General features: G+C 52.6%; 3 protein-coding genes across 12 annotated transcripts; 1 reads left to right on the forward strand and 2 right to left on the reverse strand.

The window, feature by feature from the left end:
• Positions 1-6,204: 6,204 nt before the first annotated feature.
• Positions 6,205-19,196, reverse strand: CAPN11 (calpain 11). Of its 3 annotated transcripts, none has more exons than XM_040058467.1 (22): positions 19,074-19,196; positions 15,825-16,107; positions 15,179-15,248; positions 13,722-13,840; positions 13,447-13,580; positions 13,136-13,304; positions 12,543-12,626; positions 12,373-12,458; positions 12,101-12,175; positions 11,529-11,689; positions 11,280-11,449; positions 11,081-11,092; positions 10,592-10,803; positions 10,448-10,487; positions 10,123-10,188; positions 9,716-9,773; positions 9,552-9,616; positions 8,658-8,726; positions 8,451-8,529; positions 7,880-7,996; positions 7,748-7,806; positions 6,205-7,501 (listed from the first exon to the last, which is right to left on the reverse strand). In XM_040058467.1, the coding sequence occupies exons 2-22, from the start codon at positions 16,068-16,070 to the stop codon at positions 7,475-7,477; spliced, it is 2,118 nt and encodes a 705-aa protein (XP_039914401.1). In that variant the 5' UTR covers positions 16,071-16,107; positions 19,074-19,196; the 3' UTR covers positions 6,205-7,474. The 3 variants fall into 3 exon arrangements, with proteins under 3 accessions (XP_039914401.1, XP_039914402.1, XP_039914403.1); XM_040058468.1 differs by lacking the exon at positions 19,074-19,196 and adding an exon at positions 18,047-18,135; XM_040058469.2 differs by lacking the exon at positions 19,074-19,196 and adding an exon at positions 16,518-16,736.
• A 3,338-nt stretch (positions 19,197-22,534) lies between these two features.
• On the reverse strand, positions 22,535-69,806 carry TMEM63B (transmembrane protein 63B). Of its 4 annotated transcripts, none has more exons than XM_040060847.2 (24): positions 69,689-69,806; positions 40,225-40,429; positions 39,514-39,593; positions 38,009-38,047; positions 34,444-34,534; positions 33,658-33,695; positions 32,761-32,903; positions 32,441-32,492; positions 32,048-32,156; positions 31,453-31,523; positions 30,585-30,665; positions 30,328-30,451; positions 30,100-30,233; positions 29,817-29,954; positions 29,388-29,541; positions 29,014-29,120; positions 28,174-28,260; positions 26,717-26,782; positions 26,415-26,577; positions 26,110-26,215; positions 25,807-25,974; positions 25,551-25,666; positions 25,248-25,328; positions 22,535-24,223 (listed from the first exon to the last, which is right to left on the reverse strand). In XM_040060847.2, the coding sequence occupies exons 2-24, from the start codon at positions 40,405-40,407 to the stop codon at positions 24,059-24,061; spliced, it is 2,496 nt and encodes an 831-aa protein (XP_039916781.1). In that variant the 5' UTR covers positions 40,408-40,429; positions 69,689-69,806; the 3' UTR covers positions 22,535-24,058. The 4 variants fall into 4 exon arrangements, with proteins under 4 accessions (XP_039916781.1, XP_039916782.1, XP_039916783.1 ...); XM_040060848.2 differs by having other exon boundaries at positions 69,675-69,738; XM_058419575.1 differs by lacking the exon at positions 22,535-24,223 and adding an exon at positions 24,277-25,134.
• MRPL14 (mitochondrial ribosomal protein L14) lies at positions 69,020-80,415 on the forward strand. 5 transcript variants are annotated; one of them, XM_040060855.2, is made up of 3 exons: positions 69,020-69,128; positions 77,151-77,237; positions 79,758-80,415. In XM_040060855.2, the coding sequence occupies exons 2-3, from the start codon at positions 77,164-77,166 to the stop codon at positions 80,122-80,124; spliced, it is 441 nt and encodes a 146-aa protein (XP_039916789.1). In that variant the 5' UTR covers positions 69,020-69,128; positions 77,151-77,163; the 3' UTR covers positions 80,125-80,415. The 5 variants fall into 5 exon arrangements, with proteins under 5 accessions (XP_039916789.1, XP_039916786.1, XP_039916788.1 ...); XM_040060852.2 differs by lacking the exon at positions 69,020-69,128 and adding an exon at positions 69,905-69,942; XM_040060854.2 differs by lacking the exon at positions 69,020-69,128 and adding an exon at positions 69,948-69,967.
• Positions 80,416-139,870: the final 59,455 nt, after the last annotated feature.

Raw genomic sequence — 139,870 nt, forward strand, 5'->3', positions numbered from 1 at the left:
CCGCGCCCCGCCGGGACCCTCCCGTCCCGTCGCTGGCCGTGGCCGGCCGGGTTCAGTCGTCCGCCTTCTTGCGCAGGTTGAGGAGGCAGAGCAGGCAGGTGAGCAGGGCCTGGCGGCTCTCCCGGGAGCGCAGGCGGCGCCCCAGGCGGCGGAGCGGCGGCAGCAGGCGCCGGCGGGCCAGCGGCAGCAGGCGGGCGAGCAGGGCGCGCAGCAGCGGGGCGGCCAGCGGAGGGGCGGGCATGCTGCCCCCGAGCCCGCGGGCACAGCGGCACACCCCGGCCCGCCTGCAGTAGCGGGGGTGCTCGGCAGTCCTCACGTTTTGGGACGGCTGAGCCGAGCGGGATGTTGGGGGGTCCGCACCCCCCTGAGAGCGGGGGTCTGCTTGGGGCAGGCTGGAGGGAGAAGTGCTGCAGGGGGCTCCTTCCCGCCTCTGCCCCAGTCACTCTTACCCTCTTTGGGATCCTTCCTGCTCCGGGACACCACTCGGCTCTTTCTCCCGGAGCAGCCTGGATCGTTCAGCTTCCCCGTCGTGAACCCGCCACCAGCCCAAATGGTAGGAACAGCTCCAGAGCAAGAGACAACAAAAACCCCCAGCTGTTCATTTAAATGCCCCCTCCTCCCGGGCCCGACACACACTCCCTGAAAGTGATCCTGCTTTGCAGCCGAGGCCCCATTTGTCGGGGTGGCAGTGCAGGGCAGAGAAGGGGGGTGAGGGATGATCAACATCTGCCCACCACAGAAATGTGGGCTGACAGGGTGGGATTCTGTTTCACTACAAGGCTTTGCCATAGCCCTTGAGCAGGCAGCTGAGTCCAAAATATGCTTGCTTGTCATTCCTTGCCAGTGCCAGCAATTGTCACCCTGCTCCCATAAGGGCCAGGAATGCAGATCAGGTGAGCCAACAAGGTGGGTGGACAAGGGATGGCCCGAGGCGTAATACACTGGGGAGCAGTTGGGTATTCCCCTGAGAAAGAGCTTTGATTCTTTGATTTGGCTCCATGAGTGGCTCAAGAACAGGATGGTACTGTACTTTCCACCTGTCTTCCAATGTTCCCAAGCTGAGTTAGTTTGGGGCAAGCAGCCAGGGGACGACAGGCTAGCCAGAGTGAGGGTGCAGGCAGGAAGGTCTATGGTCATGTCTGTGCCCTTCTGCTTCCCTTCTGTGCCGAACCTTTCCTTTGTTCCTGGTGGATATCTGTCTTCATTTCCTCCCCTTGTTCCTTTCCAAAATCCTGCCAAGGCACTACTTTTGGTTCTCGCTCAAGAGGAATTTAGGAGCATGAACAGACACGAGGGACCAAAAGCTGCTGCTCCGTTTCACTGCCTGCCTGCTGTGAGCTGTCCCTTGCCCAGTAAGTCCCATCCAAGTGTGGTTAGTTCAGTCAGGGTGACCTTCTCCAGCCCCATGGATTCTTCCCAGGGAGCCAGCCACGGATGAGGAAAGCAGGCTGGCCATGCCTCAGCACAGGGACACCACGTGCTGAAAGCACAAACAGCTCTCTGATGGCCCCAGAGCTTCAAGAAGCGGGGTTGACGTCAGCCCCTTGGGACTGGCTTCCCGAGGGCTCTGGGGCTGCCATGGTCAGAGGCCACGGAGCGGGCGCAGGGCTCCGCTGTGCGCTGCCACCAACTCCGTGCTGGCCGCACTGCGGGGAGCGGAAGAGCTCGGACAAAGGGAGTGGGTCCAAAGCTTTGCTGCAGCAGTGTCAGGGTTTACATTTCTCCAGGAGGGAACATCTCCCCTTTGATCAGGGAGGCAGCGGGTGCAGTGCTTGGCCTGCTCTTAAGACTCCTGGGTTCACAGTGCTGCAGCCTATCCCAGATAAGCCTTGCTTGGTGCCTTGATTTCTCCAGCAGTACAGCTCCGCTGGGAATATCCACTCCTTGTACAGAGGGCACTTGCAGCATCCTACCTCAGAGCAGGCTGGAGACCACTAGGATGAAAATGCAGCATCCCAGGTCAGTGTTAGCTATCACAGTAATGGAGGAGAGTGGACATCTTATTTCCTAGGGAGCCTTTTCCTAGGAAAAGCCCTGCCTGAGCTGGGGGAACTGATCATCCTGCCATCCTACTGGGGGCGTCCTGTCCTCCGGTCCTGTGGGGAAAGGGAGGTACAGACCACGTGCAGAGATGCTGCAGCACATTCCTGGGAGCGTTGCCTCTGAGTGTTGCGTTGTATCTGAGTGTAATGTTGCCGAGATACACAAGGGAGTGGATGGAAAATTCTTTGGGAACAAGGGGCTGTAGTGTGTGGCCTCTGCAGAAACCTGCTCCTTCTCGGGGAAGGGAGTGCGGGAGGCTCTCACCCTGCTTTGAGAGCCAGAGGCTTGCAACATCGGAGCACTGGGAAGAAGGCGGGGCAGGGCTTAATTGCCAACTCTTGGGACTCACAGGCAGATTTTTGTCTCTTGCCAAAAATGCAGAGATCTTGCCGAGTCGCTTTCCCCATCTGGAAGGTCAGGGTCTTTAGCCTCCAACTGGGCAAAAGCACAGCCCAGGGAGATGAAGGGATGCAAACTTGCTCCTCTGTCAAGAAATGCCCAGAGCTGGGAAGAGAATGCAACCTTGAAAGAAAACAAAATTGCACCAGCATCTACTTCAAAACGCAAGACTTGGGGCAGCAGAGTCCTGCCCGTGTGTTTCCTAGGCTGAGGCACGTAGAGCCCTGCTGCAACTTCTCTGATCCACGGAGGACTTTCTGGTCCTGCAATCACTGCTCTGTCTCTCAATACTTTTTACTTGTGTGTTTCATCCCTCTCCATCAAGGGACTCAAAATTCCTCACCAGATGGTTGGCTTATGTTTTGCTGGGTACGTGTCAAGACCGCTTCCTTTCAGGCATGCGTTTTCTTTATTGCATCAATTGCACAACCACGTATCACCTACTAATTGATGGGAAGGGCTGAGATCCGCTCCCCGAGCCTAAACAGGGACTGTGCACCCCTCCACAGTACTTCTTTCTCTCAGATGATCAGTTAGCAGCTGGACAACAGCAAACAAGGAGCAGGAGATGCCCCTGGGCACCATGAGGATGATGTGGGCTTCTGGTAAGCCTGTGGGTGGAGCAGTGCTGGTGAGATAGCAGGGCTGGAAGCAGCCCACACAGGGATCTATCCTCAGGGCGGTGGCAGGACTGTGCAGAGCAGTCCTCTTGTCTTCTACCCCCTGCCATCCCAAAGCCCTGAGAATTCAGCTTGTCCAAAGCCCAGCTCCTTCCTTCTTGCTGCTGAGCACGGATGAGCTCACAGCCCACAGGTCCTCTGGGCAGATCCTGGAATTGGAGCCACCTGGCACCTCCATCTCCTCTGGGAGAGCACGGACCCCTTGGGAGGCTGCCTCAGAGGAGGCACAGGGCCATGGATGTGTGATGTGCCAGCATCTGGGCAGGAGATGGCTGTGCTGCCTCCTGGTACAGCTCCTCGTGGTTGCTGCTGCCCTTCTGTGGAGAGAACATCTTCTGAGCACTCCTGTGCCCCATCACACAACAGGCAGAGGTGGCACAGGCCACCCAATGAGTGACCTGCCAGCACTCAGCCTGCTCCCAGAACAGCACCTCTGCTCTGTGGGAGGGCAAGAGCCTCATGCCATCCCAGAGGCAGGCACAGGGGACGGAGCAGCCATTGGCACCTGCCGGTGCCTAAATAGGCTGTTGTATGATAACATCTGCATAATATTCAGCAGAGATCTGGGGGAGAAGGGCATCTTCACAAGATGGATGAGATTTGCTGCAAATCTTGCTCTGGGCAGCACTAGGAGCTCTCAGAAATGGCAGGGGCGGAAGATGAGAGTCAGGAAGGCCAAGAGTATTTTGTTTTAGGAAACCTCACCCTTGTGGCAGGGATCCCAGAGGGTGCTGGTGGTGGGGACAGCAGTGGCACCCAAGCACCCAGCCCCATGAAGGAGGAGCACAGGCCATTCCTACCGAGGAGGGATGCAAGCTCTATAAATAGGTTGTTTAATGTGCTGTGGCCAGGCCTTGGAAAGCCCCGGCCCATGCACATTCCCTGCTGCTGGCGCTGAGACGGCAGCTGCTGGAAAAGGCTGAATCCAGCAGCTGCTGGCTGGTGCTCCTGGCCCCTGCCCCAAGTCTCAGCTCTCCTGCTCCCCTCATGGGGTGGCCGAGACCTTAGCCTGCTTTGGCCCAGGTGCTGAGGCTTAGTAGTGTGATGCCAGCTCTGTACTGGTGTTGGTGCTGCCTCCTGAGCCAGCAGGGGCTGCAGGATGCTGCTGGTGCCGGAGGGACAAGGAGGATGAGGAGAGGGCTCTCCTCCCTGCTATCCCTTGCAGCGGTGGGGTGACTGCCGTGCCTGGGTGGGAGCTGTGGGGCCGTGCCGGAGTCAGCTGCTGCCCACCCACGGGCCCTCAGCTGTGGCTCTCCCCAGCCCCGGCATGAGATGCTGGGCTGGGCCCCCACACCCTGGCTCTGCTCACACAAAGGCCCCTTGTGCCCACGGGAATGACATTCCTGCAGCCCTGGGCCCGGGGCAGAGCGAAGCCTAGCCAAGGGGGAGATGCCAGAGCCCAGCTGCTGGGGCAGCTGGTGGGGCCAGGTGGGATGGGCTGTGGTCCTGGCCCCCCTCCTGTGCCCGGGGGATGGACGTGAGCAGCTGGTGGGAGAGGGGGAACCCCCGGGAAGGGCAGGCAGCTCTGGCCTGCGGGAGGCAGGGCCGCGTGAGGTGCAGGAAATTCTGGGATGCTGGGGAGCAGGAGCAGTGGTGCTGTGCATCCGTGGGTGCTGCTGGCCCACCCAACACACACCTGTGGGACAGGCAGAAGTGGGCTGGGCCGGCTTTTGCTGCCTAGTGCCTGTCCCAAGACAAACCCAAAGCTAAGAGCAGGTTTGGTCACATCTGGCCCCCTCACTACTCGCCTCACCTTGGCATTTAAGGCGTCCGCTGGGCACCTTCCTTGTCCCCTCTGCAGTGAGGGGGATGAGCCAGGACACTTTTCGTGGCCTTAGCTGGCAGCTGGGGAAGCCCCCACCTGCCGACCCCCTGCCAAAACTGGCCTGCCAGCTGCCAGGGCCGGCGAGGGAAGGGATCTGCCAGCTGGCACCCAGAGGGAGGGAGGGAGGGAGGGAGGGGGCTTCTGGTAAGGCTACGCCAGGGGCACCTGTCATCCCAAAGCCAGGGTGTCACCGTGCCCTATAATTGGTCCTGTGTGTGCGTGATGAGGCCCTGCAGCTGCGACAGCCCGGCCTGCCTGCACCCCTGCCTGCCCCCTGTCCTATCCCACCTGAGCCTTGTTTTGCAGGGGATTTGGGATTGCGTGGAGGAGCAGGAAGCCTGGGCTGGCAAGCCCTAAGGTACTCCCACCCCACAGGGAAGCACTCAGCTCACAGGTAGCCAAGAGACAAGCACAAATGGCCCACCTCCATCCAGCGCTGGGGAGCCTCTGTGGGACAGGGCAGCCTTGTGAGACAGCTGGGGGGCTGTTTCCTCTTGCTGGCACACCTCAGCTCCTGTCCGTGCTCTGAGCCAGGCTGGCTTGCCCCAGATCTTGTCCACTGTGGGGACACTGGTCCCAGAGAGCTGGGCTGGTCCAAAGGGCACCCATATAAGGGATACTGAGATGCTGGGATGGATGAGGTATCCAAGGTCACTCCTCTTACAAATGCTGAGCACCCCTGGCCATCCAGGCTGCAAAGTCGTTCTGGAGTGTGAGCAAGGAGCAGGATGCACTGACAGCAAGTCCTGCTTTGAAGCACACTATGAAACTCTTCTGCTTCTACCTATACCTTGCATGACCTCAAAGGAAGCAGAGGAAAACATTTACTTCCCACAGGCTCTACCCAGGGAAGAAATATACCACTTTTGGTGCCCTTCCAGGGTCCAGAGTTCCAGGCTGCTCTTCATTTCCACCAGCCCCATAGTTAACTCCATCACTATCCAAGTGGATCCTCTTCCCCCTTCCCAGCCTCCACAAGGCACCTTTCTTTAAGAGCAGTGCTCCCTTCCCTCTCTCTTCTCCAGTGCTACCCCATGTGTTAAGGCAGCGTTAAGACACCTGTGCAAAGAAAGAGGCAAGTTTTGTAAAGTCCAAGGGAATATGGAGGTCTCCAGCCCCACAGCAAGAGCTGCCCTGCTGGCGCTGCTCCACCTGTGCTCCAGGCTGGGCAAGCAGCGAGACCTGGGCTTGGCTCTGCACCAGACCATGGCGGGCAGAGGGAGGACGCAGACCCCAAGACACCTCCCAGACCACACGTCTAACAGATCTGTTTATTCCTGGAGAGCACAGTGAGCAGGGTGAGGAAGCAGAGCTGCCGGGAAGGCAGCAGTGGTTATTGCTGCAGGTGCATCCTCCAGCGACAACAGGGGTCTGGGGGAAGCAAACTGCCTGCCTGCCTCTACAGGGCAGGGGACGGGCCCTCGCCCACTGCCAGGCTGGAGCCACCCCATCACCCCAGAAGAAGGTGAGGGGAATGGAGTAGCACAGAGAAGTGCAATTATGTTGGCACTGGAGTCCATCTGCACTGGGCAAAGGAGCCCAACATAAAAGGAGAGTGTTACAGAGGATGAGGGATTGGGAGAAAAAACCCAGCTTTGTGCTGAAGACCCCTCTAAAACACCACACCCTGCTCTCTGGAAGAAGGCATTGCCTCCTGGGTGCTGTACCCCCTAGCCCTGCTGTGGGCCATAACCAAGGGCAGCAGATGTCCCAGGAGCTCCCAGGGATGGGAGGAGAGGCCAGGCTGCTGTGACAGTGATGGCAGAGCTGTGCCTACATGGACAACAGGAGGTTCAGCTGCTGCACTACAGGGTCACATGTGTTCACATGACAGAGGAGCCCCGAAACATTCAGTGCTTGAGTTGTAGGGCTTGACCCAGCGGTGGGCATAGGCAGGGGCGTGGAGGTGGAAGGGGTGTGTTGAAGGCCACGCAGAAGAGAGCCAGCAGGCTCCACGCTTTGGTCGTGCTTAGTGGTGACAAGTATGGTGCAAGGGCTTCATGACATTGGGTATGACCATTCCTCCTCCCAGAAAGCCGCGCTGGCTCCCTCAGGAACCTCCTGCCTGAGCAGGGCAATACGTGCTGATGCTCCCAGGTGTGGGTGCAGCGACAGGCAATGCGTGCCGCAGGGGATGGGTCAGCACTGGAGCAAGCGATGCGAGCGTCCTCCCCCTCATGCCCCAGCAGCTGCCTCTCCCTGCCCTGCAGCTGGCCCCCAGCCTGCCACCGTGCAGGGATTCAGGGGTACCCCATGCTGCTCGCCCTCCTCCTCTTCTGGGGGGAGAGCGAGGAAGTGGGAGTGGAAAGAAGACCAGCCCAGAAGAGGAGAAGGGAATCCCCTGCCTGCCTTGACCCCTGGTCCACTGGAGAAGATGTTATGAGGCTTGCTGGGAGGCAGGGCTGGTGGCTCAGCGTGGGATGGAGCAAGGGAGGAAGAGTATCTGTATCCATAGATCCAAGGGGAGGCACTTGGAGTGGGCCTGGTCCATTGGGGTGTCCCAGCTGCAGCGGATCTGTGGTGACTCCTAGCCACACATCGTCAGCAGCAGCCACTGGGAAGGAGAGGGAGAAGGGATGAGCAGTGTGCATTTCTGGCATGTCCTCATGAGTCAACTTGAACAGCCCTCCAAGAAACGCAGAGCCTGCAGCAGTCCTGTTTACTCATCTTGATTTTTTATGTGTTCTTTCTCTACCCAGGGGGCTGGAGGGCTTTCCACCACCCACCGCAGGTGCCCCATTCACCCTCATGCCGTGTCCCCTTGTTTCCCACCCCAGCTTTCACTGGGCTGAACTCTCACCTCAGAAAGGTTCATGACAGCAGTGCCAGTGCCTTCAGGGTCCATGCTACGGAAGAACCCTGCAGGGACACAAGCAAAGTGAGCAAGGCATCTCTTTGTTCCTGCCCTCCCTGCCCCAGGGCCATCACTCACTGAACATGGTCTCCAGCTTCAGAAGGCAGCAGACAAAGTTGTCGAAGTCCACGCCCATGTCATTGTCTGCATAGCGGGCCACCACCACCTGATGCAGCTTGTTGTTCAGCTTGAAACCTGCAAGGCAGAGAGCAGTCAGCCCCCCAGGGAGGCAGGAGAGCAAGGTGTAGTTGTGAAAGTCCATGCACCCACACAAAAGGTCCATCATGGAAGGGCACTGTGTCCAGCCTCAGTAGGAAGAGGGGATGCTCTCCCTGCAGCCATATACGACTAGTTAGGTCACTGATCCACCCCAGGCCTCTGCTTTGCCAGGATGGGATTCTGCAGGTGAGAGGAGGAGAGAGGCTGGGACCATTTTGCATGCATCTCTAACTTTGAGGCTCCAACACCTGGCACAGCTGAGATGCAGAAAGCCCGGTGGCATGCATGGGCCACGTCTCGCTACAACAGGCTGGCTTCAAGCACACAATATAGGCTGGTTACACTCTTCTCCTGCTATTTGGGGCAGGACTCTGACAGCAGGAGCCCCCTCCTCAGGCTCCAGCCCAGTCCCATCCTTCTCCAGACCTACCGGCTGACTCTAGAGCCATGCGCATCTCATAGGAGCTCATGGTGCCTGACTTATCCAGGTCGTACTGGCGAAAGATCGTCTGCAAAAACATCACAGAGGACATGAAGGAAGGCTCTCCTGTGGCCTCCAGGCTGGCTGTCCCGCCTCCTTGCTGCCCAGGAGGGGTGCTACCCCTGTGCAGTGCACCATGCCCCCTCCCCTCCTCACCAGCCAGCTCCGGATCTTGTTCCACAGGATCTGGAACTCCACCAGCCCGAGGCGGGCACTGCCATCTTTCTGGGGAGCAGAGGGTCAAGGAGGTCAAAGCAGCCAGGAAAGGGAGGTGTACAGAGGCAAAGCTATCAGATCCCAGCCATAGGAGGTGAGAAAAGCCTGGACACACCTGGCCTGCCCAATTTTTCCCCCAACCTTCCCCTCTATCCTGCAGCATCAGCAAAATAAGAGCCTGCGACCCAGCAAGGAAAGGGTAACTCTTGAACTAGCTGTGCTGCTGCTGTAGGAAGCACATTGCTGCGCTGTCCTTGGACCAAAGCTGGGCTGGCCTGCACAGCAAAAAAGGAATGGTATAGGGCCAGGCTGGAGAAGGGCTCAGGCGTGCTCTTTGCCTGAACCCCCCACTGCATGGGCTTGTACAAGCAGGACACTGGCCATGGCTCCCGGCACTTGACTCATCCACAACAGCTGGACAGGATGGTTTGGAGGAAAGAAGCCAAATAGTCCTCGTTCCCTTTGAGGAGTGCCTCAAAGGCTGGGTGGCACAACAGCACATCAGGCTAGGGAGCCTGTGGGAAGTGAAACACAGGAACTTCCTCCAGGAGGTGAAAGTAGAAGGCATGGGTGGGACCATGCTGTGCTTTTGGTGGCAGAGCCAGGGCCCAAGCAAGCAGCAGAAGTGATGGCCCTTGCCAAAAAACCTGTTGCTAAAGTCAAAGAGTGTAGGGCAGGTGGCTGAGGAGCCATAAGGACCCCTTCCTTTTTTCCCACAGTTAAACAACTGCAGCACTGCTGGAGAGCCAAGCCCCAGCTCCAAGAGACAAGTCTTGTTTCTTGCAGGCTGAGCACCACAAAAACTGGCCCTGGCCCACAGCACCAAGAGGATACATCCATCAGGTTGACCATGTTGCGGCAGGAGTCCAGGCTGAACCCATCTGTTTTCAGATCTTTGTCTGAGGAGAGAGGAGGAGGTTGAGCACAACGCATCAAAACCCAACCTGCTGAGCAATCCTGGGCTGCAGGGAGCAAGGGGTGGGAAGAGCAGTGCTTACGTCTAGAGATGACTCTGTTCAGAATAGTCCGAAGCTCAAAGACGCTGATTTCCATGTCCTGGAGCAGAAGCAGAGTTAGCATCACCCCTTGCCTGCTCTCCACCCCACTTGTGGCCGTTGTCCCCCTTCCTGCCTAAACACCTCTGCCTTAGTCACAAAACATGAGGATACCATTACATTTCTTGCACACCCAGAACAGTTTTGGTCACAGCTGGATGCTCTTCCCCAAATCTGCCCCGTCCCACCATCCCTGCGGGCATCTGGGCCGAACCACAACAAAGATGGACTCGTCTGCAGGATGGGACTGAGCGAGTGCGGGGTGGGCTGGAACTCCCACAGCGAGGGGTTCGGTCCTGTCCCCTCCCCTCCCCAGAGTGCCTTCCAGAGCTTGGCACAGCCGTACCCACCTCCCCTGCCAGCTGCTGGAACATGTTCTTGAAGCTGTCCTCTATGTCATCCTCGGTTATTTCCTCCTGGGGTGATGCAAACCAGAAAGAAGAGGTTAGTGGTTAAACCCAGGCCAAACAACAGGCTCAGTAAACGCCAACTGGAGAGGAAGCTCTTCTTTGTTCTTCTCATCTTTGTTAATTCCCACATCCCCATCACCGCAACCTTGCCAGCCCTTCTCCAGCCACAGTGACATCCCAGACTCAGACAGCCACTCCCTCCCTGTAGCTCCCCATCCCGAGTGCTGGAGCCTCAGCACTAGCTGATCCAAAGGGTGGCTCCTACCTCATCTGCCAGATCTGCCGAGATCTCCTCGTCCAGCTCCCTGGGGCAGAAAGGGGAAAACCAGGTGATGAGCAGGGTTCCCAGCCAGCAGGGAGCATCCCACTGCTCACAGACACGGGGCGTCCCTCCCAGGCCAGGACTCACGCCGTGTCCGACTGCTTCTCGGTGAAGACGCGCAGGACGAAGTCGGCCTCCTTGTGTGGCTCGAAGGTGGAGGGCACGATGATGTACTCGCCGGGGGGCAGCCGGATCTGGTTGCTCACCTCCCGCAGGTTGATGAAGGTCTCAGACCGTGCCCGGGACTGGTTTCGCAGGAAGAAGTCCTTCTTCAAGTGCACATTCTGCATGCCCTGGGCCTGGGGGGAGGAACGTGCTTGTGCACCGCAACGGGAAGCAACCACAGGGAGTGGCGGGACCAGCGCCGGCCCCGTCAGGTAGGACAGCCCTGCCCTGCCCACCCGGTAGCAGCCATCCCTCCCTCCCTCCCTCCCTCCCACACGGAGGTGCCCAGCACCCGTGAGCACCCTAGCTAGTGCTGTGGGAGCTCCCGTGCCACTGGATACATCAACCCGTTTGTGCCCAGTCTTGTGCTTCCCTCCAGGATGGGGTAGGCTGTGACAGCTCGGGACGTACCTCCTCAGGAACCTGCAGATAGGAGGGAAAAGGGGAAAAAATCAGAATCCCAGTACCTGTCCCATCCCTTACAGCTGCAGGGAGCACAGGATGGAGGACATTAGCCCACAGCTGGCCGAAGCTGGTGGAAAACATTTTCTTGAGGACTGGGGTTGAGGTGGGACTGGCAGGGCTGAGTGTCAGGGCAGGCAGGGGTTACCTCATAGACAGCAAAGCCGATGGTGTGCATGTCACCTCCCACCCGCCGCTCCCGCCGCCGGTGCTTCTGCATCAGAGCCACCAGGAAGCTGCAGGCCACCTCATCGTCCCCAGGGTCATCATCTTCTTCCAGCAGCTTGATCTTAAACTGGGGGTTGATCCAGAATGTGGCTGGGAGGAAGGGGACGTGTGGATGAGACACCCGGTTTCATCAGGCTGCCAGGAGCACAGATGTGGAGGCCAGAGGTACCTGGGTGATTCCTGCAGCCCCCGGCCGTGCTCCCCCGACGCCACGTGCCCTCGAACACCTGTGTGTGCCATCTGCTGAGCTCATCCTTGGTGAGGGCATCTGGGGTCAGGTTGCAGATCTCGAGCCTGGAGAACTCCCTCATGAAGTCCCGGAAAGACATCCTGTGGGAGGCAAGTAGGGGCTGAGGCCAGGGCACTGCTGTGGGGAGGGCGGAGAGCGCAAGCAGCCCTTGACCCAGCTAACATTTTAGGAGAATTGAGTGACAGTAAAATCTTTTACTCTTTAGTTTATTTAAAGCCTCGTGCTGGGTTTGGGTAAGAAGGGATATTTACTCTTCTAGATATTTATCTTGAATTTAGTTGGCCTGAATTTCCTTCAAGGGAGGAAAATTATTAACTAGATCAGATGAGAAAATGCTGGCAAGCTCTCCAGCACTGGCAAGCCAGCTCATAAAGGTAGGTCATGAGCTTCAGGTGAAGCATGACTGCAGGATCTCTCCCCAGGTCCTCTGCTCCTTCCCGGACTGGCTGCTGAAATAGAGCAGCACTTTGCTCCAGAACTCCAGCACTCACCAGAACTCGCCATCCTCCATCTTCAGCTGCAGCTCTTCCCTCTCATCAGGGTCAATGTTGTTCCACTCAGAGGAACTGGGATGGCAGGAGACAGACAATTAGATAGGGACTCCTGAGAGCAATTCAGAGCTGCCCCTCAACGCCTCTCTTTCTGATGCAAAGGGCTGTGCGCAATGTGAGCTTCCCCTCAGCACTGCCCTGTGCTCGACTGCTGTGTGCGCAGCCTTGCTGGCCTGACAGAGCAGGACTGCCATCCCTTCTGTCCTGCTTACCCATCACTCCAGGCTCCAGTCCATTCCACCTGACCCCAGGGGTTCCTGATGCGGATGAGTTGTTCTTGCTGACCCCGGTAGTTCACCTGCCAGACACCAGACACAGGAGGTGGAGCCCATGCCACTGGCCAGGCTGCCATCGCTATTAAAGTCTAATCTAGGTGACTCACATCTCTGAAGGCTGTGACAGAATAGGCATGGCCCTTCACCAACTTCTTGAAGGTCACTGCTTCCATATCAAAGGCACTCGTGATCTGAGGAGAATGTGTAATGCTCAAGTCAATAGGACTGCATTAAGGTAGTCTTATCCCTACCCCTTCCCTCCACTGTGTGGAGAATTCTCCTTGCTTTGCACTGCTCCAAGCCAAGAGAAGTAGCAGGTAGCAGCTCCCTGTGCTCAAAGGCTGCTGGTTGTGGACAATCCAAACACAGTTTCCTTAGCAGAGGACCCTGAAGATCCATCAAGGAACCACCCAAACTTCAGAATTTAAAAACCCTGCTCCAGGTAATTTGCTGATGCATAACATGGCCAGAGTTGTAGGCAGTCCTTTGTCCTTGTGATGAACAATCCCGCTCCATCCAAAGAGCCCATTCACCAGAGCTGCCACACTGGCTCTGGAAAGGGTGCTGTGGTAAGAGGACAAAGAAGTGACCTCCCACCCGGTGTCCCAGCGAGGGGACCGCTGATAGTGGCTCGGGCCGTGGGGCCTCACTCTGGCCAGCGCGGCGGCAGAGCCCCGGCGCACGCCGGCACATCACTTACGTCGATGGAGCAGCCCAGCAGGGAGCCCCTCTCCAGCGCCTTGCGGATGATGTGGCCCATGTTGCGTGGCGGCCGCTTCAGGTCGTACATCTCTGCCACGCCGCCCGTGAAGTCCTCGAAGCCCTCGGTGGTGCTGCCCCCCGAGAGCGACTCGTAGCAGCCGTTCAGCCTGAGGGGCGCGTGAGGAGACGAGGAGGTGGCGCACGGCATCGCCCAGCCGCGCGGCACAGGCAGGGCCGGCGGCAGAAGAGATTCCCTTCCCTCCACCCCTGCCCCATACGTGCCCACGTGCCCGCCACGGGGATACCCACTTGGCATAGGCCTTCTCCAGCAGGGCACTCCAGAACTCGGTGCACTCCGCCGAGTGGACAAACAGAAGTTCCCCGTCCTTGGTGGGCAGCTGGTCGTCCACCACCACGTCCACCCACTCACCGAACTGCCAGATCTGCGGGGTGAGGAGACGGTGGGGTGAGCTCAGAGCATCACATGGCTCGCTCATCCCTACCCCAGAGGGATGGCCTCAACCCACCAGCCTCACTTCCCTCACAGACCACCAGCTGTGGAGGAATGAAAGCTCCCAGCCCACCTGGAAGTGAAAGATGCCAGCGTAGTCCTCCTGGAAGCTCTGTCCATGGGGCACCACGCGGTGCAGGAGCTCCTCGTTGAGCGTGAGGGAGCCAATGGCAGCCAGCAGCCAGCAGTCGCCTGGGGAAGGAGAGGAAGCTGCTATGAGTTCCCATCGCCTCCCTAGCTGGGAGGGTAGGTGCTGGATGTTTAGGAGTTCATGGTGTGCTCTCCTTGCAAATGTTTGGGGCAACCCAGCTCAAAAAGTCCACGGAAAAAACAGAGAAAGTCCAGCAAGCAGAACCCAGGGATCCAGGCTTGCTCAGCCTGCCCACAAAGAGAAGTATTAGCTCAGGGCAACAGGGAACATTCCTCCCTCACCAGGAGGCTGTGTCCAGACCACCACACACAGTCAGCACCAACAGCCCCCTCCTGCAGCCACCTGGTCCCTCCTGGAACCCATCCATATGACTGCCCTCCATATCTCAGACAGCAAGTTCTGCAGCAGAATTGCGCTTTGCATGTAAAAAGCCATTTTAGCAAGCCAGCGAAAGGTTTCATGTTGCCGCCCCAGGTTCTCAAATTGCAAGCAATGCCACCGCACTTTTCCTTCCGAGTGATCTTAACCACAAGGAGTGCTCCAGGCCAGAACTGTGCTTTAAATGCTTTGCCTTGATTCTCTTTTCTCTTTTGCCTTTGAAGCCTTTCACACCTTAGCCTCGAGCCTGGATAACCTGTAACTGGGCTGTGGTTTGACAAAGCGCCATTTCCGAGTTTTTAATGACCAGGTGAACACTACCACAGTGCTCTGGGCTGTTATGCACTCCAGTTGCCTCCTCAATTTGTCCTAGTTACTGGATACATTAAATGTAGTCAGTCCTGAAAACAGCATGCTATATGTGCTAAGGTATACAGTACTCCAAATCAAGTGCCCTATTTGCTCCCAGTCAGGACAACACTGTCTGTGGTACCAAGATCTGCTTCTGATGACCACAAAATCCCAGTTGTGGTTCAACTCTGCTGGTCTACCCAGCCCATTAATACTTCTCCCCTCGTCTCAGTGCCTTCCCTCTGGGAGACACTCCTGGAGAAAAGACAAATCATCAGCTGGACACATCTCGATTCCCTTCTGCCACACCACATTGCTTCGCAAGCAGTTTGTCACCACCGCCACGACCTCAGTTTGTTACTGTCATGCAGCTGCCATCCCTCACCATTTACCAAAGCAGGGAGCTCTTTGGAGCAGCTCCTGGCATTGTTGTCAGCATGTGTCTGGCATGGATGCACCCAGAATCTCCACTGATCTCAGCATGGTCAAGCTGTGCACTCATTTTTGTGGAGCTTTCATCTAGAGCGACCAGGAGGCACAGGATGCCCCCTGACTTGCAGTTTCCACCTCACTGAATGGAAAGGGCCACCCAGCCCTCCCCAGTTATGACTGTCTGGACCAAAGTCCAGGGACAGAGCTTCAACACTCACCCAGAGCCCCCTGGCAGATGTCTGTCCGGGTGGCACCGCCAACGATGAACTGAGGGTCATCCACTAATTCCTGCAGAAGGACAGAATCAGATGCTGCTGCTGGATCTTGGCAGGGCCTTGGGCATTAGCAGGGCTGGCATCCACTGCAGCTCTGACTCAAGAGAAATGGTGCATGGTCCCTGTGAGATGTACCCCACCTGCCCTCTGCTAGGGAAGGCTGCTTGACTGCAACCCCAAGGCCATCATGGTAAGGCAAGGCAAGATCCGCTGTATCCATGGGAGCACAAGGGTGGATGACATTCCCCTTGCCCTCACAGCACCAGGGAATATGCACTCTCAAAAGCCCCAGCTACTGAGGGCCACACATCCATGCCACGACACCTAGAAGCAACAATGCAACCCCCCTGTTCTGAAGCCCACAGTCTGCTGCCCAGAGGAAGCAGTGCCTGCTAGACACATTGCTTTTCTGAGCAGACACTCATGGGGAACGGCCCTGGCCCTTGGGAAAGTGGCTCTGCAGCACTCCAGGGACTCTGAGCACTGAGGGGGTGCCAGCAAGGGCCAGTCTGCAGCTCAGCACACCACGTCAGTGCAGACGTGTGGGGTAGGGATGCCAGCCCTGAGAAGGAGCAAACCCAGCACTTACCGACGGACGCTTCCACTCCACGCCCCGTGTCTTGCTGGAGTGTGGCCCCAGCTCCTTGAATCCAAGGGCAGATGGGCCAGCTGGGAACTGGGGATCCCTGAAGAGGGTGCCACTCTCAATGCACTGCTGCTTGAGGGCCTCATAGTCCTGGTTGAGGTACTTGATGGCGTTGCTGTGCTGGCCAAGCCCCTCGGCTCTCAGGCGGTCTCTCTGCAGACGAGCAGCCATCCCGCCAAAGGGCATCATAGCTGGGCACCAGCACCGCTACCTCCCGCTCCACTCCCTGCAACAGAACAGGCACGGCCAGGCTGAGGCAGGGCCCGCTCCCTTGCTCTCCCCTGGGGACATCAGCCATCACAGAGAGCCAGGCTTGGAGGCTGAATCCCCAGTTCTCCACCACTCCCACAGCAGGGACCTTCTCCAGCAGCGCTGGCCTGTACAGTGATCCCAGTGACACAGAGAGCACCCCAGGGCAGGCACACACACCAGGAGAACCTCCCAGACCCCATCCCCAGCAGCAGCCCCGTTCTGAGCCCTGTCCTTGCAGCCCTGCTGTCTTCAAGGGACACCAAGGGGGCAAAGCAGCACTGAGGGCCGGCTGGGAGGAGGCAGTCCCCCCGCACCTAGCTCATCCTGTCCTGTCCCCGCTACGCCAAAAGGCTGTGCCCGGAGGAATCTCAGACGCATTCCAACCTCGTCGGCCTCTCCTCCCGGCGCAGCTTTCCGGCTCCTTCCCTCGTCCCGGCTCCTCCTCACCCGCCTCGGCCGGGAGGGCGTCAGCGGCCGCCCGCAGCTTTTCCCACTCCCGGGGGCCTCTCGCTCTCCTTCTCCCTCTTCTCCGAAAGCCGGCCCGGCTGCCTGAGCACTGAGTCAAGGGGGCCGGGTAGGGAGGAGCCCCGCGGGGCGCAGAGAGCTCTAACTATGGGGCCGGAGAAGGACAGGGAAGGAAGAGGCGGGACGGCACACTCACACTCACACACACTCACACAGGGAGGATGACTCAAGGCTCGTCCACCGCCGGTGGAGCAGCCTGCTGGGAGATCCGGGAACAGATTACGGAGTTCAGCGGGGCACCCCGGCAGCAGGAGAGCGGGGCGGGACAGACACCGCAGAGCCCCCACGCCGCTCCTCTCCCTGCCCCGGCCATCCTCCCGGGGTTTTGGCCAGCAGCTCACGGCCAGGAGCTTCGAAGCAGCTTGACACAGCTTGCCAGGCACGTTTGGCCCCGCAGCCCTGCCCCACCGCGCCCGCTGCGGTGGACAAGTCCCAACTCCCCTCCCGGCGTCCAGCCTCCCTCAGCCCAGTCCAGGCACCACGGCAGCAGCCAGCGCTCGCACCCACCGCAGCCCAGGCTGGAAGGGGCCTCTGGGACCCTCTGGTCCAAGCTCCATGCAAGCAGTGTCACCTGCAGCAAGGCCATGGGGCAGGTGCCACCACCACCACCAGCCCGCTGGCATCTGCGGCTCATCCTGCCCCACTCCCCGGCCATCTCAGCTCCTGCTTGGCTGGGCTGGTGCCGAATACTTCAGAGGTTTCTCCATGTGAGAAAGTGGTGTAGTCCTTGGGTAAATAAGCCAGGAGCCAGCAACCCACTCAGAGCAGCAAACTCGAATGCCAGTGCTGGCCCACTCCCACCCGAGTACCCTATCCCAGAGGAGCAGGGAACAGCCTGGCTCCAAAGAGGCGGCTTTCCTTGTCCTAAAGTGCTGCGGTAGCTAAAGGGAGGGCAGGCAACAGTGAATAGGGTGCAAGCTCCTGGCACATGCATAGGGCATAAACTTGGCTGCTAACCCATGTGGCTGTCCTAGCCAGAAGCTTTTCAAAAGAAAAAATTCTACTCTTCCCCATCACTCCACCTGCTCTGGGATGCTCTAAACCCACTACCCCTCTCCAGGGCAGCGCCAGCCCCTCTCTCCTCTATGATGGTCCAAAATCTACGGAGGTCCTCCTACGACTCCTGCCCCGCAGCCAGCAGCCTGGCAGTCTCTCCCAGTGGCAAGGCACTCGGTGCCTGCAGAGCTGGCAGGACGGCTTCTCCAGTCCCAGACACTGCTCAGAACACAGGGGGGACGAGGGATCCCAAATACAGCTTCCCACACTGCCTCCAAATCCCACCTCACCACCTCCCCAGCACTCACACCGCAACCTGCCAGTGGCCAGGGAAGTTCCCCTACCTCATAGCCCCTGACAGACTCTCTGCACCCTTTTCCCACCCTACCTACCAGCGCTGGACATGGCTGCGGACATGGGGAGCTCTGTGCAGACACGGGCACCGTGTGAGTTATTCTTAGCTCTGTGGCTCAAAATACTCGGGAAGGCTGTGCTCAGTGGCAGACGGAGGTCACGCAAGCGCAGAGCAAAGAAAAGCGTTTCAGACCCCAGAATGGGAGAGGAACCACATGGGTCTTTAAAGCAAAGGAGTCAGCTGCTGACACCTCCCCAGGCTTATGCTGACAGACACTGCAGGCCCTTCACGGAGAAGGAAGGGGTGTGATGAGACAAGCCAAGCCCCCGGGGCAGTTTTCCACCACAGGAGACATCCAACTACAATATGATGCTTTCCAGTACTCGAGGCACCTCTGATCCCTCCCGGGTGTGAGCAAAAAGACACCCTGGTTCTTGCAGGATCCCTGACACCTTGAGCACTTTACCGCATACTGCAAAACCCTCGGGCAGCATCACTGTTGAAGTCCAGCCAAAAATCTTCGCAGACCTCTGGTTTGCCAGCTGCTCTTTCAAATCAACGGAAGTGGGGAGTTCCCTTCCTCAAAACCAGCCCTGACACACGGTATCCTGCCGCATACTCAGCTCGAGGCAAGGCGTCACAGCCGCCCATAGCATCCCAGAGTGCTCAAGCAGCTCTCAGGCCCTTCCCAGCCCTCAGGATGGCAAAGATCCTCGTTTCCCACAGGCTCCCCTTTATGTTACCGCATCCCTCATTTGACGAGATGCGGGCTTGGCTTTGGGGTCGGCAGCGCATCCCCGGAGGCTGCGGTACTCTGTTTACTCGCCGCCCCGATGGGGAAGCCTCTGTGTCTCTGCGGATGCGTTATCTAATGCAAAAATCCCCGCAGACAGAAAGAGGATGGGAGGGGTAGGCATGCCTAGATAAGCTTAGAAAACAGAGGAAGCAGCCGGAGAGGGGGAGACGGACCCGCAAGCCCTGCCCGCCCGGCGGTGGGCTCGCCCCCGGTGCTTAACCCCATGCTGGGGGTCGGGTAAGGGTGAGGATGGGGGGGATGGACTTACGGAAGCAGCTGCCGCCACCGCCCTGCCCGTTTCGGCTCAGCCCGGCCCGGCCCAGCCCAGCCCGGCTCAGTACGGCCCCGCGGAAGGTGGAGTTTCGGCGGGCAGGACGTACGAGCAAAGCCGGGAGGGCAGTGGGAGGGGGAATTAAAGGAGCAGTGACAGCTTACAGGCACTGGAAGGGGATTATGCATCGAAGCTGACGGTGAGGTTTTGTCTGCTGTCACCCTCTCCCAGCTCCCAGGGATGGGCGTGCTCCTTCCACCATTGTTCAGAGCAAAGGGCTGGGTGCACACGGAAATCGGGGCTGGAAGGAAAAGAGGAAGCAACTTTCCTCCAGGAATGGATTCGCCGGTGATTGCTCCACACCGCCGGCACCCCAGCGTAGATGGGTGAAGCTCTGTACTGCACCTTGTCCCCAGGACTTGTTGACCTTCGAGTGCCACGGCTGAGCACGGTGGTCCCACCGGATATCCCGGACTGCTGTGTCCTTTCTTTCTTCCCTCTCATGCCTAGGGGGGCTGTGCCCGCACCACCTCAGTCCTCAAAACCCAGGTGGTGGCGGCCCACAACGCCACCGCCAGCGGCCCCGGCTGGCGCTCCCCCGCCACCAGCTGCCCGTCGCTGCTGGGTGCCGGCAGGGCCCTCTCCGGGCAGGTCCCGCTGCCCTGGGCTTTCCACAGCCACCTCGGGGCTGCCCCCGGGTGCCCTCGGTGAGTCACGGTGCAGCTACGCTGGGTGGTGCTGTTACCAGCGGGCATGGCAACACAGGGCTTGGCACCCTACCGCGGAGCTCACGGGGCTTTGCCTGGCATAGCATGGCTCAGCACGGATTGGCACAGCTTGGCCTAGTGTGGCTTAGCCCAGCATGTCTGATGGCCTGGCCTGGCATGAGCAGCTCAGCTCAGCCCAGCCCCGTCCCAGGAAAGAAGCTCTGTATTGCCGTTCTTCTGGTGCCAGGGCTGAACAGGATGATCCTAATGGGTGTCACCAGCCCCGGAGGTCCCTCTCCTTCCCTGGTGCCTGTTTGCAACTGGTGAGGCTGTGCCCTCACATACTCTCTGCAGCAGCTGGCATTGAGCCTGCGGGAGCCCAGGCTTCACAGGACACCTGCTTTCTGCCTCACCCCACCTTGCCCCAGGGGGTAAACCCTTCCTAAGCAGGGAGCAGGTCGCACATGGGGCCAGGAGCCATGTCCCTTGCCTGAGGGAAGGGCAACCCAAACGTTTAAAACCAGCTGTAGCGTGCTGCTGCTGCTGCATGCAAAAGGGATCAGTTCGTTCCTGGCCAGCACTCGCTGGAGCTGCCCTATCCCTGTACAGGGACTCTGTTACAGGCAGCTTGTTCTGCCCACCCTCGTGCAGAGCTGGCCTTGGGGTGCCCTGCTATGGGTTGTTGCAAGGGCTGCTCCATCTTTTTCCCAGCCAGGCTTGCCACAGGCTGGAAGCATAAGGGGATCCCTGCTGGGGACGTTATTTAGCTCTGCGCAGAACTGCAGGCAGCACTGCTTTCAAAGAGCAAGAGGCCTGTAGTGCCAGGGCTTGTTCCTGCTTTGGGTTTGTGCCCGTCTTTGTGACCCAGTTGTCCTGTTCAGCCCCTGTCTTATTACCCTTCAGTGGCCTCCAAAGCTGCTTTCACAGATTTCCCTCCTGGGGCAGGAGATAGCTCCTCAATAATCCTGTCACAAGGGCTGTCCCATGTCCTTCCCCCATGCTTGGAAGCCGTTTCCCTAAAACACCTGCAAAATCCCTGTGCAATTTCCTTGTTTCCTTCCCTCAAGCCTTCCTTTGCAGTGATGCTGCAGGGACTTGGCAGCAGGCACGGTTCTTCTTTCTGGCTTCAGTTCTTTGTTCTCTGGCATTGCCTCTCCCTTGTCCTTTGGCTGTGGGCGGGAGGGTTTTTAGTCCCCTGCCGGCGCTGCACTGCTGGCACACGAAGCCACGAGGCCTGATCGCAGTGAGGTGGGGACAGAGCTGGGGTCACTTGTCCATCTCTCAGCAGCCCACGCCAGGCCTCGCCTCTCCATTGTGCCATCCTCCAAGCAACGGCCACTGTGTACAACGTAAGGAGCATAGCACACAGCAGGCTCCTGGGAAGCACGCCAGACCCAGCCTGCACAGAGAGCAGCAGGGAGCAGCCTGCAGGCTGGCTGGCTGCTGTCTGCCCCAGCACTCAGGGGATGGCTGACACATGAGCAGCAGCACGCTTTGGGAAAGTGCTCCTCGGGTCTAGCACCCCTCCTGCCTTCCCAAAGGCTTTAGCTGTCCACCCAAACCAGGTGTCCAGGTTTTGAATGGATATGGCAGGAGAGGCTCTGCAACTTGCTATTGGAACAGTACGGGTGGGCTGACATGTGGCGTGAGGTTACCAGTGAAACTCCCTTACATCATTCCCAAACCATCTTCTTCCATCCCAGCCTCAGTGCACACAGCTCCCTCTCTACCTGCTTTAATCAGAAAGTCCCTGATGCCTCTGGAAGCCAGAGGGAAAGCCATTCATGCTGTAAGGGCCTCTGAGCCATGGCTGAGTTCCTGGCAGCAGGGCAGGGCTTGTGTTCACATTGCTCCCCACTCCTCTTTTTGCACCACGCATGCTCCTGAAGCCCTGTAGCAGCTGGGGTCCTCTCCTCCCACATCCCAGCCCCCAAACCACACCACAAAGAAAAGACTGCACAAACAATAGCTCCTTTTTTCCTTTTTTCTTTTGTACACAAATATATACAGGGTATTATACACATCTCTACACAGACAGTGCCACTCAGAACACACAGCTCTCTGTGGGCAGGGCCCCAACAGCTGCAGAGGCAGCCGCAGAGCATGGCTGTACCTACAGAGACCATAGCATCCCAGCCCACCTGCTGGACCAGGAGCAAGGGCAGTAGGTGGGTGCAAGAATAGGGAAGCAGGATCAACAACCCCCTGCCCCAGGCTGCGAGTGGACTGGGAACTCTCACCGTGCCCCTTCACACCCATGTGTGCTCCAGCCACAGCCAAGCCCTGGAAGCTGGCGTGGCCTGCCCTCCCCATGCACTGAAGACCCACATCTCTTCTGTTCCATCCACCCTTTTCTCCAGGCCTGGAATTCCTATAGAGGTCTTGTACTAGGCAGCTATGTCCTCCCTGGAGCAGCCCCCCACCTGCTCTCTGTGGGTCTGGCTCCCTTCCTGTAGTGGGAAGCACAGGGGAGAAAAGCTGTAAGATGTGACCATCATTCCTGGCAGCTGAGGTGGGCAGGGCTGGTACTTCACTTGTTCTGACTGATTAAAGTGCTTGGAGCTTCAGGGCCAGCACGGGTGATTGAAAAGATAAATAACCTCCCCTTTCACCCAGCCTCTCAGGCCCTGGAGGGCACAGCCCCAGGGAGCTGGTGCAGCACCCACAGATGACAGGCAAAGGGAGGGTGATAGTGTCTGCAATGAGCACCAAACAGGATGGTGGCAGGGGTTTGAGGGAAATAAATATAGCTAAATAGCAGAGGGATTTATTATTTTCCTTTACATTTTACACAGGGGGAGGGGGGAAGGAATTGAGGGCAACTGATACCGACCAGAAACCTCCTCACAAAGTGTCTTTAAATAGGGTCAGTCCTTCTTCCATGTGCCAGGGGCTCCAGTCCCCCTCTCCCACCCATTCTGTTCCCCGCCTGCCTCTGGGACACAGCTATCAACAGGGAGGGGGGCAAGAGGTAGGAGAGGAACAACTCCCCTCTCAGGCTGGGTGGTGGCAGGGGAGCCTACACCAGTCAAGGCAGGTGAAGAAAGTCAGCCTAGCCCCATGAGGCTTTTGTGCTCCTGAAGATGGTCTTGGTTGGAGACGGCTCCTAGGGGCTGCCCTCCCAGGGCTCCCTCCCTCTCTGACCACCTCAGCTGGGGGAAGACCCTGCAGCAGCTCAGGGAAGGAAGCCCATGGGGCCTCATTGCAACCAGGCAGTGCTGATCTTATGGGGTGTTGAGGGCCTGTAGTCTGAGACCCTTTCTCCCCTCTCCCTAGCACCCAGGAGACCCCCACACAGCCCCCCCCCACCCCCAAGCCTGACCCTGCTGTGCAGACACAGGGCAGCAAAAGGGGGGCTGCAGTACCACATGGGGGCCAGGTTGATTTGTTTGAAAGGGGAGTAAAATGTGCAAAGAAAAATGCCACTTTAAATGATGCTGCAAACCCCTGCCTGTGCCCCTGGGGGAGGAGAGAACAGGACCTGGGGGGAGAGGCTGCCTGCGCCTCCTCCTGCTCATGAGAAATGCCCTCAGCACCCCTCACCCTGCGAGGGCCTGTCTAGCTCATGCCAACCCAGTTCCCCTTCCCTGGTGTGATGCCACCCTTGACCACGAAGCAAGGCTGTCACTGTCACTCTCCCTGTGGTGAGGGGGAAGCCTGTCACCATCCCTGGGCCTGGACCAGCTCCAGGGATGCTGCACCAACTGGATGCTGGAAGCAGTTGAGAAAGGGCACACACAGGCACAGGGAGAGAGAAGGTGCAACAAAAGCCAACCCCACCCTGGGTGGGCTTTCCAATAGACTGACTTAAGTTTTTCATTTATCACCTTCCTGTAAATCTAATAAATTATTAGTGTTTCTCACCAGCAAGGCAAGGAATACAGTTGCCTGCTCAGAAGACCCCAAATGTTCCCCTTATGCCCCTTCCTACAAAGGCTTCCCACCCAGCTTTCCTCCTCCCTGCAGGTCCAGGGCAGCACCGCGGGGGTCACGGTCCCCCTCCTCCCCAGCCTCTGGGAGTCTGGGGTCCAGGGATGCGTTGAAGAAGGTAGCTAGTAAAGAGCATGCCTGCCGAGCAGCCGGGCTGGCGCAGGGGCGGAGAGGTAGGGACATGGAGAGCTTGCAGCAGGGCCTCTGCCCTCACAGAAGGCAGCGGCCCTGGGGACGGGAGGGCGAGGGCAATAGCCAGCACCCTGAGGTGCCTCTTCTCAGGTCTCCGTGCGCACAGCCCACCCTGCTCCTGGGGCCTGCTTCCCCTCCCGCCCTTTGACGTCCCTACTGGTGGATCTCATTCTCTATCAGGCTGTCCTCACACGACTGGAAATCTGTGTCATTCATGCCATCTGCGTTGATGAGCTCCTCATCCTGCGATCCCTGCTCCTCCGACTCTGTTGCTTCGCCCTCCGGCGAGGAGTCCTGCAGCACTTGGGCGATGTACTTCTGTCAGCGCCAGGCATGGGGCAGGCGAGGGGCAGGGAGAGAGCAGAAACACACGTGAGTCTAGGGAACTCCTGCAGGAAGCAGAGCACAGCACACGAAGCACCATGCATGAGGCTGAGCGTGGGGATATGCTGGGAGGGCAAGGAAGTGTCCAGCCTCCATGGAATATACCAGGAAAGGTGTAAGAGTGGGGCTTGGCCCTGAAACACTGAATGTGTTTCAAACCCCAGCATTCTGGGACAGGGCACCTGGGCTTCTCAGAATCTTTGGAGCCCATGTGAACTGGAAGACTGCACTTCTGTTTTGCTAGTAGATGCGTCCTTGAAGCTCTGCCTGCCTCTTATAGGGATTCTCCTTTTGGTGAAATGTTGCTGCCCTTCTGTGTCTGGAGACTAGGAAGGAGCCTGGATTACATGTGCACACCCCAGCCCTGCTCTCCTGAGGTAGCAGGAGGCTCTGCTTTACCCCATTTCTGCAGGACTATGTAGATCCCCACTACAACAACCTTGTGGAAGGAAGCATTTGGAGCGAGCCAGTTGAGGCGAGGTGAAATTCCAAAAAAAGACTCTGGGAGCCTCAGAATGTTGGACAGGGGAGAGAAGGGTCCCCAGAACACTTCCATGGCCTTCAAGGCAATGTCCACAGAGACCCCTCTGTGTTGGCACGAGGAGAAACCCGGTGGGTGAGAGCTTCTGCTGGCGTGCAAGCGTGCAAAGATGCAGAATGAGAAGGGAGACTGACCCGGCTGGATTCACTGTCCCAGCCGAAAGAGAGACGGAAAGTAAATGCACAGCATCTGAGGAGCAGCGGGAAAGATGTGTGTGTGTGGGGGTTACACTTCATCACCCAGAGCAGGTGAGGGGCGCAGCGCCCAACAGTTGCCTCCCACCCTCACTGGGAGGATCCAGGTGCTGACTCAGAAAAATGAGAAGTAAGGAGTGAGGTACTCAGACAGGGAGTTACCTCCCCCTTTCCAAACGCAGGTAAGGAGTGTACCAAGGCAGAGGTGGGGATAGTGACTCACAGCTGATTTGGGGGCCGGCAGATTGGTGGCAGGTCTCCCATTCTGCCTGTTGTCCATGGCATCCACTTCTGTGTGGTCAATCTGGAGAGAAAAGGAAGAATTGAGACTGCCAGGGCAACATACTTGCTGTCTTACCTCAGTATACAGGCAGCAGAGACAGCCTTAGTACTATCCCCTCTGTGAAATCAGGGTTGACAGGCTCTGCTGAAGAGCAGGTTAGGACCCCATAGAGCCCCTGCTGTCTCTTGTAGCTGAGCTGTGCTCCCAAGGAGAAGGGTCCCGCACCCAACCGTTCCACCTCACCTTGTAGTTGTGAGCGCTGAGGTATTTAAAGTGCCCAAAGCAGACGTGACACAGGCAGATCACAATGGTGATCACGAGGACCACGAAGGTGAACATGGATGTGGGGGCCACGAACCCTGGGGCAAAGGAAAACCAAAGTGGCAGTGTCAAAAGGACTGTGACCATGCTCTGTGGCTGGAGGCTGCCAGGATCAGAGCCTGGCCAGGGAAGTGGCTCAGTAGGAGGCTCAGGGCTGGCACGCCAGCCCAGTGCTCACCTGCGCGCACTGTGGAGAAGAAGAGAAGCCAGAAGAGGCAGAGGATGGGGGCTGCCACCACCTGATTGACAGCCCCTGAATGGATCTTCTTGTCCAGCTTGGCAGGCAGGTAAGCGTAATATAGGTTGTATCGGTCCACCAGGTGCTTAAGCAGCATGTACATGAGCCCTGGGAGAAGGGGAAGAAAGCCAGACAAGTGGGGCATCAGCATCTTTGCTAGACTTAGAGGGACTATCTCCCCCACATCAGCCTTCTTGCTTCCCCTCCATCTCTGGCACAAGGAGGCAGAGGGATATCGCTTACCAAAAGGGACGATGATGGGGCAGGTGATGCTGTACGTCATGACTACGGTGAAGACACACATCATCCAGGCATAAGCAGCCCCAAACTGGAACTCATAGGCCTGATGCTGCAGGAGGGAACGGAGACCCATCAGCAGGAGGACCGTGAGAGCAGAGCAGAGCAGAGCAGAGCAGAGCAGAGCAGAGCAGATACGCGCGACACACCCAGCTCTACGCGTGGCACCGGGCAAGCCCTGTCGGGGGCCCATGGCAGCACTCCCCTCCCTGGGTGCAGGCCACAACCCATCCCTCAGCCCCGCTACATACTCGTTTGACGTTCCTCCGCTCGGCCGCCGAGCGGGCCAGGCAGAGGCGTATCATGTACATGAGCAAACCGGGGATGCGCAGCAGGTCCATGGCATTCCCGATGAAGGCGGAGGCAATAACGTAGTTGACAAAGAAAGCGCCGTTGTCTGGCAGGAACACGCACCTGGGGAGATGCGGCAAGAGCAGGCTGCAAAGGGTGCTCCCTCCTCACGGGGCAGCAGCTGGGAGCCCCCATAACCTTTGGATGCCAACAAGAACCACCTCCCGTTGTAAACAAAGCCTTTCTGCTCAACTCCACTTACTCAAATCGCACGGCAGCTTCAGCAAGGAATTTTTTGTCAAACAACCAGCGGAAAAATACATCCAAGCTGCGGGGGAAGAAGGCAAGAAGGAAAGATGAACCATCAGAAGTAGTGACAGACAGAAATGCACATAGCAAATACGTAGAAGCTGTTCTAGAAGGATCCAAAGCTCTGACCAAAGATTGTTTTGCTCTCATAGGCTATTGGGAGTGTCACCAACAATTATGTAAACTGGACATTAGAAAAAAATAAAACAGAACAAAACAATGCAACACTCAAAAAGTGATGTAAAGCTTCCCATTCATGTGTGTTCTTATCCCTTTACCCTGATCCTATCAATATTTTTCCTCTCTCCTCTGTTCGGGCACAATATCCATTTAAGGAACAGATGACTGACTCTACAGAAGAAATTGGTTAGGTACAAGGTACCCTCCAACAAGAGATTTAAAAAAAAATTTCCTCAATTTTGATTTTTTAATATAAAACTATCCAATCCTCTGGCACTGGTGGAGTACAGAACTCAACAGGCAACAGCAGGGGGATCGACTCCTCAGAAAGAAGCACAGCCTATTTTGTGGTCAAAACGCAAGCCTTCTGAGAGCATTCACCTGCCCAAGATGCAAGTTTATATGCAATAAGGCTTTTTTTAAATCTGTGTTGCAAACATATAGTCAACCAGTGGGATGAAAGACTATTCTTCTGCCACTGTCAGAGGGTTTATCTATCCTCAGGAGCTGCCTGACATCACCACTGAAGGGCTGTATCTCAAATATGGAATTTACGTGGGATCTTAAAGATCCCTGACTCCACAATACATAAAGAATGAAGTAGCACAGTTAGAGTTCCCTGTCCCCCACCCACTCCCCAGTTTTTTCTTCTTCACACTGTTCCCCTGCTTGGCCCCTGTTCAGCGCTAGAGCCCACACCAATGGCTGGCAGGTGATGCATCAGTGTCTCCCAAGGACAATACTATAAACTCTTCAGGAAGATTTGAGGCATACACCCAAACAGATGAGCAGTTCTGTACCCACACTATCCCACTCAGCCGAGCAGCACAACCTATTCAAGTTCTGGTTCAAAAGAGGAATTCACTAGTTTTGTGCAAAATGGACTGCACACAGCACAGAGGTGGAGAATGCCTCCTTCACCAGCAGATGTCAAGCAGACTTTTCATGCGCACTCATCTACCAAGCCAACTTTTGCTGCATTATTTGTAACACCATGGCACATGTCAATGTGTCTACAGATTGAGTCAATAAAGTCCTAGAGACCCAGTCATGTATGGCCTGGCTTGTTCTCCTTCAACTAAAATTAAACACCAATCTCTTGAGGGGATAGTGGCCAGGGCACCAGTGCAATGAGAAAAGGGTGTTGTAAAAAGAAGAGAACAATCAGGGTGCACCTCAACCCTCTGTGCTCCACATCTCTGTACATGCCTTCCCTTCCCACAACCCTACCTGCTCAGGCCCAGCGACGGCAGCAGCAAGACCATGAAGATGAGGAAGGTGTAACACTTGTGCATGGTTGTCCTATTCTCTCCAGACCTGAAGACAGAGAGGCTGTTAACCTTTCACCCCACCAGCCACACAAGCTGTGCTCCCAATGGCTTTCCATCAGTAAGCACTTCCCAATGTCTAATCTAAATCCCACCCTGTCTGTTCCTACTACATGAATACATCCCCTTTCCCTCCAGCATATTTGAAATCCATTATCAAGTCTCCATTCCTTTCCCCTTGTCTCACGGGGTCTGCAATCACCTTCCCTGACCTGCAATCCCAAGACCTGGTGACACCCCACCAGGCTCTGCAACACAGACCAGAAAACAAAGTTTACTTTGCGTGCCCTGTGGGGAATGTGCCCCACAAGCAGCACATATCTAGTGCTCTGCACTTCAAGTGCCTTCCCTGTGACCAGAGCAGCTAAAACGATCTTCCCTTGGAACTGCTACATCTTACACATGGTACAGGCACACCACCCCTGCCTGCTCACCGGAACCAAGACTTCCCTCACTACTACCATTTCTTATAGTGACCAGCCCCAACTCCTCCCAGCTTTCTTCTTGTAGACCTGTCAAGCTCTGCTCAGACAACCATGCTGAACAACAACAGCTAAAGACCGGCAGAACAGCTGTCCACAGCAGTTCCCGGGTGCCCAAGAGGTGTGACATAACACCATGCTTGGAGTGGAAGACAGAAGTTCAAGCAGAAAGATCCAGCCTGTAGCTCTATGTCAGTGAAAAGTGTCTAGTGGCCAATCAGCTCACTGAGAAGGTAAGAACAGGTGCTGGCTGTCCTTACCTGGTCCAGTGTGCTTCGAAGAAGGCAGAGTAGTATACAATGGTGGGCAGAAGAGCAGAGAAGCACCACAGCAGCAGGGTGGGGAAGAACTGGGTGATGATTGGGTTCTGCAACAAGGCAGAGAAGAAATCATGTGTTACATGGTGCACCAGCTCTTGTGCCAGTCACAGGTACAGTTGCCTTTGCTGATACCAAGGCCCCAGCACTGTGACTACCACTGCACCCCGTCCAGGGTCAGCACTCCCTCAGAGTAAGGCTGACAGGACCTGGGGAACAATGACAATCTTTCTCCCTATCCCCAGCCTTGCAGGGGATGTTATGCCTTGGGGTGGTTTCTGTGTTACCCACCCTGCACCTGTTTCCCAAGTCCTTACATTGAGGTACTCCACGGGCTTGGTGACATTGAACTTGTCCATGGTGGTGATAATGATAGCAGGAGTGGTGAGAAAGAAGAGAAGGATGAAGAGGACCACATTAATCACAAAGCAGCGGATCCACCATATAAAGCCCCGGATGGAGAGGTGTTCCCTGGGAGGGAGAAAGAGGGCATCAGGATGGCTGCACAGGGTAGAATACCAGGTGTGGGGCTTTACATGCACACCACAAACCAGGCTGGTGAACAGTACTTGGGGTGCCTGGCCAAGGCTTTCCCCCTCCCAGTCAGATCAGACCTCCAGCTCAGCCAGGCTGGGCTTCAGCAAGATCAACTCGCTCATTTACCAGAGGAGCAGATGAAGAGGGAGAAAGGGAGGGTGCAACCCCTTCCCATTGGCAGGGCCACTGAACCCTACAGAGCTGCTCACCAGTAGATGTTCTGTGGGTCAGGAGCATAACTGACAGTCCAGTTGGAGACATGGAGGGACTCGCTGCAGGAGGAGGCTCTGGGCTCCCCACGGCATGCACAGCCCTGGCACTTACAAGCGTTGAAATCTTTGAGGATTCTGGACAAGAGAAAGAGGGGCATGCTGACACAAAAGGCTGGCAGGCACAGGCCGAGGGGATGCCTTAGCGCTGCTGTTCTTCCGATTTAAGGCAAAGGCTGGAACCAGTCACCTTCTTGGGGAGGGCAGGACCATCTGCACTCACATGGCTGTGATGGTCTCATTGTGGAAGGTGACAAAGGCCATTCCCAGAGGCTTTTCATTAACCTTCTCCTTCTCCCGCTTGTAGTCATCTTTGAGCTTCTCCTCCAGCTTGGTATAATACTCAATGGCCTCCACCTGAGCAAGAGGACAGAGGTCAGAGGAGAGATGATCTGGGGACCCAAGCCACGGGACACCCAACTGCTGCCCAACACTTTCAGCTCTCCCCTACCTCCTCACAGCCCCTGATGACACAGCAGCACAGGTGCCCACAGGGCTTGGGGTTTATCATGGATGGGGTGTTGTCCTTGCTCTGTAGGTTGGTGAAGTAGATTCGTCCACGCTCAGCTTTCTTCCTGAAACACGAGAGCGGAAGAGAAGGAAGAAAGGAAATAAAGAGGGTGACTCATAAAAGCTCTGCGGCTCCAGACTTGAGGGGCTATCACCAACATCAGCGCACTCTGCCTTTTCTCCCAAAATAGAGGTTACCTCTCTGCATCGAGGAACATCAGCCGGGCAACATCATAGCAGGGACGGGCCTCCAGGACAGTGCAATTGGCATAGGCCTCCCTGCGGATGACAAGCATCAGTTCATCACAACTGGCACCAAAGGTACGCCTCAAACAAACACCAAGTGTTCAGGACTTCTCTCTGGCCCTGAGAAGTGTGTCCTGGGCTGTGATGCATACCAAGGGTTTGTAGGGGAGCCTGCAGGCTCTGTCCTTTACAGCGGATGCAAAATACAGGGCAAATGCTACGTCCTTTAGGCTTTGGCACAAAGAGCCTTTCTGGACTTTTGCCCTATAGCAGCTGTGAGCATTTCTGACCCACCCCACTCCCCTCTCTGCCTTCATAGACTTGTGATCAGAAAGAGGCAGAAGGGCTCCCAAAGGGTACAAAACATTTATTTTCTACCCATGGTGCTTCTAAACATGGTTCTGACAGTGAGGTTCTAACAGAAGAGGAATTAATTTTCTTGTTAAACAGATATACTTTCTACAAGGACTGTGATCAGGGCAGCAGCACAACATTCCACAGTCACTGCTTGAGCACCTCCTGTCTGTATCACATCTGTGAACTCAACTACAACTCAAGTCCTGTCCCTTGCTTACCACACTGCCCCCTATGGCTCTGCAAGAGATAGATGGGCTAACCCCAAGGCACAAAACAAAGGATACTTCAAACTCAGATAAATAACAGAAAAATAAGAGTGAGAGGCCCAAAAATAAAGGTATTCGCTGATTTTGCCTAGCTCTCTGCTCTCAATGTATTATCGCTATTCCAGATAACAGTAGCAGTACCCTAATAAAAACATCCCTGTTACAGAGCAGTCTTTAGAGACACAGTCAAGACTCACTCAAAATGCTTCTTGATCTTCTCTGGCTCTGCGTATTTTGAGATCCCATTGATGAACAGAGTTCGCTTAACCTGGAAAGAAGAGAGAAAGGAGAGGACAGGTAGGTGTGGAGGATGTAAAAGACCTGGTTGCAGCAAGATCCCCTCCCAAGACCTGCATCAGTGATGAAAAAGGGTGGCCCCATAAATTCTAGCTAGCATGGCTCTCCTTCTTCTGTGTTTCCGTTAGTTGTTGTCATCCTGCACATGGGTGTGCTGCAGATTGACAGGCTAGGGACTTACACTGCAGGGGCCTGAACAGAAATACAGCTAACCTTCAGAAATGAAGAAGGCAAAAGCAGCTGGACAACCCCTAAGGAAGAATGGGGTCCTTCCACATGTTTAACCAGTGCAGGCCTCTCCTGCTTCCCCACAGGCAGTCACAGCTGCTGCTCTGGAGGTGATCTGCCTTTGGCCAGGCAGGAAAAAAAAAGCCAAATCATGACAGCACTAAATTGCTGTGGAAATTGAGGTGCTCAGCACTGTCTCCAAGACTACCTGACTTGACCACAGGGCATGGGAAAATGTGCCTGGGAGAGTGGCCAGATCCTGCTCACCAAGTCATCCTCTTTGTAGCGCATCTTGGAAGTGTGCCGGCGCATGCTGTACACTGTCAGCAGCAGGTACAGGAAAGCAAAGGTGGTGTGCAGCCACAGCAGGTTATTCCTGTCACAAGGGAGACCACAAAGGTCAATGCAAGGTTGCTGCTATAAGTCTGTGTATAGCTGGTCAGGCCCTGAAGGCACTGGGGGCATGAGTGTATTCAGCATAGCACACAGATGCCCTACAACCAAATTCCAGGAGCTCAGCCTGGAAATTGGAGCAGGGACAGTAGCCTCAGCAAGGGCAGAAATACAGCCTAAAGGAGATGAGGCTCTGCAGCAAGTGAACATTTACAAAACATTCCTTGAGGACCTCAATTACCCATCCCACCACTAGCCCACACATACCCAGACTTCAGGTTAGCGATAGTTGTCCTCCCAAAGCTGTAGGCATTATTTTCTAGAGAGAAAGAGGCAGACACAGGCATGTTCAGTTATACTGAGTGGGACAGAGCACCACTAGAGTGAGCTACAGCAAGAGTATCACCTGCAGAATACCTAAAAACCCAAGCTACACAGGATGACCCTGTGGATCCACTACACTCAAAGAGAGACAGTTAAAAGTTTGTCTGTGTTAGCGCTGTCCTGCACTCCACTGCTACTCAGTGGTCTGGAACATGGTGTTGAAAGCAGGTGCCCCAGCCCAGCCAAAGGCTCCTTGTTCTCACCTAGCAGGTCCCCTGAGAAGTTGACAGGTAACACGATGCCCACAGAAAGCACACCCACAACCACGAGCAGCCCAATGATGTGTCTCTGGAAGGACAGGTAGTGCACTGCATCAACCCCGCATTTGTCCCGGATCTCATCATCCCTGCCAGGGAGAGAAAAGCTGTCAGGCAATTTTCTGCATTTCCTCAAGTGCTGGAGAAAAGTACAGGGTTGCAGCTGCCCTCCTGATCTGAGCACACGCACCACCCCTTGTTCTGCCCTACAGAGCTGTAGCCGGACTTTGGATTTGGGAGCCCAGCACCCGGTCTTGAAGCAGCCTGGGCAGAAACCTGCCTGTGCAATGATTACACAGCCCTGCTCCCTGTTCCCAAGGAGAGGCAACTGGGCACCTTATACCCTTCAGGTGGGCCTTGCCTTCCCTGCTAAGGTACAGATAGTGATGCTATCCCACAGCATTCTGAATATAAGTGCTTGGGAGATTGCTCCTGTGCATCATCTAGCTGAGGGTGCCTCCCTGCATCCTCCAGTGCCCTCCTCATAGCTGTCCCTGAGACAGCAGTGCCCCTAGCAAGAGTGCCAGAGAGATGAGTATCTTTGCAGAGCAGTGGACAGTGTTTCTGAGATGGGACTGAGGTGGGGCAGCCATGGGCCTGGGTTCTGTTCTCGGTCACAGACTCACTTTGTGAGTCACTTATTTTGGCTTTAGGACTCCATCATCCTCAAGTCCTATCTTTGCTTGTCCTCTCCAGAGGACAAACTTCACTCGTGCTTTTCAGAGAGGGGGCTGCAGCAAGGGCAGTGATTTCATGAAGCTGTACTGCACTGGGTGTCCCAACAACCCTGCACTGCCCCTCCTTCCCCATGTGGGTCCCCAGTACAGGTTGTGGGGCACTTACTTTATCCTGAAGATGGCTGTCAGCCAGGAGCAGAAACCCTGTGCACAAAGAAAACAGGACAGTTTCACAACACTCTGTGTTCCTTTATCCCAGCTCCCTCCTTCAAAGGTTTCAGGGACCAGGCTGGTGTCCCTGCACCTTCACATCCCTGGCTTGGGATGGGGCAGACCACAAGCACCCAGATGTGCAGAGCCACAGATGGGGCAAGGTGAAGGAGGTGACAATGCTACTCCATGGGGCACAACACAGGCTGGACTCTGCTGTGTGGTCATCCCCTATCAACTGGCAGCTCAACTTTCCAGGTAACCCATGGGCTCCTGGCTGATGTGGAAGCTCTCCAAAGCCATGGCAGACCCAGAAAATGCAACATGCAGGTACTTCAGCCCTCATGCTGGACAGGAGAAGCTCTGTAAGGACCAGGAAGGTAGGCTGGGCCAAGGCAGTGCTTCTCAAAGGACACTTGGAGCAGCTTCATGCCCCCATCCACCACACCCATTATCTTCCCCTTCAGCGAGGAAAAACCCAGTAGAGGTAGACCTCAGTGTGAGGAAGAGCTGGCAAGTAAGTATTGTTTGTAATGCAGAGATTATAGGCTGGACAGAAGTCTGTTAAGCCACAGTGATGTAGAACCTATTTATTTAAGCTGCACAGTTCCTTGAGCTCTACACCGCACTCACACACCACAAGATGTGGGACTTAAGGCACAGGAACAGGCAAAAGCCCTTGGTTCAGCCAAGCTGTGGGCTCCTGGCCCCACAAAGGTGTTTGACTCTGGTGGCTACTCACATTGTCCCTCTGGTCGAAGTCCACAGAGCTGGAGACGGAGGTGAGGCGCTCGTAGCGGTCATGGTTGTCAGAATGCAGGGCGGAGGCTACGCTAAAATGACAAGTGGGAGGTGAGGGAGAAAGTTAGAGGGTGCCAAGAGGCAGCCTGGCCAGGAACCAAGAGCACCCAGGAGACGAGAGGTTAATTCAGGTCAGTTTGCACCCGGTGAGATGGAAAGAGGTAAGATCAGAGGTAGCAGTAAAGAGAGAACCCTCCTCCAATGGCATGCTGAGCCTGGCAAAGCCCATGGCCGTAGCCCACGGACGCTACTTGTTGGGCACCTTCTGAAAGGCACCCAACACTACGTGGCAGTCCCTGCAAGGAGAGGCTGGCAATGGCTGCCACAGAGGAGAGGTGAGGTCTGTTCAGCACAAGGTTTAGACAGCAGAAAGGAAGTGAGAACTGGAGGCTGCCATAGCCCCTCTGGCTCTGGCATAGCTGGAGAGGCACTGGGAGTGGCTCCTGTTCCTGGAGGAACTCGCTCATCTTCAGGGAGAGGAAGGAAGGAGTCTGGTGGGCTGCATCCTGCCACACCAGTCCTCCCCACTCTTAGTTCTTCAGTGCAGGAGGAAGAATGCAGCTGACTGGAGCCAGGCTCAGTGCAACCTGCTTCTCAGCCTCACCTGAGCCTCCAGCCTGGAAATCCCTTGAGCAGGAACAGGGCAGACAGCTAGAAGTGAATGTCGCCATGGTAAGGGACAGGAAGGCAAAAGGGGTGAATGTCATGAAACCACTTTACTCCAGTCAGAGACAGGGACCTAGATGAAGCTGCAGCTGAAGCATCCAAGGCTGACAATAGCCTCCACTATAAATAGAGGCAGACAGCAGCTGGAAAAGGAAGTAAGAAAATGGTCCAGAGACCTAAATTAAATAGCACTTGCAAGATGACAACAGCAGGCTGGGATCTTGGAGGTGCAAGAAGAGATAAGACTGATCTGAAGGCTAGAAACAAAGGAAAAAGCCAAATGAAAATATGGTCTCCCTGTAGTCAGTACAGGTTCAAGGAGGGTAAGATGGGCAAGAACACAGAGAAACAGCTGCTGAGAGACAAGTGCTAGAGAGGAGGTGGATGACACTGTGGGAAGGAGAACAAGCAGAGATCCTCATGGGCATTCTGAAGGAAAGTGGATGAGACCCATGGCCTCTCTCACAGTAGAGCAGCACTTGCTGAGTCCCCAGTTCCTAGCTGGAAGTAACAGAAACAGGGGAAAGGAGATTAGCTGAAGGTCAGGGGGACTACAGCAGTGCAGATTAGACAGTGTTGTGCAGCCTTGTCTCTGTGCAGCCCAACACTCTGCTCTGCTGGAAGGACAGAGACAGCTTTGACCCAGTTCTCAGACCTTCAGCTCTTCATAATCACAGACGCCTTGCAGCTGGGCACAGGGAGCGAGGGTGAATTTCTGCTGAAGAGAAATTTCTGCCCTGAGAAAAGCCCAGCATGATGACACCATGAGCTCTTGGATAACCAGGATAACTCAGCTTTGTGCAGGGGATGCACTGACAATAAATAGGATGACCTGAAGTGTTTAGAAGACAGAGGATGCAAAGCCTTGCCAAAGATGGAAAGCTGAACAGAGAGCTCCGACTGCACCTGGATGGAGACTTTTTAAAGCAAAGCACTGGTAGTGCAAGTGGGTGAAAGCAATTGCCCCAAATCACAAGATTAAGGTGGGTCCCTGCATGATGCAGGTTTGATGCAGACCCTGCCAGGGAAGGAAGAGGACAGGGTCTGAGGTACAGCTAGCATCAGGCCAAAGGAATCACAGGCTCCAAGACGGCAGGCCAGGCATGCTGTGGATAGGGCTTGCTGGGCTGTGAAGCTGGAGGTGACTGCACAGGGGGCAAGCACCACAGGGCTCGGCAATCACTTCCCTCATATGCAGAGGTGCACATGGGTTGCTATGACCTCCCAGCGCAGACCGAGTTGCCAGCTGAGACCGTCGATGGCTACTGCAAGCTCTGACACTTGCTGGTTCTCAGGGAAAGGGAACATGTCAGAGGAGGATGCCTTCTCCCACAAAGAACAATGCTGTACATTCAGGGGCTGGGAGCACCAGGCGACATATACATGTTCCTAACCCATCACCTGTCACTGTACTCCCCAGCACAGAGCAGATGGCATGGGAATGTGCCATTAGCCTTGAAGGAGCACAGGGCAGAATGAGACTTCCTCACTGAATTCTGCAGGTTTTTGGAGGCTTCTGGCTGCTAACACTGTCCCTCCTCATGCAGTAGCTTTAGGGGTGGTATGTGTGTGGAGCAGATGCCTCCAGCAAGCTCAAATGAGAAAAAGGAGCAGGAAGAAGTGGCCCTCTGGAGAGAGACAAGCACTTGTGAGGATAAATGAAGTGGCCCCCTAAAAAATCCTCAGAGCATGATGGCTCTACTACCTCTGCCTTATTCCCCGCACAAGACGTTAGCAGTGAGAAGTTGCCAGGCACACCTGAAGCAGGGCCAACCACTAGTGAAGCAGTCAAGCATGAGTGAGAGGTCCCCTCTGTGCCACGTACCACAGCGACCACCAGTTCTGTTTTAACAACTTCAACTGCTCTGCTCCTGAGGGCAAGGATCAGCTGCAAAACCAGGAACATTCTTGTACCCTCTTTATGGCAGTAGTGGGCCCCTGCTTTGCAAGTGGGAGAAGGAGGCTGTGGCTTGCTGCCCTGGCCTCAGACACAAATCAGTGTGGCTGAAGTGACCATGGCAGGCTGTGCACTGCCAGCTGATGGTCCCCTCTGCAGCACATACCACCCAACCAGCCAGCAAGGCACAGGCGATGGGCTTTTCTCAGGTACAAAAGCAGCACAGAAGAAAGAGGTAAGAACAGGGAGGACAGTCCATGGCAGGGCTTAATGGGCACCACCAGGCCAAGATGATGAAGGATGCTTTCAGCAGCACTGAGGCAAAAGGCTTCTTTTCCACAAGGGAAGAGAGAAAAAAATCAATGGTGCTGCCTTGGTGGGTATGGGTTTAGGTGGCAAGGGACAAGTGCCAAAGGTTGCCCTGGTCCCAGCCGCCTCATGGGATAAAAAGGAAAGACCTTACCAGATCCGCTGCCTACCCTTGCAGACGGCAAGGAAACAGCTCTTGTGGTGGCAACCTGGCACAAGGAATACCAGACAAAGTAGCCTCCCCTGCACCTGAGTGACCTGGGTGGACTGTGGGCTCAAGCAAGCAGGTTTGTTTACTTCTATCATAAGGCAGGATAGCTGGACACAAGCAGATAGAGCAGGGAATGTGATACAGCACCCTCTGCCTTGGTCAGGACTGAGAGCTCCCTGGCACTGCTGCTCCCAAGGAGCATTTAAGGGCTACTAGGGAAAAAAATCAGAGTGCATCAGCTGTGGTAGTGGATGACACAAAGGGGAGGGAAAGAAGAGCACAAATCCACCAAGAGACAAAAATTCATGCCCAAACTCCCAGCCATTTAGATTAGTTCAGAAGCAAGACAGCTGCAAGAAAAAAGGAGAGAGAGGTTGTGAGCAAGAAAGAGAGAAGAAATGAGACCCTGAAAAAACAACATACTATTCCCGCTCCTCTCTTTCCGTCTCCCAGCGTCGGCGCCTGGGGGCACAGAAACAGAAAGGGAGAGGTTATAACCACGGGAGGAGGTGCTCAGTTCTCCTCTTTTGCAGGGAACTATGCATCCAACATGGCTCCCCATCGTCCTGAAGAAGAGAAACCTGCCAATGGTCAGGCTGGAGAAGACCTTCCTTCCAGAGCCCAGCAACGCTGCAAGTCACAGCAATCTGGAATGCCCACTGGTCCAGGGGCAGAATGCTTTGCTGCCAGCTGAAGGCCTCACTGGGAAGGTGACCTGGCTCCATACCATGGACATTGCAGAGAACTCCTGAGTGACAGGGTCAGGTAGGAGAGTACAGGTACTTCCTGGCTACCATCTGAGCTCCCCATCCAGGCAACAAACACACAGGCATCCTGCTCCTGAAAATCTCATCCCACTCCAGAGACGAGCCAGGCAGCATGGGCTCCTCCCTGCAACCATAGTCCTATTGATCCACAGCCACCCTGACCCTATCCCTGTGCTTACCAGCTCTCTCTCTCAAACAGCTGGCACCCCTCTGCCTTTCTGTCTACAGCTTGCACTCCCCTTGCAGCCAAGGTGCTCAAGCATTGCCTCAGAGAATCCAGCCCTTTCTCCCCACCAGAGGCCAGAGCTGTACAGCCCCTGTAGCTTCCTTCCAGCTTGGAAGCTGGATCCAGACTGCTTAATCCTGCTGCCCTCTCCCCACTGAGGTCTCCTATGATTATTCCTTTCTCCTTGCTTCCCTTCCACTACCTCTGTACAGCTGATTTCCCCAGCCAGACCAGGGAAGGATGGGCAGAGCTGCAGGGACACAACTGCTTATCTAACCCTATTCAGGACCACTTATTTAAACCACAAGTATTCCTGGTTCGATGCTGGGAAAAAACAGCTTTCTACTGTTGTGCAGGGAGTGCTCCCTCTGCTGTGGAGCTTCCATCCCCAATGGGCCTCGGCTTTTGCTGACAGACACTGTAGTCCACAAATGCATTGGGCAGGAAGGATCCACATCCAGCACTTGGGATGTGAGCTAAGCTTGCATCAGCACAGCAGTACCACACCTGGAAAAGCAGCATACTACTGCCAAGTGCTCTTAACAAGAACTGCATCCAGCAGAGTCACAAAGACACCTTCAGAAGCTTAATAAAGCCTTCACTGTGGAAGCCCTCACCCGTCCTGTGACCTCTTATTCCTCTCCTCCCTCCATCTGCTGTTCCTCTAAGGACCCCTGCACATCTCTGTCACTGAAGGGACCACAAGTGATATGGAGCCAGTGGGGACCACTCCGTGTTCTGGGAGAGAGATGCTGTAACAAAAAAGCCAGTAAGTGGGGATTTCTTCCTAGTCCTGGAGCGCAGGGGATACAACAGGCACATGTGCCTCTCCTCTCCAGCTGCTCAGGCACACAAAATGGGATTTATCCCTTCTGCCTCACAGCAAAGAAGGGCACTACTCATATCTTATTCCCTTGCCACTCTCCTGTGCTTACCTGTCAGCATCAGTCACCAGGGCCAGGCGTCCATAGTCCCAAGCAACTTTACGCAAAATTGAAAAGACAAACAACAGTGCCTGAAAGAGACCAAAAGAGAAGCTATGAGAAGAAGCATTGTCCAATTCTGTCCTTGTCCTCTGCATGCAGAGCCATAGGAACAAGGAGGGTAGGAGGGGACAGAGCCCTCCGTTAAGAGCACACTGAGACCACAGGAGAGCACAAGTTCCCCAGAACTGTTAAATCAGGTTATCTGGATAGCTGTGGGAGGCAGAGGTCCAGAATGCAACACACAGTATCTCAGGTAACCCCACAGGATCAAAAAGCCCTGAGGTTCCTAGAAATCAAAATTATGGCTATATCATTTGTGGTCCCACAGCTTCTAAGGAGGAATGTGCAAAGCCATTGGGTGGATAAAGCTGCAGGGACTTGGCAACATAAGTGGGAATTTTGGGATGCAGGACTGACTCAACATCACCCCTATCCTTATGGCTGCAACACCCTTCCATGGGGCTCAGTGTGGTCGTATTGGAGCTAAGTCAATAGTGGCTAAGCCCACAGTGTCTAGGAGACATGATCAGGGCCAGAATGTCAGCCAGCGGCAAAGTCAGGGATGGCATTTGGGGCCCTCAACCCTAATCATCTGATCACCATCCTCGTCTCATGGTTAATTAAGGGAGAAGGTATCAAAGCAACAGTAGGCAGACTTACAAGAAAGCACATAAAGTCAAGGGCTAGGACGGTGGGCACCCCGCCGAAGGGCAGCCCCTGCAGCACAGTGCTGCGGATGCGTGCACTGTAGCAGTAGTCCTTGGTAGTGCTGTTGTTGTTGCATGTGGGAGTTTTGCAGGGGGCCCCTACTGAGCCCAGCGTGGCGATGACGTAGGGAAGCATCTCTACAGCTTCATCGTTTTCCCTGAGGAAAGAAGAGAAAGAACTGGTTGACGTGTGCCAGTTTGATGACAACGTAGCCCTTTTGGAATTGGGGGCCAACCTCGCCTGCCAGCTCAGGCTTCTCTGTGCTACAGGATCTTCCTGGGACAAGGTCATCAAGAGAAGCCTGCTGAGTTTGGTGGTGCCAGAAAAACCCATATGCTTCAGCAGCTATGGTCCCACCATGGAGTCCCAGAACACCCTTCCTTGTTTGTCCACTCTCACACCATTTGGGTGCAGCTGTCTCACTGACTACTTTTCTGCCTGAGAACACGGTGTCTCAGATCCCTCTCCTAAGCAGGGAAAGCATTTACGTACAGGAAAAACTGAAAGGATGGGGTGGATGGGGCATGAAGTCACGTCTGGATGATAGAAACAAACTGCTACAGGACAGTTGCTGCATCATGATCCCACAATTTCCTCTGCCTGGCTGCATAAAGCCATTAGCTTTATTAGGCTGAATCATCACCCTCTCTTCACTGCGGGCCTCAGCCTCCAGCTCCCAGGGTACCCATCAAGGGCTGGTCACACCCCCTGCTTGTTTTCTCTCCTTCCTCTGACTTGGAGGCCATTTAGATGCAAGCACACACCATAGAAAGGAGGTGTAGGCTCTACTGTTTAGCTGGTCAAATATTTTATTTATTTCAGTGCCCTCCCCAAACTGTTACAAGACGCACAGTGGCATGCAGGTCAGCATCACTGCTTGGACATGGGGAGGTTCTCCTCCTGTGCAGAGCAGCACCATAAGAAACACAGAGATGATTATGGTAGCAACGGATAAATGCAAACTGAGTAACTCAGAGAAGGACCTGCTGACAGCAGAACCACAACCACTTTTCAGAACTCCCATCGGTTGCAGAAGGAACAGCAATAACAGGAAGATAATGGGCTTTTGATCCCTAAACCGTTCCTCTTAATCCAGCATCCACAAATCACCCCAAATCCTTCACTACTACCATGAACCACACAGAAAGGCTGGATAACACAGTATCACTTCTGGGCAATGCCTGGGTTAATTTTTTTCCCAGAAATGCCCTCCCTCATGGCCAGGCAAAAGAGCCATCGCCTGCCCAAAGGATGAGAAAGCTGCCACCACCACTGCCCTTCAAGCTCTGCATTGTTTGGTGCCATTAGCAGAGGGGATGCAGGGCTCTTACCTCCAGCAGTATAATCCTGGCCATCTCCTGCCTGGCTGCAGAGATTTATCAGCATCACAGCACAACACTAGCTGGATAATGACCACAAAACGATTTGCTGCGGTGACCTAGAGAGCTCCGCTTCAAAGTGATTGCTCCCTGCTCAGCTGGAGCGGGTGCACAGCCACAAACCAGATGAAGCACCAGTGACAAAGGGCAGCCTGAGAAGCAAAAGCCCACCTGGGTACAGGCATTGAGAGGGGGTCAGCCAAATTGGAAGAGCCCCAAAGCAGCCTGTTAAGACATAATTCACAGGTACAGAGGTGGAGCAGGGCTGCCTAGTTCACAACAAGAGAGCAGAAAAGCAGGAGAAAAAAACAAGCCAAGACATGAGATCACAGCTGGGAATAAATCAGGAAGACAGGATAACTCACCCTGGCTGAATTAACTAGAGACTCGGAAGCTCTAGGGGAGTGATGGGAAAAAATGATGGGATGAGACTCAAAGGAATATCACACACTTTGGAGCATTAATGGTTACACCCTTCTGTAAGCTCAGTCTAGATGAACTGAATGAAAAAAAGAAATATCTCTCAATTCTCTTTTTGGGAGCCTTGTAAACTTTTAGCAATGAGTTCCAGATTTTGAGTAAAGACTACAATCCTACTGTAACCCCACAGCCTTGAGCTCTCCTTGTACAGTGAAAAAAGGCAAAGAAGAAAAAAAGCATTTGCTTTTTCTAGGCCTATTAAGTTCACTAAGTGCTCTCCCCTTCCCAGGACACAATATGTCTTCTAGCTCTAACCACTCACCCACACATCCCCTAACACATTTTCTCTTCTGACCCTATGGAAAGGTGACCACAACCACACATAACACCTGGGTAGGGAAATGACCTTGACTGCCAGAACAGAACCTGATGCTCTCAGCATCTCTCCTTACACTACTCCTCACGTGGCTGAGCATGATTTACTTCTCTGACAGCATCTTTGCATCCTGAGGAAAAGCATCTCTGTCATCAGCCTGCAACCCCACTGCCCTGAGTAGTGAAGTAAATTAGAAGCCAGCCATATCCCAGAGCAAATCACTCCTTCCAATACACCTGGCTGCATGCTTCTCATCTTCTCACACCACTTCGCTACACATGGTGTCACTTTGGAGTCACTTCCTCTTGACAAATCTGAATGACTCCAGGGTATTGGCAGATTTTTAGGTACCTTGCTGCACATTACCTTTTCTGGATCATTAATAGCAAAGGACCTCTGCTACTGTCACATTAAAATTGCTACTTCAGTCCTTGACTTTGTGGAACCTCAGCCAAGTTTTGAGCCAGAACTCTACATCTCCTTCAGTAGACAGTTTTCTTAACAGTTTTCTGTGAGAAATTTCAGAGGTTTTCTAAACATCCAAGCAAGTTACACAAATTTGCCAGATGCTGTTATTTTACCACAGTATTGAAAGACTTGCAACAGATCAGAGAACGACAATTTTCCTCTGCAGACACCAAAGTATTTACCTCATTCTTGCACATTTTACAGCCCCATTTTTCCAGTAGTCTTTCTTAAAAGAAATGAGGCTCATATGCTCACGTTGCCCACAACCCTATCTAAACATTATTTATACAAACCATTACAGGCTGAAGACAAATTCTGCAAGCCTATAGGTAATTTAAGACACATTTCAGAGAGACAGGTCCCAGAGATATACTTTTTCCCTGAAGCCTAGAGGATGGACTGGACATAAAACTTCCTAACCTCTTCAGTAATCCAGCCAGAACACCCAGCAATGGAAAAGATGTGGCATATGCCCAAGGCTTACACTGCTTTTTCATGAGCTGAGTCAGGAGGCACAGGAGAGTCCACGCCGTCCTTAGTTATCCAAACTCCCACACAGCTGGTAAGCACAAGTCTCACCATGGAGTCTCCCCGTGGAGACAAAGGTGCTTCAGGTGTGTGGGAAACTGGGAAAAGCTCACAGGAATGTTCAGAGCACTTGTGACCTTCTAGTTCTTCCAGCTGCAAGAATACCTAGCAGCAGGCTAGAGGTGACCTGCCATTGTATCACTTTAGGTCAGACCCACCAGGGTTCTTCTGGGGTTACAACACAAATTAGGCAACTAAGAAAAATCCTTTGGCAACCAACTCTGCAATCTTCGTCAATAGTGCCTACTTAGTATCCTTCAACAAAGGCCTTTCCCAGGACTCTTTCAGCTGAGCAAGAGACTGGCTGGTTTTCCCAGTGCAACCCACGGGCCTGGCAATACCTCCTTCCTTGCATTTGGTTTGCACCTTGATGTCAGATGCTCACCCCACGGGACTCTGCCCCCACCCCCAGCCAGGCAGGGATCCAATGTGTCCTATGCTGCAAGGGGCAGGGCTGCCCCTGGAGGCAGCTGATGTTGGGTACAGTGTTTCAGTCAAAGCACAGGCAAGGAGGAAAGGAGGTGCTTGCAGCACGCAGTCTTATGGTACAGAAGCACAGTTCCCAATTATGAAAGGAAACCCCTTCCAGCAGTGTGGGAGGGATAAGGGGATTTTTCAAGCAACAGTTGCTCTCCCCAACTCAAATACACACTGAAGGCAGAGGTGGTTTTGCAAAGCTTTCTGTTTTGATCCCAGTGTCTCCCTCTAGGGAAGCACCCTGCATGTTTCCTTACAACTTATGCTGCTACCAGAAGTTAAAGGAACATCTCTGACAACACAAACTGTGCTGCACCAGAACATGGTTAAAGGTGCCTTTCCTGGTCCCTCCTTCCCCTTAAAGGCTGTAGATCAGGGCAATATTGGTTCAGCCTGGGCTGAGATGCTAACATCACCATGAGATCCTGAGCATCAAGAGATAAGGTGCAAGGAGCTGGTGGGAAGCTACTGTGAGGCTGGAGTGGTGGGAACCAGCTCAAGGTATCCAAGCCCTTTCCAGAGCACAAGCATGGCTTGTCACCACAGAATATAGTGGGGCCTAAGACACAGTAAGAGCAGGACATCAAACCAGGCTCCATGCAAGCCCCAGAGGCTTCCCCTCCAGCACTGTGCATAATTAATGCTGACTTCCTCGAAACAGCAAAGACAGACTTGCCAAAAGGCATTTTTCACTCTTATTCAGCAATACTGGACACCATCCCCTTCTCCATTAACAGCAGGAAGGAGAAAGAGAGGAAGCTTCTCCCAGCCACAGAGAAGCCTCTTCCCTGCCCCACAGCATAGCCCCTACATTCCCCAGCAGGACCAGTATGTCCATAGTGTCCCATGTTTTCACCAACATGTCAGGAGCAGAGGCATACAGCTTCCTACCTGAAGTCCCTAAAGCACATCCCACCTGGTGCTGCAGCCCCAGGTTCTGCATGTTAAGCCTTGTGCACCGCGCACTGCTGTGCTTGAGAGCTTGGTGGCCTCAGCAGGGCAGGGCAGGGCTTCTCTTATTCCTTGTCTTTGTCCCTGGCCTGCAGGTGGGCACCCAAATGAGGACTTAAACAGCAGCCAAGCAAGCCTCCACACTCCCATCCATCCATTGCAAAGAGAAAAAAAAGGCAGAATGATGCTGGGAAGGCCAAGTTTACATGTCTTGGTCCTTCACTGCTATGACTCTGGCTGCAAAGCGTGTATCATGATGCTTATGGAGTATCCCACAATCTGGCAGGGGGGTGACATGCAGGCAGAGGATTGGGAGGTGCCTGTGAGGAGGCTGCCTGTCCCACACTGAACTCCACAGCACTGTAAGGCCAGGATAGACAACAGAAACAGCACTGCAGATCTTCCCAAAGAGAGCATTTCCCATTCTCACCAGCTCACCCTGAAGTCTCTGCCCCTCATACTCAGCACTCACGTCCTCTGCCAAACCCCTGGCACCAAGGGGAAAGAAGAGGAAGCACTGTGCTGGGATTCAGGCAGGAGTGACGCAGGAGCTGGACAGCCAGCTAACCGGGAGACAGATGCACTGACACAGGCAAGTGTCTGTGTTCCTCCAGCCACAGCACTGATGTCAGCCAGACACGAGGAGGTGACCTGAGAAACGCCTGCAGAAAAACATAAATCAATAAAGCTGATGCTTGAGCTCACAGACAGAACGACGTAAGCACACAAGTACGTTCATTTGTTTTCTCACCAGTAAATGTTAATAACTCCATCTGTAATTAGAACAGTGAGATAGTGCTCTAGTAGAGACACATTTGTTTACGGAAATGTGACAGTCTCACAGCAGGCTGGAGGTGCAGAGACAGGCAACCGGAAATCGGCAGGTCTGGGGCTGGAATACCAAATTTCCAGACTAAAAATAAAGCAACCCAGCCCTTGTTAGATCTCTGGAGAATGGCATTCAGGGAGGTGAGGCGTGCTTTGGTTCTCAGACAGGGAGGGTGCTGTGGACAAGGGTGCTGTACCTTTCAGACCTTCTCCTCTGGGGTCCCTTTGGTCTCCCAAGTCCCATAGGTAACCCATACGGTGACCCTGGGGATGTGAGCCCAGAGGATGTGCCACCCTGAGCCTCTGCCTGCCAGGGCAGTACAGACCTGCCTGCACTGGGCATGTGGGGACCCTCACACAGCAGCTGGCATCCAAGGTTGAGGGAGCATTCTCACCCCCTCAAACAGCCACCTAGGTTACCCTGCACCTAAGTGGTGAAGTCCAGCAGAGCTCTGAGCAAAGTGCTTGTAGCCACCACCAGACCACAGGAAGAACAGTCTGACTGGTAAGCCAGTAGGGAATAGCCTCTGGACAGATGGAGAGAAAGGGGCTTACAAGTTAGCTCAAAGCCTTTCCCAGAGTACAGCAGTTAAACAGGGAAAATACCACTCTTGGTGCAGACACAGCAGTGGGAAAAAGTGTCCTGCACCGTGCCTCAGACCTGGCACAGAGCATTCAGGCAGCTGAGGGTTGCAGAAGTGCTGACAAGCCGCATGCAGTGAGGAGGAACGTGATCTGCAGGCCAAGGGAAAAAGCATCAAGAAGCAAATGTGCTACCACCGGTGCATCTCCAACAAGCCTGGGCAAAGCACCGACAAGCACACAACAGGGATCGGTCCTGTATCAGCAGAAAGGAGGAGAGCCTGCCAAAGTCCTACAGCTCTTTGTCTCCTTTCCATCTCCTCCAGTCAATACAAAGCTCCCTGCACACTTCACCTCTATGAACCAGCCAACTAGACACCAGGCCTACAAAGCTTTACTCTGGCAGGCTTGTCTTCTTCAAAGCAAAAACCTAAGTGTGCCCTTGCCCCATGTCCAAAGTCCTCCCAAATGGCTTTGCACTGGGCCTCAAATATCTACCACTAAAGGGCATCACACCTTTCTTTAGTGGGCATCAGCTCCCAGTCCTGTAGCTGGCAGGTACTGTCACTGTAACAGCCAGCCCCAACCCCACACTGCTCGGAGCACCATTTTGTGGTGGCCTGCACACTGCTGACTGTGTGCATCCCAATGCTCAGGAATCCGTGGTCCTGCTCCCAGCACAACTGTAAGCACTGCAAACCACACAAGTAGCCCTGAGCTGGGATGGTGCCTGGCACGGATAGCAGTAGACTGTAACAGCGGGGAGCATTTGGAACCTTGTAAAACCTAGGTTTGAGTTGGATGAAGGTCAGGAACGTGCCCACTTCACAGCTCCCTTTCAAAATCACCCAGGATAATCACAAGTATCTTGCCTTTGAACATCAGCAAAACATTTCATGCTGCCTTCACCCACTGGAAACTCTCTATCTTGCCAAGTGATATGGATTTAGCTCCAAACAGCTAGGTCTTTTTTATGCCTCCTTTTTATAGGAACTCCCTCCAATCTGATGGTAGTGCTTTTGAGTCAGGGGCGCTTCCGGCGCCCTGAACATAACGTACCATGCCAAGAAGGGTTGTACCAGAGCTTGAAACCCAGTATGCTGTCGTTCATGCTCTTCACATCAGAGGTGGCTAATCTACCCTCAGCCTAAGGGCAGTTTGGTCTCTCTGGCTCTGCATTTTGCTCCCATGCTGCACGTCCCACACTGATGTCTTAGTGCCTCAATTTTCACATCCCTTTGGACTGGGTGCTCCTGGGCAAGGGATGTCTGTTCCTGACTGGCCATCAGGGAAGGGCTGATGATGGCCCCTTCACCTCCAAAGAGGTCTGGTGGAACAGTGACACCCACACAACACCATGATGCAGTTCTGCTGCCAAGGCAGCTCAACTGCCTCCACCTGGCTACAAGGGAAAACACAGCCATGGCACCTGGCATTTCTGCACCATGAAGGAGAGGTTTGCAGTCCTATCTTGCTTGCTTACTGACAAACACTATGGAGTCTCAAAGCCACAGAGACACCTTCAGTCGTGTCTCACAGGCACCTATCCATGTGTCCCAGTCCATGGCAAGGGACTCATCCTCTGCCATCAAGAGAAAGCCCAACCTATCAAACAGTTCTCCACATCAATCAGCTCTCTGCATGGCAGAATCACAGTCACCCTGATTTACAGTAAATTTTGAGTGTTTCATTAGTTACCAAATCAAACACTTAAGTTACAAATATATCTACCTGTCACTTTCCCTTCAAGTTCCTGGGATATAATCTCAGAAAGATACCAAGTTTGTCTGCCAGCTTGTACTTTATAAAGGAATACTGATTCCCATTTGGCTTCCCTTGTTTCCTGTAGGCCTACACTGATAGTGATACAGTAAACACAACAAACTGTTAGAGTGGCAAGACCGGAGAGGTGCTGGACCTCCTGCAGTACATTCTGCAGAGCAGTGGCCACATGGCAACCAGGTTAAATGGTTGAGAGTAAGTCCCAGACAGCAGGGCTTCCTCACCTATCACTCAACAACACAGCAGTAGCAACTTCACCAATTCCCAGTAGACTTCTAGCAAAGACAAGGATGGAGACTTTACAACCTCACAATACCAGTAGTTTTCAGTTTCTAGTTTATGGATTCCAGTGGCACAATGGCTGTTCTTCATGGGTTGCCTTCTTGATTATCTTCTGCATGTCTATTATCATCATTTATACTACCTGCATATGGCCTGCACTTCCCTTACAACCTGTGGGCCTGCCCCAGGCTAGCTCTCCTGTACCTCATTTTTTAAGTGAGAGTGACTATTCATACAGGATCTTTACTGCACAAATACCACTTTGGTTTTCAAGCACTGTTAAGGAGAGCTGTTCAGGTGCATGACATCTGGCTTGGCATAAACACAAACCAGTCTCCCTGGTGATTTCCTATTTACTCTGAATTTTTCCACGACTCCCCCATTTCTCAGGTGACTAAATACCATCTTGTCCCTTTTGCACAGGGGCGTGTTTTTAGCAGGAGCTCTGCACTCTTGCAGCTCTCACTCCTTTTTCCTCTGTTTAGCAGTAACCTCACCTCATCCTAAACCTTCCGATCTTAATCCCCTTGTGTATAGGGGAGTGCCACATAGTTATCTTTCCTCAGGCCTCATTTCTGTTTCCTGCCAGTCACAGAGTGCGTATTCTCATCTACACCCAGCTTTCTCTCTTGAATGAAACCTGTGTCTCCCATAAAACCAGGTTTTTATCTAGTCTCTCAAGGTCACATTGACTGTTTCCTCCTCCTCACTTCTGCATGACAGAAGTCTTTACCTCCTTGCAGCACAGTATTCAAAATCAGAAGAATTTTGTTCACTGGGCAAAACTACAATCACTTGTCTATGAAGTACAATCAGTACTTCCCACCAAGGAAAATCCTTGGTGATGCAAGTCACCAAGTAGTGGCAAGGAGCATCTCCCTGAGGAGTCCAAGCCACCTCTCAGGGCTTCACAGCTGGTTCCTCAGCAGAACACCCTATTGCATCAGCCCTGAGAGCATTCCTATCCCTTACTCTGCAGCATGACAGCTGCTTGAGCAGCCAGAGGTTATTGGGGGTAAGCTTCTCTCTTGTCAGTCCTCCTGCCCTAAGCATTGACACCACCAAACTCAGCATGCACAGGATTGAGGCATCACCTCTCCTGGATGTTACTTCAGGAAAGCTTCTTTTCTACTGGCTTTGCATGGCCAAGCTTTGGTAGGAAGGGAGGGTGGCGGGGCAGGGAAGGGCTACTACAGGAGTGGCTTCTGTGAGGAGCTGCCAGAAGCTTCCTCCATGTCTAGCAGAGCAAAACTTTGGTAGCTCCAAAGCTGGTCAAGGCTGGGCCAGTTAGAAATGGTGGTAACACCTCTGTGACAACATATGTAAGAAAAAAGAAAGGAAAAAAAAAATTACTATGCAGTTGTAATTGCAGCCAGAGAAGAGTGGAGTAAGAATACATGAGAGAAAAAGTATGCAGACACCAAGGCCAGTGGACAAGGAGTGAGAGGAGATGCTCCAGGCACCAGGGCTAGGATTCCTCTGTAGCCAGTGGTGAAGACCATGGTGAAGCAACTGTGCCCCTGCAATCCATGGAGGACCATGGGGATGCAGAGATCCCCTTCCAGTCCATGAAGGTGACCCATGCTGAAGCAGGTGAATGACAGAGGAGGTTGTGAACCTGCAGGAAGTCCATGGAGAGAGGAACCACGCTGGAGCAGCCTGTCATTGGAGGACTGCTCACCTGTGGAACAGTGACCCGTGCTGCAGCAGCTTGAGGGGTGCTATTGCCCACAGGATGGACCCACAATGTTTGCAAAGAGCTGTTGCTTATGAGATGGACTTATGTTGGAGAAGTTCACAGAGAACCGTCTCCTGTGGGAGAGACTCCTGCAGTGGAGCAGCAGAATGACTCCTCTCCCTAAGCAGCAGGAGAAACAACAGGTGATGAACTGACCATAAACCCCCATTCCCAGTCTCCCTGCATTACTGGGACAGGAAGTAGAGCTGGGGGAAGGTATTTTTAAAGTTTTATTTTACTTCTCATTATCCTGCTCCAATTTTGTTAGGAAGAAAAACAAGTAGTATCTCTAACTTGAGAATCTGTTTTGTCTGTGATGGTATTTGATGAGTGCTCTCTCCCAGTCCTCAACTGAGGAACCCTTTCTTGTAATGTCTCTCCCCTGTCCAGCTGTGGAAGAGAGTGAGAGAGTTGCTTCAGTGGGTGCCTGGTATTTAGCCAATATCAACCCACTACACCCTTCTTGAGCAATTGCTCTATAGGGACATGTGAAAATTGAAACCACGCATCAATTCAAGAACAGTGGCAAAATGGGTACATGAGCTTAGAACAGCATCCCTGGAGAAAAACCCTCCTTCACATACTGGTGAAGAAGCTTGGCACTAGCAGGGAAGGGCCTGGCTCTCTCATCCAGCAGCAAACACCCAGAATGCGAACCAGGAAGCCTAGAGGAAAGCCCCTTCCCTCATAGGCACTGAGGGACAAGCTGCCAGGGTACTGCATGAGCTTTCACAGGAGCAGCCTCGGTGTTCCTCCTAAAACAGGAACATCTACTTCAAATCCTGGCACCGGCATCCTTCCTGTAACAGATAAAGGCTGATTCTTCTCCAAGGTCCTTAAGCGGACTGCAGCCTCAAGTGTTTACAATTTGCAGGCAGGGGATGTTCTCACCTTTTCCTACCTTCCTCGAAGCATTCCTAAGATAGTGCTTCCCTTGCAGAGCTGGTCTACAAAGGACCCACAGCACAGCTGAACACCAAATGTCAAGGTAATCACAGCCCTGCAGCAAGCAAAATTGAGCTCCCTTTATGACTTCAAGCTGAGTTGTAAAGAGATTTGGCAGCAACAGCAGGATGAAAGTCTTCAATTGCTCCCCAACAACAGCAGATATCAGCACAGAGCTTTCACAGCAAGAGGTCTGGATGTGGCCAGCAAGCCAGGACAGTTATAGGAGACCATCTAGGAATTTGCTTTCTGTGTCTGCTGGGGAAATCTCAACAGAGTCAGTGTTCCAGCAACAGCAGCACAGCCCAACCCACAGCACCAGCGCACTACACACAGGGCTGGCATGGCACCCAGTACAACCAAGTGCAGCAGGGCAACCTTGGCCACAAACACGTACAAACTAGGACAACTGTGCCACTGGAAAAACCTTGAGGCCCTACAGCACACAGTTCCCCTTGTGCCCTCTGTCCCAGCAGCTACTGAACTCCAGTAAGAGGGACAGATGTTATGAGAAATCAATTTTGAGCTCCTGCTGGGCTCTGAATAAATAACAAAGGTCACAGCAGAGGTATGGACTTTAAACAGAGCATTGAGACTGTCCTTGCTCCAAAGCCCAAGAGATCTGTTGGACCTCACTTAGCACATCAAGACCCAGAGATGTCCCAATTCCTCTTCTATGTGATATTTGCTCTGATGCTGCCAGAGAGATCTAATCTGGAGACAGGTACCCAATAATCTTTACTTGCTGGGAAAAATGAGGGTTGAACACCTACCTCTTCGTGAGTTTTCAGGGCAGCTCTGCCTGCTTTTGACTGCGGGGCTGGGGTCTGCAGGCAGGAGTCACTGGCATGCACCAGGCTGGGCTCTCAGCCAGCCACAAGCACTTGAGAGATGCTGATGGGGCTCTTCTTTTCAATGGTTTTGCTCCACCCCATTGGGCTTGGCAAGAGGAGCCGGGCCTGGCTTGGGAACACAGGGAACAAAGCGCCAGTTGGGCACAGTGCTCTGAGATCCAGCAGAGACCAAGGAACACTGAAGTGGTACTTCAAGGTAAGCAGCCCGGCTCCCAGCCCCACTGATAAAAGCGCGCGAGATAAAGCGGTTGTTTGGGCTTGGAGGAGGGCACCGAATTTTTGGTAAGACGCAGCAGTGTGAGCCTCATGTCACCCAGGCGCTATCTCAATGTTAGGGCAAACAAAGAAATAGTACTTTAACTGGATGACCCTGCTCTGAGTCACCACTTATCCATGGAGCACAGCTCCACACAAGCAAATATCAAGCCTATGGGAGAGTCCCCTAAAGACTGCCATTTAGTAACCTGGGTTCCTCTTGTTCACAGCCCCAGCTCAAGCCAGGGTGCTCACATCTACTAAGACAACCAAAATCCTAACTTGATATGAAAGAAATGGCTTGGAGGTCACCTCAAAAAACAATGTGGAGCACAACAAACACTGGACACCTCTTTGCTGGAGGTGAAGGCAGGAATGGCTCTCCAGCCCAAACAGACCAGTATTACACAGAAGGACTAAGACCAGACACCTGACAGCCCCCTCAGACATATCAGCGAGGTGGTCACAGACTTTCCCGGGCTCTGCTGCTCCAGGCTGTGGTGCTGAAAGAAAAATAGACATGGGTGCATTTCACGGGCTTGAATTTGGAGAACACCCAGGAGCAGCTAAGCATCATAGCCTGAAGCTGCTGTAAGGCAGCTTGCACACCTGGAGGCTGCTTTCCATAGAAAGCACTGGCCTAAAAAGAGTGCAAATCAGTGGTGAACAGCCTGATGGGAGCAGTTAGCCCTGAAAGAGACGCACTCAGAAGAGCTGTGCTATTCCCATCCCACCACATCTGCTGCCCTGCTAAGCCCATCCACCTCAATCCTTATTCTGGCCATATTTCCTGAGACCACCTTTCCCTCCTAAAGCCTTTCAATCTCTGTGCTTCCACAGATGACATTAGAAGTCAAAAGAAAAGAGTGTGGTGGGTCCAGGCCCCAAACCTGAGGTGACACTTATCTCTGACCTCATGTCTCCATCCTTGTGTGAAGCCTTGAAGTCTGATGGTCACCCTGTACAACCCTAACCCTCTGTGGGCACAGTTACCAGCACAGAGCACAATGCTCCAGGCTGCACAAAAACACACCATGGGCCTCTACCAAGAAACCACACTCCTGACTGTTCACCTTCTATCGAAGGGGCATCTGGCTGGCTGGACTGATGTGAAGTGCAGCATCACAGAAGGAGGCAGCAGGGGCCATCACCCAAATAAAAAGGATCCAGTGGACTCCAAAGAATCAGGGCATCTAGAGACAAAACCCCTGTTCTTTGCTGGTTCACAGGGGTGAACATGCTGCTCAATACCTCATTTCTGAACGGGGACAACATACCACATGTATTGTATGAAAATAAACCATCCAAAGCAGTGGCTGAGGCATTTTCTTTATAGGCATGAAGTCTGCTGGGCCTTCCCAAACACATCAGAAGAGCAGGAGAAAAAAAGATAAATTAGTAGACTATGGCATTTTGAGCTAAATTACCAATTAATAATCCAGATGAGATTACTCCTTTGTGTTTCTCCTAATGTCAGTCTTTGGCAACTGGATAATGCTCGTTGAGATATTTCTTCAACGATCTTCACACAAAAGAAATGACCTCTCTGCTCAGGAAAGCTCCCAAGTACATACTTATCTTGAAACACTTTTACTGAAGTCATCATAAGTACATGGCTAAATTGAAGTGTTTACCCAAAAAGGGACAGACTTGAGTACTGTGCTCTGTTCCAAGCACCAGATGTTTTCCAAGATCATTCTCTGGACTCTGGTTATGTACAGCAGTTACCAACCTAGCCCAGCTCGGTGCCTCAGGGTAGGGGCAGCAAAGAGCAAGAAGCTTAAGTAGAATTTTTCTTTAATGATGACAAATAGGTTCCTACAGTACACTTCACAGCAACCAGTTAAATAAATGATCCTAGACCGGAAAGCTTTCTTCTCTTCTTGGGGAAATGGCTTTGGCAGGCTTGAAAGGCATGCCATTTCTCCTGATTCTGCTTCCAAATTTCATTACTTCTGCTTCTCATAGCTTCTTCAAAAATCCTTTCTCTGCAAGGGGATTGAAGATCCCTTGCTGACAGGAGACACCTCTTACCTGCCTCCACTTTCCTCATGCTAAAGTCTGTGCACCTGCCATTTTTCCAAGCACACCTTTCCAACGTGACTGTTTCCACAGCTGATGTCTCTCTGTGTGGTCAGCATCTTTCTAAATGTATTGTGCCAAAACACCCCAGGCATAGATATGGCTAGAGCCAGAGAGAGTGGTACTGTGGCCTCCTTGCTCTGCAGCACAACGCCTTTGCATTCTTAGCCTGAGAGGCCAAAGGGTTCTCTTTCAGTCACATCGTGGCCAAATATACACATATGCCAGTACTCTGTCATCCTACCTTGTCCTCTCACTTCCCGTTTCCTTCCGGCACAGCTGCCTCCCACAGCACCCAAAGTGTCCAGAGAGGTACAGGAAAGTAAGGTTTGTTGTGTTAGTTTTTATATTCCAATTAAAAAAAAATAAAATTAAATAAACACAGTATTTTGATAAGCATCAGTTGTTACAAGGAGAACTACAGTTTTCCCATTTATATCAACAAATGTTAAAACATCCTAGTCGTACCATTTTTACATAGTGGGAAACACCTAAACCTTGTTACCAGACTTGCTGTCGATCATCAGCATCAGGGTTTGCCAATCAGCTCTTGGCGAACGCAAACACACAACCAACACAACCTTTGTTACCTCGGCTGATGTTACAGGGTATTTTGAAAAGGTCTTCTGCACTGAAGCACTCAAACTCCCTCAGAGTAATGCCAAACAGCTGTATGATCTAGAATTTCCTGCACTCTTACTGGGGCAGGCAACCCACAGATACCAAGGGCAGAGACAAACTCCATTAATGCATAATGGTGCAGAGGCTTCCTAACATTTGCTTTTTAGATTATGGCATGGAAAGACACGTGTTACACACTACAAATGAGACAGGAGGACTCTTACAGTACATTTTGCTTTTTATCAATGGATAAAGTGTAGCCACACTGCCGAATTTTGCATGCCAATCAGGCTGTCCTGGGATGCCTCTTCCAACACACCCCAATCGGCTGAGGAGCAAGCCCAGGAAAGCCCTAGGCAGCAGCAGGCTTACATGGGTTAAAATACAACCTGGACCAGACAACACTGCTTACTCAAGCAGCAGACCAAGCTCTCCCCCCAAACTGGAGAGCTTTCAGACTCAGTTTGCACTCTGCAATCCACCACCACAACCCTCCCTAGAGCTCCCAGGGAGCTCCTTCCCCCAGTCACCCTCACATTTACGGGGGAAATGTATGGGGGAAGGCTGCAAAGTCAGCTGTCCCCTGCCTAAGGCCATCCAGGCATGCCAACTTACAGCTAGCCCCTCCTTGAATCACAGCCTCCTGAGGAGGGTACATCACACCTCCTCCCTACACTGCTGGTGCTGGGAACATACATCCCATACCAGCTTCTAGAGGGACAGTGCCCAGCTGCCCCCAGAACAAACCTGACAGCCACACTTAGTCCTCCAGGGCCTGAAACAGGAAAGCACAGGAGTGCAGGAGAGCAGCAACTCCTCCAGCCTCCTGTCCTGGGTGGTTAGCCCCACTGCTGCTGCTGCCCTGCCCACCTGTTTATACCCAAGACTTGCCACAGTAATCCTGCCACAGCTCTGTGAGCAAGGAGGCTGGAATTTCACAACTGGCACCCTGCCCTCTGCTTATCCCACTTGACCGGCAGCCCAGTCAAAGTCCCCAAGAATCCCCACATACAGAAATCAGGTCTCTTCTGCGGCTGAGGCGGCAGGGACATGTCCTGTCAGAGTCAATGCTGGAAGCTCTGGAATCAACCCTGCCACATGCATCTCTGCTGGGCTCCACCTCAGCACTCAGACTGGGCGTGTGAGTGTGACTCACTTACTGCAGCTCATCAAAAATCCACAGCCCCAGCAGTGCTTTAGGGTCAACACCTGCTCTCCAAGTGGCACAGGGATGTGTACATGTGACTCCTCAGCAAAGAGAGACCTCTTGCTTGTTGCCTTCTACTCGGCAACCCAGTGGGCACTGCAAAGCATCCCAGGGCAGTTACCTGCTCATCTTAGAGAGTCACACGCATGCTGGCTATACACCTTCTCCTGAGTCAGGGACCATCTCAACAGAAGGAAGCCGACAGCTACCAAGCTCCATGTTTTACTCCACTACTGCCAGCCAGCAATATGGTCCCTACAGAAACACCTGCAGACCCTCAGGGCTAAGTGTGGCCCAACACAGCAACTTGCATCTCACTCCTTCCTCCTGAATCCTACTTGCTTTCAAGTCTCCTATCTAATACCAATCTACACATGACAAATTCACAGAATCATTAATGTTAGGAAAGACCTCCAAGATCATCAAGTCAAACTGTTAACCCAGCACTGCTGCATCCACCACTAAACCATGTGCCCAGGTGGCACATCCACATGGTTTTTGAATACTTTCAGGGGTGGGGATTCCACCATATCTCTGGACATCTTATTCCAGTGCCTGAGCACTCTTTCAGTGAAGAAATTCTTCCTAATATCTGACTTAAACTTCCTCTGGTGAAACTTAAAGGTATCTCCCTAAGTCCCATCACTTGTTAGGTGGGAGAAGACACTGTCCCCCATCTAGCTACAATCTCCTTTCAGGTAGGTACATTTTTCCCCCCTTAGCCTCCTTTTCTCCAGGTTAAACATCCCCAACTCCCTCAGCCACTCTGTTAGATTTCTGCTCTGGATCCTTCACCAGTTCCACTGCCCTTCTCTGGACATGCTCCAGCAGCTCAATATCCTTGTAGTGAGAAGCACAGCATGGCTGGTAGGGAGGGGAGGCTCTGGATGGCTTCTCAGGGCCAGGTAAACAAAGTAGGAGCTCAGGAAGCATCCCCTCAGCCACATCCACAGCTGCCCCTTGATGAGGATTCACCAATGCCCCTGCATGCCTTAGCTGCACTCACAGCTTCCAGGTCCCACTAAGCCTGTGCTCACCACAGAAAACTCCTCCCAATATAGCATCAGTTGCCTATTTATAACATGTTGTTTACTAACACCAAACATAATCCTGTTGGAAGTGGAGGACGAGATGAGTCAAGGGAGCATGAGCAAGGGAACTTTCTTCTGTCGTGGGAAGATGAGGGGATCGTGGGAGGGTTACTTAGGGATGGGAGCTGCAGCATGGGCTGATCACCGGCAGTTCCCTCACCAATGCAAGGAGACTCAAGGGCACACTTATTTTTTCACATCAGACCCTTAAGCTCTCGGAACATTTTCCTGGGAAAGCGTGAGATCAGATCCAGAACAAAGGAGTGTGCCAGCATCTCCTTGCAGCCTGCTCCAGGCTTGAGAAGCACCAAGTACCAGCAGGTGTTGAAGCAGCAATTTAAAATGAAGGCTCTGAAAACCTCCTGACAGTTCCTGTGACATTCTTGCAGCAGCTCAATAAAGCACTGCTGGTTGCTACAGTGCTTTGACAGGGTCTCTTAAGGCAGCGCCCATCTCCAGGAGAACCACTACCCCTCCAGCCAGTGGGAGGGGAAGCAGCCCCCTCTGCTCGCCCTTGCCCAACCTGCTCTGGATGGTAACTCTGTTATTCCATTTGCTCAGTGCCCCCATGAAGAATGGCAAGGACATCTGACTGCTTAGGCACTAGTGACACCAGCCTTCAGCTGCGGGCAGAGATGAGCATGACAAGGTTCGCTGTGGGTCTCAAAGCTGGATAGGGGAAGGAAAGGGATTACAACCCCAACTCCCCAAGGCACCATATCACACCTGGAATATTGTCCAACAATATGCTCCTGAGCAAGAGAAGGCAAGAAATGAGCATATTCTAGAGCTCCTTGAATTTTGTAGACTTTCTCCCATGCCAAACTATATCCTATCCTGGATAGGCTAGGTGGCTGGAAACAGACCCCATGTGATGTTATTGAACTGCACACCCATATGGTTGCAGACCAGATTCTTGAAGCACCTCCAGGCAGAACAATTGGTGCCAGTCTCTGACTTTTTCTAGAGCTACCACTGCATTTTCCATTTTTCCCCTCCCGGGTGCATCCAGCCACCTCCTGATATCAGGCTAATTTTCAGAGCCTCACATTTTCCTCTCCATCTCTGAGAAAGTTATTTCTTTCCTGCCCTCAAATAGCCAATACCTCTTCCACACTACCAAACTCATAATGGACCTCCTGGCTCCCTTCCCCAGATTTGTCTTCTATGCTACTGCCCTCACCAGCCCCAAATGGGCTGACTAGAATGCATATTTACATTCAGGGGCTGGATCGATTTCTGAGTTTTTAACCTTCCCAACAGGCAAGGGAGGGTTGGTGTCAGGGGCTTTACCAGAAAGCCTCAGCTGACTTCCGGTGCATGTTCAGCCAAGGCTTGGAGTCCAGAGGCACGACTGGACCATGGGACAATTGTCACACATAGGGCTCAGGAACTGCTGGATAACTGCACAAGTTTTGGCTGTAAGCCATCCACTCAGCTTACCCTTGTATAGCATCCCTTCAGCATGGCTTAACAGGGGTCCATGCACTGCCAGAGGTGAAGGCACCAGCAACTTTGCTCATGCCTAGGATGATCCTTTGCTCCCTTCATCCTACTGGTTCATTCCTGTACCCACTGCTGGGTCCTCACTCTACAACAGCTTCCCACATGTCCGTGTAGCAGCTCCCGGCCATCCTCACCACTGCCCACCTGCTCCTCCCAGTACCCACCCCCAGCACTGACTCACTCTCTGCTGCTCCCAACCATGCATCCAGCCTGCCTCTGGCATCCTCACCACACTGAGACACAGAGTGAGGTGCCAACACTTTGCTTTGGAGAGCAGCAGTGAAGCAGCATGGACTCACAGCACAAGAGAACCTGCCTGTGCTCTGCATTCCACCCTGAACAGCTGCATGACTACAGGCATGCTGCTGAAGTGACCTGTGCCTCTGTTTATCACATACAGCTCCTCCCAGGGAGATAACACAGCTGATTTCCAGCCAATGGAAAGACAAGCCACTGTCCAGGTGATACATAGTAGCAGCACACAAATACTTGTTGCTGCCTGCACTCTCACCTACAGTCAGCTGAAATCCCTGTTGAGTTACTAGGAGTGAAGGGTAGGTTAGAGAGGGATGGACCTCTGCTCTCATTGTTAAGGTCCAGGAAAGCAGCAGGGAGCTGTCATTGCCCTGCTGTCCCCTCTTCTGCTGTGGCTTGTGAATTTACCCCTCTCCTGTCTTGGAACTAGGCACAGGATGAAAACCAAAGATGTGTTTGGATGGTTTCCCAGCTACTTGACAGAGTAATTGCAAAAGCAAAAGCTTCACACTGCCCCTGGTAGCTCGGTCAGCTCCAAGCAGACAGGGAGATGCCCAGGTGGGCAGCAGCGCACCTTACGAAGTTCTGCCACTGCTAGTTTAATTTTCCATCCAAGGTCAGTGCTTAGGCTCTCCAGGGCCAGGCATGCTCCCTGGCCTCCAGGGAGAATGCAGTGGCACCAAGCTGCAAGTTTAACACAAAAAAATGAGAAAGAAGGAATAAAACATTCCCCATCCATCTCTAGTATGAGTCATGGTACCCCATGCCAGACCCTGCACAGCCTCTCCTGTCTGCAGGCAGCATCCACCTTTAGGTGGAGCGAGGCTGCTCTGCTCAGTGCTCCCAGCTGCCACTCCCCCCATCCATGGGCTCTTCATTCTCCACATCATGCAGCTATTAAGTGTCTCCTCCTGCTATCTGCCAGCTGTCTCCACTGTCACATTTTCTCCTTTAGTTCTCTCCTACCTAGAGAGGTAGGGTTCGAGTTCATGTTAGAGCAAGGGCAGTCCCCAGGCCTGTGGAGGATGTCAACAGAGAGCACATAGGCCTGACCATTTTTCTTTGCCCTGGTATTTATAGTCACCAGATTGGGAGAGTGGAAACCACATCTTAACTATTCTCTCTGGTACCTGCTTTGGTACCACAGTACGGGAAGGAATGTGAGGTTCCATGTACCATCAGGTCTTCCTCCTGGACCTTCTTTTGCTTACTCACTTACCAAGCGATGGGACACCTGTTCATGCCCTGCCACCTCCAACACACATACTTTAAGAAGTACAGGCAGATAAAAAAATCCAATGAAACAACCCAAGAAATAAAATTCCTAACACCAAAGCACCGCACTCCAGCCACATTTGAGTCCCAAACCCTCCTTGATCCTGAAATCCACCTGCCATGACGTTCCTGCAGGCAAAAAGGGTATGAAAATGTACACCTATCTAAGTGGGAAGGAAGAGCAGGAAAAACAAGGCAGCCAAGCCCTGGAGCTGGGATAGGAGAAGAGTGTGTTGGCTCAGAGCTCTGGAGTCTCCAGATCCAGCTCAGAAAGGAGGAGTTGGTAGAAAAGGTGGGTTTTGCAATCAGAAATGTTCCTTGTGAGTCAAAGGATGCTCTGATACGCTGGAGTGGGCTTTGGGGCAATAAGAGGATGATCAGGATGACTGACAGGATGGAAACAACCAGAGAGAAGAGAGGGGAACAAAGGGAAGAGCAGGCCCAGGCCAGACAGGCTCACCACCCTGCAGTAGTTTTTCAGGACTAGGCTGGGAGTTTCCAGCCCACACATCTATTCAGCCACAACACTCAGCCCTACCTGTACAACTGCTTGGAAAAGTTGGAGTCTACTTCCACTGAACGCGTTTAAAAATTCCTTTTCTTGCTCCAAGAAACGCAGTGCAAACAACGCAAGACAGAATATTTGTGCTGCCATTCAAAAAGCAAAGCCACCTCTGCCTACACCATCCAAAACCTGCTTTGTTCTCCATTTCCCAGACACTTCCACTCACTCCCATGTATTCTGAAAAGAGGCTCAACTACCCACCTCCTCTACTTAGATTGCCCCATCTCTTCCCCAGATTTGCAATCTTCATCTAAAGATCCTATTTGATCTTTCACACCCCGCCACCCCCAGAGACATCTGCTAGCATAGCTGTGTGAGACACAGGCAAAGACCCAAGCAATCAACATGTCTCCACAGGCATAAGTCTGCTGATCAAGGTGCAGTTATACTGGCAAAACTGCTTCACAGGGTTTTAAGGTGGTGGAATAAAACCAGACTTTAGAAGCAGGAGCATTTTTTGCTTAAATGATGTATCAGCAGAGCAATCAAAACAGGCAATCCTACACATCAAGCAGGCCAGAAGCTGCAGGTGTTTTGGAGGAGACGCCTAACGCACCCCAGAGACATGGCACAGACCATGCTCAAATACTGCAACCATAGTATGGCTTTAAACCCTTGATCTGCAAAGGTGCAAAGAGAAAAGCTGAGCTATGGCTCCTACTCCACAACTCTCCTGGAACAACTTCAGCTGTTCCACCCTGTTGCACTCAACTCTCCAGATGAAAACACAAAGGCTTAATGGCACTACTTCCTACAACCCAGAGCTCTGCTCTCATCAAATGGAACAAAGCTTTAAAGAAAACAAAGAAGTGAAATGCTGGGGGTTTCCCCCTCTTTTTGCTTAAAGCACATCAAAGCATTTGCCTTCCCTGACTTGAAACCATAGTCAGGAGCTATCTACTAGATTCGAAATTCCCCTCCTACCCCAGGCAGTAATAAAACATGAAGACAAGAGAGCATGAGATTCCAGGAGCACTATACAGCAGGGATTTACAAAGGACACATCCTGTCAGGCTGGATCATTTTTATTTTTAACAGCATTACAGCGTTAGTGGGTGAAAGGGAATTTGTGGACGTAGCAAGATTTTAGTGAGCCATCTGCTGCAGTATCTCACCTTTCTCCCTTTCGAGGTTTGTTCGCTGGACTAAGGAAGAAACACCATCTCACGGACTGAAAACAGGCACAATGACCCTAAATAAACCAGTGGCTCCAAGTGACAAAGCACTGCGTTACAGACTGGCAGGAACCAGAGGCAAGGGTGATCTTCGGTTTCATAAATAATTTTCACCGGCTAGGGTGCTGAGTTTGGAGAGCTGTTAGGTGCTGGCTGCTCTCAAGTACCTGTTTGGCAAAGTAGCTGGGCACCACGGGAGAACAGGTGCTATAAATCAGTCAGGCAGGTGACAGGATGGGACAAGGAGAGGCAGGGAACAATTCCAGAGGCACATGCACAGAGAATGGCCATAGGTTTCTCAAGGCATCACCCTACATAAGCTGGGACCAGGTGAGTGCTTTGTTTTACTGGAGCTGTCTCCTCATAAGGTAGAGGAGTCTCAACAAAAGGCTTTAGATACTAAGGAGAAATAAGAAAACCCAGAGAACAGAGGTGCACTGAAAAAGTGACAGGCAAAGACCTCCACATGTACAAGAGGGGAAGGCAGAGCTGGCTGCAAGCTCTGAAGGTGACTACAGTCCCAGCATCTCATCACAGTTTTTTTTTTTCATAGCCCGGCATTTCTACTCTACCAGGCTAATGATGCACAGTCCTAAGATATGTTATGCTTATGCAGGATAACCAAGCCTCACCTTCACCTTTTCCTTGATTAGATAAGCAGATTTATCTCCTTATGTTTCTCGCCACAAATCTATCTCTTCAGGCCTCAGACTAATACTGTAACTTTTATGTATTCTCTTCAATTTTTCAGCAGCCTTTTCTGAGCACCAACACTGGATTTAGATAGCCTATTTTACTATCAATCTCCCCAGCATCATCTGTGGCAGAAGAGTCTCATTCTTAGGGCTATTCATTGCTACCTTTCCAGATCTAAAATGTTTCATACAACTGCCAGGCTTGAAGGAGCCTTAACAGTCATCTGTCAAGATGCTTAACTTAAGGCACAGCCAGTCACAAGTCATCCAGATCCACAGACTTTTAGCTAATTTCTTCCAAAACTAACATACACACCCCAACTCCCCAAAAAGCCCTTCAACATCGTCTCCATTTCTGCTTCACTATCCCAGCTGATATTACAGGGAACCATTAAGTCCAAATTCCCAAATTACAGGTAAAGTGACTTCCTGCCCCATCTTCGTCACAACTACAGTCTTCTAAAAACATACATTGCTGTACACTCTTATAGACCACAAAGTTCCCTCCTCCACCTTTTCTTATCAGGCTACACAGCCCTTCTCACAGTTCTTCTCATCCCTCCTCCCACACCATATTTCTAAAGACCCTAACTTCTATTGCTTTGCTGGATAATCTCTTGTTTGTGCACATCCTTCTCCAAGAGTTGGATCTGCTGGCCCTTCAGCAACACCTCATCTCTGTTCAGGAGAGCACTAGTTGCTTCCTCCACCTTGGATCTGTCATTCCTTACACAGCCTGGAAAAAGGCTTTCCTTATGTTTTTCTATTCCCCAGAAGAGCACTAATCCTCAATCCCCAAATTCTGGCGATACCAATCTCTTCCTCTGTCTGCCTAGCTAGGGTCTCTTTAACAGATAGAAACTCTTCTGAATACAGCTTCACAATTAGTTGAGGGTCCATATGGGGCCCTCTTCTAATCTCCTACCCCTTCCTCATTCGTTTACAAGGCCTACACCTGGGTCACTGGCACAGGCTGACCTAAGATCTGCTACAGCCATCGCCCCCGCTCGGCTGAGAGGCAGGCCATCCTCTAAGGCAGGGGTGTGACCAACTTGATGCACTACGTTCCAGACAAATGGATGCTGGTGACTTTTAACTGGCATATGCTCCCACTTCCCTAAGAGAATAAACACTGTTTATTCTAGCTTATTAAGGCAGGCTGGATGTAATCCCACTCTTTTCCTCTGTATTTCCAGGGATCAAACCTTGGACTGTCCCCTTACCAGATGTTTTCTCTGGTGGCTGCTCACTATGCAAAAGTTGCCTTAGTCTGGAATTACTTTCAGGGAAATTTCATAAGGCTTTGCCCATATGATGACATCTAATTTACCAAAATAGTCTTGTCACCTGTTCTGTGCTTGGATTTGTTTTTTAAAATTAACACATCACCCCTGATCTTCTCTGCAAGGTGAAGACAAAGCTTTTACTGTCACATTTTATTTGTTCCTCTTTTCCATGCCTGCAGGAGCTAAGTCCTTCTATCCAACAGCTGCATCAGCTCCTTCTGCCCTAGCTGGGAGTTCACACCAAGTTTCGCATCCACCGCAAACCCAGTTCCTTCCTCCCAGATTTATAACTTCGTGACTAATGCCAACTCAAGCTGCCTTTTCTGTGTTGTGAGTAATAGTGAGTCCTTGGGCAGCAACCGCAGCTCAGCGGACACACAACAATAATTCATCTCCAGGTCTATGCCTCAAGCATGGAGTTAGAGCCCAGGAAAACCAAACCAGCCACTTGTGTATGCAGACATCCTCAAGATATCAGCTTTACCAACATCACCTGAGAGACTCCAAAACTCAGCAGCTTCACATAAATAGAGTGTAGGCCATAAGTACAGGGAGATGAAGAATGAATCCCTTTTAAGATCTTCCTTGGGACCCAAAGGCACTAAATTTTTGCCTCAAAAGCACGAGTATCCTGAGGCCATCCACAGAGACCCCCCCTCAGTCTGTGTCATTGCCAGGTGCTCTCTGCCCTTCAGCAGAAAACATCAGATGTGATAATTACTTCAAGCAGAAGACAAGGCCTGCTGCCCCATCTGAGTTTCCTCTAAGTACAAGATCATGCCAAGATTGTCTCTGACACTGAAGGAACCTGAAACAAAGTCTGCTAAAGTCCACTGTTTATCTGGCAAAAGCAGGGCCAGGCTAGCACACAACTCTTCTGCCAAGTGCAAAAATTGCACTTGTAAAATAACACTCTCCCCCTGACCCACGTCAGCAGCGCATCAGGAGGCCGGTGGATGATTTAAGGGTGCCCATCAGAACAGTTCTTCTGTGCAGTTCAACAGGAGAAAGCACAACACTGCCACACAGGCAACAGCACATGGCAACAGACCCAGAGGTCACATCACAGGTGGCAGCTAGCTGTCTGCAGAGTGATGCTCTGCACTAAGCTGGGAACAGAGACCTGCACAGAAACCTGAGAGAGCATTGCTTGGGAAAGGGGTGTCAAAGCAAGCAACTTCCCTGCACAAGAAATTACAAGGGTGCAGAGGCGATAAGCACACTCAGGGAAGGGATATGGGTAAGCTCCGGAGACATACAGTCCTTCCAGGGAGTGAGAGGGAACAGACACACAGGAAAGGTCTGCAGCAGTCACTCTTCCAGAGAGAGAAAGGCAGGCAAGTTTTTCAGCTTACTGCTCAGAGGTAGCATGGCTGCGGTGATTCAGAAAAGCAATAGCAGAACACACTGGAAACGGGCAGCACGAATCCTGCCTGTGACTGCTTTCTCCTGCGCTGATACAATGTGTCACCTTTCTAATACACAGTTCTTTAAGAGATCCAGCCCTTTCTTTAATGCAACAGCAGAGCCAACAGAAATGGGAATCTACCAACAGCAATTTCCCTGGGGAAAACCAGCGTGCATAAAAGAAGAGCTCTCTCTTCCCAGCACAATAACCACGTGGGCAGAGAATGCTGGCATCAACAGTTAGACCAAAGCACATCAAGAACAGGAGACCTTCCTCAGATGTAGCGGGCTATGCCAGCAGGATGCCTATCTTGCCCATATAAACTGTGTAGCCACTCCAAGAGTTTGGCCTGACCAGAGCACTGGGATAGCGGGAAACTGTTTCCATTCCACAAGCTGTCTTTAGGAAGGAGTACAGGACAGGAGGTGAAAACAGAAGAGGAAGAATGACAGGCAGGCAATTTCAACATGCAAGAGCCAGGGGGAGAACAGAAGCCTTTCCCAGGACTGCTTAGCAATCATGTGCAAGGAAAAGGTAGCATGCAAACATAACCCTGTAAAAAGGGCAGTGAGCGCAGTGCAGAGAAACACGGAGGAAAGGGTTCTGCATCTCTCATAGCAAGCCAGCCTCAGGCTTCCCGCAGCTAATCTGTATTTGGAGCAGAGGGCAGACACCCAGCTCCACGCTGGAAGGACATGAAGTGAGAAGGCAGTGCCAACCACAGGCCTGCAGGCTCAGAGAAAAGCCATTTTATACCACAAGCGTTTGCACTACAAGCTTGGCAGGGACTTTATGAATCTCACCCTCTCTCTGTTGCAGAATGTGTACATATGTATGCATTTCTTTCTCATCCCTTGACTTTTATTTTTCTCCTTTTAACCAACTTTCTAGGCAACTCATCAGGCCTGCCCCCCAACTCACTACCCTGGACAAGCCAGAATGCTTCTGACAGATGAAGGCGGCAGGCAGAGGTGCCTCCTGAAAAGGCTACGCTCAAGGCAGGTGGTGCTGCACACATCAACTTGCCCTGTGGATAGGAAGGTGAGGAGTCCTTCCCAGCAAGAGGCTGAGCTGTACAGGCATAGGAAAGGGGATGAGGACTGCAGTTCCAGGCAGCAAGCACTCCCACACTGAACACAGAGCTACCTTCAGACCACCTGCCCCACGGTGCAGTCCTTTGGAGCTAGAGCATCAGGACCAGCAAGACACTTGCTAAGATCAAAGTGGCAGAAAGACACAGGGACCCCCACCTCTCTCCCTTCCTGGGAACCTGCATTTCAGTTTCCAGCTCAGCCTGCAAGCAAGCTTGAAGCTCTCCCGGCTCATTTCCAGAGCCAGGAGAAAGAACAGACAGCTGTATTGAGATCAGACATAACCAAACCTTCCTCTGACTCATTCAATATCTCAGAGGCCGTGGCCCACTCAAGGCTCTGCCATTCCCTGTCCCTGCTCCCTAACACCTCTTGAGCCATCAGGAAAGACCTGAGACCCTGCAGAGCCAGTTCAGGCAGTAGGAAATCTACCCCTTTGCTTTGAGGCTCCAAGCAGGGCCTCTGCCTCGTTGTGTGAGAGGCAGTGTGGAGAACAGGCAGGCTGGCACTCTGGCCATTTGCTGCAGGAGCTGCCGGATGATGGGGGGAGTGGGGGTGTGCATCTGCAGGGCTCGATGCTGCGGGCTACCCAGCAAGCTCTCAGTGGCAGGAGGCAGCAGGGAAGGAGCAGCCTAAGGGACTGTCACCAAGAATTGTCATCAATAGGTACCCACCCTCTGGAAATCAGCTAGATTAAAAAAGCCTTTATGGTCCTGTCATTCAAGGACATGGAGACAAAATCCATTTTCCAAACATTCCCATCATCTTGTCTCATCTGTGCATCACAAAAAGCCCCGGGGAAGATCCGGTCCCAGCCTTCGGCAAGCCTTATCATCCTTGCCCATCCCTACCCACGGCAGAGCTCTCAGATGCTTTGATATGCAAATAAACCACAGGATCCATAACCAGCGCCGCCTGCAATTAACAGCGCGCACGGAGTATCCGATAGCCAGGGCCTCCTCCCTCCCTGGACACCACACGGCTGCGAAGGAGTCACGTCAGATGACAAAGGTCCCGACTGTCTTGGATGGGAGCGGGGAGGTGCTGCCTGCAGTCCTTGGATTTTCAGCACACAGCCTCGCCCTGGCCTCCAGGATGGAGATGGGGCTCTTACAGAAAGGATGCAGGCTGGGCTTGCACCTCGGTGGGGATGGGCGGCTGGCAGCAGGGCTGCCGGCAGGATGCTAAGGGGTTCCTGGTGAACGGAGGCTCACGCGAAGTGTAATTAATTAGCAACAGACAAAAAACAGGGCCCGGGCACTGCCAGTTCTCGGGCTCTTATTGCAAACCTCAAGCTACCTGGGATTTTCTGGAAGTTAGTTCCCAGAATGAAGAGATTTTGTGAAGAATTTTTTTTCCACGTAAACAATACAAAAACCCGTCCAAGCAAGTTCCTAGCCCACTTTATTACTGCAGAAAACTGAAAAATATAACCAAGGATATTTTAAGGCCAGAAAGAAAAAAAAAAAAAAAAAAAATCCCCACTCAAACTAGAAGCACATCACACTCCGGATTTTCCTTTCCTTGGCTCAACTCATGGCTTCAGAACAATTCAGGATAGTTGCATTGCGCCCGGGTCAAAGGGCAAGAAAATGGAGCATTGCAAAGCCTCGTGGTGATGCCTTCTTAACATGAGAGCTGACACCCTCAGAAAATACAGTAGCTTCAGTTCTTCCCAAGGTTACCAAAATCAAGAACAGACAAAAATAGAGGAAACTTAGCGCAACAGAACACATTTATGAGTCAAACCAGAGCCTCTTCCCAACCCCCTCAAAAGCATCTTCTTTGATGTTTATTTTGCTCTTATAGCATCCAGGTGAAGACTGCCTAATGGACTTCTCTCCCCATAAAGATAGTGTATTTCTACTACTAAAAAGCTCAAGATGAGAAAGGTCTTCCTCGGTAGATACCAGCTAATTGCAGTCATCATTAGAAGTAATGCCTTGCTATTTCTGGTTGAATGGAGTCCTCCTCGAGTCAGTTATGAGTTAAGTGATCAGCTCTGCGCTCTCTCAGAAGCATTAAGAGTAATAAAAGCTATTAGGGACCGTAGAGTGCGATTGTTTGGAAGGGAGGGGTACTGGTCCCTGCCATGCACTTGCAAAAGCTCTGTCCCACTCTCAGGTGGGGCATCGGCAGCACCACCCAAAAGGCACCTGAGCCACGCGTTGAGTATCTTTGTGACCCCTGCTAATCAGATGCTCCTGCCCCACAGCCCATGGCCTCGCGCGTGTGCTTCCTTTAGAGAATGACACCATGGAGCAGGACGATTCCACAGTAGCAGACAAATCCAGGAGAGGCGACTCTTCTAAGACTATGCACACACTGATAGGCTTTTTGTTGCTAACTTCTAACATCGAGAGGAGCAAGGGAGGGAGGTGCCCAGAACATCAAATTGCCACAACACCTGCTCTCTATCCAGCTAAAATCTACCAAACCTGCTGAGAATACCGGGCTGACTGCAGCCACATTGCAGATTTTTGGCGTGATGCCCCCGCCAGCAGGTAGCTACATAAAGGGTGCACTCTACGGCAGGAGGAAAAAAAACATGGTTTGCTGATGTGGAGGGGCTGGCGACGGGGACAAGAGCAAAAAGGGGCTGTTGCTATCTGGCCAGGAACGTGAGCCATACCCGGTAGCCCTTCGTCAATTATTCCAGGGGAGGAGAAGCAGGGTAATACCAAAAACCTGCTCGCTACTCCCACCACCCTTGGAACATCTCTCCTGCTGCTCTCCTTCTCAGCGGTGCCCGCAGGAGCGGCGGGGGGCGGGCAGGCAGTTCTCCTCGCCCGAACACGCACAAAAGCGTCGACCGCAGAGGAGAGGGGAGCGCCGCGGGCAGGGGACCCCCGAGGTGCACAAACCCCGTTACCCAACAGCAGCCGAAGCGAGGGACGGCAAAGGACAGGCGCCCCGGGGGGACGACAGAAGGAAACCCCGGGCGGCCTCCGGGGCGGCGGGCGGCCCGCGCCGCTCCATGGGCGCCGCGCCGGGCGCGCCCCCCGCCCCGCTCCGCCCCAAGATGGCAGCGGCGCCCCCGGCCCCGGCCGCCCCCACCGCGGGCTCGGCGCAACGGCCGCGCGCCCGCCCCGGCCCACCCTGCCCTCGGCACGGCCTGAGGCGCCACAGCGGACCCCCCCTCCTCGCCTGCAAACATCCTCCGGGCCTGGAGGAGCCGCGGCCGCCGCGTCCCGCCGTACCCCAGCTCCCGCCCGCTTACCGGCGGCTCCTTACCCCGTGTCAAGCGCGGACGGGCTCCCCCCGGGCCGGGCCGGGCGCTGCGGTACCGCGCTGCTCTCCGCCGCCCTCGGCAGCGAGCGGCGACCGCTAGGCTCGGCGGAGTTCGGCTCGGTTCGCCTCCGCTCGGCTCGGTTCGGCTGCGCTCGGCGGGGGGCGGGGCCCCGGCGGTGGGCGGGGCGCGCAGCCGCCGGCTCCGCGCAGCGGCGGGGCCGCGGCGCCGCGCGTGCGCACGGGGGCTGCGCTGGGCGGTAGGGCGCGCGGGCTCCACGGGGGGTGCGCGGTGGGGTCGCGGGGGACGGGACGGGACGGGACGGTGGGAGCGCAGCGCCCAGCAGGGCCGGTAGACGGCCTTGCCCCGCCGCCGGCGTGCTCGCTTATTCCCGGGACTGGCGCCAGGCCCTCACACGGCCCTGTGGCCGAGCGGCTCGGGGCGCGCAAGGCCCTTCTCAGCCCCCGGGCGCTGGGGTTGTGCCGCTGCTGTGCTCGCCTGTGGGCTCCGGGGCTGGCCGGGCCCTCCCTGCCCCCGGGTCCCGGCCCTGTGCCCGTGCCTCGGAGGGAGCCGCTTGCAGGTGCCCCTGGCGCTCTGTGTACAGGGCTTGGAACGTGTCAGCCCTGAGCATGAGCTGCTGCTCTAGAGGGACGGAGAAACGCTGTCCCCAAGATGTGCCGCACGAGTTTGAGTGGCACCGGCGTGGCGCGCAGCGCGACAGTGCGTGGTGGTGACACCCCGCGAAAGCAGCTGGGAGCTGGAGCCTTGGTGTCGCTTGCACACCGTGCTCCCCCTGGACTGCAGTCCGTACCTCCGCAGTGTGGCCTGGGAGAGGGCAAAAACACTCTTCCAAAGTTCCTGCATGCTCAGAGAGTTTCTTTCCTCAGAATTCGTGTGGGGCTGCGATGCTGAGGTTAGGCTTTTGTGGGTATGAGTAGTCGTGCAGCAAAGTTAGACCGAAATTCCTGTGTCCTGACAAGTGTGGCATTCATTGATGTGTGTCATGGGGACTCGGGAAGTGTGGATACTAGTCTGTGCTCTCCTGGTTATTCTCCAGAAAGCTCTTTTGGAGGTCCAGTGAGTAAGGGGAGGCAGTTGGGTGAAAAGACGGTATGACATATTTCTTAAAAGCATGAATAACTTAATCTTTGTAGTAAAAACAGCTGGGCAAGCCAGTCTTTTTAACAGCAGGACACAGATGCTCATCTAAACTCTGTTGACTTCTCTGGTTCCAGAGCTCTCCAGGCTTGCTTGGGAGGGTCTTGTTTGGAGTTAAGGGAAGTTCCTGAGTGAGAAATGAGGCTTTTGCCACCAAACCTGCAGGTAGCTCTGTATTGCTTTGTGATGTGAGCATGCCTTTGTCTCCAGGTCATGTTTCTCTTAAGCCTGAATTCTGACAGCATTAGGCATCCTTTTCTGCTACCGCTTTATCAGGAAAACCTAGAACCATTATAGTTTTTTTGTTCTGTGAACAACTAGCCTAGATCAGTCGTTCCTGACTTTTTTCATGGTTGAGACACAGCTATCGGCCTTTTCTTCCTTCTTGTTTGTGTAATTCTCCTTGCCACAGCTCCCCCCAGCGTGGTTACTGCTGTCTGGGCTGTGATTGCACCTTACTGCTTGTGGCCTGGCCACCCAGGTCGGGGCTGGGAACCAAATCTCATCTTGTGGCTTTCCACCATTGTCCTGCTCCAGACCTCAATACTTCTAAAACCAATAGAGACATTTAAGAGGTGTTAGCAGTGTAAAATTACAATAGTGTGGGCAGTTCTCTGAATTCACATGTAATTCCCAAAAGGCAGAGACAGGGGAGGGACCTTTCTTGGCTTCACCTCAAACCCCACAGGCCCACCAGAGAGAACTTCTGAAGCTAATCCAGTACCTGCTCTACTGCTCATTTCCTTTTACTTCGCACAGATGGTCATCCTCTCTGTAGCTTAATTTTGTGCTGGTGCACTGGGAATAACCCCTCCCTATCTTAGTACAGTGCTGTGAATATGAATGTATAGGATGATTTTAGGTGTTTGGATATTAGAACAATAAGCACCGTAAGTACTTTAGAGTTGTGACTTCTGGATAGTTAAAATGTCAAAAGCAAGTTTTATTTTAAAGGTATGCAGCTCTTTTGTTATCTGCCATTCCTGATCATGGTCTGGAAAATCAGGTTAGCGTGTTTTCCTCCAAAATTCTTAACAGATGTACCTGTAATGAGTTTCTGTTGGTAACTTGGATCAGTAAATATCCTGTTTAATAGCTAATCCTATTCATAAACAGATTTTAAAAAGACTTAATTCCTCTTCGTGGATGCTGACCTTTTTGTCTGTCATTAATGTAAAACCAATTATGCCTTGGTAATGAATATCTTGTGTATTTTTAACACACACAGCCCTTAATCACACTGTTTCCTTTATGAGGAGAGCTGTGAATGGATTGAGTCCCGTAGTTCACAGCTGGCTCCTGCAGCTCACTGTGACAGACCTATAAATAGACCTGCAGTGGCAGAGTAGGGGTTTAGGCATTTGTGTTGTGTGTACTGTCTTGGGGTTTTTTCCTGTGTTTTAATGATGGATGACAGATGCAGTTAAAATCTTTATGGTGCCTGGAGCATGTCTGTTCTGATCTTTTAAAAGAATAAAGATGATGTTGGTCCCCAGCTGTTTGACTGTGCAGATCAGGTCACTGCTATAAAAGTGAAGAATATTTTTACCTGTTTTTTTTTTGGCTTTGATAGCAGGCTTTGGGTAGTTGTCCTCAGCATTTGCTTTGCAACATCCATTGGTTTTCCATGGGCCCTGTCTGTGTGAGTGAATTGCCAACAGAAAGAAGAAAAAGGAATAGCTGAATGATAATGGAATTACAGATCTTGGCAATATAGGGAGGAGGGCTTAGTTCCAAAACCTGTGATTAAAAAGGAAAGTAGTACTGGATTGTCAGGTAACAGCATTCTTTAAAATTACGTTTACTCTAGGATGCAGGCAAGGTAAGAACGGCGCCTTGACTGTTTTTTAGGGTATCCACCACTGGTAAGAACTTGGTCAGAACTGTTGCACTGGCTTCTGGAGTGTTCCGATGCAGACCTTTTCAGTGTTCCCATGGCTGTGTTAGTAGAGGAGATTCATGCACACCATTCTTGGGAAGCACACCTGTGTTTTTGCTGAAATGACAAGAGATCCTTGTCCAAATCTCCTGGTGTTTCTTTGGAGATACTGTCACCACGTAAGTCTGGGTTAGCAGTGCAAGAAGTCCCAGTCTTGTGTTGTGCCACATTCCGTTGCAGCAGTGTTCATCTGCCTTCAGGTTGAGCTGGGTCAAGAAACTGAGCTAGCTCAAAACTGTGACTGATTTACATAAGTGCTAAAACCAGCATAAGGGAGGTGATGGACGTGTGTGTTGGGGGGACACAGGGATTCCTTTCTTGGTGCTGTGTGCCCTGATGTTGGTTCAAAGTGAGTATGTAATCCTGTCTTCCTTGTCTGGCATGTGTCCTTGCTCTAAATCAGTTCCCTGAGGCCGTCTACTCATGTGTTTGCGTGCATTTGATGAAAATAATGTACACGTATTTTTTGTATTTTCCAATTTCATTAGCTGAGATGAAACTTTGCAGAATATCTCCATTCAAAAGCCACTCGAGATTGCAGTAAATATAAGTTAGTTCTTTAATATCAAGGAAAACCACTGAAGGTGATAGCTAGAGCACTTGAAAATGGTTAGTGGGTAAATAACTTCCAGACGTTTATAACTGATGAAGAGTTTCTTTGTTGAGCACTGTTGGAATTTTATGTCGGTCTTTCATGTTGAATGGGGTAAGGCTGAAGAGCCCTTGAGGAGAGTATTAGCAGTAGTAGGTTATTGCACGCTCAAAAATAATTCAGTGAAGTAGAAATAGGGTCATTTTAGTGACTATTGGATTAACAAATTCCTCACCCTTTTCTGAATGTTACTTTGAGCTTTTGTCTGAGGTCTGTGATAACTTTTAACAGATATGTGGAGAGGGGCAAAGTGTCTCTGTGACTGTGATTTTCATGAGATGGAGCCACTACTAAAAATTAGGGGCAGCAGGGTAGAAACAGCAAGAGATTCCTCTGCATGGTTCTTTATTTCTGCTTTGGTGCAGCTGTGAGTGGTCAATATTGTATCAACGGTTGCCTTTGTGCTAGGTGTCTCATTTTAATATAATGCCTGTTTAAATACTGCTCTTGCCTAGCATGAAAAACTTAGAAATTAATCCTGCTTAAGCAGGAGATTGGACTAGATGACCTCCAGAAGTCCCTTCAAAGATAAATACTTGTTCAGGAGTGTATTAGTGACTAAGTACTGAGCAAGTGGTGGTCTTTTGCTTGTCCAGGGTATTTTGGAGTGCACTCCTGCCTGTATCAGCTGGGCAGTACTGATGTCAGACTTCTGGGAACTCCTATGAATTTTTCTGTGCTTGAAGGTTATGGGGTTATTCTTCCTATACACTTGTGAGCCCTGAAACCTGGTGACCTGGGGAGAGCCAGAAGCAAGCTTGGATCATACGCATTCCTGTGCCTAAGTGCAGCTTCCTCTGAGCCTTTTTAAGCTGGTATGAGGCAATGTGTGCTGGGAAGGAAAAAAGTGCTGGGGGCACCGGGGCTGATGGCTGTCATCGATTTATAGCAGCTCTTCAATTTTGGCACCAGCTCGGAGTGCTCATGTGGCAGGACCAAGTGTGGCAGAGTGAAGGGCTTCTGTGCCCTCCAAAATTCAGTAGTTTAGTAATTAGCAACTCCACAGGGGCAAAGTGAGGGCAGGAGAGATGAAGTTCACAGCCACAGAGGGGTCAAATTGAGACTGGGGCTTGTTGAGGAGCACCTGAAGACAGACCCAGACTATTGGCTGTTCCTTTCTAGAAAGGAAACTGGCATGTTACAATAGCTGAAGTTGTGATTCACTCTGTGAACACACTTGCCCCCTTGAATGCTGTTCTTCATGCCACAGGTGCATTCTTTTCCCTCTACCCTGAACCCTCCTGCTAATTGGAAACATCCCCCCTGTTTACTCAGTTGCTAACAGGATGCTTCATACCAAATAATCAATCATGCAAAATTTCTTAGCTTGTGACACCTCTTAATGTGCTGAGGAATAATTCTTAGCTAAGAAGGGGATACTGAGTCATCTGGAAAAATAAACAGTCCTTGGACACTTAATGCTGTTGATGCTTCCGGTGGTAGTTTCATAACTTTAAACCTTCACTGCTGCCATGGGGTAGAAACAAACAGTGACTTCTCCCAGGAGCGATGAGTGAGTTCAGAGTTTAGGCAGCACTTTAGCACATTTTAGATGTGCTTTAAGCACATCTGGCTATGCTGGTCCTGATGCTGCTGTCCCTTTGACAGCAGGCAGAGCCTGCACCTGTGCCTGCCTTGCCATGAGCCTGCAGACCTCTCCTATTGGTCTTGTGTCACGGTGAGGATGAGCAGACACACCTTCTCCAGCCACCAAGGCTACCGTGGAAATAGAGATAGGCGTGGCAGTGGTATCTGAACTCCCCAAAAAATGTCCATGAAAGACAACCGCGAGGCCAAATTGCTGCTGCTTGTTTGAGTTTTGTAGAGGGATCCAAAGGCTCCTTGTGATTCTGGAGGGAGCAGGAGCATTATTACCCAGCAAGTCTGAATTTCACATATGGAGACAGCACACTCGTGCAGAACAGGACACAGGCAGAGAATGGACTTAAAGCAAGTCAGCATAGTTGGACTGGCTTAGAAATCTGAGAAGCAGCAGCAAGGCCAGGTATTGGACCCTGACTGCCAGCAGCACTGCAAATGCAACAAGGCCTTGCTGTCACTAGGATCACACAGCTAGGTAAGGGCATGTGGCATAAACACAGCCTTTTTGGAGGCTCATTTCAGAGAGGAGACAGTGCAGGCAAGCCCTCAGCTCATTTGATGATTGTCTACCCCACAGAAAAGTAGAGCTTTTTTTTTTTTTTTTTTTTTTCTCTTCTGTAAATATATATATATAAGCTTTGGCTCTTGCTGTTCTCTTCCAAACTTGCCTGTATGACAGAGTTGGTTTGCCACCTGTGCTTTGCTCAGGTAGCACCACTCAAAACTGCTGTGGTGCACGTGTCCTGTACTTCTCGTTGTGTTCTCAGGTAATGCTGTGTAGAACTACAAACCCTAAAACTTACATACGTCCCCAAGTAAGCAAACACATTGGAGGAAAAAAAATAATAAAAGAGGGAGTGAAGATTTAGGCTGGACTTTACTTGGTTGTAATAAGAGCTGTGGCATTGTCTGTTGGAAGGCTCTGTGTGGGTTTTTTTTTCTCCCTAGAGAAGTTAACTCAGCTTTGTTTTTAAAATAAAACTTTAAAAAATGGCTTTACAATGTATTACTATAGCTTGGCCCAAAACTCATCAGAACTGTCAGAGAGAGAGGTGAGGTCAATGGATTTTTAGTGTTTGGTTTGGGAAGGAGAGAAGCAGAGCACGTGTGGGTTACACTGCCAAGGTCACAGCAAGCAGTGTCACATGGTAGTAGTTGCAGTCAGGTGGAAAGTCTTAGCTGTACCTGAGCTGGCCTGAAAGAGGACCGGCTCCAGATCTGTGGTGTTTCCTGCCTTCACTTGGATCTGCCGGCGTAACCACTTGGGTCATCGCTCCCTAATGATGTTTGGGAAAGTGATCAGGATTCAGATAAGCCTTTGTGACTGCGCATGCAAGCTGGTTCCCGTCAGTCTGACAGAATGAGGTTAGGGAGCTGCCATAGATGTAGGCAGGGAAGAGGGTGTGTGGTTCTCACTCGGAGGTTACCCTTTTAAACCCAGCTCTGCTGCAGTCAGGGTGGGGTACAGTGTACAGCAGCATTGAGCCAGCACTGTAAAGTTACAGGGAACTCTTTTCTCTGGGCAGCCTGAACAGGGCAAGACTGGTGGCGGTGTAACTGTGGTCTATAGACAGGCTGCTCAACACCTTTGTATGCTAAGAGTGAGTGTGCCCTCACCAGTGGAGCTCTGACTTGTTTCTTGTCTGGAAAAATTGTTTCCTGAAGCTGTAATACAGCTGCCTGTCTGTAGGTTACTTGGCCTTTTGCTTGGTTTTGTAGGTAACCTTGGTAGCTTTTACAAGTAATCATGATGGCTTTTACTGGGCACTGCAGCCTTTAAACCAGTTCACATCTGAAATTCTCAAACCTGCTTCTTGTTACGTGAGTCACAATGCACGCAGAAGGGCCCTTACCTCTGTGTGTAGGAAACTACAATGCAGTGATACTGAATCCAGCTTTGTAGTATATGTGTCTGTGTTATATTGCCTCCTGAATTCAGGCAGGGGTTGTAGATCTGCTTGTAGTGTGCTGCAGATGCTGCTACCACTCTGTGTCTTGTGGATTGCAGCATTTAAATAGTTGCTGAGACCCTAGTGTGTGATTCATGTAAAGGAAAGAAAGCAACCCAAAATCTGTCCATTTTCCAGAGTTAATAATTCTTTTGTTTTTTATGCAGGGTTGGTTACCAAATGGCTCTCTTGAATAGACAGTTTGGTTTATCTTTAACCCATCTAACCAGTGCTGTGATCCAACGACAGTTCAGGTAACTTTCAAATTTTGCTTTTGCTTTCTTCAGAATGTTTCATGATTGAAAGAGATGCTGTTAAGTAGATCAAGAATAAGATACAGCATTTGTAATTCAAAGGGGTAATTAAAAAAAATAGAAAAATTAGAAAAAAAAAGAAAAAAATAAGAAAAATTAAAGAAGAAATATCACAGTTGTCCTTGAAAAGTGAGCCCAGACACTCCATTTGCAGATTCCTGGCATTCTGAACTCTGCATTTTCATATATATGTAGGGAGGCTTTTAGGCCTTTGACAACGATACATGAGCCTGCAAGCAGAAGTTGAAAGTGTGTGTGTTTCTCATGCAAGTGCAAAAAAACCCAACAGCGAGCCCCTGCTGATACAGAGCCAATTACAATGCTTAAAATTATTCAAGAGTTTAAGTTATGTAGAATAAAAATTATTGTAAAAAAATACTTTCTCACACTTTACAGTGTCTAATTGTTTATTTTTCTTTTGTTTCTTGTTCCAGGCTCTAGGCATTTAAAGTTTTAAATTTATGGGCTTCACATTTTACAATGCCTTGCACAAAGTTTAGAGCTTAATCCCACAGTACCCTCTGCCAATTTGGGGAATCTCTATAACTCTTTGAAGGGTCAGGGCTTCAGTTTAAAGGATGAGAATAGTCATTCCCAGGGCCATGGTCTAGAGAGGGGATTAAGACAATGCTCAGGTCTAGGTTTTGTGATAGTCCTGGGAGCTGTCCAGAGGAGGTATCCAGGTCTTCCTGGCTTTCTCTGTAAGTGGGCTGCATGAGAGCTTTGGCCAATACACATTTAAAGCATATATAATTGACAGTGAGAGGGTGGTGAAGTCTCGTCCATAAAGGTGAACAGGGCTTCAAAAATCTTAATGGGGAGACCTTTTCTTTGTGGGGTATTGCTCCAAGACTATGCCAGAAATGAAGAAAAAAGGGAAAGCAAAAGTTCTTTCAGTGCAGTTATTCCTGTCTAGTGGTTCCTGGACAGTCCCATTTTTATCTGTTTGCTACTGCTGTGTTGTACACTTGGTCCCACTGAGGTTCTCCCTGCTCCTTCCTGTGACAACACTTAGCTTTTTCAGCCTCCTCCCTTCTGCCTTCCCTCTTGTGTGGCCACAGATGGTGGGTGGAGGAGAGAGTGTGTTGTACTGCAGTCCCTGCCATGGGACGGGATGGGGTGGGATGGGGTGGCTGCAGGACAGAGTGTGGTGTACTGCAGTCCCTGCCATGGGATGAGATGGGATGGGATGGCTGCAGGACAGAGTGTGGTGTACTGCAATCCCCGATAGGATGGGAGAGGGTGGCTGCTTGCAGAGATTAGTGACTTCAGAGGAAAACTAAAGTGGGCCTCTACTGTGGGAAGCAGATCTTGTAAGGCAGTGCTTGACCTCTGGAGCAGTTGGACTAATGCATACTGACTCTGCTGGCCTTCCTTCACCATGTATAAAAATTCCTGCTTCAAGTGATGTCCATCCACACCACATTTGATGTGCATGCTCGTCTTTTAGGGAGCTTTGCAAATACAGGCCCTTCCTCTTCAAGAAGGGATGATGGTCCCTATTTACTTTACATGCTTCTGAGAAACAAGATGAATGGTTAGATTGCTTCCATATGCTGTTACTGAGCATTTCAGCTGGCAGCAGGTTGGCATTCCTGCAGCTCTGGCCAGAATGTTTCTAGTACCTCACTGCAAAGCAGTTGTTTAGCAGCAGAAAGGATCTTCCTGCTGTTCCAGTGGTCTGTGTTTGGGTGTCCTTTGAAGACAAGCAACAAATCCCTTGAGTTTGAGCTCACTGAATAAAAGAATGATGGTTTCTGTAAGGAAGTGTGTTCCTGCTGTTCTCAAGTATCTTCAGAGTCAGATCTAGCAACTTAGTATTGTGCAGTTTATTTATATTGTTTCTCACTCCTGCAAAGCAAGCACACAGAAGAGATTGTGTCTCTCTGAATTCCTTCCACATGGGGAAGGTGGTGATCTCTTAGATTTCAGTTGGGAACAGCTTAGCACAGCCACAGCAGGAGCTCAGAGGTCTTACTGAGAGCAAAATAACTGTGAGACTCACAGACTTCACTGAAAGGAAGGTTGTTCATAAAAGTCCTTGGTGCTGGGGACTGTGTACAAAGTTGAAAGAGCCTGACTTGAGTCTTAGCTTCTGCAGGCTGTTTGAAACAGAAGCAAGCACATTTTTTTTTGCTTGTAGGTTGAAGCCAGATCATCTGCAGTTGCTAAAAAGCCCATTATATGCAAGCCACTCCTCACGCCATCTTTTAGTTGTGTTTTGGAGTAGAAAGGTCATTTTATATTTGACATTTAGTGAAGAGTGTGCAAAGCCCAAAGCAGCATCTGTCTTTCAAAAAGCACATTGAATGCGGTCAGTGTGTCACCCATATGTTAAATATTTGTTGCTGGCGCCTTCCGAGTGGCTTGTGTAATGACAAGATTCTGTGCTGGGTTTGCCTTTGCTCCCCAAGGATTACTGAGGAGATCTGCTTCTCATTCTCTCCTGTCTTTTGGCAGCATCACTGGAGCATGCGCAGCAATACAGAAACTAACACGCGTGCGGGTGGTGGACAACAGCACCTTGGGGAACACGCCGTACCACCGGCCGCCAAAATGCATCCACGTGTACAACAAGACCGGAGTCGGCAAAGTCGGAGATAAGATCCTTCTGGCTATCAAAGGAGAAAAGAAGAAGGCTTTAATTGTAGGGCACAAGATGCCTGGCCCCACCATGACACCTAGATTTGATTCCAACAATGTGGTACTCATAGAAGATAATGGAAATCCAGTAGGGACTAGAATAAAAACGCCGATTCCCTATACACTGCGAAGAAGAGAAGGCGAGTTCTCCAAAGTATTGGCCATTGCCCGCAACTTTGTATGAATGCTAAGAGAAGTCTTCAGCAATCCTTTTATCTCCTGTCATACAGTAGCTGTTCCTTGGTCCTGTTCTAGAAACTGATGAAACATGGGAAAGCTGATGTTCATCAAGAATCTCTCCTCCCTTTTAAGAATTTCAAGCAACTAATTTAAAATTGAAATAGTTTCTTTTTCTCCCAAAGAAGGTTGATTTATTTCACAGAACACCTGCAGTATATTTGGGAAACAGCCCTTCACCCTTACTCCTCCTGTGGTGTTAATCTGGTTTGCCATCATTAAAATGAGAACGTGAAAATCCTTGTTCTGTATTGTTTATGCTCTCTTCTCCTTATTTCTGCCCTTCCCAGTTCCCCAGGAGCAAGACTCAGTCCCTGGCTAAGTAATACTGGGGGTCTACAAGTTGATTCACAAGTAATAGAGTAGGAGAGATACATAGTGAACTATGGGTGCTTCAGGCACATTCAGTAAAAAGACTAGTTTCTGTCTTTGCCTAAGAGAAGTGTTTAGGAACAGTTAGAATCAGGAGGGCATGATGACCTGCAGTGTCAGTGGTGTGTGCCTGAACAGGCCATACCAGAGACTGGGGAGCAGAAGTAGGAAGGGGAGCTGAAGGGGGAGCCAAAAGATGAGCTGAGATGCAGCCTGTGCTCTCCACCTGACCAACCCCTGAAAATTGTGTTCTCAGATTAATGCAAGGGCTGTGTTCAGGTTGAAAGGTCCACAGAAAGAAGCTTCCTTTTGGACTGCTTCTTGGGACCATGGTCAGACATAGTCTTTGGTGGGCTATTGGTGAAGCTGGCTGTTCTCCAGTTTCCTGAGCTTAGGCACAGCAGCGGGCAAATGCTGCTCTGTTGCTTTCGGGACTGGTTGGGATCCAGGAGCCAAAGAGCTGTTTTTCTATGGAGGTGAGCAGAGAAACTTGGTGCTTCTGGCCCGTGAAGGGACATCAATGCAGAGCACTCCTAGACATAGCAGTGCTGGGGAAGAGGGTGCAGGGGGTGCAGTCAACAGGAGTTAGGCCAGTTTGTCACAGTTCAGGTGACAGTCATGGCTGGCTGCTCCTTGCCCTTCTGCCTCCTCTCCCTGTTATGCTGGGGAAGCTCCTTACTTTGGCTCTGCATTGCCTCAGTGTGAAGATCTAAAGAGTGCAGTGCTGAGCTATCGCACTCTCCAGTTACTCCTTGCAGATGTATCTGCCCCATAGTCCCCACTGTGAAATCCGCATTGTCCCTGGAAGAAGTGAGCCCTGGATCCCCTCAAACTCCATTACTCCAGGTAACACAAAAAAGGTTATACTATAGGTTTAATTTGAATATTAACCTTTAAGTTATGGCACTGTCCCACTAAGTAAAACTTCCCTGTGAACTCAGTTCTGTGGGAAAGCAGAATCATCTGCTGCTGGCAGTGTGTTCCTTGTTTGCTGTTGTCCATGGGCTGGGGAATGTTGGGTCTGCTGCTCCAAGTCCTCTGCGCCCCATGGGCATTGCCTTTAAGCCCGGGGCTTGCCTCCTCCATGTCCCAATGGCACAGCAGCAGAGTGGATGCTTGCCTGGTTGAAATCAGTGTTTCCCGTCAATCTGGGTGCAGTCAGCTTCCAGGAGGAACTCTGCTGGGAGATGTTCATGCTGTTTTTCTAAGTGGGACAGTGAGCAAACTCTGCATGGCAGTCACAGGGATAAGTGTGACTGGCCTCCCTCCCTTGGGTGGGGTTTGCCTCGGTGCCATAAGGGCACAGCACAGCCTGACATCTCGGACATTGTCCATTGCCTTTTTTTTTCATGGATAGATTTGTTTCTGGATCATATTTGGAGTAAAAAAATGCTTTTATGCATTTCTAGGGAAAATGTTTATGCCACTCAATTAATCTGTGATCTTGCTTTAGAAAACCTGCAACTTTTGAAACTTCTCCAACCCTGATAAACACAGGGACAAATAGTTTTATAATTTTTTAATAAATCATAAGCCAGTTGAAAGGTCTGTCCCAGCCTTCCTGCAGACAGAAGAAGCTCAGCCTTCCTTAATGTAAATGCTTTTGACAACAGAAGAGGAAGATGCCTTCCACTAATGTAGTGCTGGAGAATAGAATTTGAAATAGCACTTGTACAGGGTATTTTGTTTCTGTGCACAGTCGGTAGGTAGAGGTGATGCGGGGTTCACCCCAGCTGAATACCTCATTCCTGCCTAGCCTGGTTTATAACTTGTCTGAAGGGACACGTTACTGTGAGATTTTTGCCTGGCAACAACTCCAGCCTCAAAGCATCAACCAGCAGGACCTGGGCGCCTGCAAACAATCCTTGTTTTTCTTGTCCTGACCATAGGGGCTATGAATCTCTCATGGGATCCCAGACCCCGCTGTTTGGATATTAAACATTTCACGTAATATTTGCTAATAACTTTCAGCATTTTGCTGAGGAAGAGGTCATGGGGAGAGGGCACAAGAGGAAGCAGGCAAGACAATGCAGCATACTTGAGATTAGAATGTGAAGTGATGCTTTAGTTTTAAGTAAACTGATATGTGTGGAACTAAATCCTTAATCTCGGAGTTTAATAAGCAGACATGCAGACAGCTAAGCTAAGCATATCCCATAGTGTGTCTCCTGCAGTTTTTACCTCTCATCCCTGATGAGGAATATAGTCTCAGCAGAAATCCCTGGCCTATGTTGGCAGCTCTGTGCTTGGCAAATTCCAGGTGCTGCCTGTAGTGGTATCTCTCTGAGGGGAAAGGGTCAGGCTTGTGGATGAGCCCATAGCCTGCTGCCACCCATGCCGCTGATGTGGGCCCTGCCATAGCTGCAGGATGGTCAGCCCCTGCTGCTCCGGCTGCAGAGCCTGTGCAGGCAGGGGCAGACGGATGTGGCCTTGCCCAGGCTGATGTGGGTTCTCCAGGCCCTCCACCTTTTCCTTCAAGCAGACCCTGGTCAAGGATCCTCATTTGCAGGTCCCCTCTTTTTTTTTCTGCACAGGGGATAATACCTGCTTGCTCTCAACTTCCAGGCTGCACTCTGCTCTGTTCCAGAGCCTTCTGAGCAGTGAGCCAAGTGCTGTCTTGGGAGCAGCTACTGGATTTCCTGGCCTCTGGCTTGGGGCATCCTTCTTTGGAATCCACTGAAGCTTAACTCTCTCCAAATGGGAGGCTTTTCTTTTTGCATCCATCCTACTAGGAAAGGAGATGTGATTTTCTCTCCGTGTAGCAGTTCTTCCTGCAGGTCCTTTTTTAAAGGAAGGCTAAGGCAGGTCGAATGATGCCCTCAGAGGAAGGAAGAAAAACCGAAACACTTCCTATCTTGGCTGCTGCCAGGTCAACCTCTCCTCTGGTCCCTGTTTATTACTCTGTCATTAACATGATTCTATATCACGAACAAAAAAGTTTTCCAGCGTGACACATGCTTAGGAAGAGTCCTCTCATCTGCGCAGCTTCTGGGGGAGCTGCCACCTGCTGCAAAGTGAAGGGGAAGCCAAAGGCAGAGTCCTGGGGTCTTCTTGTCTCATTACACATGTGCCCCCTATTCAGTTCCAGCTGTGTCCTAGTGTACATTCCCGTGCATTAGGATATAGGATTTGCATCAGCTGAAGCTCCCAAGAGGGTGCATGTTTGCTGGCGATGGTGGGGACTTTGTGCCCGGACATTCTCCCATGGGAGTTGGTGAAGAGGTGTCTTTTTTTAGGGCATCCTGCATGGGTAGGGAGAGACGGCCTTTGGGAAGATGCTTGCCCATGAAAGACACGTGATGAGACTGGGGTCTGGAGAAAGACAGGCAAAAACTGGGGATTTACTGGCCGTGAGAAGAGGTGTCCCTGACAGGAAGCGGGTGAGACAGATTATCGTGGAAGGATGCAGCAGGGAGCTGATGTCTTCCATCTGCTTGGAGACCGAGGCTGGGAGGGAGGCGGCCCCGTCTCGCGGCCCTGTGCCAGCAGGGCGGATGGACCCCTGAGCCGGGGGAAGCAGCCGGTGACTTTGGGGGCTGGGAGGAGGGGGAGCGAGCTGAAACCTCGGCCGAACCGGGGGCGATGCAGCCGGAGACGGGACGCCTGGCCGGGCCGGCTGGCTGGCGGTGAGCTGCACATCCCCGAGCGGGAGGCTAGATGGCAATGTGGGCGCGATGGTGCGCCCGGCGCTCGGCGGGACCCTGAGCCCGGCTGACCGCACGAAACCTCCCTGGCTGAGCAGCAGCGCAGCGCAGCTCCGGCCGCGGGGAGGCTCTGCGGACACCCGGCCCGACCTGCTCCCCCGGGAAAAGCCCCGCGGAGAGCCAGGGAACTCTGACTCCGCCGAGGGTTGTGAGCAACCAGCGGCGTCAGGGTGTAGGAAGATCGCTGGGAAGATCGGTCCGCAAAGCAGCGTTCTGACTCCCGTCGGGCTGGTAGCTGGTTGGGAAGAGAAGGGACAACAGCAGGATGCTGCTCATGGATTGCAGGGGGCCGCGGAACAGGAGTCGGGGCTGGGCGGCAGGGAGGCGCGCCCCGGCTCTCTTGGGAAGCCCTGAGCCGGGCCGCTCTCCTGATGCTAAACAACCCCTCAGAACGCACTGTCACTCCTTGCTAGGGTCTTTCATCTGGAGGCAAATGCCAGTTCTCCTTCTCCGAGGGAAAGGCATGCCGATCCTCTGGTTTGCAGGCTGAGCAGCATTTTCCACCCAGCCGCACACAGAAGCAGCGGCAGGACCCTGCTGAGCCCTTCTGATGAGACAAGTGAGGGCTGCCATTTTTTTACGTCTCTGCATCTCATCCGAATGTGGCCGTGCTGTTTAGGATTGACATGACCCAGGAAGAGCAACGGGGACAGGGAAACACCTGGACACTCGTTTATATCCTGCAGCTACTATTCAAGATAGGCAAGGGCAGGGGAAGGGTGTCCATCAGGGAAACTCAAGGGGCTGCACACTTCTACTGGGAAACACAGAGCGGCTAGAGGGGGGAAAGAGTTGGGAGTGAGAGAAGGGGGATGGGGTTGGCATCGCTGCCAGGGCAGAGGCCCAGGGTTAAAGCTTGTCTGCTCAGGCTCTCCCCTGAGCGTGTTAGCACCAACTACAGCCTTGCCAACTCAATGTCTGAGTAGCTTCTCCCGTTCTACGGCATAAGAAATGGGGTGGTGAATGACACTGAATCTAGTCTGAATGCTGTTGCAGTGGTGGAGCCTCAAGTGAGCATGCCAGCCTGGTCAGCTTATCTCAGAATTTGTCAGGGATAGAGGATGGAATTTTTCCTAGGCCTGTCGCAGATGCACCCTCTAACAAGAAAATAGAATTGGAAAGCTCAGGAGTGTCTAGCTGGGAAAGAAGAAAGATTAATGAGGGCTCATGACTGAAGGATAAAAAGAAGGATGTGGAGAGAACACATCAGGCACATCCATTCACCCTCTCCGAGAGTGCAGTAGAGGCCGTGTTCAATCAAACAGGCTGTCGGAGGAAATAAAATTACCTTTTTTCATTTTTCCTTTTACCCAAACCACAAGATGCCTCATGAAATTCACTGCTCCAGGGCTTGCTTCACTGCTTAACAGAGCTCAAAATGAACCTGGATGCTCACCCCCATGCTGGCTACAGTGAGTGTACTTGGTGTGAATTGTACACACACCTTCCCCAGAAGACTGAGAAGTGATGTGCCCAGTTATTATGGCACAGACACCAAAGACAGGCTGTCCCTTGGGCCTTGGAAATATGACCTCACCCTGCAAGTGTCTGAAGGCTGTAAACTCCATGAACCAAATTAAGTTCCTTGAAAATAAACATGCAAGCCCCAAGGTATGACCTGGCCTAAGGCAGGGCCTGTGAAGGACATCCTTGGTGCAAGGCTGTCCCCCATATCCTGCTCATTCTCTAGCTCAAAGGAGCTGCTCTTCATAGCTATGGCTGTGGGTGTGGAGTGTGAGGGACACTGGTGAGTATTCCCTGGGGCCAAGGCCAGGACATGGAAAAAAATGTCTTCCTCTGATGGCCCCCAGCTGTGACTATGGCATCCCAGTATAGTTCCCCATATTAGATATATCTCTTGGGATTAAAGGGTTTATTGCTCTAGCTTGTAAGACTGGGTGCGGACTCTGGATGAGGTAAGTCTTCCTCACATTTCTGGGGCAATATGATGCAGTGATTGGAAGTCATGGTGGTCCCTTCTTGGCTCCAGAATGAGTAATATTTTGTGGATTGGGAGAGCAGCAGTCAAGCATTTGGGGTGACATGTGCTCCTGGGGAGGCATGTTTCACCCACTGTGTTCAGGGAATAGGAAGAGCTCAGGTTTTCACTGGTGTCCTGGTCCTGCTAAGCCTGGTCCTGCTCACTCCAACAGGCACCACGTGTTGGGATGGGGCACAGACAGGTACACTGGGGTGAGTGATGCCCAGTCCACTCTGATGGCCCAGTTGCAGTTCCCTGGAGGCACTGACAACAGCAGACCACTCTAGGTTCACCAGCGATGGCAAAAGCTGAACAGACCAGAATGTGTTTTTTGCTCTTGTGCTTCAGGCCATCCCGAAGGGAGCCCTGCTGAGGGCCCTCAGGTGCTGTTTTGTCCTGACTTTTCACACTTTGCCTCCAACATCTACCTGGGATGCACGGGAGGCTTGGGAAGGTGGTACCCATCTCCAGTGCAGGAGGGCCTATTACTTCTGCAGGACAAGCTTTTGGGGTTTTGTATTTGTGCTTGACTGGAGCAAAGACAATGGCTGTGTGCTGCCCAGTCACCCGAGCTTTACTCCTAATCATGTTTACTTTCCTCTTCAGAACAAGGCTCAAGAATTCCTGTGGGTGTCTGGAGAAGGGTAGGAAAGGCTCCAATTCACTGGCGGCAGAAAACTCTTTGCTTGGAGAAGTAGAAAGTGAGGAGAGGAGGTGGCAGGATGGTAGATGTTATCCTTGCCCTTGTTTCCTGAGCCTGGTGCTTGGCTCTTGGACATCCTTCCAGAGGCTCTAGACAGCTCCAGGAAGCCTCCAATCCGTGTTTCATAATGCTCACATCTGTAAATAGCTGGTTTAACTGGCTTCACAAGTCTGACACTTTGCCTTGGCTCTGCCTTGTGGAGGGCAGGAATAGGTTCCCAGCAGTGGGGTGGGCTGAGGACATGGGAACCTCCAGAGCATCAAATGCAGAGCCAGTTCCCTCATGAAGGCTTGACAGCTCAGGCAGTGGAACCTGGGGGAGAGGGAAGCTGGGCTGTCCTCCTGCCTGCAGGGGAGGCTCTCCAAACATCCATCAGGCTCTGTGGGGCGGGATCCACCCTTCCCCTACTCCCTGTGCTCCCTTCACTGCCGATGTCTCCACTTTGCCAGCCTGCCTTGCTTGCAGGAAAACTCAAGGGCAAAACACTGCCAATGCAGAGCGATGGCTGGCAGGCAGTACCTTGTATTTCTGTGGGAAGCTGAACAAACCTTAAGACTTTTAAGAATGGGGAAATGCAGCGTTAATGGGCTGTCCTGTGCAAATTTTGGGCCACCTGAGGCTGAGCTAAACTACTTTCTACAACCTCCAGGTACTCCTTTGTGGGTGGTTGAAGGATAGGGAAGAGCCCTGAGAAATCCTTGTCAGATGGCATCGCAGGGCAGGGAGAGGGGTTCAAGTTCAGGGCAAAGGAGCTGCATAACCTGGGAGGCAATGCTGAGGTTTTAGGGCAAGTATTCTATGCTGCTCTGGTGCTGTGCAAAGGCTGAGTGCTGTTGAAGTATAAAGGGACTGCCACCCTAAGGGACTCAGCGTTGGTGCACAAGCTCTGTGTTTCCTGCACCTCAGCAGCCAGGCTTTTACTGACTGTAGGGACAAAAGATCCCACATGAATTCTACTTTTTCCTACATGGACTGGGGCAGGGGTGGATAGGGGCTGATTATCATGTCTAGGGATTATAGTTACCTCGTTTATGGTAGGGATGCTATTGTAGCACTGTAAACGATGCTATGCAGAACTAGACCAACAATTGGTGTGGTTTGTGGGGAATGTCTGAAGTACAGGCATGCTAAGAGAGGTGCAGACCAAACCCAGGCTGCATTCCTGTCTCCAAAATCTGCCAGTTTCTTACGGGGTGGTCAGTGGATTTTAGCATGCAAGTTTGGCTGGTGTTTGCCTCTCTTTCTCCATCTCTCAGCCCACCCCTTACCCTAGCTGCTGTCTTGTGCCCATCCCATTCAGCAATGAATACACCCACACCAGGCCCATGCACTGGTGGGACAAGCCCATATGATTACCCAGCCCTTCCTGCACACGCCTCTCACCTCTGATTTCTCCAGGCTGTGCCTCAAACCCACCCCATTATTTCCCCCTCCAAATCACCTGTATTTATGAGGCCATTCAGGCAATAAGCCAAATCTGATGGTTCCTATGCCCTCCTCTTGAGATGCACCAGATTTCAAGACAGTCTGAGGAAGGGGTTACATTGCAGAGCACATACTAATGCAGATACTTTAGCCATGGGCTCTCTGGTCCCAGGGAAGGCAGCAGGAGTGCTGTGCTGCAGTTGTGTCCCCACCAGTGATGCAGACCAGCAGCAAGGCTCCCAGGTCTTAGCTGACTCAGTTTCACACCTGGCATGAACATGAGGGCTGGATAACTTAGCTAGGGCTGACAATCTCCTCAGCCTGGAGGCTGAGTTTACTGACCCAGAACCTGTAAGGTGAACTGCTTACCCAGTGGTATAATGCAGCAGCACCTCAGTGGCAACACAGCCCCCCAGCCCTGCCCACGTACTGCCTCCGAGCACTATTCACTGCCCTGCCTTTTTAATTAAGAGAATCCAGGAGTTTGAATGGGCTTGGGTTGACTTTCTACCGAGTCTCAGCCTGGCTTGGGTGCTGGCCTCAGGTGCTGAGATGTGTTGGGGCTGCGGCAGCCTGTGGCTCAGCAGCATTGAGACATCAAACCTGAGCCGAAAGCCCCTGGTGCCATGCAGAAGGGTTAACAGTCTGCTTGCTCCCTCTGTGCTTCAGAGAGCTTTGTTCATTGGAGTATTAAATTCCACAGCTGTAAATAATCTGCAGCAGGAGAGATTATCAAGGCCTTGGGAAGAAGCAGCTTTTATTAATAAGATCAGTTCTCCCTGCGAAGCATCACGTAGTCACTCTCCACCCTTTCCTCGCTGTCTCACCAGGCATTGCCAAGGTCCAGTGGCATAATTTCCCCACCTCCACCCTATGCCACCCATCCTCCTGCTATGCTCCCTCGGTCTTGCTGTTGCTGATCAGTAAACATGGCTCTTCACTGCAACCAGCAGGGCAGGCTAGAAATGCTCCCCACGTTACCTGAGGTGTAATTGTGGTTTGACATGGCCAGGCTGCTGCTAGCCAAGGTGGGAAGGTGGTGGGACACATCCTTGCTGGGACAAGGGTGTGGTGCTTCTTGCCGTCATGGCACCTGCCTCTGTGCCAGGCTGGAGGCTGATCCACCTCTGACTCCTTCAGGGCTATGGCTGTGGGCAGGTGCAGCATGCAGGGCCTGGATGTGGTTTTCTGTGGCTGTGCCAGGAGCAGAAACAGACCTAGTGGGTGTTTGAGTGGAAAAACATTCCTGGTAATTTAGAATCGTGTGGTTTGGTGTCTGGGAGCTTTTCCCAGAGCATCCTTTGTGAAGGCAGGAAGATGCCCAGGGTGGACTAGGCTCCAGCTAGAAAACCAATGGAAGAGAGGCTTTTTAGGATGGACACCAGGGCTTGGCCCTCTTTCAAGCCTCCCAGTCCCAGGGGATTCCTCACTTCTGTGTGAGGAATAATCCCCTTGCCTAATTCTTCCTCAAACTCTACTCCTCCTCACAAGTAATTTCTGGTCTTAACATTCCCAGCCGTGATGGATCCCGTCTGCCACCAGAGCTGAGAGCACGGGAGCTGAGTTTGCAGCAGGACATCAGGCTTTGTGGTCATTCCCACCTACAGGAGGTGGCTGTGGCTGCACTGGCTCCCCACTACGCTGCACTAATCCACCTGGGGCAGGGCCCTGCTGAGCTTTTTGATTTCTGGCAGAGCTAGAGAGTTAACATGAGGTCCTGTACCACTAAACATCTGTAAGCAGTGCACAGACACCCTCCTTCTCTGCTGGGAAAGGGATTGGTATTTGGGGAGCAGGAAAGGCTTTGAGCTTGGGGGAGGGCATACCCCAGTTTGCACCAGGCTTTCAGGACACTGTTAAGAGGACAATGTTCCGGACATTGCCAAGAGTACCAGCCCCACGGTAAGGCCTCTGAGAACTGAGCTCACCCTGCCACTTCCCACTCTCCTGGCAAAGCTGTCGAGCTCAGAGCTAACCCTGACAAGGCACATCTTCCCCCCACCCCCATCGCTCACCCAGCTCACTTCTCCTCCCTGTATTCCCAAAGAAGTCTGTACCCCGCTGACCAAAGCGTCACTTTTAATTAAAATGGTTCCCTGCGATGCATCGTCTGAATGTCTCCGGTTATTCCCGCTGGGCTCCAGCCAGAGGGATGTGCGGGGGCAGAGTGTCAGGTCAAAATCCCTCCAAACTGCAGCCAGAGAAAGCCGGAGCAGGGAAGGCAGCCGATGGCCTCCTGCCCCGCTGCCAACGAGCTCTCAGCAAGGGGCAGCTCTGCCCCAAGAAGGCCTGGGAATGAGACACGGCCTTTCTCCCTGAGGGGCGTGCGGAGCTGTGGATGCCCAGGGGAGGCCGGGAATCAGCGCTGTGAGCAGGGATCACCGGCTCCCTGGGCACGGCTGATGTTCCTGCAGGAGACTCAGGCCGGCAGCTGTGTGCCGTGCTTGGTGGGCTTTGGAGGACTCTCTCCAGGGCCCTGAGAGGAGTAAGGGTGGGACCTCCACGGGGGTTGGTAAAATGGAGAAGGGAGGCGGGTCAGTAGGAGTATGCAAAGGATTCCCTCCTAAACGGAGACGCATTTCTATCAAGGTTGCAGGGCTTCATTTGGGTTACCTAGAAGATCATCGGGAGCAAGGGCTTCCTGCTCCAAGGTGACTTAGCTCTCAAAAAACCTACCCTCACCTCCCCCTGCCCCCAGCGTACTGGCAGCTTTTCCAAGGATGAGAAAAGAGGAGGCTGCTAAGGATCAGAAACTCTCCTGGAGCACCGCATGGAGCCACTCCTCCCACTACCCTCAGAAGGGTGAGTGCTAGCTCCACCCACAGCTGCTGCAGGAGTTTCCCTGGGCTGGGGTCCCGCAGTGGCATAGCTGCTGCTGGTGCCTCAGACACGCTGCAGGCTTAGCGCTGAGCAATGGGAATTGCCAGGGTGTGGCACTCTCGCACGAGTGCGTCCCCCATCCCGAGCTGGGTGGGACACACACCATACATGGTCACTGTGACCCTCACGCCTCACATGTGGATGCAACAAGTGGGCACCCTGTGGGCTTGGTGCTGTGCGAATAACGATGTTTTACTCCAGCCCCTGCAGAGACCCCAACCCTTGTGCTTTGGGAAGTAGAAATTCATCCTTCTGGCAGGAGGTGAGTAAAGCCAGGGAGGAGCAGGGAAAAGGCCTTGCTGTGCAGTCGGGAGAGCTCTCTGAGGGGCTTGAAACTCATACGGATGTTCTGAGGAGCATCCCATCTCTTGGGGCATTATTATAGCAGTCCCTGCTGTCACGTGCTGCCATAGAGCAAGAGGTCTTGTGCACTCACATGAGCCTGTGGCATCAGCTAGCAGGAAATTGAAATTCTTTTCCTCCTGGGCGTGCTGGGCTGAATCCATGGGCACTTACGGAAACTGCTGCGACACGTGTGTTCTGCTTCATTAAAGTATGTAGCATTTCATCCCTGCATGGCGGGCGGCAGGAGCCAGGCATGTGCCCGCTCTGTGGTTTCTCCTTGCTCCTGTCAGCTTTGCTCTGCTAAGAGACCCGGTGTGCCTCCTTCCGCGCAGCATCCCCATGCCCATCTGCATCCCCATCCCCGTCCCCATGCCCATGCCCGTCCCGCTCCACGCCGCTCCGCGTCCCTGCAAGGCGGGAGGCGGCCACAGGGTGTCAGGCGGGTGCCGGGCTGCCTTCCCACGGACCCGGGCTGCGGGACCGCCGGCCGCCGCCCGCGGCACCCGCCCGCCCGGCGGGCCTGGGGAGCGCGCCTCGGGAAACCGCAAGGGAGGGCCGGGGTTTGCTGTCACCGACACCCCTGAGCGCGCCTCTCTCCAGGGAAAGGGGGGCATCTCTGCCTTCTCCCATACGTTTTCCAGGCGCTGTGGGAGTTTTGCCAGGTCTTTCAGAGGAGGGAGGGAAAAGCTGGTGGTGGTCTCCCGTCAGGAGCACCCCGGGTGAGATGAGTTGTGTTGGGCCTCAGCGTCTGGCTGAGGAGTGCGAGGGGAGGTTGCCCGACGAGGGAACAAAGGGCCTTGGATGGCAGCACTAGCGAGCAGGGATTGTTGGCAAACACGGCTGCCATTGCTCAGGGAAGAAAGCGGCTGAGCAGGGGCGTGGGGAGACACTGAGCTCGAGGAGCTGTGGGTTCCCAGCAGGAAAAGGGGATCGGGAGGTTCGTGGTGCTGAATCTCCCTCGGCAAGCACCTGCTGGACCTCGAATCAAGTTCAGCTGTGCTTCTCCCAGCTCTCTGCTTTGTGCCCGCACTGAGCGTAGGGGGGAACCCATTTTTCACACTGCATTTTCGTGGTGGAGGCGGGGGAGCTGGTGCGGAGAGAGAACAGGCTGGGGAGGATGCATCAGTGAGTGACGTGTGATGCTGGAGCGAGCAGTGGCCCAGCCTCGCTCAGGTGCAGTTCTCCGTGCTGCGCCTCACGTACAGCGACGCTGTCTATCCTCCAGCTATTTACCACCAGCTCATTTTGCAAACTCTGCACTCACAAGATTTTTTTTTCCTTCCCTCCCTCCCTACTTCCCTCGCTCCCTCCCTCTCTCTGTTCCCTGTAGAGATGGCCAGCGTTCCTCATTCAGCTTCAGGCGCGAGGTCTTCCACCTGCACAGGCATTGCGCATGCTGACCTGCGTGCAGGTTCTGTTGGGCCTGCCCAAATTCACCTCCTTCCCTTTCTCCCACTCCGTCGAGGTTTTAGTCCTGGTGGCGGGAACTGTGGTGAACAAAGAGGGAGGCTGGTGTGAGCTGAAATGCTGCCAGGGGGGACACCTGGCCAGAGAGCCTGCTGCTCCTGTTCACACACCCACGAGCCTGGAGGTCCAGCCCCTGCTGCCCTGCAGGGCTGCTCACTCCCCATTGGGATGTGGGATTGCCATCTCTACTGACTGGGGATAACCAGGCTTTGTTAGGGGAGAGGAAGGAAGGAAGGAAGGAAGGAAGGAAGGAAGGAAGGAAGGAAGGAAGGAAGGAAGGAAGGAAGGAAGGAAGGAAGGAAGGAAGGAAGGAAGGAAGGAAGGAAGGACGGACTGGGGAGAGTTCCCTGATGTGGGAAGACACAGGACCTTATTCCTGTGGGTGCTGGTAAGGGATGTGGAATAAGACCCAACCAGGGACTGCTCCATTGTGTGCTGAGGAGAGAGAATAGAACGCTACAAGGAGGGGGCGGTGGGAGCCTCGGCCCTCCCCAGTGGGGAATTGGAAAGGGATTGCCGAGGGGAAGGGGCTGCCCCTCAGTGTCTCTTCCTGGAGGGGGTTGCTTGTCCCTGGGAGGGTTTCGCCCTGAGCAGGGACTACGGCTGACGGCTTAACTCACCCTTTTCCTGGCGGGTATGTGCCACTTTAATCTCACTTTTTGAAACCTAAGGCCCATGCCTTGTCTCAGGCTTTTATCTCCTCTATCTCCCTCGTGCCGGGAGCGGGCTTTGTGGTTTTAAGGAGGTGCTTGAAAACACGAGCTGGGGGTTTCCCTAAGGGTGGGAAACCAGACAGCACAGGTAGGAGTCTGCTGTCTCTGTCTCCTCATTTCCAGCAGGTTGGGCGGCGGTGGGGCTGACCGCTCCACTCTCGGCGGCGCTCACCCCGACGGTGGCGAGGAGACCACCCCAAATACAGCCGGGGCACGCCTGAGGCTGGGGCGAGGGGCTGGACCGAGAGACGCCAACTTGGTTTGAAGGGCAAGGACAGGATTGCCGTTCTGCCCCATGGGAAATCTCGTGTGGGCTCTGGGGACGCTGCTAGGACGGGGGCTGGCCCTGGGACCGGGACCCGCGGGCAGGGGTCGGGGGTGCGGCGGGGGCCCGGGGGGCTGGGCCGGGGGCCGAGCGGAGCGGCGGGCCGGCCTTCGCACGCTACGGTAGGTGGCAGTGCCGACCGGATTTTATGAATGAAGGAGGAGGAGGGGAGGCAGATGGATGCGGGGAGGTGGTGATGGAGAAGCGGGGGGGGGGGGAGGGCAGAGAGGGAGGGGGAATTTTCTGGCTGTGCTTCGGCCTCCACCTCCGTCCCCCTCGCCCCTGCGCCAGGCACCCTCCCCCCGCCATTAGCATAGGCCTGCCCGGTTTACATGTCGGGCTGCACGTTGCCGCGGCCGGATCCAGCAGCCAGCAGCGCTGGCAGCCGCCCCGAGTCAGCTGCTTCCCCGCGAGGAGCGGCGGGAGCCGAGCGGGGCGGGCGGCGGGAGGCGCCCGCGGGCACCGCCTTAAGGTGTCCTCAAGGAGATGGGTCCGGTACCGCCGCCCCCCGGTACCGCCGCCCCCACCCGGTACCGCCGGCCCCCGGTACCGCCGTCCCCCGGCGGCCCCGGGCTGAGCCCGCCTCGGGGCGAGCGGGACCGCGCAGGTTTTACGCCGGACTGCCACCGAGACTTCGGGCCCCAGCTGCTCCGGCCTCGGTGCCCGGTTGGCAGCCCCAGGTGGGCGTGCTGGGAGCAGGCTGGGCTTGGGTGGGCACAGCGGTCAACAGACTCCTTGCTTCCTGCTGCCCCTTTTCATGCCCGGGCTCCCAGGGCAGTGCCGGGGCATCCTCTTTTTGTGCGGCTTCTTTGTGCCCTGGGGCTTGTTCACGACCCCGCATCCTGCTCTCCAATGATCCACTACTTGCATCAGAGATCCCCTTTGGTGGGAAAAGCCAGGAGAAGCTGACTAAACTGCCTGATATTTGCTGGCAGAGGCAGGAAGTGAGGTCTGCTTGGTGCTTTGATATAAGGAGAGGAAAACCCCCTTGTTTTGTTTGTTTGTTTCTGGGGCCTCCGAGGCTCACCTGGGGCTGTATGTGTTGGTCGTTTCCAGCTGGATCTGGGATTTCCCGCTGTAGGGACCAGGACAATAGCTTCGCTGGCACAGCTGTGGGACGGGTGACCGAGCGGAAGAAATGACTGCACACAGCCCCACAGCTTCCCTCTCCCCCGGGGCGGGTGTGGATCACGCCTGCCGCGCACCACCAACCAGCCCTTGCTGTTCCCACGAGGTAGTGAGCTGGTGCAATCCCTGCTTTCCTATCCACCCTGCCCATTCTGTCACATGGGAAATAAAACTTCAAAAGAGGCAGTTTTGTCTGCCTGCATTGGTGAGGTTTCCTTCTGGGGAGCGTTGGAGGTGCAGAGCTACACAGGGAGAGCTCTGAAGGAGATCCTGAGAGAGGCGCTTCTCCAGGACAGAAGGTCTAACGTGGCTTTTCCAAACAGCACATTGACCCAGTTCCCGTGGGGAGTACCTACCAACCCATGTGCCACCCCCATGCCACTGTGCAGGAGCAGAGCTGTCCTGCAGTGTGGGCCAGGGACCCCGCAGAGAGTGCCAGCAAAGTGCTTGCAGTGGCTGAGCCCCATTTTTCAGCAGCACCCACGTTACACAGGGACAGACAAGGATGCTGCTGCAGCACTGACCCCTTCAGCAAGGCCAGCTGTGCTCCAGGAGTGATGTCATGCAGGTCTGGTGGTGCCTTTGGAACTGTTTGGGCGCCAGTTCAGGCACATTGGTCCTGCTCTAGCCTGGATAATCCTACCTGTCTGACCTAAATCCCACAGTGGTTTCAGCAGGACACAGGGTTTTTCATCACCCCTTGCATGAACCAGTTAGGTAAGGTTGCGGTGTGCTGGGAGGTGTTTACTCTAAAGGAGTCCCTGCTTCAGCGGCAACCCGGATCCTGCACGATCCCTCATCCAGAGGGCAAGCAAGAGGAGAACTCCCCATCCAGTGGAGTGAGGTGCCCCTGGGGCCGTGAGGGGTGCAGGAGGAGGACAGGAGAGCCTGTAGTGACACAGATGCATCCACGTTGTGGTGGGCAGGAGGTCCCTGCCTTGGTTTTGCACTTTGCAGCACCTCCAAGCAGCTGGCATAGCAGGCCTTGATGGGGCTCAAGCCTAGGGAAGACAAGGCCACACCTTGCCACCCCATGTTAGCCTGGCTTGAGGAAAGAAGAGCATCTAAACTCCAGATGAAGCATGGAGCAGAGCCCAGCTGCTCAGCTGGGCCCGCAGTTTCTCACCTCCACCCTGTGACCAGCATTAGTTCCCACTGCTTGGCTGCCAGGAACTCAAACGGTGCCTTGCTTGGACAAGCTGTCAATCCAGGGGTTTTTGTTTTCATATTAAACCAGCTAAGTATTCAGAATCAGTTCCAGCTACCACCACGGGGAAAGCTACTCCAAGATACATAAATCCCTGCCAAACCTGCCTGTGCTACCTCTGAGGCAGCAGTGCCGCTGCTCTGTGGCGTTGCTGGGAGTGGGTGTGTGGCAGGGCTCCGACCCCCGTCCGGCACTCACAGCGTCCGGCCGAGCTCACGGGGAGAGGATGTCTGCAGACCTGCCCACCAGCACACGGGGAGCTTGCCCTGATGTCGCTTTGCTGAGCGGCATCCAAATGCGTGCCCAGATCCCTGTCCTCAGGAAGCAGTTGGAGAGGAGGGGATAATGCCTGCCTGCAGCCTCAGGTGGAGGAGAGCAGGAGTGCAACCCAGCATCCTGTGCTCCCTGTGGCTGTGGGAGAGACCCACTCTGCATCCACGCACAGGGCAGGATGAGACCTTACCCTGTAGGACAGCCACACTCAGGCCGTTTCCTGTGTGCCTGGCACTTTGTCTCACTGGGTTTTCCCCATGTGGTTTGCGGGACCTGGAGCTTGTTGGCCTGTTGGGCACACCACACAGCATGTCCCTTTTCTAAGGTGAGCTCGTCTGGCTCTCCCAGTCTTGTTTTGGGAAGCAGGGATCAGGGGAATACGTCCTGCCGGGCACGTAGGCCATCCTTGGGTAATGACTCTGAGTGTTTGGCCGCCTGATGTAATGAACTAATTAGGAATTTGCCGTCACCACAGCTGGACTCACCTGGCTTGTATGCTACAGCCGGCTGATTCTCACTCCGTGTGACAGTGCTCCAGCCTCACGGGGCACCAGGAATAGCAGCGAGGGGATCACATGGCCACTCTGGCTGTCCTCCCCTGCACTGTGACAGCCTCCTGGCAGCCACGCGTGCAAGCGTCATGAGGTGGCTTCAGCGGCCGTGCAGGAACGTGCTCCTCCTCCCCAGCCCCCATGGGACAGGCAGGTGACGTGTCTCCTGATGTGCCCGCAGCACACGTGGCTGGGGTGCAGCCCCGGCAGCAGGCAGCGGTGCTCATGGCACCCCTCCTCTCAACAAAGATGGCCAAGGACAGTGAGGTGACCAAACGCCTTTGGAAATTTCTCCCTGGTGCTGTGCAAGTATCCTCGTGCCAGGCAAAGAGCTGAGCAGGGCAGACCTGTGCTCCTTGCAGCGGGGAAGCGTCCTGCTGCCTGTCCTGGCACGGCACTCTGCTTGTACTGCCCCTGTGGTGCCTGCAGCTGTGAGGTGGGGTAGGCACAGCGTGCAAGGACTCCACTTCCCGAGTAACACACAATACAGAGAATCCTTCAGTGCCGATGAATGATTTTCATACCTGTCCAGGTGCACAGGTTGCATACTGGGCCTGATGCTAGCTCAGGGCATGTTAGCATCACTGGGTTTTCCCCCAGGGAACCCCTGGAAAGAGCCCACTCCCAGCATGTGCCTGGGGCTGGTGTCTGTGAGTGGACCTGCTGAGAACCACCATGGTGACCATGAAGGTGGGGGGTCCTGGGGAAGGTATGCTGGGCATAAGCAGAAATCAGCCACAGCTGCTGGAAGAGCCTCGGAGAGGAAAAGTATTCAGCCCACGGAAAATGAATTAGCGTTGGCGTTCACTGAACATTTGTTTAGATTAAGCAATATGGCTCCAAGTCTCTCCGCTGTGGAGAGCCGGTCACCGCAGCACTTACTGGATGTTTTTTGGTGTTGCTGTTCATGGCACTGGCCAAGGGACTGAGTGGTGGTGGGGAGAGCTGGCCCCAGCCTTGGAAGCCTCCTCCTCTGCACCACACCTTCTCTCCCTGGTTTCTCCTCAGCCAGAGAGCTGAGCCAATGGTGGTTTTCATTTCCAGAAGTGGATGCTCTGGGTGATGACCTGTCCCAAAAGGCATAAGCAGCATTCACAAGGAGGCTGTGTTGGGGCATCCGATGCAAGGACCTCCCAAACTTTCCTGAGGGTGCCGGAGATATGGCGGTGACAGGCAGCCTTACCCCAGCTTGGTTCCAGCCCTGCTGGGATGGTGGCACTGGGGTCCCTGCAGTCATCAGGGCATTGACTGTGCCACCAACTTCCAAGTGCAGAGTTTAGGAAAGACTGTGGCTGGGGACTGTGAACTGCTCTCCACTGGCACCAACACCTCATAGCAGTTGCATGTGTGGCTCTGCCAGCTGGGCATGCAAAAATACCTCAAAGGCATGGAATAAAATGTATTTTTTTTCTTAGAAATCTGTATAAATTGGAACCATCTCCCAACAAGAAGTGCTGAGTTTGGTTTCCCGATGTAAAGTGGCAGCTACAATGAAGAAAAAGACAAAAAAAGGCTGGACCACCCACTGTCAGGGGAGAGAGTGCCCTGGGCCCCCAGGGTGTCTGGAGGGGGAACCATCTGGGCCCTAGGGTCTCTGCAGGTGGGACGCTTGCTGCCTGCAAATGTGGGGAAGCCTTCCCGCAATCCTCCACAAACCCAGGAGAGCCACCTTAAGAGCTCTCCCTCCATAGGACCAAACGGGATCCGCCAGGCGTTTCATATACCATATTCTATAGCCAAGGAAGCCTTAACAAAGAGCCGTACGCTCTCACGTTTCGCTTCAGGCTTCTCCCTGCTGCAGCTGGAGCTGAATTTTTAAAAATCTTTGTGTCATTATTTCGTTCCTCTTTTGATTCAGCCATCGAGGGACAAGGAGATGCCAAACGAAAAGAATGGGCATTTAAACCGAACTAGATTGAAGAGGCAGTGTGTGTGCTGAACAACAAGTCTTTTTACATTTCATATGATCTTATACATGGGCTCCATTCAGTATATTTCCCCTCTGTTTCATTTGAATGTACAGAATTAGCCATTCACATCCTCTGGAATTACGGCTCTTTAACATTTCCATTCTGAGCTGCCTCCATATTTTGGGGGTTGGGAGTGTTATTAGCTCAGCTGGGGAAGCACAAGCTGAGGTCAGAGTTGGTCTTGCAGGCTGGAAATGATCTTTTTCTTTTTTTGGAAAGTGCAAGATTTGGTGCACGATGACTCTGGTCAGAAAAATATACGACTATGCACAATAATGTGCAAGTGCTAGCACACGCACGGATCTGGTTTCAGTGGAGAGGGTCTTTTTCACATTAATTCCAGTGAAGTTATTTCCTTAGACAGAAAAGCGAGCCTCGATTTTTGGATGCGGGGTGAGCTCCGCGATTGCCTGAGGTCGCACGCGTGGCTGTGTCCTTGTGCGTGGCTGCTGCCTCATTGTCTTTTTGAAAGACAAATATCAAAACCAAATATTTACTGTGCTATTTACTAAAGCTCCCTGGACACTGATACAAATTTAGAAGAGTTGGCCCAGAAAACTCATTCAAACTGAGTTAGAGTCACAAGAGGGAAAGCATGAGGGATGTGTGCGTGCAGCTAATTCTGCTGAAAAGCTCTGGACCTGGCACTGCTTACCCGAGTAAGGATGGCATTGTGCAGTGGCACTGGTGCATCCTGCAGCCTACGCTGCCTTCCCTGAGAGTCCTGCAGCAGTCCTGTGGTGTTACTTCCACACATCATCAGAAGGAAGAAGGCTGGCTTCGGAATGTTTCTTTTGTGAATCTACCTTCTTTCTAGCTTTACTTGTCTGCTGGCACACCTAAGCCAGTGCACTCTTTGGGGGTGTTCCCCCTTTCCCCAGCATTTTCATGCAGGAGGGTTTATTGCCAGACAACTGGAATGTCAAAGTGGGAACAGTCTGCAGAGAGGAGAGAGCAGAACCCGCTGTGTCGCTGCTGGCCACTTTGTGATGCCTGCGTGCTGCAGAGAGGTGATTCTCTTGGGGGAACCATAGGCTGTGGACCGAGTGGTCTGCAAGAACCAACATCCCAGAAGGAAGTCTCTGCCTCCTCTGCCACTCTTTCTCTGCTATATATTTAACTTTTTCTATCTATGGCTCCTGCATCCTCATTACCTCAGCCCACTTCATCTGGTTGTTGTGGAAATGAGGACAAGGTGGCAAACAACAAACATGGGCCCCCAGCAGGGCAAATAAACCCAGCAAGGTCGAGTGTGACTCAGAAGGCAGCAAGGCTCCCATTTTCCCCTCACCTGGCTTTCTGTAAGACAAGGTTTAGCTGCTCCTCAAGGGCAGGAGCACAGCCCTGGGGGCTGGAACATCATGCTGTGCAGGGGGTTGTTGCCAGATGACTTCACTTTAATACACAGCATCTGCTAGAGAGGGTTCACCTGAGCCAGGCACAAATCCCAAGTCCCCGGTCGACCACCCCTGAACCAGTCAGACGCAACCAGGTTGCAGGCTTTCCCGGAGATCCCTTCAATCACAGCCCTCTGCCTTAATTTAACCTGGTTATTTATACCTTTTCCTGTGTGTGTTTAATTATAGCAAAACCTGGCAATACCGCTGTGCTTAACGGTCTGTTGGCATTTCCATTATGAGCCCAGACTGGAAGGGATTATATAGCCTGAGTGTTTGAACCGAGCCTCAGACAGAGACTTGGCATTGACTTGCAACCCAAATACAGAGATTTTCAATTGGCTAATGGCAGTTTTGAAAAGAGAACATTTTTCACATGCTTAGGCCCTTCCATTTGCTTAAGCTGCCTTCCTCTCTTTTAAACTCAGCAAGCAAGGAGTCGTAATTCAGCCTGTTACAGCAGTGACTCATGTTCATTGCACAGTGATGCCATAACCATCCAAGGCAAGGCCTTCTGCCTTAAGAGGAATTACACATGGAGAGAGAGATGACTGGGGAAAGTCAGCGCTTTTACTCACCGGAGTCACACCATCTGTGCATCCTAACTGCAGCTGCCATGGCCAGCATGAGTTGTCTGACCACGTCTCAGGCTCTGCAGTAGAGACACCTGATGTCACCAAGATGTCCTGGACTTAACGAGCAGACAGTAGCACTTATAGGGCATCAGTTGTTTCATCCTCAAGCAGATGAATCAAACAGGATAACTTGATCAAGTCCTAAAAATGCTTTTTCTTCCCATCAGCTCTATGGAGAATCTGGGGTAATAGGCTCAGGCAGCAGTGTCCACAGCGGGGGTAGTCTGGTGGGACCGGTCACACCTCCTGGGAATCTAGAGGAGCTCCCATGGTGGGATGTGGTCCATCCATCTATCTCCACGAGATTTTTCTCTAACAGCATGGAAGGCAGAGCAAGAGCAGACAAAAAGCTATGTCTTCTTTTAATGCAGAGGAGTCTTTGACACGGAAGAACCAAGTGATTTATCCATGGTCTCCCAGCAGGTCGAAGAGAGCTTTCCCTGGGACCAAACCTAGACCTGCACACTGATGCCTCTGCAGGGCCTCTCCTCCTTCTGAATGTATTAAGTAAGCAAGTTGATATAACAAGCAAGAGAATATCATGTTTTGGGAAGACTTGTTAGTCAAGTTGGCCAGACACCAGCAAAGAAAACTTAGCTAGTGAATGAAGAGAAGCTTTACAGCAAAGACCATGTGTTGCAAACAGCCTGTCTCTCCAGAAAGCTTGCTTTTGACCTTGGTGGAAGGTATTCTGTGCCTGTGTCCAACGGAGAGATTGTCCATCCATTGCTGTCTCAAATCTCTTGCCTGTTGGAGCCTGAGTGGAAGGAGGTGAATACCAAACCCTGTACTCAGCTGGAGAAGCATCAAGGCCCAAAGCTACTGCATTTGCAGCTCCTACCTAGCGGGATGCTCTGCAAGGTGCCCCGGCTGCTGCTCCCCTGGCGCTGGGGCTGCACTTGGTTCCCCATCTCAGGGGTACCGGAGTTGGGTGAGCTCACCCAGGCTGTGCTAGGCGGCAGCACCCCCTGACCTGGGAAGGGCTGGTGGAGACTGGACAGAGGAGACAGCTCCGTTCCCACCAGGGCTGTCACCATGGGAACTTTAGGGACCGAGGCCATTTATGGCTGGTTGTAAACCCTGACTCTGACAGCAAAGCCTTTCTTTGCCTTTTCCTCTGGACTTGGCCCTGACTGTCTCAGAGAAAGCAGGCTCAAATCCTACCTCCGGCTGGCTCTGCACACACATCCCCTGGCACCGAGCGCTGGCCCGCTGCGTGGGAGCTACTCGAGCTCAGCGAAGTGTCCTGGCTGTCTCTCCCAGAGAAAGTGGAGCAGACGCCTGAGGTTGCTGCACATCACAGGTCTGACAGGTCTGCAGACACCTGCGGATATGCACGGGGGGAGGAATGGTGGGTTAGCAGCGCCATTGCCCCTTGGAGGAGCTCTCAGATCAATTTGTGAGGCAAACGACCTCTGCTAAAGTCTAGCTCCCCTCGGCAGATTCCCAGCTTTGAGGCTGGAAAGGCTCATCTTTCAGCTTGCCCAAAACTGAAAGTGCTGTGGTGAAACGATGGAGAAGCAGCTGGCAGGAGCCAGCCTGTGGAGGAGAAGTTGAGGGCAGAAAAACTTCAGCAGCCAAATCTCATCTGGTCCCTGATGCCAAACGCTCCTGTGAAAGCCACTCGGGTTGTGCAGTTCCTGAGGACTAACCCAGTTTGGATGCCTGCCCAGACTTCCTCTACAGAGATAGAGGCTGAAACACAGACCTGGTATTGACTCTGTCTCCTGGGAGCTACAGTCCAGGTAGCTCATGACTGTCTTGTCCTTTTGCAGGCTCAGCACCCTAGCTGGGCCACTGATCCCACTGTGTGCCACAGTGCCCTGCTAACAAACTGGTGGCGTGACCGTGGTGCTGAATGGGAGTCTCCCTGCCAGGGTAGTGCCTGGCAGGGCAGGACCTGGGGACCAGGAGGCAGTCCTTGTTCTTCATGGTGAAGGCCTGGGGGAGGGAGGGCATTTTGCCAGAGTGCCTGGCTTTCAGGAGTTCAGGTTCATGTTAAAACGTAAAAGCTCCCTGCAGAATACAGAACCCGCTGTTACAGCAGAATAAAAAATTCAATCCTCAATACTTAGTTATAATTTGGACTCGATGATCCTTGTGGGTTTCTTCTGACTCAGGGTATTCTAGTACAAAGAGAAAGCTCTAAGAGATACTTTCCAGCCACTCCATACAGAAAGCCCTTCAGGGGAGAGCTGCCCACAGATCCTTCCTTTCCCAATGGCCTCGCATGCACAAATACTCTCCACCTCAGTTTTCCCCACAGCTTGAGGTCCAGCTCTGCCCATAAGGCCTGCCAGGACCTGTGACCCCATGTGCATAGGAAGACATCTCCTGGCAAAGTGACGCACTTGGCATAACATGGACCACTGCTTTCTCCATTCTTCTGCTTCATGTGCCCTGATTTCCATGGAGGATGAGTCGCTGGCTGGCACCTTGGCTGGAAGATGGACGAGCCACCCCCAGGCTGACATGGCCTGAACACAGACCTTCTGCTCTTACCTAGGTATGAGACCAGGAAGAGGAGATGTGCTTCCCAAGAAAAAGTGACTGGATTTGTTCTGGGCTTCCTCTGGGATTCTGGGGGGGAAACGAAAAGACTTTGCTGCTTTATGAGGATAAGCACTGCATTAAAATATATATATATATATATATATATATATATATATATATATATATATATATATATATATATATATATATTTGTTGGAGTCCAGGACATTCCTTTGGTTGCCCTGGAGGGTCAGGGACCTGGGCAGGGGGGTCTGGGACCCCAGCCCAGAGCCCAGAGAGACACTGGCTTTGATTTCAGTCCATGGGAAAAAATTCCTACACCGAGAGAACGTTTACAGGCCACAAGAATGTGAAAAAATAGTAGTTTAGCTTATCAAAGAATGAGAAAATAGTAGTTTTAGGTTCCTAGCATTGGAGTCAATGGGGACAAGATGGAGAATCTGGGGCATTGTCTCCTTCTTCTTCTCCTTCTCCTTCCCTCACTCCATTGCTGCATTGACGTGGCACAAAGTAGTTAGTGAGGGTTGGGTCAAAGTAAAGATGACCTTTTTAGTAATAGTGATAGACATTGGTAAGAAATAGTAAACAAGAAATACGTAGTAATTAGTATAAAAGATAAGGACAGCCCAGCTCGGGGGGAGACGTGAGGAATCCATGCAGCTGCGAACATCTTGTCGGACTCCGAGAAAATTGTAAGATAAGAAACAATAAACGAAGTATGCAACCTTGAAAAATCTAAACCTGAGAACTCCGTCTCTTCCTTCGGCTTGGCTTGGAGCTGTGCAGGGGAGCAAAGACCCTGAAACCACCTGAATGTCGGGGAAAGCCCCTGACATATATTAAGATGGTGGTAGGAAATTTTTCCTCCTTAAGGGAAAAACAAAGCAAAAGCAGAGACTGGTAGTGTTGACTGCTCATCCATGGGGAACAGTGGTTCCATGAAAGGCTAAAGTCTGTTTGCACTGGTTCCTAGAGCTAATGAAGTATGACTGTGAAGGGGGCTCCTAATGCTAGTGCAAAGCAAGACTCACAAGCTTCAAATGTTTTCTTGGATGGTCTCCAAACCTTCTGCCCTCCTTTGGGCTACAGCAGAGGTTGGAGACCTCAGAGCTGTGAAGACTTCAGTGCAGCTGCTTCCAAGCAAAATCAGAGCCATCACAATGAAAATAAATAAACAAATGGTGCTATTCTGAGCCTCAGACACATTGGAGTGTTTCATTTGCACCACAGTGTCCAGGATGTGTCCCTCCCTCTTTGGAAGCAGTGTCCTGATTTACAATCTATTACTTTCTGGTGAATTCCTTCCTCTGTCTTCCGAGAGGGGAGCCTGCACACCTCTGGTACACTCTCAGCTGATGCTTAAAGGGTTCTTGTTGGTTTCCACTAGCAGGGCATCATGGTGCAGGACTGATTCACCCCCTACCAACATGAGCACTCAGAGCATATTTCTGTGACTTTCAGCTACCCCTTCCATATCTCGTGTTAAAGAAACCTTTTTGCAGGTGCCGTCTTGTCCTGACATTCCCAAAGTCAGCTCTCATGATCCCTGCACACCTTTTGGCTGTCACCTCTGCCTGCAATGACATCCAAGACTTCTTGGTTTAACTGAGTGCTTTCCTTATTTATTGCTCGTAATACTCAGCAGCTGGCTGTCCCCTCCTCCTGCCCCTCTCCTTGTTTCTTCTGGTTCTTGGGATACCCCAGCTTTCTCCAGGGCTGCAGCCTTGTAGGATCCTCTGCAAAATTGTGCTGTGCTCTCAGTTGGTTGCATTTCTTCATGCTGAGTCCTTATGGAGGTTCACCTTCCTTTTCCCTCCTAGATTCACTCCAGTTGCCCTTCAGTCAAGTTTCCATCCCAAATCCTCCCTCCTCCCAGCAGTCCCTGGGTTTGTCTCTTGGTCCAGCCAGCCCCTTTCCCCACCTGCCTGTGCATGCATTGCTCATTCTGCCTGAGCCAGGGTGGGCCGTGTGAGGTGGCAGGAGCTGCCTAGTCTCAGGGATGGACTGGACTTATGATTTGGATTGCAGCGATGTACAGCTTTGCTTATCTGGAAATCCTGCTCAGCCCCTGGCTGGAGCGCATCTTGAAAGGGGAAAAGTTTCAGGGAATTCGGCCGGTAAGCTCTATAAGACTGCCTTAAGGGAGCACATGTGAAACGGAGTATTTCAAAGACTTGGCTAAGTTTGGTGGCAGCAAAGGGTGCGTCTGGACTAAACCAAAGGCCTTCCCTGCTTCTCCTTTTGCCAAACTTCAAGTCTGCATGCCAAAAACATGCAGCTTGAAGAGCTCTTCAAAGAAAAGGTCATCAGATTTCTCTGTAACAAAAGTAAGAGAAACCAAAGCATTTCCCCTGACAATGTTCTTGGAAGTAGATGAATCATTTTGGCTGAAATTATATATTTTATAACTATATTTGCTTAGATAGTTCAGCATTAGGCAGCTAACCAGCAAGACGAAGTTCAACCCAAACATTTTAGCATGGCCTAGTTAAAACCAGCTGAACAACAGCACTTGGCATGGGAGGAGTGACTTCAGGTCCACAGCACTGGGAAGGAGCAGGCTTACCTGCAATGCCTGTCTCTTGTGTCACTGCTTTCAGAGATCTCTTGGAATGGTGATAATGTTTGGTTGGGGTGAAAGAAATGAAAACTTTCTTCCTTTTTTGCCTTCACTTTCTTTCTCCTTCAAGCCAAAATGACAGTGCCCCATCTTTAACTTGTGGGTGGCATGCCCTGGTTTGGAGATGGCACTTGGAGTGGAGTTGGTATGATTCCTTAGGCACAGCAGAGCTGGTCATCTTATACCAGTGCTTTCCAGCTACCCCAAACTTACACCTCATGGCAGCTCTGAATGTTGGTGTATCCTGCAACACATCCTGTGTCAGCAGGAAGCTGCGTGATCCTTACCCCAGGGCGAGGAGGGGAGGGAAGAGCAGACCAGGCATCACAGACCAAGATGTGCTGGGAAGTGCAGATGTGCAAGAGGAAATTGCTGGAGATGGGGGCTCTGGGGGCAGGCAGGGCTGGACGAGGCTGTATCACCGCTCAGGGCTGCACAGCATCCTCTCCCATTTTCCTGCAGCGCAATGAAATGGTGCTTTACCAGCTTCTCTTCTGGTGGTCTGTGGTGTGTCTGTGTTCTGTCAAGCTGGGGAGTCAGCATCCCAAACAGAAGTGACGCCGCCAAGGACTGGGAGGAACTCGTCCTGCAAGGAGACCAGCACCGGGATGTATGGCTGGGCCACAGCCAGTGGCAGAGGGCCGCACTGCAGCAGTGGAGGTGTTGCAGAGGATGGCAGAAGCCCTGTCTTTGTTTAGCTGCTGAAACACTGTGCACTGAGAGGAGGGTGCAGATGCTGCATCAGCTCAGGGCCCTTTTCTCCTCCCCTCTCTCCTGCACTACTGCTGTGCCCTGTCACAGAAGATGAGGAAGGCAAGAAGCTGACCCTGCTGTGGTGGTGCTGCAGTGGGTGCAGGCAGGGCTGGGAAGCCCTTTGCAAAGGTGCTGTGTGTCCTCAGAGGTGCTGGTTTTGCTCTGCTGACAGTTTCCCATGAGCATTCTTTTCCCTCTCTGTGAGACTAAATAGCCTCTGAGCAAGGAGAATCTGGCAGTCATCCCAGGCCCTGCTGTGTCACTGGGATGTTTGGGGAGGGGAGAGGATAGCCCAAGAAGTCAAGAGCAGGAACTCACGGTGCAGCTGCAATTTTCACAACAGACTCCTCACTCTCCACCTCTGCCATGGGAAGGGCTCTCCATGTCTCCTGGGTGCTCAACGAGGAGCAAACAGCACTTTCCTTTCTGCCCGTCAGCTGAGTCTGTGGCATCTCTCTCCCATTTAAGTATTTCTCGTCTGGTGGTATGGACGCTTTTGACAAGCGAATAAGAAAGGAGGGACGTGTCAGGGTCTGGACAAGGAAATAAATATTTAGACTCGGATCCACAGAAGATAACATGGTGCTTTGCCTTTGGCTGCCTCCAAGATGTGATGAGCAGCCTCCAAAGTCAGGAGAGTTTGCTCATCCTGTGCTTGGGTGGCTTGTGGGTACTCAGCATGGCTCCAGCATCGTGGTATCTCCTGCCAGCCTTGGTCATCTACTGGTGTTCCTTGGTTTGAAGCTGATGGAGGCCAGGGATGTGAGTCACCAGCCTCTGCTGGCCTTCTTCCACACTCTCCATTTGGTGCTGCTTTGTGTGTGTGAGAGCGTGCTCCCCTCTCCCAGCTGTGCGTGCCTGCCTGCCAGCACGCCGCTGATCCAATCTGCAGCTGTGTTGGTTTTCTCCTCTGTTCTAGCTCTGAGAGTCCTGTTCATGGATTACGGGGGAAAGAAGGAGGAGGAAGAAGGGGAGGGAGAGAAAATGGAAAATAAATTAATAAACTAACACAGGGAGGGATGCCTAGTAAAAGTGGGTGTTCTGCCCACGGGCCACAGGGTGTGGCATCATCCCCACTGTGCCTTCATCACCAGCAAGCAGAAGATGTCCCCTCCCTACACCTTCCTGGAAGATGAACTGGGGTCCCTGTTGGAAGTCCCTGTGCTTGCTGGGGGACTGCTAGCTCCTATGGGCACCACGTTGATTCCCAAGAAAAACCAAGCCACTGTCCCATGGTTTTGCGCCCAGTTACGCTGGGGCTGCTTCCAAGCTCTGCATGTGGTGAGGGGGTCACCCACCCTGCAGGCAGATGGACTGGACCTTCCTCAATGAGGCTCCATCAGCTCTCGAGCATGGCGTGCATTCGATAAAGCACGGTGGTGAATACGGAGCTGGAGAGCCCCCCCAGCGGGAGCTGGCCGGCAGCTGCAGAGCTAGGACACACTGCCTCACCACCTGACAGCCTTCTTCACTGCAGAAGGTGCCCAGGAGGTCTCCAGCTGGGACAGTTTGCATGGAAACCATGAGACATCCCAATGGGGAGAGTCCCACATGTCAGGAGGTGTTTGGAGGTAAGTTCTCTTCTTTGCAAAAGGCTGGGGAGGGCTTCGGGGTGGACTGCCCAGGATCCTGATTCCTGTGGTATCCTACGGACACCATAATTGCCAGAAGGTCTTGTGGGTCTGGAGGTGAACTGAGTGACATTTTTGAGAACTCCAGTGGCATCCTCCTCTCTCCAGTGGGGTGCTGGAGACCTGTGTGTGTCAGTCTGAAGCTTTCCTCTGCATATCACAGAAGGCTTTGCCAAATGATCTGTACCCTAATGCGTCCCACAAAAATCTGCAATGGGTCTTGGCACTGATCACATGGGGTCTTCTGAGGATGAGCAGGACTGTGGGAAAAGTGATGGACCAGCCAAAATGGTATGGGTTGTACTACACACTGTTTGCTTCCCTGTGTTTTATGGTTGATGCATTTGAAAGACTCCACAGACATCAAAATATTGTCCTCCCCTCCAGAACCTTTATTGTAGCAGTTTCTGCAATGGGCCATTTGGATTTCCCGTTACTTGGCCCTGTTAATCCCGTCTTTTCCCAGGAAACAGCAATGGCCTAAAGGTTGATTGTGTTTTACCTGGCATAGATGCAGATGCGTGGATTACAAGGGATCCCCACCCGTGCAAATGAGATTAGGCAAGGCCCCAGTGACATGGGTCAAACTGGGACAGAGCAGTGCCTTCCCAGAGAGGGGCTGGGAGGGCCATAAATTCCTTAGCAGCTGTGATCCCGCAGATATGACGGGGAAGGCACTCAGGGGGTCTGGGCTGGTGTTCAGGCAGCCTGGAGCGGAACCAGGCTGACTTTACAGTTCACAGCTGAGGTGCTCACTGCAGGCAGCACAAGGTATTTTCCCAGCCTTTCTGGCGGTCCCTTTTCACAGCTGGAGAAACGCTTTGGACGTGAGTCTCCCAACGTCAAGCCCATGTGCTCTGTGGGCTGTGGCGGACAGCAGCTCGGACATGAGAGCAGTGAGGTCACAGCAAACACCTCTGCTTTTCACTGAGCTGCCCAGGGCAGAGCGGGAAGGGCTTCTTGTGCCCTGGTCCCCAGGCTGAGCCCCTGCCCCCAGCCCGGCCTTGCTCGCCTTGCACACCACGGACTCTCCCTGGCTTGCAAAGCCCAGGTGTGATTGTGGCAGACCTCTGATCGGGGACTTTGCCTCCTGATCCAAGGGCATGAGGTAAAGTGGTGCCACCCCTCAGCCCAAGGCTCTCCCTGCCCCAGTGAGGCCAGCACAAGGAGTGTGCCCCACTCTGCTGCTGGGGGCGGGCAAGGAGGGGTGGCAAGGAGCATGGACCTTGTGGCACCAGCCCAGAAACAAGTCTGTGGATGAAGACAGGGTGCTGTGTTGGTGGCGATGGTGGAAGTGAGGAAGGAGTGGTGAGAAGGGACCCCCCACCCCCATCCTCTGAGGTGTTCTGCACCTCAGAGGACAAGCCTTCAGAATTCAAGGGGGACTTCAGCTGCCCTCAGGTGCCGCATCCTCTGCCAGCATCCCGCGAGCAGCAATCTGGGTGCGCCTCAGATAGGGAAGAGCATCCTTCCCCCTCTCCTGCCCCAGCAGAAATGGCTGCCAGCTGGGATGAAGGATGGGGACAGCAGCTCCCAGAGGCGGCTGGGCTGGGCAGGAGGGCCAGGGAGGGGACAGGGCACAGCAACAGGCGGCTGCTGGGGCGGGCTGGCAGCACCCTGGTGGGTGCAGGGACCCGAGGGGCAGTCACGAGAAGGGAGCGGGCGGAAGGGGCATTGTAGCCTTCGTCCCACCCACCCCACTGTTCAGGGGGTCGCGGCGGGCTTGGCAAATTTGTCCTCACCTCCCCTGGCCCCTGTTTTGAGCGGTGGGAAAATGCCCACGGTACCAGACGGGGAGGGGCGGGGGGTGTCAGAGCTGGCACCCAGCTCAAGCAGCGAGCCCGGATGCTGGATAAGGAGCCGCCGCCCCGCAGCCCCTGGCGCTGGAGAGGGCGGGCGCGCCCCGCCCTGGGCAGCGCGGACCCCCGGGAGCCCCGGCCCGGCGGCGCTGCCCCGCTGCCCCCGGCTCAGCCACCGCCGCACGGCCCCGCAGCCCGCACTCGGCCCGCCAGCCCCGTCCCGCCTGGGTGCGGGAGGCACCTTCCTGCCGGCTGCAGCTCCTCCGGCAGCCCCTCCTCCCCACCTGGGAAACAGGCTCCCTTCTCTTCCCGGCCGCTGTGCAGACACCCGGCTCTGCACGTAGCAAATGGAGGCGATTTCCTCCTTAGCGGCACCACATGGAAAGTATTGAGCTGTGGTTTAGGGTTTTTTTTTTTCCTTTCTTTTTTTTTTTTTTTTCCCCTCTCCCCCCCCCCCTTTCCCCCTCCTCTCCTTCTTCTCCTTCTCTCTCTCTCTCTCTTTTTTTTCTTTTTTCTTTTTTTCTTTTCCTTTTTCTTTTTTTTTTTCTTTCCCTTCCCTTGCCTGACATGCTCTCCGTGTGCTGTTTGTTGCGGTATTCGATCTCCCACTCGACTCTGATCGCTCATATACATCTGCTCCTGGTCACCCTGCACAGTGCTGGCTGTCAGGAAATTACTGAATCCCACAGCGAGCACAGCTGTGGACTGACCTGGCAGAGGCAGCGAGTAAGGGAGCTGGGAGAAAGGGAGCTAAGGCAGTGGTAGGGAAGTTGAGAAGCTGGCGGGGAAGAAGAAGGTTTTTGGGGGCCATGGCATGGCTCAGATCTCTTCTGCTGCTCCTCTCCCAGTGGGTACACCTGTGGGGGTCCCCTGGTGTCTTGCACTCTGGTCTGGTTGGGGTCTTTGGAGTTGGTTTGTTCACACAGGGTACGCAGGGGTACTTATTCTTTCTCTTTCCCAATGGGTTATTATTTCCCTGCGACCAAGGAGGCTGAAACCACCAGAGAAACTCTGGAGAAGGCCCCTTTGCTCATCCTACCCAGGACTTGGGGCTGGCCACAGATATTGCTGTGTTTTGGTTGCGTGAGATGCCCATCAGCCAGCGGGACTGGGATGGCCAAGGAAACCTTGTACTGACCGGGAAAGTCTCTTTAAATAACCAAAGCTGGTCATAGTCTGCCCTGGCAGTGAAAACAAAATGCTGGGAACCTAGAAAGGAGAGGTGTTGTAGGTCTGGAACTGAGAGTAGCAACCAGCATCAGTGCTTGTACACATTGCATTATGAGGATTTCTGCTGCCATCATTGTTCCCACAGACTGCAATCCTGTGATTCTATGACTGGCTTCAGCACCAGGGAAGGGAGAACTGAGGCAACCACAGCACCAACCATGCTGCCCACCAGTCAAGGCAGGGGGAGGCAGCACAGGGCAGGAACTGTGCAGGACAGCATTGGTGGAAGAGCCCAAGGGCTCTTTTTCAGGTGAGGGATGACTTTTCTCTAGGAAAGGACAGCAGCTGGGCAGGTATAGAATATATATAGACACCTCTGAGCTAGTGATGCCAATAGTTAGTCACCACAAGGACGCGGTCCAGGCTCCATGCTGGGGGTAGATGACTCATATTGAAGTCTGTGGGACCAGAGCTTTGTTGCTCTTGGCACTCAAGCTAGCTGGATTTAATGCTAGATTGGGTTCATCCTTCAGGACTGAGAGAGAGTCCTTTGCAGCATGCTATGTCATTTGCAAGGACAGCACATATGCTCTCTGGGACAAACATCCTATGAGCCCAAGAGCCATCCTCCTCATCAGTACCCTGCTGTGTTGTTTGGGGGAGATGCCAAAGGAGTCAAGAAATTTGCAGTAAATCCCTACAGGGAGTTTTTGCACTGGGCAGCTCACCAGCTTGCTGCAGTCCCTGTGCTTGTCTCTGTGCTTTGTACTGCAAACCCTCAGGGCTGCCTGCTGTGGCTGTGCTGAGTACACAGACAGATGTCACTGGAGGCCCAGGGACCTGTGGTGGGCAGGGTGTTTTACAACATGTTCTCAAGTTGAACACCTGGGCTGCTGCTATATTTTATTAGCCAGTGTGCCAAGGAGCCCCCCCATTTCTGTTCATCTGAGCTGGGCAGTTGGAGGGAATCCCTGCTCCAAGGAGATGCTGCTTGTTCCTCTTGCAGAAGCCCCTGGTTCGTGAGGGCCAGAGCAGTGTTTCAGGAGAGGAGGTGGTGGCCCTTTTCTCCACTTACCTGGCTAGTGTTTGTCCTCTACACCATTTCCTTCCTCTAAGTAAGAGGCCACCGGACTTGTGTTTGAACCCCTTTCCTGCTGCTGCTCCAAGAGCTCACTGCATACAGGAATTGCCGTGTCTCTGCAGACCCTGCACCATGACATACCTTGAGGCACACTCCCTGTCCTCTCACAAGCTTCCTTCTCTGAGCTGGTTACAAACTTTCTCTCTTCCTTGGATTATTTTACATCAGAGCCTGGTCTTTTGTCTCCCTAATTTTTAACACTGTCCAAGCTCTCCTTAAGGTCCGAGCCCTCTTCTTCTGCAAGCTGCAGACCCAGTATGGCCAGTGCTTGCAGAAGTTGGTAGGGCATGCAGAGCAGGAGGGCTTTCAGAAAGCTGTGGGGCTCTTTAGACATTGGGGACATCCTGCCTTCTCCTTGTTTTGGTATGACCTAGCCCCTTGGTGGGGTGCTAGGGGGGTGAACACAAGGTACTATCTGCTGAATGAGCTTACATGCTTGTCTGCATCTTCCTTACAAGCCAAAGGGATTTTGCCCTTGAAGCATATGGGGAATCTCTGGGCAGTGGTACAGAGTTTTCTTTGTTGCCAGCTCCTCAGTAACATCCCTGGCCGGATCAGCCTTCGACTGGCTGATGCAAACAGCACCAGTAGACTCAGCTCTTGGTGGCCAATGGTGGAGGAGGAGACTGTGGGGTGACAGGAGATGCAGCCCATCAGGAGCCAAGGGAGGGCCCAGGGGATGGGGCTGCCTCGGGGAGGAACCCTGCAGTGCGTAGGACTGGGTTGTCTCGCCCCCTCACCACTTCCATTTTTGGAGGAGTACAGTCCTGTTAGGGCAGCCAGTGCTGCTGCAAGTTCAGGGATGTACTGAAGTGGGACTAAAGGCTTTGGAAGGAGGAAGCTTCCCTCAGTGTGGCCCTGGCAGTCAGTGCAGAGCAAACACATCCCTGTGTCCATGCATCCCTGTGCCTCAGGATGCAACTGCTGGCCTTTTCCAAGGCCTGACACATAATGACACACCTTGGTCTTTGGGGTCTCTCCTTGCTTTACTCTTCAGCTGAGAAGGGCTGATCTGGGTCCTCTCTCCCCGACATCAGCTGCCCAGACCCCGCTGTCACCCCGGCCCCCCACAAATACCATCCCTCTTCTGGAATCCATGCAGCGCTGACCCAGTGCCGCAGCATCCCCCAGTTCTGCTCGCCCCGTTAGCCAGTGACATGCACCTGCAAGGAGCTGCCACCACTTAGGAGCAAGGCCCATGGGAGCAGGGAAAAGGCACAAGTGGGCTGCTGCCACCCTCTTGCCTGGCTTGCTCCACAGCTCTGCCCTGCCTGCCAGGCTCAGGAGGGAGCAGCCAGGGTGTGGAGATGGAGCATGCTGCCTGGGATTCTTAGGCAAGCCGTAGCCAGAGCCCTGCTCCTGTATGTGCAGCCTGGCACTGAGACAGGAAGAGAGCCTCCCTGACAGGCAGGAATAAATGAGAGGAGGTGATAAATGAGCCTGGGTAATTAATTCACACTCCTGATACATGTTTGCTCTCCCGAATGTGTGTGTTGGCCTGATCCCGGGAAGGGCTTGGCCTGGCATCCAGCAGACATCCCCCTCTGTCTTGGTTACTGCATGAAACCTGTTAATTTTATCTGTCTCAAGTCCTGAACTCAGGGTGGAGATTCGCATCAAACAGCAGCAGTCATAAAGTGGATCTGAGCAGCACGCTGAGCTCAGCTGAGGCTGCAAGGAGGAATAAGAGACCTCCCAGACTGTGATTTCATCCCAGGCTCTTTGCAAACACCCTCCCTGCCCAGCCGGGGCAGGCAGGGTCTGCAGAAGGTTGTCGAATTCAGCATTTAGCAGGCTACACAGGGAAGGTTTCCCTCTCTGATGATCTCTGCCAAAGGATGTCCCAGCCCTGCCTGCAGCAGTTGGGATAAAGTGGCCACCTTTAGCTTGGAAACATGTTAAGTCTGCAGTGGTTAGAAATTGGGAGCAAGTAATCTCTGTAAATGCTCATCTGGAAACCGGGCAGTGAGGCTCATCCCAAAATACGTATGCTGCCAAAGCTCTGCGTGTAGCACGGACACGAGGGTCTTACATAGGATGTTGCTCTTGCGGGAGCTGGCTGCCCTGCTCCAGGAGCGTCCCAAGGCTTCCGGCCTGTCCTGCATATGTGCTGCACACAACTCGTTAATTTCCATTCCACAGCCCAATCTCTCCTTTCTCTGAAACAATCACTTAAAAGTTTCTTTGCAGCCCTCCAGGTGTCCCACCCTCTTGCTGGCTGCCATTTCCATAGCTGTCTCCAGCTTGTGTCCGCAGGACTTCGCCACTAGCCTCCCTTCAGAGGAGCTTCATAGCTGGGGCCCAGAGTGGGAATATGGGGAAAGACCAGGGGGATTTTTTTCTTACCTTATACTGCAGACCTATACCTTCAGACAAAAATGAGAGGAGGCCCGAAAAGGAGCATGGGAGAAAATTTGGGCAGTGCCTTGTACCCACAGGAAAACAGGTCTGTTCTTAGAAAGGGCCACATCCTAGAGACCCTCTTGGGGCTGCTTTTGGATGAGGGACTTCAAAGCAACAAGCCAGGTCAGCAAGTACATCCTTGCTTCTCTTCTGGAGTGATCCTCTCATGGTGACATAGGTAATAATAAAATGCTTTTTTTGCCTTTGGTATCCTGGGGGCCATACCTTGTGTCTGGAGTGCAGCAGCTGAACCTTGACCAAATACTCCTTGTGCAAGCAGAGCCCCTGGGGTGCTGCTGGGTCCTGCTGAGACACAAAACTATAAAAGATGGCTCCTTCCAAGGACGTACTTCTCTCAGAGCGGGCAGCCAAGCAACAACCCTGGAACCAGCCACCAGGGATAGGGGCAAGACCAGGAAATTGTGTGAGGCAAGTTCACAGCTGGGATGAAGCAAGTGGCTGATCTCTGTCTATGTTTCCCAGCATCACAGTGGAAAAAGGGACCTGGAGAAGATGTGTGGGAAGCTTCTCCCAGACACAAGCAGGTGAGAAGTGAAGGAGCATGCAGTCGCTTGTTGGGGAAGCAGGCCAGCAGGCAGAACTGATCTCCTGGTAGGGCTGGCAGAGTGGAGGCAGGACCTGCTCCCTCCCAAGGCCTTAAGAAAGTGGAGAGGGACCATGCAGTTGTTGGAAGTGGTGGTGCTGTGTGTGGTGGGTGGGAAGGGAGACTGGTGTCCAGCAAAGGTATAACTAGTCACTATCATGAGTTGTCCTACAGGACATCTCTCTCTGTCTTATAAACTCATAAATCACCTCCCAGCTGGCATCACTGCTGCAGCACAGCAATATTCTGCACAGCTTTGTCTCTCCCCTACCTAAACGTGGGCCGCTCCCTTCCCCCAGCTGCCCTTCCCACACTCACCGAAGGCAAACCCAGCGCTTTAATTCCAGTCACAAATTCTGGAAATGATTAGTGGGCTGTCATCACTCAGCCCCAGCGGATATTGGGCACGGGGCATTTCCGTCCCCTGTAATTGATCGTGTGCGGGGCGGCCGGGCTCTGCTGCGGGCAGGGGAGAGCTGGGTGGGAGCTGGGTGTAGTGTTTCCCTCCGCCTGCCTCGCTCACGGCTCGGCTGGGAAAACTGCTGGACCAAGAACAGGGCAAAGAATAAATTCATTCATGGCTAAAGGTAAGGGGACAAGGCAGAAAGGTTCCCCAAAGACTTGGGCCTGCCCTGTCTAGGAAAAGAAGTGAAAACCAGTGTGTCTGGGACAGGGGGGCGACGCTGGGGCAGCCCCTTCACTGATGCGCAGAACCGCACTCTGTGAAGCTGCTGTTGCATCCCTCAAGGGGCCTGGGAACTCAGTGGCCCACTCATCCAAGGTGCCCAGAGGCAGCTGGCAGCTCCAGCCTGATGGAGAGGATGCTGATCAGCATCGAGCCTGCAGCCACTCGGCAGCCTTTGTTCCCTGCTCCGCCTGCCCCTTTCCCAGGGCGCTCTCTGGCTCCCGGGAGCTGCCCGTTTGCCAGCTGCCTAGCGAGAGCCGCTATCTGCCCCGTGTGAATGTCTTGCATCCATCCAGCAGACTCCCAGCCTTCCGCTGAAATGTCTCATTGTGCAGCTGGCTGGACTACGTGAGCCTCGCTACGTGGAGCTTTGAAGTTAACTCTTCCTTTTGAGTCAACAGAGCTGTGTGGTGTAATTGTAAAATTTCCCTTCATTGGCTAACCTCCTGATGTTAACAAAAGCTCCCTGCTATGTTAACAGGCCAGATGCTGCAGGATGCTGTCTGCGGGCTCACGTACACTCCCTGTGCCACAGGAGGTGCTGGACTTGCACCTGCAGGCTCCCTTAACCAGGCAGAGTGGCTGGGGCCACGTGCCCCACAGATGGGGCAGAGTCACTGGTTCCTTCATCCTCTTGTCAGTGACCTCAGATGTGTCTCCCTTCCTTTCAGATTACTTGGCCCTGCAGAAATCCTGGCTGAAATGGTTTTAAATGTGGTAGTAATTATTGTAAGAAGAAGGGGTGAGGTTTCCAGACGACTGGGGAATAAAGGCAGAAGGATAAACAGACGTAAAGGAGTAAAGGAAATAGAGTTTTTAAAGGAGTAAAGGAAATAGAGTCACAGGACTTCAGAACTTTCAGGCTGCCTTCAGCAACAGCAAAGGCCCTGGAGCCCTCTATTTGTAAGGCTGACCAGGAGATACTGGAAGGCTCCTATACGGTCTCCATGCGACCTTCTCCTCAGCAAGCAGAACAGCCCCACGTTCCTCCTCCTGTCTTTGTTGGGCAGGTGCCCTGCTCCTCTCATCAACTTTTTGGCCCACATCTGGACCTGCTCCAGCAGGTCCATATCCTTCCTTGTTCTGGGGGCCCCAGAGCTGGATGCAGCACTGCAGGTGAGGTCTCACCAGAACAGAATCCCCTCCCTTGCCCTGCTGGCCACTACTTTTGATGCAGCCCAGGATTCCATTAGCCCTCTGGGCTGTGAGCACGCAGTGCTGGCTCACGTTGAGTGTTTTGCTGACATTGATTTGCCGTGTGTTGGTTGCAGGCCCTTTGGAGCTCAGGATGGGAGTTCAGGCAGGGTGTGACACTGGTGAAATGGATATAAACAGGATGCAATTCATAAGGGCAAATGCAAGCCACACACAGCAGGATAATTTGCTGTGTGCATATACAAGGGGGCAACAAGGCCTTCAGAAAAGGACATGGATATCATTGAGGATGGTTGTCATTACTGAGTGACTTGATGACACACAGATGTGAAGAAAAACAAAGGTTGCTGCTAGGCTATATAAACAAAAGTGCCACAACCATCAGGCATGCTGCAATCATTCCACTTTTTGAAGTATTAGGAAAGCTTCATACTTTCTGGATATATTCAGTTTCGGCAATATAGTTCAAGAAAATCTTACGCCTATCAGAGTCCATGGAAGATGATCAGCAGCTTAGTAACCATGACCTATGAGTGAAGTTTCAAAGAACTTAATTTGTTTAGTCTGCTTATGAGAGGAGGAAAGGGAAAACGTGACAACCTTCAGGTTCATAAAAAATGTCTTAAAAAGAAACCAAACAAGTTGTTCTCCATCTTCAGGAGGTTAGGCAAGGTTAGACATCCAGAAGAACTTTCCAGCTCCTTAAGGGCTCCTGTTCTCTTGAGACAGAGTGCTTTGCGGAGACCACACCATCACAGAATGGGTCAGGTTGGAAAGGACCACAGTGGGTCACGTGGCCCAACCTCGCTGCTCAGCAGGGTCATCCTAGAGCACACGGCACAGGATTGCGTTCACACAGTTCTTCAGTATCTCCGGTGAGGGAGACTCCACAGCCTCTCTGTTGTGGCATTCTGTTCCAGTGCTGGGTCATCCACACAGTAAAGAAGCTCTTCCTCGTATTCAGGTGGAATTTCCTGTGCATCAGTTTCTGCCCATTGCGTCTTGTCCTATTGCTTGGCAGCACCGAGCAGAGCCTGGAAATAGCCTCTTGGAACCCTCCCTTCAAATACTTACAGACATTGATGAAGACCCCTCTCAGTTGTTTTTTCTTGAAACCGAGCAGGCCCAGCTCCCCCAGCTTTTACTTGTAAGAGAGATGCTCCAATCCCTTAATCATCTTTTGTACTTTCCACTGAGTCCACTCCAGGAGCTCCATGTCTCTCTTGTCCTGAGGAGCCCAGAACCGGACACAGCACTCCAAGTGCACCTCACCAGGGCTGAGTAGAGGGGCAGGATCACCTTCCTTGACCTTCTGGAAATGCTTTTCCTAATGCACCCCAGGATTCCATTGGCCATCTTGGCCACAGGGACACACTGCTGGCTCATGGACAGTTTGTTGTCCACCAGGACCCCCAGGTCCTTCTCCACAGAGCTGCTCCTCAGCAGGTCAGCCTCCAGCCTGTGCTGGTGCCTGGGGTTATTCTTCCCCAGTGCAGGACCCTGCATTTGCCCTCGTTGAATTTCAGGCAGTTCCATCTGTCCGTCTCTCCAAGCTGTCAAGGTCCTTCTGCAGGGCTGCACAGCTCACTGGGGTATCGGCCACTCCTCCCAGCTTTGTGTCATCAGTGAACTCACTGAGGAGGCCTCTGCTCCTTCATGCAAGGACAAGTTAAACAATACTGGGCCCAGTATTGAACCTTGGGGGACACCACAAGTGACGGGCCTCCAACCAGATGCTCCAACTCCAATGACACAATCTCCTTCTTTAGAAATTTCCAAAACCAAGATGCTACAAATAACTTGTCAGGCCTGCTTGGACAGTGGTATCTGTCCTTGGAAGAGATACAGATAGATGATGTCTCAGGTGCCCTGTTCAGATCATGCACCATTACAGGGTAAGGCACACCTGGTCTTTGCAGGGTGACAAGGGCATAACAGTGATTCTCCCCACATTGCCATGTTTTCTAGACACCACGCTATATTCCCTGTTTCAAAAAGTGGATAGCCTTGCAGGATGCATGGCACAACACCAGGAAGCCTAAATAAAGCTTAATCTGCTGTTCAGACAGACCTACCCTTGAGCTGACCAAGGATGGCAGGCTGCTATCTCTTCATGGGAAATGCAGTGGTTTAGTTGCACTGTGGAGGCTCCTAAATTTGCAATCAACCAGAAAGGCTTATTACATCATTCCTGTGTACAAGAATCAGACAGGAACACTTCTTGAATATGTCTCTTGTTTGGTGCTGGGTAGATAACAGGTGAAGATCTAGAGAGGGGGTAGAGAAAGCCTACTCTTTGTGGTGACTGAAGTTAAGCCACTGATGGAGGGTAAGCTGCAAATGTGGAGTAAACAGTCTTTGAATGAGGTTTCACAACAGCAAGAGACAGGGGGCTCAGTCTCCTCTAGACCTCACAGCAGCCCTTTTGGGAGGAGAGCACAATGAAGCTGCTGGGTCCTCCAAGGATTCAGTGGGAAGGTGAACCCACAGGAACCCTTCAGAGCCATGCCAGACTTCTGCAAAAGGCAGTCCAGAGCAGACATGTGCTACCTTCCTTTTCATACAGACTTGTAGCCGTTGTCTGCGCGGGGAATCCTCTTGTCTCTGTGCTGGTTTGGCCTGGTGCTGAAGTGTGCAAACCACTCCTTCAAACTGAAATGCTCTGTAAAATCTGGCTCAAGCAGTGGCTGCCTCTGCTAGAGGGTGTGCATATTCACAGAGGCTGATGGAGTCTGCCTGGATAAACTAGACCCTAAAACTCGCTGACACAGAAAAGCCAACCCACCACACATCAGTGTAATGGAGGCACACTTGCAATGGTTGAGCTGACCGTGGCCTGGATTACAGCTCTGAGATGAGAGAGGCCACTGTGGTATAAACATCTGTCAAGAGCAGATGAGGTCTGCAGCAGAGACATTCCCCACAGGTTTATATGATTTTCAAGGACCCGAGGCCAATGATCTGCTTTCTGCTTCTCAGTGATTTCACAAAAAAGCGATGTCAGTGATCTTATGACCCATTAATAAATAATTCCTCCAAACTCCTTGGCTGAATCACCCTTGTGTAACGTGCAGGATGAAATCAAGGGGAATAGCTTTCCTCCAAGATGTTATATTGCAGCTTGAGAGTATTTGATAAGGCCATCCTGCAGAGATTACAAAATCCCTTGTGCTTGGAAGGGAGGAGAAGGGGGTCACAGTGTGTAGTACAAATTAGATATTGGAAAGTATCTTCTCTGGATGTCCTGCTTAGCCAAGATGAAAATTCCCCAGCAGCTGGCTCAATTCTGCTGGATGAAGAGATACACATCCGTTCAACCTTCAGAAGCTACAAGTGGCCCTCCAGACACTCCCGGTTTTCATTGGAAACCAAGTAGATTGGGTCTACACTGTTGATTTCTACCAGCCAGCCAAGCTTTGCTGCTTGAGGGCATGAAGCAAGGAAACAGTCACACTAGCCAAACGTCTCATAACATCTCATTTTTGTATCTGGCAAATTTGTTTCAGGGGTTGAGCTTGGAGGAGTACCACAGCTTCCTCCCCTCCCTGTCTGACTGTGGTGCTTAGGAGACTGAGTCATCCATTTTTCATGTGAAGCTCCCTGTCGTTCCAAGGAAGAGGCTGTGCTTCCGGCATCCCTTGGCATGTGGGTTTCCATTCATCTGTGGATGTCCAGGCAACACGCCATCCCCACGACAAAATGGCTGCTGCTTAGTTAATCCCTTAGGATTTTGCTGAATTTCTCCAAGTCGTTTGGACAGTCTGAGTAGAGAGCACTCGGCGTCTGGAGGTTTCGCACTGTGTTCAAGGCAGAAAGGCTGCCTGTCCTTTTCCCTGGATCCCTGCAAGTCCTTCACAGGGCAGGACTGAATCAGATGTTTTGCTGCTCCGTATTTTCGGGCAGCAGAGGTGTATCTGTTCCCGTGACTTGTCATGGGCTCTGTTAGCAGGAGTAAAAGGTTAGGGAACACTATATGCCCTCTTGCCTCCTGGTCGGGAGAATATTAGATGCATAAATATCCCAAGGCAGGCCAGCCAAACCAGGGCCTTCTGATATGGAGAAATCAACCAAAGCAGACGGGGTGGTCATCAAGTGGTCCCCTTGCTCTGGGGAGCAAATAGCACATCACTTCATGGTGGGATCTGCTGATGTTGTCCTTGGTGTGGACTGAACTCCCCTGTTTCGCAGAAGGAGGTAAACAAGCCCTGGACCTCATCCCTTGGCTCCAGGGCATGCAGTTGCAAAGCTCCTCTGATCAGTGTGGGAGGAAGGCCTCCACCCTCCTTATGGCCGCCCAGTAATGATCTCCAGCTGTAAGCCTCTCCCTTCCATGCCTGGAAACTCAGGCTGGCCTTAAGGGTGGGGCACAGGCTGTTTAACCCATTCCTTGGACAAATGGACGGATGGACGGATGGATGGATGGATGCTCCCCAGCTGCTCCTGATGCACTGGGAACCTCTCTCTGCTGGACTGACTGGCTGGCTGGCTGGGTTGCCAGAAAGGTGCTGAAAGGCTGGGGGTACAAGTGGGTATGGGTTCCATGTGCCAGGGCAAATAATGATGGTTTTGCTTGCTCCCTGCTCGAATATGCCCCAGGGAGGTGCAACATCTTCCCTGGACTGACTGCTCTGCAGGCACAGGAGCGTGACTGGAAGGCGTGGTGCTTGGCAGGATGATGGTTCTCCCCAACACCTTCTTCACAGGGCTGTTCCCAGTGGCTCCTGCCAGTACCGTGGGGCTGGGGGCGTCCGTCCGGCAGATGTGCAGGTCTGTGGGCTACTGCAGGGTGCTCTCTTCTTCCACAGCCTGGCATCCTGGCAGCACCTGGGACTTTGGCTCCATTTCTTGAGCAGCCTTTGTCCCTTGGAGAAGGTCAGCAGCACGGAGCCATCTCTGGCTGGCTCTTCCGTGCAGACGCAGGCGAGTGGCCAGCCACTGGTGTGATGCCTACGTAGCACCGGACCACGGAGATGGGGCACAGGATTCCTGAGGTGACGGGGCTGAAGCGCGAGAGTGGAGCAGTGCTGGATGGTGAGAGGCTTTCTCTGCTCATACAGCTAATAGACTAATTAGCAAGGAGCTCGAAACTTGGCTGTGTTTGTTGTCGAATGCAGGCCCCTTTCCAAGTGGCGTTAACAGCCTTCCCTTTTCACTCTGCGCACATTGTACAGCCAGGGCTTTTCTGCTGCTTCACAGAGGATTCTTCTTTTCGTAATGGATATAGGCTGAATAGCTGTTGCAGCTATAGGTGACACCAGGGTCAGGAGCGAGGGGCGGCAGGGAGGGGGCAGGAAGGGGGCAGGGTCCTGGGGCTGGGAGAGCAGTGGGAGGCTGGGAGAGGGGATGGAGGGGGCACTGACCCAGCCGTGCGTATCGTAACGTGCAGCTGGGCTCGGGGCAGCGTGGAGCTGAGGGGACGCTGCAGGCTGCCAGGGTGGATCGAGGTACCTAGCCAGCTGAGCTTCCCAGGGCCCCGTGATGGAAGGGAGGGATGTCTGTAGGTGAGAGAGGAGTGCATGGGCAAAGGTGTGCTTCCAAGCTAAAGGTATTGCTCCTTGTATGGCTCCTTGTGCCATTTGCCCACTTCCAATTAAGATGCATTTAAATTGTTGAAACGATTCCTTTGATAAACGCTCCCCTTTCACACACGAGACAAAAAGTTCACAGAGGCGAAAGGCTGCCGGCACTGGCAGGACGCTGGCAGCATGCGGGCGAGGGGCGGGCGAGCTTCCCCTCCACCCTGCTGCCAATGCAAATCTCCCAGCGCAGCTGAGCTGAGACCGGGGGAAACCGTGAGGGTTTCCGCCAGGTTCCCACAAGCACGGGAGCCGAGGCTGTGCCTGCAATCACGTCTGCCCGCAGGCAGAGGCCTTTGTAGACGCCCCGGCTAATGGTTATTCACTGCCAGCCGGAGCAGGGATGCCCGCCACACTTCCATCCGGACACCTGGCATTTCAGTTCAATCAGCGATGTGCGTCTGACTCTCCAAATTCAGCTCCTCCTTAGGAGTGTTGTCACTCGGTTCTCCCTGGTGTGCCTGAGACACAAGTGGCTAGGGGCTCCTGGGGCTGCCCTGTCCCCCCGGAGCAGTGCTTTTTGCAGGGAGGGCAATGGAGGGAGATGAGGGCTTTGCAGGAGTTTGCCTGCAACCCCAGCTGGAGGCAGGGTCGATGCCTGCAGCCCTGACTATCCCTCAGTGCTCTGCAGTGCCTGAAACAAGGGATAATTGACACCTTCACCACACACTCAAACACCGCCCCAGCCGAAGCAAGGTGAGCACCTGCCAGCCGCATACAAATATTATCTGGGTGTCACGGCAAATATTCGGCACAGGGCCTGGAGTGTGCCCAGCCTCCCCCTGAGCTCCATGAAGACTGCTTGCCTGTGGCAGGCCTGGCTTTCCCACAGACATTTGCAGTGACATGGCACCGCTGCTGCTGTTGTCTTTGGATGGATGCCAGCTGCTTATGGCAAAGCAGCTGAAGCAGCACGGACAGCAGGTAGCACAGAGCTGGGCTGGGCAGAGCGCCCTGCCACTGCAATGGCTTACTTCCCTGGCATGGCATGGTGTAAGTTGCCCAAAACCTCAGATGTAGGATGGTGGTTTGGCAGAGTCATGACTTCGTGACAAAACCCATGACTGAAAGAGTTTGACATATCCACACTCATTCATGTGATGCTTGGAGCCAGAAAAGGCTTCTAAAAACGTCTCCTTCTGCTGCCAGAGATCCAGGAGAAATTAATTCCCTTTAACAGCAGCTAATACCAAACCAGGTATTTGAGCCCTCTTACACCCTTGCCACTTACTGACAGGCTTTTGCCTCTGTAAAATCTCTTTGAAGATCATGCGATGAACACTCCATGCCAACCCAAATTTAGCCAGCACACGGCTGCCTGGGACCTGGTGACAGTGTGTGGAGTGTGACTTGCCACCACCTCATGCTGGCTGTGCTCATCTTCCCCAGCTGAGCCACTGACCCAGCTGCAACGTGGCCAGAGACACTTCTGAGATGGCTTGTACAGACTGCTGGGGTGCTGAGCACTGGCACCGACAAGCCCAGGATCTCTATTTGGGCCTCAGGGCCAAAGTTTTCCATGAGCATCAGCTTCTAGCCTGGAAAATAAGTTTGGCAACAGGGTCAAGTTTCCAGCTGAGAAGAATGAATGATCTCACCACCAACCAGACTATTTCCAGAGTGACATTTCCCTAATGGAGTGCTCCAGTGCTAAGCTCCTCTGAAGCAGTGCTGGTGGCACATGGTGGGGCCAGGCTATTTCCCCATGTGCCCGCTCAGCTTCATCATTTCCTTTGCTTATCCCCCATGTGTTAGGGATTTCAGAGCAGACACCTGGCTGTACTTGCATTTCCAGCTTCTTTCTATATTTCCCTTTCTGGGTCTGGATGTTTCCACCAGTTTTCTGAATTGGTAGTTCCCACACTTTCATTTCCCTTCTAAGATAAGTTTTAAATGTGCACATCTGTTAATTTGTTGCTCATTTGGGATCCAGGCCTAGATGTTGGGCAGCCGTAGAGGCAGTCTCTCTTCCAGACAGGTCTCAGTTTAAACAACCCCTGTAATTCCCTTTGAACAACCTCTTCCATTCTGGTCCTTTCAGTTTATACCTTAACTTGTCTTTTCTTTTCTGCCCCTTTCCTTATCTGACCACATGACTTCCTACACTTTTCATACCTGCTTTCTACTCATCCCAGCTTCCCACCTGCTACTTCTTGGCCCCTCTTCTTCTTCTTCCCCAATGACCTGCTTGCTTCCCTTGTGGCAGAGAGGTTGCCACGTCACCCCAGCACTGTGCCCAGTGGTCTGAAATGAAGTCCAACACGCTTATTTTGGACCTTGCCAGGCCTTGGCCAACAGGCCAAGATGCCTTTCCACTAGAACAGAACTGAGCAGCCCACGCATTTGAAGAGCTCTCTAGAGATGGTTTGGACTCGGGAGCTTGGACCTTGTTTGCACATCTGTCCATCTTAGCTGCCTCTCTTGGGCTACCTGGATCTAAGGCTCGCTCTTCCTCACCGAGCACTGCAAAGGCAGTTTGCGGGATGCGGTGAATGAAGGATGTGGTTAGATCTGCCTCATTTGCCTCCATTGAAGGGAATGTGGTGGCAGCCCATAGCCAATTATTTATCTTTTCCCAGTTTTATAGACACATAATTACTCAAGAAACCTGAGTTATTATTTGACATCCCCCACTTTGCCATGACTAGAAGTATTAATTATAAATCTGCTGTGTGCATGATGCTTTAGGTGGCAGTCAGGCCTGCTTCAGGGCAGGGGTGAGGGGCAGAGCCAGAGCCTCGGGGCTGTGCTGGAAAGCCTCAGTGAGCACACGATGTTGAAAAGTGCTGCTTTCATGCAGCGGTTGTTACGTGTCAGGCCTTCTTATAACACTTCATGTTCTTAAATGCTTTTGCTCTCTGATAGCCAGAGGCTGGGTGGTAGCCTTCTGCAGCGAATAATTGATACATGAATACAATGTTTACAAGCGCAATTGATGTGAGCTCAGAAGCTGGTGTTCCTGCCTGCCCATGACATTTGCCTCTCCTTGCCCACAGTCTTTTTGTGTTTTCCCTTCAAAGAGCCAAGGCCCTGCGACAATGCCCACTGGGCTGGTCTGCAAGTGACACCCGGCAAGGGAGGTAACTTGCTGCCCAGGAGCATTTCAGTGCCCTGAAAAGGCACCAGCCACCCCCAAGCCCGTATGCTACCGCTCCCCCTTGGGTTTGTCTGCTGCAGGATGAATATCTTACTCAGAGGATCTCGGCTGCTGGAACCCATCCCCTCTGAGGAGCAGTTGTTTGGGTTGGATATCCCAAAAGCGTGCAGATGGAGATGTGAATGGCAGAGAAACACAGCTGACGGACGCTGGCAGCAGAGTCCAGGGACTGCTGAAGGCTCTATTCTTGCTATAGCTACACTGTTGCGACTTTCCCCAGAGAGCTGAAGTGCTACGTGCTCTCCAGGACGTAGGGACACCTCGGTTGTGGCGTTGGTATATTCTTAGTCGTGCGGAGGGTGGGTTTGAGAAATCGAGTCACTACGTGCCTATTGTCCGGTGTGTGATATTCCAGGGACTTTCCTACCCCAGCGGTGTCACCCACGTGTGTGGAACTGTTACTGACAGCTGCTGACTCATGAGTGCAGCACACCAACAGTCTCCAAAATGTCTGGAAACCTCCTTCATTTTCAGGAGATGAGGAAAAGAAGGAGACTAAGACTTAACTCCCAGTTGGCCTGTGACATAATGCACAGAGGTGTACATGAAGAAACCATGTATTCTTAAATGCTCCACTGTGTCACTTCCCTTCCCTTCCCTTCCCTTCCCTTCCCTTCCCTTCCCTTCCCTTCCCTTCCCTTCCCTTCCCTTCCCTTCCCTTCCCTTCCCTTCCCTTCCCTTCCCTTCCCTTCCCTTCCCTTCCCTTCCCTTCCCTTCCCTTCCCTTCCCTTCCCTTCCCTTCCCTTCCCTATGAATATAGGGGAAATTGTGTGTGAGTGTGGAATATGAATGTTGGGTGATTTGGGGAGGCGTTTTTGTGTGGGGGGTACAAGTGAGACTTCCTACTGCTCCTGAATTGGTGGGTGGGAAGTGGGAGCAGGGCAGGGTGCTCCCAAAGAGGGGTGCAGGACGTGTCCGGGATGCAGGGGGGTGAGCGGAGGGAGGGAGCTTTGGTGCTCCGTGGGAGCTGTGCCAGGCTGGGAAGCGCTCTGGAACTGCTGACACAAGCAGAAGGGAGCAGCAGCAGCAGCGTGATCCGCGGCACGGCATCGCACAGGGGCCAGCGGGAGGAGGCGTGTGGCCTTGGGACAGCGGAGGTCACAATTCCTCCCTCTTAGGTCAAAACTGGCAAGCCGGCTGGTGAGACAGAGCCACACACCTGCCCGCTTGGAAAGTCGCTAGCACCGGGACGGCAGCGGCCGGTGGCACGCTCTGTCCTTGGGGCTGGCCGGGGCCGAGCAGCCTGTGGCCCACCAGCCGTCCTGCTGCCCAGCGGTGCTGGGCTGGTGCAGGGAGCCCCGGCCGAGGGCCGAGGGCTGAGGGCCGAGGGCCGGGCGGATGGCAGGTTATCCCGGCAGAGCCGCGTGTGCCCGGCCCCGCTGGCCCGGCGCGCACGTTGCTGGCCGCACGTACTTGCCCGCAGCCCAGAAGGGCCTGGCAGAGGCCGAGTGTCCCGGGCTGCCAGCCGCCCCTGCCGCGCTCCTTGTCTGCCTGCCAGCCCATGCCCCATCGGCTTCCTCCCTCCCTCGGGCTTTCTTTTTGCTTCTTTTTTTTCCCGCTCGCGCTGTTGCATAAGGAGAGGCGGAGGGCGCGGAAAGAGGCGATGCCGGCAGTGAATGGGAGGCAATAGGGGACGGGAGAAGGGCCGGGGCATCACTGCTTGGTCTGTTTGGAAAGAGATGGGTGCTCATCCCACCACCACAATCGCTTCCAGAGAAGTCACTTCCTTCCCTCCTTCTGCTCTTTGTTTCAGGCCACAAAGGAGGAGCGGACGGTCTCTGTGCCAGGCAGGGAGCATGTCCCCCATGGCGGGGGCAGCGTGCTCCAAGCAGCTGCTGTGCCTACGACTGTGTCTTTGTCCCGGCTCCCACTGCCCAGGGCAGAAGGGTTCTGCTGCCAGGTGGGGCTGGGACCCCTGGGCCTCTGCCAGCAAGGAGTAAGTCATTGCTTCCCCTCCTTCCCTGTATCACATCAGGGACTTGCTGTGACACACAGGGCTGGGTGGCCTGGGCCAGATTTTGGGATAGGCAGCCGACCCATCAGGACATTGTACAGAACACAGTGGTGGCTGCTGAGGAGGAGCTCTGAGACAGAAACACGGTCAGATGAAGGGGCCTATACACTGGGCCTGTATGTTGTTGACTCAAATGATGGATGGAGGATTAGAAGGGACACACCAGGACCCTTCCAGATATTAGTAGCACGCAGGGGTTGCTTGCATTTGTGTTTATTAGCGCTCTCTGTGATGTCCAGGATGACGTCCCTCTCCCCACTCTTCCTTTGAGTCCCTGTCTCTTTTCCACCTTGCACCAAGTTCTTTCCCCCCAGCCTTTCCCGCCTGAGTTCTTTGCACTGGTATCAGGGAAATCTACCCCTGTATTGTGGTGACCCCAGAAAGGCAAAGGTACTATGGCAGACTCTTGGCCATAGTACACTGTGAAGCTCTCTGATGCATTTTTCTCCATCTCTCTTTTGTAGGTGACCCAGGGCAGAAGGCAAGCAAGTGGACTCTGACTCAAGGTTTGAGGAGGATCTATGAGTTTTGCTTTCATTAACCTGTGAATCCTGCTTACAGAAACAGCACATTGATGCTCTTACTTTCTTTCTTTCATTTTTTGCCTTCCATTTGTTTCCTTTCCAGAAACTCTGTCCTCTTGAGTTCTCTGACTGGGAACAGTGAACTCATCCCTCATCCAGGCAGGCTTTGGTTTCTCATGGTTCCTGCCCTAGACTTCCCAGTCACCCTACTGTCCGTAGTGAGTCTCCCCCTGTTACTAAGAGAAAAGGTCAAAGGTATGATTTTTTTTCTTTGCACCCTCTCATGGTGAATGTGTCTTTCTGACTGTACCCCATGGCATCACCTTCACTCACCACAGGAATGTCTGCTCACATCCAACATGCCCACAGATGTCAGGGGGCAACTCGCCTCAGTGAGACCTCGTGCCAGCAATACATGTTGTGCCAGCAGCCTCAGTGCACCAGCGGGACTCACTCCATGAGCATGTGCTCCCTGTGGAGCTTGCCCTGGCCACGCTTACAGTGCTGGTCCCCACAGCCAGCCACATGCTGCTGTCACCTCCCCTGGTGCGTGTCTGAAGGAGCTGCTTAGTGACCTTGCCCGTTTTATTCCTGACTTGCTTAGAAATCAGAATGCCTGTTTTCCCAGACACACTGCCTTGTGCTGGCATAGCAGTCTTACACTCACTGCTGCACTCATGGGTGCTGTTGGATGTAGTTCTGTGTCCTTAGTGTGGAGGTGCGTCTCCCTTCCCTCACCCATGGTTCTCTTTGGCCTTTGTCCCGGAGGATGTTTCCCCTGAGCTCTCTGCTGCTGGCAATTCCAGTCCCCTCTGACTATCTTGCCCATGGAGATGGCGACCAGTGAGGCCACAGGGCTGACTGAGTGGTGGATGTCACAAATCACTGTGGGCTCCACCTCATTTTTTCCTAATCCTGAGCCAGTCTCTCATTTCTGAGAAGTCTGTCCATTAACTCTCAGGCCTGTAGAGTACAATTACGTGTGCTTGTATGGCTTGAAACTTTCTAACCAGCCCAAGTGGTTTTCACCTTTTCGTCCAGTCACTTCCTGTAAGAAAAGACACATCCGTTCTCTTTGAGTACAGATCCCACAAATGAGTACAAACCTCGCACATACCAGCACTGGCTATCTTCCGTCCTCATTCCTGGAGGAGAATCTCCTGGCCTGCACATAACTTTGGCCCTCCAAAATCATGTTTGAATGAAGAAAATCTTCCTTCAGCAGGTTTGTGCTTTGCTAACAAAAGGAAATCCCTGAATTTGTTGATGTTCTTGGGAAACTTCTCCAAGTCCTTTTCTGTGGTCCTGCAGGGGCAGCGTGGACAGTGCTGATTTCTTTATGTGAGCCCAGCGTGTCTCAAGCCATGCTTGAGGCTGCGGGTCGGTAATGAGGCCAGTCATTTGTTTGGGCTCCTGTGGATAATACTGTCAGGGCCAAGCACTCTGCCAGTGAGCTTCTTTTAAGGACTGATTTTCTTTTACACAGTCAAGACTCAGACAGCCTATTATTAACCTCAGAGCCTGATGGCTTGCTTTGCATTCCCATTCCAGTCTGTGCTTTCACTGATTCCAACACCCAGCTACTGTGCTTCCATGCACCTCCCTGCACTTGCTTTGAGCCCTGCCTCCCCAGACCACCTTTGCCAATGTTGCACCTCAGTGAAACTTGTCAAGTCCTTCACCCATCCATAGAGAAGAGGCCCTGTGAGGACAGCGTTGTGTTCTCAGTCATCCTGTCCCAATTACTTGTCCCAGCAATCCTGTGGAGTAGGGAAACGTGGACTTGCTCTTCTAGATGGGCGAAGAGACGCGGCAGCAGCAAGTGGAAAGCCAATAGCAGAGAAAAAAAAAACTTGAATGAAAAGCTCCAGGGTGCCAGGCTTAGGTCAGGACAAATCCCACCAGTCCTGAAGGAGAACAGTAGGTGCAAGTGTGTATTTTGCCCATGCAGTGGTGTTACTACTGACAGCAGGAAAGGGTGAGGGGTTTTTCTAGCAAGAAACTCATGATGAGGCTGTGCCTGAGCTCAGACCTCCTGTTTGAAAAGTCCCTCGACATGTGAGGAAGCAAACAGCAGTGACCATAGCGGGGCAAACCTCAGAGACCACGGGAGGTCTGAGGGTGCCAGGCAAAAGAAGGGCAAGCCTTTGCCAGCATATCTCCGTGGAGAGGTGAAGCAGGCATCCAAAAATAGGCCACCCTGCTGCCAAGAGCAGTGAGCCTTTGATAAACAGTTTAAAAATAACCTCAGTGGGAAAGACATTGCAGGTCCCTCCATCAGAACTGAATTTGTGTCCTGTTTGAGTTTCCATGCCCCTGCCAGCTTGCCGTGGAGCATGTGGCTCATGTGATGCCTGCTGCCTGCAGATACTGGCCCTGGCTGGGATGTGGGCAACCATGAGGGGCTGGGAAGATGCTTGGCTATGTTTTGCTGCTGCAGCAAGGGTTTGTCCTGGGTGAAAGCAGGAGCAGGGAGGCAGTGGGATGGGGATGTGCCTGGTCAGAGCTACAAGGTGCTTTTTGTGTTGCTGCTTCCCATCCTCCTGTTGACACGAGGGGATGGCTTGTGTGGGTGTCAGGCGGAGAGGGCAAAGTGCAGGGTGGCCTGCCACAGGAAACTGGAGCCAGAAGAGCCAAGGGCCAGCGTGTCCTGGAAAACCCTTCCTAGGGAAGGGGGGTTTTGGGGACCCTCTGCTTTGTGTGCCCTCACCCAGCACTGGGACGTGGAGTAGGGACAGAGAGGAGCCCTCTTTCCCACCTCTCCCCATCTCCAAGGTAACAGTCCAGGCCGTAGCCAGGAGATCACTTTGGGAGGCAGACCCATTCCCACCTGGCTGCCCTGGGATAGCAGCACCTCTCTCTAGGGAAATTGGGATTTTGTGGGCTGAATCCCCAGGTGTGCTGTTTCTGCAGTGGGGGACCTCAAATCTCTGGTGACCTGCACAGGGAGGCCGGGCACACGGCAGGGCAGCGGGGCTCACTGCACTGACACGTGCTCTTGGACGCCAGGGCCGCAGTGCTGTGTGAGGGGACAATGCTTACAGCCCCCCTAGCCCAAGGCCACCGCACACCCCCTCCTCTGGGCCCGGGACACAGACCCTCTGCCCCAGCTCCCGGGGGCAAGGCTCCCTCCAGAGCAGGGCCGGGAAGGAAGGAGATACATACTGACAGAAAAATCTCCTACTTGGAAATGTTGTTGTATTGCTCTGGTGGGTGGGGGAGAGTGTGATGGAGGTGGGGCAAGGCAGGGGCCGACAATCCTTCTTCAAACGTTGTCGCTCTTGTGCAGTGATCCTTGGAGAGCCCTCGCCGTTCTGCTGCCAGCAGGCAGGAGCCAATTAAGGGCAATTAGGGTGGAAGCGGAGAAGGCGCCCCTTTAGCTGCCGCCAGCGCGGCCGCTGGGAGCGCTGGCACGGCTCCGCACTGTAAGGTTATTAGAGTTCTCCCCCATATTGTCCTTGGAAGAGAAGCTTCTGAGCCGGCTGCTTGGAGCAGTGAGATGAAAGGGAGACACCCTCTGATGTGTTTGCCCCTTCACACGGGGCCTCTGTGGGGAATCGACCCCAGCACCTCTGCAGCACCTTCCACCACTGTTAATGACCCAGGCGGGTTACCCTGGTATCTGAGGTCTCCCAGGCAGAGCATGATCCCCCAGGGCACACGCGTGGCCTCTGCCCTGCACAGTGAATCGTTTTCCACCAAACAAAATGCAGCAGGCTAGAGCAGAGAGCAGCAATGAGGACAGAGGATCTGGGGCAGAGGGCTAGCCCATCTCCACGAGGAGAGGAAGAGAGGCACGGCTGATAGTAAGTGGCCTGACTACTGCCATACTGCCATGGCTTGGTCCCAGGGCTCTTCCTGTGTGCCTGCGTGCTCCACAGCCGGATACTGGTAATCTCAAAGCCTCCCTCTTATCTGCATGTACTGCCATAGCACATCAAACCATATGGAATGACGGTGGCTGAGCTTCTAACAGCTTTGTTGCCTATTTTGTCCCAACATTTGCAAAATCTCCTTCCTTGGCCATCCCTTCCTCCCCTACAGCTCAGGCAGCTGAGGAACAGCAGAGGCAGAAGATGGGGCAGCTCTGTGATGTGTCATGAAGACACCTACTATGCTTGCAGGAGAGATGGTCCCTCCAGTCCCTGCTCTGCAGGCCTGAGTACCCAGTGCCTCTGAGTCCTGCCAACACAGAGATCCCACTGCAGCACAGAGTTTCTTAAAGTGTTCCCCACAGCACCTTCATTCCTTTCCCCCTCTCCATTCTGCTTCTTGGACAGTCTCTCTTCCTCCCTAGGGGCCACACCTCCCCATCCTTATTTTCTCACACTTTTCTGCTCCCAGTGTCTCTGTGCCCATCCTGTGTTGCTCCCTGCATTTTTTTCGCTGCCCGAGGACTGCAGCAGGGGTGAAGCTGGAAGAAGAAATAGGTGCAGCTTTTATCACTGGGCATGGACAGGAGGAAGATCCATGGCAAGTCACCATTTTCATAGAATCTATATTTTTCCTGCATCCAGGAGCTGCTGCTGGATGGACTTCAACTCTGTCTTGATGTGGAGGAGAGCAGGAATGCTGTCAATGCCAGGGATCAGTCTTTCTGTTGCAGACTCCAGGCATTATTGATTTGGGCCCAGTTCCCCAAAGTTCTTTGCAAACTAAGAGGCTCTACTGAAGGTACCCTTTGGGCAGGTGCCTTGCTCTGCCACCCTCCCTCTTTGGCTGCTTGCATCTCCCAGCCAGCCCAGCCTGCTGTGCAAAGCTGCCATCTCCAGCGCTGTGCACAGAGCACCGTGTGAACAACCGGCTCTGAGCATGCTGCCTCACAGCCTCCAGAGCAAAGGTGGCCCCAGGGCACTCCCCATGGATTTTCCACCCACAGGTGCCACCACCCTTCTGGAAGAAACAGTCAGCCTTGTTTTGAGCAGCTGCCTTGCAAATGCATCTTCTCTAGCAACGCAGCTGCCTGACCCAGGACAAAGCAACCTGTGGCCTCAAGGAGTGAAACATGGCATTGAAAACCGAAAGTGCTGCGCACAGACAGAGCAAGCGATGCTCTCCACCACCTCCCGTGACAATCACCTTTCTGCTTTTCAGTCTTTTCCAGGAACAGAAATGATCTCTATAGTTTCTTTTCCTGCCCGGTGCTGCCTTTGCGTCTGCTGCAGAGCAGAAATTCAAGGATATGGATGCAGACCTTGGTCTGCTTTGTGGAAATACTTGTAGTGTTTTCAGGTTAGGTAAAGGTCTTTCATTAACAAATCCTACCTCCTGACCCCAAAGCATGTGAGATCCTCTCAGATTTTTTGCCAGCATTCCTCATACTTTTGTGTCGCTTCAAACAAGAAACAACGCTCTTGGAAAAGCTTCTAGCAGCACCAGAAGGGGTCCCTGGAAACTTGGTGAGCTAGTTGCAATGCAGAGCTCAGAAGTGCTCTTTCCACATGTGCTACCTCTTGGAATCCAAGGAGGGATTCCTAGGGCCGGGAAGAGAGAGTGTATGCCACCATGTGGCAGCAGATTCCCAAGTGTGGAGCTCCGGAGAGCTTCAGGCAGGCCCAGCTCATTGCTCAGGCTGGAGGATGGCCAGGCCCTCACAGGCAGAACTTCAGCAAGGAGTTATGACCTTCTGTGCATGGACAGGGAGGTGCTGGACAGGCACCCTGTCCCATCCTCAAAGGCACCAGCCACCCCTTCCATGAAGGTAAGATTTATTCTGCAATTGAGCAGCCCGGGAATTTACCATGGAAGACAATATTCATCTCAGAATTGTGTTCCAGTACCAAAGACTCATAATTCACAGTGACAGCCTGCAGAGCTGAAAATAAACAAAGAACAAAGTCAAATCAAGTAGCTTTGGACAGAAACCACCCTGCCTCAAGGCAGAAGACAACTTCTAAGCAAGAGAGACAACTTCTGAGGAAGAAACTCTTGTGGAAGCACATTATCCCACTGATGCAAAATCTCTTGCCTTTCTCTCAGAAGCAACCAAAAACTGGCCTGCCAGAAAACTTTGGGCGAGATGGAGGCTTAATTAATCCAGGCTGTCCTTATCTTCTACATTTTCACTGAAAGAAAAAAAAAAAAAAGTTTCTCATCTTCCTGGCAATGAAGAGAGCCATAAATATCTGAAGTTAATGTAAAAAGCCACTGCATTGTTTGTCGTCTGAATTACGCTGCAATGGGACTCTGAGCTGTCACTCACATAAACAGGCTCTTAACTTTAAACTCAGCAATGGCCACTCAAGCCCTAGCTTCATTCACTATTGCATGCTGCCTGAAGATGTGTTTATCCCCTAGGCTCTGTACTGCCCTCCTAGACAGCAAAATGCTTATTTCTGCCTCCTCAACAGCTCTTCCAGGGTATTGCACAGTAACTGCTATCCTGTATTCTATAAATACAGCACTGTCAGCTTAAAGCACATTTGAATATAGAGGGGAGTAGCATGGGGACAACTACCTAGTTGGGTTATTTGGGTATTTCCTTCTCATAAGTGCTACATTGCAACTTGAAGGTGGGAACGAAACTCTCGACAAGTCTGAGGTCTTTTGCCCTTGAGATCCAGGTAGTCCAAAGGGCCTTGTTCCCAAAAAACTTGGAGCAAACTTGTCCTGAGCATCTGGATCCATGCAAGCTACAGGTATATCAAGGCTTAGCTGGCTTTGGTTGCTGGGCCCTGGTCACCCCAGGTGTTTTCCAAATTCCCGTATTCTTTGTTTTTCAGAGGAAATGTGTCTATGAGGCTAGACCATGCTGGCAGACCTCCAAGGCTGTGTACTGATTTGCCCTGGTGGAGACTCCAACATGTTGTTGCTGTCTGGGAAAACCAGATTCGTTTGTTCTTCAGAAGAGCGCATAGAAGATCAGAGTGTGGACTGGAGAAAAATGGCCCAGATCTACCCCTTCTGCTTCCCTCTGTGCTTGTGCAGGGTAGAGCAAACCATCGACTCAGGAGGCAGGGCGAGCCTGTGGAAACCAGATGCAGCACAGAGGAGGAGGAGGAGGTGGAAGGAAGGACATGAGGTCTTCAGTATCAGGATGGAGATGTGGGACGCCAACTTTCAACTGTCGTCCAGTTGGGCTCACACTCCAGCTCACACTGGCTGGAGAAACAGGTCTTCATATACAGCACCTAACACTCAAAACAAATCAAAAAACATTTTAAAATATCGTCCTGCCTGGCTGAGTTTGGTAGTGAATCCGGAGGTGCCTTTTTCCTGGAGTGCTGTGCTCCCATTATGCTGCCCATGAGCTGCTTGGGATCAGGGCTTGGCACCATGGGTCACCAGAGACTGTCACCTTAATCAGCTTAAACCACAGCTTGACTCAGGCCTCACACTGTGCCACCCATCCCAAGGGAAGGTCTCTGAAACACAGAGTGACCGCCCTGAAAATTCCTCTTGTGGTCACTTTTGTAAAGTCCCACTCAGCTTGGAGAGGGATGGGGAAAGAAGTTAGTGGCATTCTGTCACTAAAAAGCAGAATGTTTCAGCTGTGATTCATTTTGTCTGGGGATTTGGCCTGTTTTGCTAATTTGTGGGAAGCCAATTCGGCATAATTGGTAGCCAGTAGTTTGCTGATGCCGCCTTTGGGATGGAAATGTGTTGCCTTCCACCTGGGAGATGTGGGGGATACTGTTACCAACACAGACTGGGCTACAGTGTAATTTCCTTCATAATGTCCTTGCAGATGTGCAAGAGATGGGCCTCTTGTGTCTGTGGGGCTAGTCTGGCCGATTTATTCTTTCTTTCTTTGAAAGAGCAATAAACACCTTTGGACTGCCCCATGGAGGACTGAGTTGTAGCTCATTGTCCTCAATTTGCCTTCTGCTCCCACCGCCTGTTGTCTTTGCTCCTTTGTGGCATCTGTGAGGATGGATATGTCTGTCCCAAGAAATTGTCTGCAGTCATTTTGCAGTCCCTTTGACATCTGACAGACCACTTGTGGCCCACAGACCACAGGCTGAGAAGCACTGTATGGGGTGATGTCTACTGAGTTGCCTCCCACAACTCAGGTTCTTTGAAACACATAAAAAGAAGCAGTTTCTGTCCTGGAAAAGACATTGCCTTGGGCAGAGAAACATGGGGGAGGCAAGGACAGGAACACCCCAACCACCCAGCTGGACTGTCCTCCAGCCCAGGGACATGACTGTCCCAGAGTCACTGTCTGAGCAGCCCAGGTGAAGGTTTAGGGGGGTCCCACTTGAAACTGTGCAGTGACATGAGATGGGGGTGCTGGCAAAGGGCAGGCAGGTAAGGAGGCGCAGTGTGGGTCTGTGGTGGGAGGGAGCAGAGGGGGAGGAGGGAGCTCTTGCCAGCCCCACCACACTCCAGCAATCAAAGCCCAGCCTCTGTAATTAATACTATTTAGCCCAGGTTAGTAGCAGAGGAAAATGTCTCTTGTCAGCCTGGCTTTGCCCACTGGCCCTGATTTAGCAACATGAAAGCATTTTTTTCTGATTAACTGTTCACTGAAGGAGATAAAAGAGATGACCATGAAATGTTTTCTTTAATGTGATGAATGTAAAGGGACTGGTAGAGCTGGAAAGGGTGAGAGGAGAGAAGAGAGAAAGCTCCGACAGCAGATGGGGCTGGGGTGGGAAAAGGGTGTAGGGCAGAGCTGGGGGGCTGGGATGGAGGAGGCTGTGAGGCAGGGGCAGAACTGGGGGGTGTCCAGGACTAGGCTGGCAGGGGTGCCAGGATGGGAATGAGTGGATAAGCAGAGTGGAGGCAGTAGTAACTGAAACATTTCTGAAAAGATAACTATGGTAGCAACTGTAATAGTTACAGATGTATATATGGATAGATATGTATATATTCATGAGGTTTTTCAAGGCTTTTATGAAATTGCACTCTGAATGCCAAATTTTACTGCTCATCTCTACTACTAAGCTAAAAAAAATGTTGGTAGCTAGGAAACAAAGTGAAGTAGTAAAGCTCCATTTCTAACATGATGTGGTTAGGATATTTTGGGGAACAGTGATGCTGCTCCTGCTTTGTAAAACCATAGCAGGGGGTTGAAAATCTATATTTAAAAGCTAAACACAGTTTCCTACCGTTCCTTAAAAGAGGTTTCACTGTCATGTAGTCCAAACTGGCCTTTGATGGCTTTCAGTATCCTTTTTAGCTATGTGTTGTTGACAGTTTGCATTTTAAACTTTTCTCAAGATGGACAATGAAGTTGGTCTGACCCACTTAAGATTAGTTTCTGCGTATTGGGTGAGAATAGGGTGGGTACTTGCCAGAATGAAAAAAAAAAAAAGTATTTGGAAGGGAGAGGGAGAAAATCTAAAGAGCATCGCCGGTCAAGTTAGTGTTTGCAGTTATTTGCAGAAAAATATTTTGCCCTGATGTTTTTATGTATTTCAGGATAGAAAGGGAGAGTGTGTAAAATTAAGATGATTTCAATTGAGAGGTTCTTACTGAAAGGTAGTTATGCACAAGGTAGAGGATGAAAGTCCTTATAGATCAGTACCCAGTCACAAAAACTTATTTCTTGTATGAGCTGATCGTGCTAAAGGGGATGTAACTTTGCAGGCAAGCCAGCAATCGTTATGTTTCCAGGATGTGCAGTGAGAAGCTCAGACATGCACAAAGGCATCGTCCGTGTTCGACATTAGGTTGGCTGGTCCGTAAGCAGATCGGATGTCCTCACACCAAGCTCCCCTTTTGAGTCGGCTCAGCTCCTCTCTCAGAGGTCAGAGGAGACACAGGAAAGGTCCCTGAGCAGGCAATGGAAACACTGAAAGGGACGTGAGGCTTGAATGCAGATAAGAGGAGTGAAAACTAATTGGTCTGAAAAAGCACTGTCATTTGTGGGGGTATAAAATAATGGCTGGGAAGTCCCTTTTATTTACTGAGAGGCAATAATAGCAGAGGGCAGCTGATAACACTGAAAGGGTGACATTTTAGGGCTCTTTAATCTAGGAGAGAGAGGCGTAACAAGCAACAGGGGTTGCAGTTTCAAGCCTGGCAGATGTAAATAAGAAATGAGGCATGTTGCATGTGCCAGCACACATTGAAACAGAGTATGTGTGGAGGTTGTGTGGGGCTCACCATCTCTTAATGGCTTGGTGTCCAGACAGGCTGATTTTCTGGGAGATAAAAACAAGTTACTGAGCTCAACTGCAGTGATGGCTGAAATTCAGTGGCAGAGCATTAGTCAGGCTAAGAATTCCTGCCTTTTCTTCATTCAGGCAGAGACTTGACTGAAAAATACCGTACTCACCCAAGCACCTAACCCACAGGGACTGTCCCAGGGTGGTGGTGAGTACAGTCACCTTCTTAAGTTGCTGTGATGCTTTCGTGGCTCAGAAAAGCGTGCATCCCTTTATTGCCTGGGGGAAAGCGGGATTAGCCTGTGTGGAAGCAGCTGCAGGCAATGGTCTTTGAGTGGAGGCCTGAGGCCAGGAGGAGTCATTTTGGTGTCTGCAGGAACATGCCCTCTGCCACACACACAGATCTGGGACAGCCACTCTGAGAGCCCTGCTGGGTGATCCCTCCTGTCCCTGACAACCTGCTGTCATGGGAAGACAAAATGCTTGAGCCTCTGCACCCCATATGTGCTTCCACCAGCTTGTGCCAGGTCTGCTCAGAGTCACCATCCCCGCTCCCTGGGAAGCCTTTCTGTGAAGGCTCTGTAGACATTTCAGGACAATCCTCTGCATCCTTCCTTTCCCCTGCTCAGAAATGTTTCCAAGGCTCATCCATAGCATCAGTGCACATTTCTCTTGGATCTTTCAGGATCCCCTCGTGCTGTGTGCCCCTGGGGCAGAACCCTCCATGTGCTCCCCTGTCTAACCATGCCTCCCGTTCCCAAAATCTCCATTTCTGTGAAATATCCTAAGCCTTCTGTAGGCTCAGCTAATGTGCTG

The sequence above is a fragment of the Hirundo rustica genome, chromosome 3, assembly GCF_015227805.2.
Source record: "Hirundo rustica isolate bHirRus1 chromosome 3, bHirRus1.pri.v3, whole genome shotgun sequence".
Lineage (NCBI taxonomy): Eukaryota > Metazoa > Chordata > Aves > Passeriformes > Hirundinidae > Hirundo > Hirundo rustica.

Bases quoted from the DNA above. Each gene is read 5' to 3' on its own strand.
- CAPN11 (XM_040058467.1), bottom strand. From the start codon at position 16,070: ATGATGCCCTTTGGCGGGATGGCTGCTCGTCTGCAGAGAGACCGCCTG. The intron at 7,997-8,450 runs GTAGGTCTGGAG...TCTGCCTTGCAG, and splicing joins CATGGCTCTAGAGTCAGCCG to GTTTCAAGCTGAACAACAAG. The intron at 7,502-7,747 runs GTGAGAGTTCAG...TCTCCTTCCCAG, and splicing joins CTGTCATGAACCTTTCTGAG to TGGCTGCTGCTGACGATGTG.
- MRPL14 (XM_040060850.2), top strand. The intron at 77,238-79,757 runs GTAACTTTCAAA...GTCTTTTGGCAG, and splicing joins GTGATCCAACGACAGTTCAG to CATCACTGGAGCATGCGCAG.
- TMEM63B (XM_040060847.2), bottom strand. From the start codon at position 40,407: ATGCTTCCCTACGTCATCGCCACGCTGGGCTCAGTAGGGGCCCCCTGC. The intron at 33,696-34,443 runs GTGAGTAGCCAC...CTTTGTGCACAG, and splicing joins ACTTCGACCAGAGGGACAAT to GGTTTCTGCTCCTGGCTGAC. The intron at 25,667-25,806 runs GTGAGCACTGGG...CCTTTGCCCCAG, and splicing joins CTTCTCCACAGTGCGCGCAG to GGTTCGTGGCCCCCACATCC.